This window comes from Mugil cephalus, chromosome 21 (genome assembly GCF_022458985.1).
Source record: "Mugil cephalus isolate CIBA_MC_2020 chromosome 21, CIBA_Mcephalus_1.1, whole genome shotgun sequence".
NCBI lineage: Eukaryota > Metazoa > Chordata > Actinopteri > Mugiliformes > Mugilidae > Mugil > Mugil cephalus.
The window spans coordinates 18,207,008-18,351,186 of NC_061790.1; the positions used below are offsets into that span (position 1 = coordinate 18,207,008).

The 144,179-nt window shown below is 40.5% G+C and overlaps 1 protein-coding gene across 1 annotated transcript; it reads right to left on the bottom strand.

The window, feature by feature from the left end:
- Positions 1-18,821: 18,821 nt before the first annotated feature.
- Positions 18,822-59,453, bottom strand: ptchd4 (patched domain containing 4). The gene is made up of 3 exons (XM_047574495.1): positions 57,013-59,453; positions 48,318-48,813; positions 18,822-29,287 (listed from the first exon to the last, which is right to left on the bottom strand). The coding sequence occupies exons 1-3, from the start codon at positions 57,610-57,612 to the stop codon at positions 27,606-27,608; spliced, it is 2,778 nt and encodes a 925-aa protein (XP_047430451.1). The 5' UTR covers positions 57,613-59,453; the 3' UTR covers positions 18,822-27,605.
- Between the last annotated feature and the right edge of the window lie 84,726 nt (positions 59,454-144,179).

Below are 144,179 nucleotides of genomic sequence, written 5' to 3' on the forward strand. Positions count from 1 at the left end.
TAAATACTATTTTAAGAATTGATAATTCAATTAAGTATTCTTTCTTATCTTTAATGATTCACTTGTTTAAATTCTGTTACTTTATTATTCCCATTTGATCTGATGATACTCCATAGCAAAGCTATTGTTCAGTTATAATAAAAAGGCAAGTCATAGTTAATTAACCATAAAATCCTGAACACACAAGAAAAATTTCACTGTTTTGGGTTCTATATTTCATAATTTTGAGGTTTTACCCAGTTTTAGGCTGTTTGCACATTAATAGCTAAATTGGAAATGTCATATTTGTTCCTTTGATTGAATGTGACCATTTCATATTTATAACCTTTAATAATCCAGTATCAGTAGAGGAATTATTTAGTTTGTTCAAAAAAAAAAAAAGCTAAAATGAGTGCTGTCTTGTAGATGAGATAAAATGAAGAGCACATTTTTATTTGAGTGCAGAATTCAGAAAGTTTGAGTCATCTAAAGCACAGAATTCTGACAAGAAAAACAATCACTATAGCTAAATTAGGTTTTTGCTTTATTTTATTTCTTTATTGTTTTTGGTGTATAGAAACATCCATTCAGATAAAATATGGTTTCATTTTGTAGTAATAAAACCAAACCACATAAAGTAAATGATGCACAAAGCCATGGAAATATGAAAAAGCAAGCTAATAAAGATGGATAACAGTATACATGAAATACTAATGGTACCCCATACAGAATGTATGGAAGGTTACTGGTTATGTTCAGGTTTTACCGAACACACTGTCTCTTTTTAATGGATTTAATCAGACACACTTCCATTCTATAGTGTAGTTAGTCTAGTAAATTAGATTTCATGGTGTTTTGCCCTCCTGGAGTTTTTGCCTCTTCTATCACCGCCATGTGACAGTCAGACGGTCCACTGAGACTAATCCATGGACGGTTTTAAATTATAATGCCCGATTTGGCAAACGCCATACTAACAGCAGCAGCGGGTCGCCGAGGCCGAGACGCTGCTCTAACAGAAATTGGCAAATTAAAAAGGGCTGGGAGGGTGCACAAAGAAAGAGCATTATTCAGAATGCCGTTTCAGAAACAGACACAGACGGTCTGGAGAATATTTACCTCCCTCCTATAACACTTGCTCCGATTTTTGAGTTCTTCTCAATCAGTTGAACATAACGTGGTTTTTAGAACACTCTTTATCTGCAAAACCATTGCACCAAGTTTACTCAAAGTAGCTTGCATACACACACACACACAAACACCAACTTTTAGCTCAAGTCCAGAACAGAAACATGACTGTTTTCAGCACAGCTGACAGAAATTAACTGTGTCACATGACCTTCATCTGACTGGAAGGTTCTGTCCGTCCAATACAAGCTTCCTGAACAACACAGTCATTTGTGTTTTCAGAGCATCACGAATTATTAAAATATAAAATATGTACATAAAAACAGCGATGCACAGCCAGTTCTTCAAACAAGGTGTGCTCAGTTTGCAGTGCATGCGCTGGTAAAAATATGTGGAACAAATTAGGGCCTAAGCTTTTAGAAACCTTCGAACAGTTAACCTAGAAATCAAAGCTTGACTCATAGGAATGTGGGCTTACGTCAGCAGAAAGGTTTTCTGTTATTTTGACAGGTTTGGTTTGATAAGAGATTAGATAAAACAGGACTTTATTTATTCCTGTGGTGAAATGAAGGTGTTACAGCACCAGGGAAAAACAAAACAAAAAGCAAAACTATATGACAGTGAATATGTTAAAGGTCCATGCTGTATTAGGTTTAAAGTAGCTAACCAACTATTACTACTAATACTAATAACTACAATTGGTGAAAATCCAGCCAATCTTAATCAAAGGCTGAAGTGGTAGGAGGCTGAATATACATAATGACATTCTACGAATAAAGACACACTCCAATAGGAGTTAAACCTAAGTCTTGCACCAATAATTATGGGAAGATGTGAAAAATATGAAAATGTGTGAATTTGAATTCAGTGATATCATAGGCTCTCAGCCGTAATTTGATGGTATTCACATTCAAATCGGAGGAAGGGTTTAGAAACTGCACCTCTTTAATATATAGCCACCTCTTTTTCAAGGGACAAAAAGTAATTGGACAGTTAACTCAAAACCTATTTCATGGGCTGCATGGAATATTCAGTTATTAATCATTCATCGTTTAATCGGGTAAAAGCTATGGAGTTGATTCCAGGTGTGGTATTTGCATTTAGAAGCTGCCAAAGGACATGATGGAGAATGACCCAGCAAAAGCCAACCAGGTTTTTTTTTTTTTTTTTTTAAGGCAAGGAAGTGGAATGTTCTGCAATGGCTGAATCATTCACCAGATCTCAACCTGATCGAGCTTTAACTTGCTTAAGACAAAACTTAAGACAGGAAGACCAGCAAACAAGCAGCAACTTAAGACAGCTGCAGTAAAGTTTGATGCACTCGCTCATCTCTACTTTATTGTTCAACACCGAATTGCAGATCTGTTACACATAGTCTTGGATGAAAGTACAAATTTTCACGTGTATTTTAAGGAAATACTGACTTATCTTCACTGAATATCTCACAGTACTGCTCTGTCGAGTTCAAAAGCTGTGAATAATGGGTTTCCTTCTTTCTCAAATCCGTCTGGGGAAAAAAACATAACTGTATAAATATAGAGGCAGAACTACTCCTCCAAAGTGAAGCCAAAGCAAGTAGAGCTCCACCTGGTGACTGGCTGCAGTATAGCTCATGAGCTCCACCTCCTCCATGTTGGTGGATGGGAATGGGCCAAACTAAAACACTAGTACACGTCAGATACATTTTTTCAAGGATGGTTTTTAGCTAGTTTGTATACTGCTGGGGCATATTTGTCTCTCTTTTTTTTTTTTTTTTGTTTTTGGACAAGTTTTGTTTTAGTTAGTAATGTGATGCTACTGTACCAATCAGAGTCTGGCTCCAAAGTCTCAAAAAACTAGTGTCTACTAGTCTACTAGTTTTTCCAATACATATCATCCTCTCTGGGTTGAGTTTGATCAATCACAGCTGACACAAAGCACCATTTGCGCATAGTAACCAGTCTCCATGACCCCTCTGATCCTGAAATGTTAACCCTGTGTTGCCACTGCCTGCTAGTGTCCTCCCGGGCAGAGATTTACTCTTCTTTTGAGAAATAATGCTTAAGTGGTCTAAACACGGATTAACTCATCCACCGCTGCTTTCGCTTCGGTGGTCAGAGTCGGATGACAGAGATCATACACACAGTCTGGAGCCCTGAACATTGTTTGGGGCACGTCTGGAGGGGATTTAGAGGAATGCAGAGTGAGGATCAGTAGCACACACAAACCATTCCTCACTTATATTGGTAAGAAATTATGTGGAGCTGTGGTCAGAGGCGGTAAATAACCGCTGAAGTTAAGAATGTTAGAACATTAACTGCTCTTAAGTTGTATGCTACATTTAGTTGCAATAACATGTCCACATCTTTCAAAATGGATGTTAAGCGCATGGCAAAACAAAACATACTTGAATGAGAAACAGGGGTGACCCACCTCCATCACCTCTTCCAGGGGAACTTACTTATGAATCACAGAGATTTATTTGATACGTTTGAAATAAGAAATGGAAACTTCCTCCAATACCTACAGGTGACCAAGACAATCAGAAAGAAAATCCCAGTGCTCCAGAACTGCATACAGCCACCACAATTCGTCACCAACATTAAAAAACTCACACCGAAAAAGAAGAAAACCCTCTCTTTAATATATAAGCTGCTATCAACCACACATTTAATACATGTACCAAATTAAAAATGGGAAGCCGATCTTTCCCTGTCTACAGACTTTGATTTCTGGACTCAGATCTGCCAAAATATATTTAAAATGACCAAAAACTCGAATTTACAGCTGATCCAGTTTAAAGTACTCCACAGATCACACACAACTCAATACAAGATGTATAGAATGGGCTTCTCCCAATCCGACAAATGTATGCAATGCACCCAAAACTATTCAGATTCTTATTTCCACGCTCTCTGGCTCTGTTCTCCGGTACAGCACTTCTGGTCACTTGTAACACAGAAACTCGCCTTAACTTTGGACTGCAGAATCCCATTAACCCCTAACTTGTGCCTCATTGGTGACCTGGAAACAATCAGTCTTCCTCACCATCTATCACAATCTGTCCTTGTAGCTCTCACCATCGCCAAGAAAACAATCCTTATGAACTGGAAGAACAAACAGTCACTAAACATTTCCCAGTGGTTGAACCTTCTTTCCGATTATATATCATTGGAGAAAATATCTGCTACCCGAAAAAATCAGTTGACTCTGTTTGCCAAAAAATGGTCTGTATTCTGCGACTCCCTCAACCTTAATTTACATCTAGACTTTGCCTGCTAGCTTTTGCCACTTCTGTTCCACTTACTGTAATGCTATAATAATATTTCTCTTATAGTAATGAATGTCGTTACGGAAAAGATTTTATTGCCCTCTTCATCCAGGTTCACTAAGGAGGATCCCCGGACCACAACACCTTGAGCATGCATTAGGGGTGCCCTACTCCTTCTCACCCCTGGGTTGACTTCCGGCCCTGAGCGGTTTACCCGGCTGGCCTCCCTCTCCCCCACGTGGGGTGGCGCTGGAGACTTGCCTGGGGTTCCCTGTGGCTTCGGCGCTTGCTCACTTTCCTGGGGTCGTGGTGTATCGGTGGCCGACTCTCCCTGGATCTCCTGGTGGGCCTTGGCGGTCTGGGCTGGCGGGCTCCCTGTCCCCTCTTCTCCCTCCCCTCTGCGGTGCCCTCCTCCCTTCGCCCGGCTCCTCCTCCGGCCCCTCCTTCCTTCCACTGGTGGCTGGGCCCTCACTGGTCGTGGGGGGCCTTCCTGGGGTCCGGGGGGCCCCGTCGGTCGGGGCCACGCACGGCGCCTTGGGGTCGGAGCCTGAGGGTGTGGGGGGCTGCCTGAGTACCACCCTGGGCGTGTCCGGTCGCTCCGTCGCGCTGGGGCTGGGGGGGCTGTGGGGGCTGTGGGGGATGGGGTCTCCGTCCGCCTTGAGGACACCCCTGCCACAACGGGGGGTGGCAGGGGTGCCCGGGGGGAGCTGATGCCATTGCTCGGCTGGTCGATGTTGGTTTTTCTGGGTTTCCTGGGGGTCTGTCGCATCCTGGTTGCTGTTCTGGGCTGGGGGCGGGGTCTGGTCGGGGGACTTCCTGAGTCCTGGGGGCCCTCGCCCCGTCTGTGGGTCCCATGGGCTGCTGTTGCGCCTTGGCCCTGCTGTCGGGGACTTGGCCCTCACTTGCCTGCCTCCTAAATTGCACTCACCTCACATTCCACCATACACTATGTCGCCCATTACAACCAAGGCTAGGTACACCACACACACCCATCCCAAGTTTTTAATGCACCTCACCTTAGGGGTCCACCCAGGATCAGTCAGGGTCAGGGCAAGCTGCAGGACAGTAGTGTGCTGCAGTCCTCTGACCCACCTGCCCCTCCTGTTTGCCCCCGTCTTAATGCACCACACCACATCCAGGGTCACAGGGTCACGGTGTAGGGGCTTGCTTCCTCATCAGGGACTGAGGAAGCACAGTAATAGGGACACTGTCACTTTTCATTATCCATTGGCACGGCTTGGGGGGCCTGGTCCTCCGCTAGCAGGGGGATCTTGGGCTGGCGGTCTGTGGCCCCACGGCCGTTGGTAGGGGTATCTACCTAGGTTCTCTGGTGTCCTCTTGGCCTGGCTTTGTCTCCTGGTGCTGCGTGGCGACGGGTTCGTGGCGGCTTCCTTGGGTACCCGGTTGTTCTGGTATCGACTGGTTCGGGTGGTGGCTTGGTGCTTCCCCTCTCCCTTCGATTGGGGGCTGGGGTCTCTCCCTGGCGGGTGGGGGTTCCCTCTTCCCGAGGTCTCCCTGGCCTGGGTGCGCCAGGGGCATGGGGCCGGCTCCTTGGCCCCCCTGCTCGGATGGCCCGTCCCTGGTTGGGCGCTGGGCCGGTGCCCGTCTGCGGGGGCTTTGCTGGGGTTCCTGGGGGAGTCCTCTCGGCTGGAGAGGTGTCCATGGCTGCCATGCGGGCGGGGGGTGGGGTCTTTGGGGGGGGTGTTGGCGGCGGTGGGTGGACGGGCTGCGGTGGCTGGGGTGGGGGGGGGGGGTATGGGGCTCTGGCCTGCACCGACTTGTGCTCGCTTGGTCGGTCTGGGGGTGTTGGTCATCGCTCGCCATCTGCGCTGGGGTGTGGCTTGCCCCGTGGCTACAGTGGTTCTCTGGTCCTGTCACCCATGCGCCCCACACTGGGGTGGAGGTTCTCGGGCGCTGGGGCTTCTGACCTGACTCTGGGCCCTGGTAATGGTCTCACTCATATTTAGGGAATGCCCACATGCATGTGTGTTGTCACCTGCCAGCCCGTGCTGGATCACATCAAAAAGAATTGATGAGTCCCGGCTATTAAGGGCTGGATTATTGTTTTCACTCTATCACTACGTGCCCTATGGCAGACTTCTCTCCTTCCATTGGGACACCCTTACCCCCCCTGGACTCTCTCATCTCTCCAGAGATGACTGTACCCAGTCATACTTGAGTGAGGTGACTTGGGAAGCACAGAACCCTGCACTCCACTAGTTCCTACTAGCACCACATGTATCTCCTCCACTGTCCATCCTTCTACATCTTTTCTTTCCTTTGTTCCCCCCCTCTATTCACTGAGGTGTAGCACTGCTCCCTGCCACACAAGGTCACTACACTCAATAAAGATCAACAGGACAGTTCTCAGGGAGGGCTGGTGATGGTCACACTCACGCACTGAAGTAATAAAGCTTTCAGCTGCAAGAATATAACTGCATCAACCTCATATAATGTTGACACCCTGTGGTGTTCAACTATGCAGACAAATGCAGACAAATGGAAAAAAAAAAAAAAAAAGAGAAACAGGGGTGAAACAGCATTATTGATTACATCTGTCAAGGAACTGGTTGGAGAACGTGAAAGAAGAAACATGGAGTCAGTTGCCATGAGCAGCAGAGCTAGAGGGGCCTGTTGACTAGAACTCTGTTGCATGGGGAATTGAAGCAGAGAAGATTAAGATGATTGGCAGATGTTTATTAGGGAACCTAAATAATTCCAATCTTGAGACAAATTATGCTTTTGATAAAAAAAAAAATTCTCAAAACGAGGCTTTGTGAAATCAATAGCTGTGTGCCCCTTGGACAAATAACTTAGCCAATGCAGAAAAGAAGTAAAACTTTATGGCAACCACTTTTAATATGGATACTAACTTTCCTGTGTTCCAGCTTGGTTTGGCATGGTCTGTGAGTAGTGATGCTACTCCTTTGTCTGTCTCTGTATATTTGACTATTGCACAATGTATTTTATTTATTAGTTTATTACTATTTTAATTTTTATTTAAAATACCTCTACCTTTTTCTTTGATTTAGTTGTGTCACGTCACTATGTAACTGTAACTTTGATCTTGAAAAAAATCAAAAATCAAAAAATTATATATATATATATAAAGATGACTGGCAGATGATTTAGGTCCAGGTGAGGGTGGGAGAAAAGTAATAATCAGTTCATTCAGTAAAATACTATAAAAGTTATAATCCAGAGATTAGGACCTTGAACAAACTGGTTCAGGTTGAGGAGGTTGTTTGTCCCTCAGGCTATAATGTCTCCCAACTGGACTGTGGTCATTGCTGTTGCCACTAATGTATATTTTTTACATTATATATTTATACTATTACCTTACCTGGTGCCCTGAGCATGCACTTAACCCATGGCCCACCTGAGGCTGCAGCCCACTGTATATATATATAAATATATATGATACCAGAGGATACTGTGTGTGTAATATATATATATATTACACACACAGTATCCTCTGGTATAGTTAGTCAGAGCTTCACACACACACACACACACACACACACACACACACACACACACACACACACACACACACATACACACACACACAAATAACCATGTAAAGTTGTGAGGATATTACCAAGAAAAATGTTTGAGGACTACCAGGAAATCAAGTGTGTCTTTGACTTTTTTTTCTTCTCTCTCTGCTTCGAAAACAAAGTCACACTTTGTCACATTTTAAACAAAGCATGGACCCAAATGCAAGACACAAACATAGATGAGACAGAAATAACAAGTCAGTGTGATGAAGACTTACTTAAAGTGGTAACATGCAAGGGTTGTGAGAGGTGAATCTAAACGACAAGGTTTTTGTAAGTTAGTTGTAGAAAGCTAAATCAGTTGTGATCTGGAGTCAACTTTGTAGAAAGTGGGATAACTTCAGAAACAAACTCTATTCTTCAAACCTCTCAAACACAGGCTATTAAATATAAGTCAATAATATGAATTAATATGAATTTTATTATTAACATTACACTATAATACTATATAATACTATCAAGAGATGCTGGTATCAACATTTCAATTACCTGACATGAAGTGGGCTTATCAAATTCAGATGTTGTCCAGACATTTGCCTCTAGATCCTGGTTCAATTAATTAATTTCAATTCAATTTTTATATTGTGCCAATAACAATACAAATTGTCTCCAGACACTTTACAAAAATCAGCCTGAAACCTCCAGAGAAAGCCTGAAGGGGACGGTGGCAAAGAAAAACCTTGATCTCATATGGACTGACCCATCTGCCTAAGGCCAGCTTCGCTAACCACATGCTAACCACAAGCACATCCTTTCTTCTGATAACTTTTGGCATTGTTCTCCTTAATTTGTAATAACCACTGGCAGTCTATAAAAGATTTCTCCGTAGTTTTCTCACTTGTGTGTGGACCTACAGAAGGCCATGACCTTCACTAATGAATTGGAAACGCCGAACCCAAGCGAGAGATTATCTCCTGTCAGATTTACTAATGCACCTGCATACACATCTTTGCAAAACCATTGTGGAAGATTACTCCCTACACTTTCCAAATGAGATGCCACCAATTGCATGTAATGTTATTACCATTATGTAGCTACAGTGTATGGATGAGTGCGTGATAAGCTGAGCACACGAGGAGCAGCTTTCAGTAGCAATCATGCCAAATTCTTAGTCTCCAGGTCAGATGTCAGTGTCCTCAAAGGGCCGCTGGCAGTAGTAACTCAAAAACCTCTCAATCATCTTAATCATCAATCTGCCTGAAACTGGTATTGTTTAAAAAATGGATTGGGCATTGCATTAAGAATCACTCTTGGGTCTTCAAATTTTGAGTACTGGGTCCAGTGGTTCCAGTGATCCACTAATGAAAGCCATGTTTTATTAAAAGATGCATTTTTCTGTTGCCATGCTCGGTGTCTATATAAAGCCAGCACATCTGAAAGTTCTTCAGAGACAAATATGGTCCTACAAGGCTGTCAAGAAGCCCCGGATCAATGAGAGACAGAGGTTAGCCCGACGTTGTTGGGCCCAAGCACACAAGAACTGGACAAGGAATTAGAAGAAGATTCTGTGGTCGGATGAGTCCAGTTTCCAGCTTTATCTTCCTCCTGCTAATGTGTGGGTACACAGAAGACCAGGTGAAGCATGATCTCCAGCATGTACAGTACCTACTGTCAAACATGGTGGAGGCAGTGTCATGGTTTGGATGAATGAGTGATGCTGGTGTTGGTCATCTCACTGTCTGTGATGGCACATTGAACTCTGTCAAATATTGTGCCATTCTCCAAACCCACATGCTCCCTTGTGCATGTGCACTGTTCCTTCACAAAACTGGATGTTTCAACAAGATAATGCCCTTTGCTACACATCCAGGGCCAGTAGAACTTGGCTGCAGGAGCACAGTATCCAGGTCTTAGAGTGGCCAGCTCAATCCCTGGACATGAGACCCATTGAAAATCTGTGGTGAATTATCAAAAGGTCTGTTTCAAAGCACAAACCAAAGAATTTAGAGGAATTAAAAGTAGTAATTCATGAAGAATGGGACAAGATTATCCTCAACAGTGTGAAAGGCTCATGGGGAACATGGCAGCCAGGATTAGAGCTCCACTGTGCGCTAATAGCAGGACTACTAAATACTAATTTGATGATGTGATGGATTATTTATTTATTTGTTCAGTTTTGAACACATTCTGTTATTTGTTGACTTTGATGCCAACAATGTTGAGAACAGACATATTGAAACTGTCAAGAATTTAGTTTCGCTAGTTTTTCTTGTGAATAATAAACAAAAAATAAATATAATTTGTATTCGTTTGTGTCTGTCTAATGCAGCCACACCTTCTGAAATACAAAAAAGATTTTTTCCACAAATAATTCAAGATAATATTTGAGATTGTATAAAATTTTAAATGTGTCTTTTTTTCCACCACTGTACATCCATATACACGGCTCAGGAGACAGGCGGTTTGTCATGAAAAGCAATCAGAGGCAGACTATGTAAACACAAGTCTATCATTGCCAGCAGCCCCATGACATCAGCGACAGACGCTGTCGGAAAACTGAAGAAAGTAAATTCGGTTAAGGAAACTAGGGCAAACTTTTACAGTACTCCGCTCTGACTCTAAACTGAGGAATGTTCACTCTTGCCAAAAACTGCGTCACCTGAAATCTTAAGGACACTGGCGGATTTGGGATTGACAGAGTCTGGTCAGGCCTCTGGTTTGCCTGGTGCCATTGCGGCACCTAGTGGTCGATCTGTCACACTGACCGAAATGGTTGGATTTGGCAGGGAAGGGAAATGATTGCTTTAAATTTGAAGCAGTTTAGACACAGATGCTGCATTTTGAATATCAAAAGGAATATCTTAAAAACATTTACTCCAATACTCTCCTATTTCCACTGCTCTATTGTGTATTTTTTATTAGACTGGTTACTTTTCAAATTCAATTTTACATTAAAGTACATGGAGATTTTTAATTTACAGCACCAATCTGACATATGCAGTAGACTCACATGTTCTCATAGAACTATGGTAAGGATGAAATATGAAAGAACACATGGAATATGAAGTTTGACTTAAAAACCAAAGAAAATAAGATTCCTGATTCCTATTCTGCGCCAACAGTTTGTTCACATCAAAGTAATTTAGAACACACTTGAATTCAAAATAGTCTAAATCTAATAATCTAAAATCTAAAACATTGGAATTAAGGTAATAAAATGAGACCGTACAGAGTGATGGTAACATGAATAAATCTTATGAACTAGAATTAAGAGGGGTTACGATGAAGGAAATTATTTAAAAGCCTGATTAAAAAGATGAGTCTTGAGTTTGTTTGCTTTAAACATGCCCTCTTATTCCCCTCAGAGATCAACCATTGGAGGGAGTTTGAGAAACAGAATAGCCACAGAAACAGCTTTAGGATTCGTTTAGAATTGTATTGTCTTGAAAGTTTCTTGGCATTTGTTGAGTCTTGCTCCCTGTTGGGAAAATCCAAAGAAACAACAGTCCATCAGTACTTGGAGCCTCAAAGGCCACTCAGTCTGGACCAGCTGCTGAGTACAGCAAACTCCTCTCCACTGCAGAGGAGCACTTCATTAAAGTTAACCAACCCCTCTGATTAAAGCCCACATTTGCGCTTTAAAGTATTTGACACAGCCGATAGTGTGCGGTTTATTTTAATTAGACGCCCCGATTTCTCATTCCTTTGACAGAAGAATGTGTGAAGGTGCAACCCCAGGCTTCTCTGACATCCTCTTAGGCCTTGATTAGAAGTCCTCAGAGGCCCCTGCTGAGTCCTTTTCCCTGCACTGTTGGAGCAGTATGAATGCATGCTCACAGCCATCACACTAGACTTGCTTTCATTATAATATAATGATCATATGCTTCTAACCCTGGTAGGTGTGATCTAGTGGTTTGTCTTAGTATGAAGTCATTCAAGAAGCTGCAGCATGTACTGTAGATCCAGTCATCATTAATGACTAGTGGACTGTTAGATATTGAGGGGCACAGGGGAAGAAAGACACTTCAGTCTCACTGAACACCTCAAAACTCCTCAAAACACACACAAAAACAAGACGTTACTGACACTCTGGACGAGCAGTTCGGTTTGGTGGTGACATGGTGTACACTGTCATCTAGTGGTCAACTGCTTGGACATGAGTTTTCATTATAGATTCGAACACTTTTCAAGGACTGAGGTAACAGAGGTTATGGGGTTGGGTGGGGGTGGGGGGTGGGGGGGGTTCTTGATTTGTTTCTTGTAATGTTTTATGTTTGTATTTGTGAAGCACTTTGTGTTGCACTTTCTGTTATTGCATGAAAGGTACTATATGAATAAAGTATGATTTGATTTGATTTGATTATTCTGGTTCAATGCAGACTTGAAAATGTTCAACTCTGTCATTGTGCACTGCAGGCTAATGAAGAGTATAGCTGTTACTGAATCAAATAGAATACAAATCTGAAATTTAAATGAACACACACACACACACACGTTTATATAGTACTGTGCAAAAATATAATTCTGTAAACTGAGAATGCTTTCAAAAATTGAATTGTTAATAGTTTATTTTCATCCATTTACAAAATGCAGTAAATGACCACTTCAGCAGTTTTTGAAGGAACTCAGCTGGTAGGTTGTTCCAAACATCTTGGAGAACTAACCACAGATCGCTTCCTCAAATCTTTCTGACTCTTCATGATATGCCTCTCTGATGGTATTGCATGATGGACAAGTATCTGCCTGTGTTTCTAAGCATTGAGGACACCATTAATCCTGACCAAATGTGTAACTCCATTTGCAGCTCCAAACTTTCAAGGAACCTCCTCTATGCTTCACTGTTTTCTGCAGACACTCATTATTGTTCCTCTCTCCAGCCCTTTTGGTAAACAAACTGCCTTCTGCTGCAGCCAAATATTTCAAATTTTGACTCCTCAGTCCAGAGCACCGGCCTCAATTTTTCTGCACCCAGTCCCCATGTTTTTGTGCATAATTGAGTTGCTTGGCCAGGCTTCTGGCCAGACTGTGAAACCCACTGGTTTCTGACAGTTCTGAGCTGATGACACTGCTGGACACCTTCTGATTTCAAAGAGAAATAAGCTTGACGTGTTTCCTTGACCGGCCACTGCGTCTACAATCCTACAAAATCCCTGACTTTGTGCAAGTGTGACTTAGATTTTTCTTTTGTTCTCTCACTTTTCATTTTATCACTTATATTTTTGAAAGCATTACTGTCAGTATGTTTTTCCCACACACAACTTTTGTGTGTGACTGAAACAGGAATAAAACTAATGATATTTAAAATTAATTATTTCATTTAAAAGGTGGGTAAAAAAAACTTTACGTTTTTGCTCAGCTTCAGGTTATAGGAGTCTTGTCATGTGTGTTATATAACATAAATGTCATATGCAGCACTAACTTGACTGAATTAAATGAAACAGCGGTTGTGTGCCGTCGATCCACTAGGGGGAGGAATTGTTCTTCCCCTGAAGTTCCAGAGCAGCTCAGTCTTAAAGAGTGCACCCTCAGCATTCTGAGCATAAATGGTAGCAAACCTCTGAATTCATTTAACATGCTTTGAAAATGGAACCAGAGCTTCCTCTCCCTCCAGATAGAAACTATTTCCATATTTACCCTCTGTGGGGCGAAAAAAAATCCTGAGCTGCTGTGTCTTCAGCAGATACCAGGGCCATGACGCTGCTCCTCGTAGCGTGCAGCATCTTCCCACCTCTACCCATCCATTGCTTATTCTCTGTTCTTGTCATAACCAGCCTCAAAATCACACTCTCACCCCACCACACGTGTTTTTAATCCACCATTTGGCTCTTCCCCTCATCTCTGTGTGGGTGGCAGAAGACAGGGGGGCTGGATATTGCCCTTGAATATATGCAGGAGCTCTTGAAATAAACAGGGTGATCTTGCAGGTAGGGGTTGGTGGCAGCAATGCCTCTCTCTCTCTCTCTCTCTCTCTCTCCATCTCTCTCTCTCTCAGCTGTTGTAGCAGCGACTGCAGCAGGAGTACATGGAGGCTGGCAAGAAGATAAGCAGCAGATAAAATCCAGGGCTTCCATGAATATTTCATTTCTGGAGAGATGCAGGCAGTAGGAGAGAGTGAGGATGGAGTTTGGGCAAAAAAAAAAAAAAAAAAAGATTGGGGATTTTCAGCCGCCGTGTCTCTCTTCTTCTCGTCCACTTGCTGCTGCTGCAGTTCCTGCTTTTCCACCTCTCTCTCTCTCTCTCTCTCTCTGCCCCAGAAGGACTATTTTCATTACCTGATTGGCTTGTGTAATTATCATTGATGAGCTGGGGGGGAATTGGTCCTTTATCAGCCTGAGTTCAGGTTGAAAATGGCCAAACACAAATGCAAATGGTACAACGGTAGCCGTCACAAGCCTCCAGGAGAGCTCCAGAGCTGCTTGTCATAGATTCTCGAAAATCAGTTTCTCCTCTTCACACATGGTTCTCCTGGAAGATGTTCCCTTAGACGGTGGTTTCACAGTGTTGTGTGTATTTTATTTATTTTTTTACCTCTTAATTTGCTTGGTAAGCTAAGCACTAGACACAAGATCAAGAGACAACTTTGAATTGAACAGAAATTCTATTTTCCTTTTAGACAAGGCTAATTAATGTGCCTACCTAAACCCGACCCCCACCCCATAGCAATGACACTCACAATAAAAATATGAGGAACAGCACAAGGTGTGGACCTGGCCTGTAAAGTCACTCGATCCAAAACTGATCAAGTATCTGTGGGATGATTTACAGAGGCCCCTCCCCTCAAAGGCACCTGACAACAACATCCAGACACCACAGGACACCCTCAGAAGACCCATGTCCATTCTCTGATGAGTTACAACTGTTTTGGAGGCACAAGGGAGACCTACACAATATTAAGAAGGTGGTCGTAATGTTATGCCTGATGGGTGTATATTTTTATCATATTAGTCTTACCCAGACTGATAGTGTGCATCCATTTAACTTTGATTAATGTTAGGAAGCTTTGCTGAGTATACACATGACCTGTTCCAGAACCGTCCAATTTCCCACTTTAATCATTTCACGCTTTCATACATGGATGCCTCCTAGTAACGCAGCGGTTTCCTCTGTTTGTCAAAGAACAGCACCATTGAAGCACTTCATTAATTTCCTAAAGGACAAGTTTATGGCTGTAATTTGTTGAATAGGGAAGTCGAGTGGCTGTCGATGCTCCTTCTGTTTGGCTGTGCCTCTCTTTAGATGACTCTATTTCTTTGTGATTCTGTGATTAATTAGGTAATGGATACTGGCACCCATGTCCGCCTCTTGTAGACTACAGTGAAATAAATAAATGTAATAAAGTGTGCTGCATGGTTGGGATTGAGTCAGCTCTTGTGTGCCTTAATGCTGACTTCAGTGTCAGCTTTACAAGGCTTGTTTGTAAGAGGCGGCATCGGTCAAGCAGTAAATGAGGCAAGTTTTGATGATTACCATCAGAGGAGAAACTATACTGATGGTTTGTGATTGCCCTCTGGTATGTCCTAATGATATATCATAATTACATGGATAAATAAACATTTGTTTAGGTTTAGGAACAAAAACAATTCAGATTTTAGTTTAAGGCCCACAGTTCGGAAGAAAACTAGTTCTTCATTATTGTGTCTTAATTGTGTGTTAAGCACACAGTTAAGTTTATGGAACATTGGGGAAATATTTAAAACAAAAAATGAAGAGCTGTCTTTCACATAAACAGTATGGGTGGCAGACCTTTGAAAAGTGAAACCAAAGGAAGTAGAGCTCCCCCTATCGCCTGGCTGCAGTATGACTTGGCACAAACTAAAACACTAAAATATGTAATATTGGTTTCTGTCCTTCTAGGTAGTTAATGCAGTGTTGATGCAAGTTCAAGTGTCATTTCTTTGGACAAGTTTCATTTAGTTAAGTATTTGACGGTATACATATAATCCAACATTTCCTTCCTTGGTGGAACAGAACACAGTATTAATTAAACAAAAACGCAAGTGAGTCTGGAGGAAGTGTCGCCGGTTTCATTAATATGGCTCCACTCCTGGACTGTACTGCGCAGACTCTGGCTCCAGAGTCGCAAGATGGCGCTCGATTTACAGCATTGTTCCACTACTGCAACCACTTGAGGGCGCTGTCACTTGACTGCTGTGTTTTTTTGTTGCAATTTTTGTAATTTCACAATCAATAGATGTTGCTTAACAATACGATTTAGATAACCAGATAACCGTGGATGTAATAAGCTGCTTCCACAAATGTGTAATGTTTTAACCTGAGGACGGGTCTTTTCAGGTTGCTTGGGAACATTTTTCAGTTAAACTGCTTCTTTTTTTCCCCTAAAGCACCTTTCTGTGTGGTTACTGAAAAAGAGCTAGAGTCCATTTACCTACCAAGACTAAAAACCCTGTTTTCTGTGGAAGTTTCAGGGTTGGGGTGCAGCTCTACTCTGACCCCTTCCATGTGATGAATCAGCAGAAATATACTAACTGCCAGTAAATAGGTCATACAATGGGTGCGTTTTTATTTTTTTTGTTGTTATTGTTGTTGTTTTATTTTTTGCTAATGTCTCTCATCCATCAGACTTTAAAGCTATATAAAAACAACTATCTAAATTTAAATGTAGTAGCTGTAGTAGCTAGGCTTTCCACAAATATACGGCGCAAAGCATCACAGAGTTCCAAAAAAATTGACAACTAATGCAATTAATATTGTTTTTAATTACCTTTTGTGGTCTTTTTTCATCCATAAAATTTATCCATAAACAATGAACAGCCTGATGGCTTTGATTTTGAGTCCTGTTGCTAAATTTCACACATAGTCCTTTGTCTAGTGGGTGTATAGTTGTACTCCAGATAGCAAATACATTGAGGTCATGTACTTCTCACTAAGAACGTCACAACGCAGTGCAACATGCCTTGGTGGCTCGTTTTATTGGGAAGATACTTATGTGCACAACATGTATATGGAGGAAATATCCATATTTTCATGAATTCTACAGCATGCACAATAGTAGAAGGTGATGATATGCATGCGAAATCGATTGGTCAAAGGTCTAATTGTGCACAGTTAAAAGCTCAGTTTGCCATGCTGGTTATCCAAATGGCCAAAAGGAGCACTATTTTAACTTTAACGTTTTATAGAGCTTCGTGCTATTTCTCTAAACTCTTAGCACAGTTCTAGTCAGTGCTTGCTGAATGAGTTTAGTAGCATCTCTAAACATATTATTTGTACGAGGTGGTTTTTTTCTTAATATATAAGAAATTTTAGGTGAGGATATAGAACTCTCCTTTAGTTTATCGCAAATTAATCAGGTATAGTAACAAGCACAATGTTACAATTAGTGGGAATCTATTCTCTGCAGGCTTACTCTTTCATAAGTAGATAAGATTATTCCTATCTGGGCTGACTAATTGAATTTTAAGCAAGTTTAACCTCCCAGCACCCTAGGTTTTAAGAGGTTAAAGTTTCATAACAAGTTTATTTAATTTGTGCTTATTGCTGTCCTTTGTAAAAACATGGGGCTGCATGGAGAATCTAATAGTTCCTTGGTAAATTCAGAGACATTTGTCCATAAAACTAAAAGATTTTGATCCATCCAGGTGTTCTAATGCCACGCTACAGATGAAGATACTTGCATGTGTTATATTGAATTTCAAAGGGCTTAACTTAAACCATAAAATGTTGCCCACTGCAGTTTTAAGAGCAACACTGACAAAAATAAATACAGCACTAAATGATGTGCGGTCAAACGATAATGTCTGACATAAAAGTAATCCAAAGTTATGACGGACGGCTGCTTTTGTTTCATAAAGTAAAACAAACAAACAAACAAACAAAAAAAACTACTCTGTAACATTTTATTTTTACCTTGAATTTAACATTAAATGGAAAACAGAAAAAAAAGGAAAAAAAGACAAAAGTCACTCGCGTGTTTCATAGACAAAAGCTTTTTTAATGAAAATCCTTTTTTTTTGTTCTGTCAAGTAAAAAAGTTTGATCATATGCATACTATTTATAGCTTCAACATAGCAGGCAGTAAAAAAGGAGTTTACATTTAAAATATTCATAGCATTCAAAAGCATACGTCTTCTAATAAATTGAAACTGAGACATTCCCATACATTGTTGTCTCACTGCGGGTCTAGTTTTGGCTGGTCTGATCGGTAGTGTTCAGCTGCTCAGCTACAAGAGAAATGAATACAGGATGCAAGCCTGGACTCAAACTCTACCCAAAATCCTTCCATGGGCGTGTCCAGAGCATTTCTGATTTGGCTGCAATGTGCTGAGTGAGCTCGATCCATCACCATGAAAAGCTTTGGACAAAGGATTCGGGATAATCTTCTGACCCAGGTGATTTCAGTCTGACACGCTGAAACGTGTTTCTGTATTTTATTTCATTTTATTTTACTGTAACAGCTGAGATCCTAAGTTAGAATTAACAAGAGGTTTCGTCTGCTGATCATGTGTCAATAGATGTCTGCATTTATGGAAGACTAACTTATTTGTTTGTTGCTGCTGGGAACGCCTGTGTTATTTCGCATGACATCTGAGAGGAAAGCAGAGTTCAAGTCACACACGAAAAAAAAAAAAAAAAAAAATATATATATATATATATGTATATATATATATACATATACAAGCTGCTATACTTTTAATCCTCACTGGATAATGTGTAGATGGTTGTAATGCATGCCAGCGTACTGGTGCCAATGATGTCTGTTTTACATTCTTCTAAATTTGAACTTCCCGTCTACATTTAAAGTTTCAGGATAAAATTTTACGTTATCAGATGTGATCATTTAATGCACATATGTTTTTGTCCTCTCTCTGTTCTGCTAGGTTGCAAGTGCTATTTTCATGATAATTTAAGCTAGCTATATTGTATTTCACGTACAAATCGGTGGTTCGGTCTGCAAACTGTTTTGGGTGTTTCGAGAAATTAAAATATGTCCTCAAGCATAAGGTTTGATTAATAAAAAAAAACGTAAAAGACGGTAGGAGTTACAGATTCTTCTAATTTATCAACAAAATACAGATGCACAAGGCAACCGGCTAGTCACTGCAGCTCATTTTTTGAAAAGCTTCTTTGTGAAACCGCATCTTTTTGTCTTAATTCTTATTTTTTTATTGTGTCCTATTTCAGCGAAGCAAGCAAAAAATTCAAATCCAACTGTATCAGTGAACCTGAAATCGAACGGGGTTTACATGCATGCTAGGACAGCTGCAGTGTTTGGGCATGCTGTTATAGATAAACTGAGACACTAATACCCTTTTCACATCGAAAATCAGACCCAGGTCGACTCGCTTCTGGTGCGCTTTCGCATCGCAAATTAGATGCAGAATAACCCGAAAGCCGCTAGTTTCCCCATTTTTTTTTCTCTTTTAGGTCAAGGTAACACCGACACCAATTTCCAATCATTCCATCATTCGTTAACCACCGTAAACAATGACAGTCACAACCAAACTGTAAACTGATGATATTTCACAGGGGACACCGAATCACCGTGACAGGGGTTTCTACCTACTCTCTGTTCTTACACATTTGAGCTCTATCCATTTGTAAAGGTTTTCCGCGTCTCTTTTTAGGTGTAGAGAGAAACATAGGAGAAAAAAAAAGAATTCTATGAAAGAGTTACAGCAGCCCTCAGTGGAGAATTCAGACCACTTCAATGGGCTGTGAAGAAAAGTGATGTCAAAGAGTGGGTGGAAGGATACATTTTACAGACGGCTAGTGGTGTTAACGTGTTAGCAGTTATATACTGTAGATATACAGGTACATTAGTTTATATATTGTGTGCAGAGAATAGCAAATAGACAACCAAACGGATCAATAAATAATCGAAGTGATTGTTTGGCAGCGCACTCAACGACATTTTAACGATGACACAGAAACGGCTTGAAAGGAAAGACTGGTGTTAAAGGAAGGCGCTAAGGAGGGGAGGATGGGAAAGTGTAAAAGGATGAGAGAGAGAGAGAGAGAGAGAGAGAGGGAAGGTGAGAACAAGAGGAGGTGGGGTGAGAGGGGGAGAAGGGGAAGGAGGCAGAGGAAGCATGAATAATCCATCGGAGAATCACGACAGGATTAAGACAAGGTGGGAGCCAAAAATATCCCCGGCCAAAGCAGCTTGGCGCAATAGGGCTGCAACAGAGCACAACACGACAGCAGCCACTCCTGCTGCCAGTCTCCGTCAGCTCAGGAAGTGAAACATTTGGAGAAGATTAGAAAAGAGCTACTGTGTGATGTTGCTGTGTACAGTAAAAACTCCAGGGACTGCAAATGTGAAGACTTTCAGAAAAAAAAAAAAAAAAAAAAAACATAATGAGGAAAGCTGGAAATAAAAGATCAGACTCCTCCCTGGAGACAGAAGCCTGACATCCTCCTCAGAAAAAAAAAGAGAAAAAAAAAATCAATTTTGACGTGTCATTTAATGAACCTTAAAAGGGTACTCCAGCTGTTTTACAGGTCAAGGTCAGTGAACTCAGTGTAATACATTAATCTGCCTTTGCACGGTTGTATCAAAACATTGTTTTTTAAAACTATTTATTTACTTATTTTTAACAAAATAAGACAGATAAGATGGAAAAATCAATCACAATAAATGAGTAAAAATTATGCATTAAATAAACTTATAAGAAAGCCTATTGGACTGCAGGATGGGAGGTTTTTAATACAGGATCAGCGGACAGTATAACAGCAGTTGCATGAGATGCTACAGTGGTGCTTTAGCTAATTGCTAACACGAGAATGCTGCAATGCTACTGTTTACCAGGTATCTAATAGCTAATACCTTCTGCTACACTACATTGTCTGATGTAAATCTGATCATTTCATAGAAGTATAATGAAGAACCCTTTTGAAAAGGTTCTAAGATTTGAGACAATTAAGTGAATTGTTCAGGAATACTATTTTCTTCCCAGGGAAAGTAAAGTTGAAAAGAGTTTTCCTGCGTTTTCTGCAAATCTGCATTTGTCACCACAGAGAACATCTTTCGACAGTTTATCCTTGTGCGTCAATTTGGCGGTGTAGCTACGCTGACAACCAAGACCGTACGTGGACCGTAACACTAATGTTCACCTCAGCAGTAACATCGCAGTGGTGACGCAGACAGCAAGAGTTGTGACTGGTTTGCATGGTAGTAGCATGTTTCCACTTTAATATTTCCGGGTGCTTCTCCATCTTTTTCAAACTGACTGTTTTAGATTAATAAAGATGGAACACATCGAGGTGAGGTTAACTGGGGAGGTTCGGAGATACAAACATTTATACGACGGGCAAAAAAGACACTACACTTACTGGCATCTTGGTGGCATTCTTTACAGAGCAAGTGAGACTGCGCACACGTATGAATGGCTCGCACAGGTGTTGGCTACATGCGTGGGTTACAGCATCTAGTCCCACACAGGCATAAACTGCACTTAATAAGGCGCTAAGATTTCTTGCATTGCTGCAGTCAGCTTTTGATTCATGTGACATCTCCCTGTGCCAGTAAACTCCTTGCTGCTCCAATCTTCTCAAATTCAAATGAGGGCTTACCTCCTGTTTTTCCTTCATCCGTTTTTCTCAATCTCTTCCTCCCTCAAACACTTTTCTCAATCTTGCTTTCAACTCCTTTCTTCAGTCGATTTCTTAAGCTGTCAAATGAGGTAAAATCTTCCCACTGCTTGATAAGAAGCGTGGATTAGCTCTAGCAACGCCTGAAAAAAAACAAGCGACCCAAACACTGAGATTGTGATTTCCCGGTCTTCATGCCTCGGCAAGATGTGTGCACTTATGTATACAATACAAAATCATGGAGCGGGGTACATATGGTAGGGCTACCATTTGAGTAAGATGACACAATGTCTTGAGGTTGTAAGAAGAGAATAACAATCCATTCGTCCTTCTGTTCTGGGCACTAACTACATGTCTCTCAGTTTCGCAGAGGTACAACTTCATGTGATCGAGGGCGATTGTTGTATGCTGAGTGAGAAAGGCATATTAAGAATGAACAGCACTTGAAAAGCCTAAATTCCAATGTCACACTCAATACACAACTTCCGGTCACATGACACACAAATGGTCTAAAACGTTTGACAGCATTAGCATCTCGTCACAGTGTAACCTTCCCGCACCTGGTTCTGAAGGTGCAGGATAGCTCAGTCACAAACTAAGAAAAATACTCCAATAAATCAACATCTTCACTGAATATGTAAGGCAATGCCATGGCCTATACGAAGAGCACAGACTTACAAAGGTAACAGGCGCTTATAACTCTTTAAAGAGAAGTACCACCCGATTCAAGAAGTCACTTCCAAAGATGTGAGAATATCTTTGTTCACAAATGGTGTCTATATATTACAATGATGAAAAATTGGGGAAGGTTTACTAACAATTAGCAGTGCTAAGCTGGTTTAAACTAAACTGGAGTTCTGGAGTAACTTATTTCACTGACGTTAAGGCTACTCTACCTTTGCTGTTTCTTTATATTGTAGCATTAAACAGCTGTGTTAAGTGTTAAACAGCTAAAGCTACATATTCTTGCTTGAAAGAATGTTTTCAAGCAAGAATATGTAGCTTTAGCTGAAAGAATGTTTTCAAGCAAGGACACATTATCCAGTGATCAAACTTACGTTATCCCTCTGACGTTATCCCTCTGAAATACATGGAATTTGATGGAACACTGACCATGCCAATAGACTGACCAAACTGTCCATATTAACCATTTGAGATTTGCACCTTCTTAAATTGAGTAGCATACCCCTTTTAGGACACGGTATATAAGGCTCAGACTTTGGCAAAAACCTACCAGAATCCTTAGTATACATATTTGTAATATAGTTAACCTAGTGTACACGTACAAGGTAAAATGTACGCAATGGTAGATCCTACAACACCCTCACCACCTCACCAACAGTTCTATAGGCATGGGTAGGAACATAATTCAAAACTGCTTTTTGATGGAAATGCAGCAAACAGATCATAGATAGATAGATAGATAGATAGATAGATAGATAGATAGATAGATAGATAGATAGATAGATAGATAGATAGATAGATAGATAGATAGATGGACAGTGCGTTAAGCATTCACCTGATTCACCAACATTCTAAGTTGGCATGGAACTAAGGTTACTAAAATAACCACCCTACTATTCGACAATCTGCACAGTGTTGAAACCCAATATACTGTACTAAAACACATCAAGCAATGAGTTTTATGAAGGGGGAGTAACAGCAGCTTATTTTTGTGGCTTGACATAGGAGATAGACGTGTTCTATTAAAACAGTAATTTGTCCTCTGAGGTGGTGGTAGAAACAGATGCGCCATGTAGATCATTCAACAAGCAAAGTGGTGTTTGCATAATTTTATTGCCCTGTATTGTGGAAGTATTGTGCTGTCCCTGGTTGTACAAACTGAATATGTGCTGGAGTGCATGGCCAGAGGATTTCATTAGACTTACAGTACACTCATTAACCTGCCTAAGCCATTAAAATACCACCCAGTTTAGCTGTTTATGTTATTTTCTTTTTACCGTTTATCATGTATTGTGCTATATAGCACACACCCTATAGCACAAGGATATAAAATGGATACAGCACCTGAAAAAATGTGACTTAAACTACCTAAATTAACTTTGTTTTGCAGGGTTTTATGTACAGCTTTTGGAGCAGACTGGGCTTCAATTACAAGAGCATTTTGTGTGAGTTTATTTTTTAAAGAACGAGACTAGCCAAGCTCTGTGTATTACTGTCAACAAATCCCATGAAAAGTGTTGCTTGCACTGTATCCAAAGCCGAATACATTTTATTCTGTGAGTTGCACAGCTGTTTAAAAGTGAGCCATACCATTACACACAGAAATGTGTTAATCTTCAAGATCGCTCACACGCATTGTAGTTTGTTCTGAGCTGATGAAACTAACACCAATGCAATTATTAATGGGGAATGAACTATGAACAATGAACTATTTCCCCATTGAATCCTGTTATGCTAAATGGGCAACAGCGAGTGTGGAGTTTGAGTGCCACAGAAAAGCTAGTACAAGTATGAATATAGACTACCACATTGTAATTCTGGATTTTTCAATAAATTTGTTGACAATAAGAAAAATGTAAAATAACCACCGAGCTAGCAAGTAATGTTTTAAATATCAGATATTGCATGCTTTCCAATAATCCATTGGTGATGGTTTTCTATTCATTTCTAAAATGGGATTTGGTGTTGGGAATTATTCTAATAATAAAAAAGCTGAAAAGTGGTCAATGAGACAAGGAAACAGGATGGCATGTTCCATAGAGTAAGAGGATTTATACAAATGAGGTTTAGGAGGAGATAAACATTGATACCTTTGCTGCTAAGCTGGACCTGCAATATAGCAAACTGTAATAGATGTATATTGTGACTTAAGTCAGTTCATATTCCGAAAATTCTGATCTACATTTTTGTCAAAAGATTTTTTTTATAAATCTTTAAAACACAGTTCTGATTTTTTAAAAATAGGGATGTTGAGTGAAGGAGCATTTCCTTAAATGTGAAGGCCAAATAGAGATTATAAAGGAGTCAAGACACATGGACAAAGAATAAAGTGGTGGCCACAGTTTCCCATATAAAAATGTGAATTATCAACAAACATTGACACTGGAGTGTGCAAGGAATAAGGTCTAGTATACTGGTAACATTCCACTGTTTATTACTGGCCTACTGTGTTCAACTTTTTTTTCCCTTTTTATTCTTTTTTTTTTTTAAAAGAAAACTCTGTCATTAAAAATCTTTCTATATTATACTTTTTCTTAAAAAATATATAAAAGACTTAATTTACAGTTATTTTACAAGTGAAATATCCTCTGGCTTTTGTTTTGGAGCAGACTTGACTCATTGTTTTTTTTTTTTTGCAGCACATGATGTTACAGAATATGCATCAAAACAACAAACATAAGTCACTACAGCGTAGCAAAATAAAAAATAAAATACACTGACTTCATACAGAAAAATTAAATACATGCATACATACAATACAGTGCCATGCAAACACAGCCCATTTTGGGAAGTAAATTATTTAAGATTTGCATTTCTTTCCCATGTTTCAAACATTTCATGCCTTCTCGCTATACATACATGACATGGCTTTTACATAATGTGACGTTCATGTTCAGAGTTGCTGCAGGAAATAGCTTGCCAATAATTCCACATTTGTCAGTATGGGAGGTTGATGTAAGTCAAAGAGAACTGAACACTTTGAATGCATGAAGTGTGAATGCTGAAGTATGACAAGTAAAAGATTAATTTCCCCCTTTTTTTATCTTTGTTCGCAGATAGCGATGTACAAGAGAAGTGGGTTTAATAGTGATTAATCACAAGGATATATGCACTCCTTTATCAAACATCAACACATATTCCACACTGACATCTGGGTTCCATATGAACATCCTAACCTAACACTCCTGCTGCACGATTAGCTGCTCTGTGTGAGAGCTTTTCACGTTCTTGGGTGGCAGTACAAAGAAACAAGATGGTATCTCGTCAGTGACAGCTCTGTGAGAAGCTTCAATGATCTGCATTGACTGGCCAGTAATCAGCCACATCTGCACACATATGGGGCGTCTCTACCTCATGCCATCGGCTAAGACCCGCCTGCCAGAGGTCAGTATGAGATTGGTATCTGATGAGGCGGCTGACCTTGAGTGCGCTTGTTTTGGGACTGCAGCAAAGATTCTTATCGGGCCTTTGCAGACATAGGTAATACTATTCTGGGGAGACAAGAGAAGATTTTGGACTTCTAAGACTGAATATTGAAAAAGGGTATTTGTAGAGGTTGTCTCCATTTTTTGACAGAAGGTTATTTGCTACTACATGGGTTAAACTCCAGACCAGTAGGTGGCAGTAATTGCTTCTGCAATATTACAATAGACAGTCACCTTCTGGCAAGTTGCTTTTTCTACATTCTTCTGTAGCCTGTAATAGAATCTCTCATTGGTGTCTTTAATTGTTCTGTCTGAATAAGTAAAACAACTTTAGTTCAGTGTCCACATTTTAAGACTTGTGAGCATAATTGAAGGTAGCACTTACAAATCGCATATTTCTTGCATGGTCTTAAGTATATTTTCTTTCAGTTATTCTAAGATCTACCAAATCCATCAGTGTTACTCCAAAATATTTTTTGTTACTCACTGAAACAGGATCAAGGTGGATTTTGTAGTTGTTGTACAGAGCAACAATATCCCTCAGTTGGTGTTTTTGCTTCCCACTGACTCCAGGAGGAAATTTCAAGCTCTTTTAACTGATAAATGATCCACAATGCTACATAGCTAGTTGTCAACTTAGTCTGTCTGCACTACAGTTTGGTACTTTACAGATAGTGTGACCAAAACAACAAGCTGAAAGAGGCTACAACTCTTGTCAATGTGATCATTACGTTTTGGCTTCACACTTTGCCATCAGCGTGACAATATCAAGCAGTCCAACAATGATAATGCATTGTTTAAAATGTAATACAACGGGGTTTAACGTCAAATCATATTTTCATACTATTCTGGGACAGTGTATTTTACAATAAGTGCCTATTTAATCGAAAGCCTGCATCATAGTCTGTTTCAGCAACCTGAACATTAAAGAGCAACCTTTTAAATCCCTTTGAATAATTCATGATTTCTATGGTTGATTCCTATGAACTTCAATTTACTGAGACATGATTTGGCACCACTGCTATTACTGAGTCACATTCAACCCTTCCCATTTCACTGAGGGTAAGCTTTTGTAAGTGGATCACAGAGAGACATTCACACACTCACCAAAACTTTACGCTGTTATCAATCTCAAATAAAGTTCAACATTTCAAGCCTTAGAAACACTCTTCACTTTTGGTTTTACTGCTCTGAAGCAAAAGCAGTGTAGGATTTGCTTAAGTCATACTTCAAGAACGAGGCTTACTGCCTTCAAATGCCACTGCATGACAGTCACTTATCACCAGTTCTTCATTTGCAGCAGCCCACTGTCTGCCATTGCCTAAGACCTTGGACGGCCACTAAAATAAAGCAGAAATATTTGCCTCCTGTTTGTACAAACCTTGACAGTTCTATTCACACGATGCAATGTGCAAGATAATTCTTCATAATGGACACAGTGTATGCCATCTGCCCAGTTCAGCTGTTCAACTGTTTCCAATGTTACAGAAAAGCATGCGGTGTGCTTTTATGCCACAGTTTCTCTCTTTCCGCACCATTTGGTTTGGTTTGTTTTTGCTGTTATCAAGGTATTAGTAGTAAGGTGCGTGCACAGTTGTCTTTTGCACAGTTTTAATTTGTACACTCTCTCACTCTTACCATCTCCACCAACTTGTTTGGGTGTCCTTGGCTTAACAGACTGCTATGCACCTCAATCACTTCTTCAGAGATTAGGGCTGTGGGAGATGAACACAGAATTGCTAATATTGAAGTGAACTAACATACCGCGTGTTACTTACAGATTTAGCAAGCATACATTCTGGTAACTGACTTGTGTCTTTTTACCAGATTGATGGGAAAGAGCTTTAGAACTTTGAGCATGTTGAAGCATGTGCAAACGAGATACACTGTCCAGACTGAAGGACTGAATGACCGACCAGTGGGGCTGCATTCGTCTCTGGCCAGCATAGCTGCTATTGGTTGGGAGTGACAAGTGCCCACTCCTCAGGGGACATCTCAGACTCCCCTTCACCTCAAGAGGTGCCTCAGTGTAGGACAATACCTCTAATCCACCAATAACTAACGGACATTACAGCTAAAATCACAAACCGCTCAAACATTTGTCACATGATCAGGATTCTCCCTGACTTCAATGCACTCTATCTCCTCCCTCTCTCTTTCCCGCTCCCTTTCCCGCTCCCGTTCCCTCTCCCGCTCTTTCCGCTTGGCCCGTTTCTTTTTCTTGTGTCTCTTTTTGGATGGCGGGAAGAAGGTCAGGAAGACGGGCAGGATGACAAAGCAGTGCAGCACGGTGCAGCCCGCGGTGAGGAGGGAGCACTTAAACAGTGTGTAGGTCAGATTGGAAGGCACAAACACCAGGGGCATGATCCCGATCACAAAGCATGATGTGTTCTGCAGGATGGCCGCCCCGTGCTCCTCCAGTGCCAACTTGATGCACTGCGTCCTAGTGTGCTCGGTGGCCAGCACAAAAGTGTACAGGTGTGGTGCACAGTGATCCATGGCAAAGTTGAGTGTATAAATAAGGCACAGGATTGAAATGCTGTCCATGCCGACGTTCCAGAGGGTCATCAAACCAAGGACGCCCAACTCCACGGATGTAACCGTGAGGATGAGCCAGAAGTTCCCTAAGGGGTTGATGACCAGGAAGAAAGTGAGGATGAGGATGGTGAGTACGCTGAAGCCTGAGGTCAGAATGGGCGAGATGACGGAGGAGCTGTAACGGTCCATGAACACAAATGTGGGATTGAAGGCAATGAATTTGATGCTGTTGATCAGCATCAACGGACGGAGCTTTTCCAAAAGCTCCACCACCTCCTCTCGCTTCTTCTCTGTGGTTCGCGCTACCAAGTACATCCTTGAGGCAATAATGTCATATTCATCAGTCTCACGGTTCTTGGAGAATATTATGTCCTCGGTGAAGTGCTGGTACTCTGGACTGCGTAAGAAGGAACCCTTAAGTATGTTAATGAAGTCACTCTTAGTTGATGCACTGACATTCACTACCCTTAGGTAGTGAAAAAAGTTGTCCATCCAGGAGATCTTGTTGAATCCATGACTCAGAGTCTTCAGGTGCTCCTGCACCGTGGAGTTCCAGTACTCAAGGGGCTCGTAAATATAAAACCCAATCACAGGACTGTAGTTACTGAAGTATTTCTGCTGGGTCAGAGCATATGAAACACTCGGAGAGTTACTAGCAAGCAGGTTCACGATATTTGATCCATCACTGATTTGTAAACATCCCATGAAGGAGAAAGAGGCGTAGATGAGATAAAGGATGACCACAAAGGGTTTGACATAGGTATTGGTAATCCACTCTGTGTAGTGCTCTCGTAGGAAGTGCTGGATGAAGTGATTCTGGTATGGGACACTGTCGTGATGTGTGGACAGGTCATGGCCGTCACTCATCATGGTTTTAAACCATGTGGGCTGGCGGTCCAGGTACTCCACTGAGGGGATCTTACAACAGAAAACACTGTGGTAGCGGTTTTGTTCCAGCTGTCCAGCAAACACGAGGCAGGAGCCGTAGAAAGAGAAAACGTAGAAGTAGTTGACCAGGATGGCCACACACATGCTCTGGCAGAAGATTTTCACCGATTCAATGTTAGTAAAAGGACTGGCTCCCATGCCAAAGGTGATGATGTAGAGGGAGCTGGTCATCGTGTAGCATACCATCACATCAGCGAAAGCGTCTGCTACGCGCTCTTTGAAGGGCAGGTTTTCTCTTGTCCTCCTCCAGCCTGCCAGGAGCTCAAACACCCCTTTGGTTCCATGACCTAAAAGACAAGAAAGAGATGTGTTAGTGTGTGTGAATTAAAGCAGTCTGGATAACCGTTTTGTTTGCAAGATACAGACATTCCTAGAGCTGAAAGGACTTGTAGGTATTGTGTTTTATCTCACTACTTTAAAAGAATTTGCAGCATCTGAGCATATACATTAACCCTGGCTGCAGTACATACTGTGATGGAAAACTGAAGTATAATCCAATTATACATTCAGAACAGAGCCTTATACAAACTAACAATGCTTGGATGTTATTTGGCCTTTAAAGTAACATTAAATTACAGGACTAATTATTTCAGACATCCAAACTTTGGAAAATCCCATTCATTTTCTGCCTAGACAATAGAAACGAACACAAAGTTGAAACCTTTCCAAGCCTAGGAGGCCATGAAAGTCTTCTGGCTTAATTATGAGTGCAAAGTAAGGGTGTATTTGATTAGGTTTTTAAAGTATCCCATTTTTGTGTGTGGGCATGTTAACATATATTGATTTGAAAAATCTGGATAGACTGTAGGTTACTCTGGTGTTGTTAGCTGGTGTATGAAATCAGTATATGTAGTATGTAGTCCTAGTTTCTTATCCAACAACGATAATGCAATGGCAGCAATGAAAGTGTCTCACAGCCAGATTGATGAATACAAGTTTTGCCTTATGTGTACATTTTTGGAAGCCTAGATTAGCAAAAGCATCAAGGCAACCTATTCAAGTCTGTAGTACTCAAACTACAAGATGTTTGTTTCCCAACATGTATAGTGGATTGTAAGTAAGGAATACAGTGTCATACTGTACACCAAATATCAAAACCAAAGACTGTGGTGTTGACATATCAAATCTGTGTAAGTCACTTAGCTGTCATTAGCACATACCTTATGTATAGAGTATGTATAGAGTATGAGTAATTTTCATTCATTCACTGCCACATTGTTTTAAACACTGCAGGCTCCCACACAACCAGCCTCCGGTAACATATTACAATTACATTTATCATCAATCTACGATTTATATCTTGATATTTCTTTGTGAGGAAAGATACAAGCCAAAGTAGAGAGGCTTCATAATTTCAATTCAACTCAATTTTATTTATATAGCATCAATAACAATACAAATTGTCTCAAGATGCTTTACAAAATCCAGTCTGTAACCTCCAGAGCAAGCCTGAAGGCGACCCTGGCAAGAAAACAAATCCTTTTTAACAGGAAGAAACCTTGGGCAGGACCCAGCTCATACGGAGGGACCCATTTGCCTAAGGTCAGCCAGTTATCACCCCCATAACCCTACACCAACCTCAACCTCAGCTATGGTACTGAGACGTCAGTTCTCAAAGGAAAAGGAGTATGTGATCAAGTTGGAATCACAATTTACCAGAGAGTGTCAATAAAACAGAATGATATTCAGTATAACAGCACATATAGAATATTGATTCTATGCCTCCATCCCAAGGCTCAGGAGAGGATTTTTTATTTCAACGGTAGTGGCATGACTGCTTAAAAGTTTGAGTGTGACAAACCAGATTAAAAAACTGAATTCAAATTTAAACATCTTGCTTTTGAGTTCTTTAACACAGACAGGCTTTCCCTTTTCTCTTCATATAAGATTTAGCTTTACAGTACAATGTCCTCTCTGCCTCGCATCAACAAGCAGCATCCAAATCTATCTGCAGCAGGCCCATTCATGTGAGTCAAATCTGTGGGTTTTTTCACCAGTCTAAAATATAGACATGAATACACAACGTTTAAAGGCATATGCAAAGCCATAGTGCACAACCTCCCACGCTGGAACACTCGCCCACAAACACACACACACACACACACACACACACACACACAATTCATTTATTTGTAAAATGCAGGCGCTGGACTGCTTCGAGCAAATGTGTTATGAATCCACTTAATGTTCCCCGCCACCACGTAAATATTTCAGTGCCAGTGAGCACTGGATGTGGCTCATCCGCATGTTTCTATGCCAACATCAGCTTTAAACTGTTCCCTTTAAACGAGCAGGAAGTGACGGGGGATGCTACCACTGACAGCATTATAAATTTCTCCTTGTTTGACACAGAGGAAAATAAGTTAATTAACTATAAAGGATTAGGCCTATGTAATGAGTGGACTAGATGGCTCTTCCTGCTCTTAGTTTTATTAAGCCATGCTGCAAGTCAATTAGTTAGTGTCAGTTGGTTTGGAGCCTGCGGTGAGAGAGGACATTCATGCCCCGGGTTTTTGCAGCATTACACCAGGGGTATCAATGTGCATTTCTTTTCACCAGTTACCAAACAGGATGTTAAGTAGTGTGTCATTTTCTAGACATGACTGGCAAAGCTCTCGGGTTCTCGAGTGATTGATTGCCAGCAGGTGGAGGTTGATAACACAAATAAGCCCATCTGGTATGAAGTCCCCAGCTAGTATCACTAGCAAAAATGATGAAGACTCCTAACACAGATGTTTTTGTGACTGCAGAGGCTGTGTTTTGTGTTTTATGTCAAACCAAAATTATTTGACACTAATAGCTCAACAGCTTCATGTAAGGTGTATTAAAGCAACATAAAGAGTATTGGTGAGACCTGTCAAACGGACCAGATTTAAGAAATACTATGACAATACCATTGGCAGTTTTGATCTAGTCTGATTTCTAATAAGAACAGAACTCATTTTTATTTCTAACAAACACCCGGGAGTCTTCGCACCTGTCTTGCCTCTGTGTGAATCCACCTCTGCCTTTGAAAGCCTTATTACCCCTTAGTGAGAAGAATCCCAATTAGGAGGGATGAGAGTGGAATGAAAGTGCAAGCGAGGATCAAAAAGACGCACGTTTGCCAGGGTGATGTATTCACACCCATGTCTGACTAAGACATATCCTCCGTCAGGTGTCAAGTGCTTTGGAAATGATAGCAGCCTGCAACCCTTCATGCCTGGTGAATACCAGTGTTGCTCTCGTGAATCTATTGAGACATTTCACAAAGGGACACAAGAAGCAGTAAAAGTAAATATTTTGGAAACATAGCAGCTAGTGTGAAATTATAGAGTCACAGTTGGTTACATCTGTTGTTCTTAAGATGAAGCCAAGGTCTAATGTTCAATTGGAGGACATCAGTACATCAAGACAGTTTTACCATAAACTTGAGACTAGTTCTTATTACATATTAGAACTCTTAGTTGAAGCAGTGTTTTTTTTTTTTTTTTTTTTTTTTTTTTTTTGTTTTTTTTTGTTTTTAGGATGAATAGCTCCAGTAAACGTACAATACAAATGTACAAAAAGGATAATTCCATCCATATCATTGCACCTTATCATTATCCTTCCAATGTATGTCGTGTATTTTACTCCAGTTTCTATCTCTGGTCAATTTATACAAATGCAAGTCTTTTACATTTATTTTGCTTATTCTGGATTTATTTATTTATTTGGTATTTATTAGTCACTGCCCAAGGTAACAACTACGCTTCCTGGGGTCTATGCAGGTCAACATAACATCACCAAGACAAAAAACACAGTAAATATAATATTGTATTATATAATAAAACAATACAAAATTCTATTATATCCTATTTATTTTCATTTTTTTTATTATTTTGTTTATTAAAACAAGACATGGTCACGAGTGGTTACAACTCCTGCAGCTAACACATATTTATATGTGCATATTAAAATAAAAACACAGCAATGCTAAAAATGACAAAGAAACAACAGAAACTAGTTCCAGGACAAATTTTAACCAGGGTTCAGTTGATGTGGGAGTTAGTGGAAGGTGAAGTTCCGTACATAGGGTTCTGAAGTAACATTAAAGCAGTAAAGTCATGTATCATCTGTAGGGGTCACTTATACATAAGCCAACAACAATTACAGATGATACTCTTTTAGACCTTTATGTACCTATAAAATTCTATTTAATTCAAATTCAAATAATGATGATGATAATAATTCAAATCAATAGAAAGCATCATTTTGTCCTCTAAAACTACTACAGCTTATGGTTGTACAGTAAAAGTACCTTTTACAATTATCTTTATCTTTTTGTGTGATTTAGTAAATAGATATTTTAATCAATGAGAAAGTGCGAAAATTACAGAGGGAGAAAAAGACATGGCTGGAAACATGACTATCACTCAATACTATCTGGAAGTTTGGGATGAGGTAACACAATGGAGGCAGAGTGACAGTCCACATTCACATGAGACGCGATTATTGCAGTGATAAAACTGCGACGTCCCATGCATAGCGGCATGCACAGTATGGCTACCCTCCTAAAATTTTAAGGCCATGATCATGAGTCTGCAGGGAAGACCACACTCTCATTTTCGGTAGCTCTCAGCATCTTCACCCACACAAACCCACCCACGCACTGTGGAACAAGCGCACGAAGAGAAAGAACGTCTGCAGGCTGTGTAACATACTTTTCAGTAGCTGCAGTGAAGGACTTGTGCACTTGGGCCTTATGCAACATCTGCTAACAGCTAAGTGAACTGACTGGGCTCTCGTAATAGCATTTTGAACGTTCCAAAACGTCCTTACTAAGATTTTGCTCTTTTCTCAATTTAGCAAGACATCTTGGACATAGAAACCTTTTTCTCTCTGCAAATATGGGCAATTTAGCACCAGGGGGCAGCTTAAGTTTCCAACCAAAATTAACACTAAATCTACATTTGAATAAATGAATAATAAATAAATCTCTCCTCTCTGTGGAGTACCACAGGACTCAATTCTAAGCCCATCGTTATTGTTTATTTACTGTACATGCTGTCATGCTAATTTATTATTGATCAGTTGGGATTGACCAATTCACTGCATGTTAACAAAATGTAGGGTTGCAATACTGTTTAATAGGCAGATAGGTTAATTGGCAATTCTAAAGTGGCCGTAAGTGTCCATGTGCATATGAATGTTTGTTTTTCTGTGTATCTGTGCCCTATGATAGACTGCCAATCTGTCAATGGTGTACCCTGCCTCTCATCTAATTTTGGCTAGATATTATATATCAGTTCATAACCTATTGTATTATAATGGCCTGATGGTGCACATCAGGGTATGTTATGGTCTGTATGATCTGGGCTGATGGCCTAGTTACGCAGTTAAACTGGCATCAAAGTATAATAAATACCATACCAAAAATACCAAAATCAGCAAAATTATTGCTTGACAAATAAGTGACTTAGTTGTTGTTTCAAAACAATGGATTGCTAATGCGTCACTTTCAGAACATAAACAGTTCGGTTTATTGCATGTATCAAAGTCAAAGTCTGCTTTATTGTCAATCTGCCATATGTGCAGCACATACAGAGGACTAAAACTTCATTAAACCAAAACTTATGGTGTAACAAGTTATACACTAACAATATAAACCTCTGAGATAAAAAAAAAAAAAAGAAGATGAAGGAAATGAAGCTATCACAGCTTATGGTTTTACAGTGAAATATATACAGGCTGCTGGCTTTTGAACTAACATTTCATGCAATAAATTGCATAATCACATAGGGTATATGAAGGTATGTGATGCATATTTAAAACCCTTTTTGCAGGGTTCTCATTTTCAGGCAGCTCTGCTGGAGAAAATAAAAAGTCAGCCAGAGACACATTTTTCAACCAACTCAAGGAGTTAATAATAGCTTCATAAAGCTTGACAGACATAGCAACAGTAACTAAGGTGGGTGGGGTTTAGTGCGTCAGATTTGTCCTCCGTAGTCTCTCACAATCATTTGATTTGATATTAAATGTTTAATGACCACATAAATAACTGTAAATCAGACTGAAATGTAATTAATCCTTCCCCTGGCCCCAGTGTCTGTGCTGTTCACAGTCTAATGTCTAGTCTGGGTGTGCTATTTAAATAAGAAACATGCAATCTTGGTGTAATTTTTTGACTCTGCGATAATGTGATGCTCAGGTCAGTATTATAATGAGGCATTTCACACAGATCAGGTCATAATCCTCTCACTTGTAGACCCAGATAAGGTCGTGCATGCTTTTAACTCCACCAGACTTGACTGTCGCTATGCACTTTATTCTAAGCAGGCAGTTAGACTTCTGACTTTTGTATTTCTTAACTCCTGGAGACAGCGCTGGCTGTTTCATTCAGGTTACTCAACGGCCACCAAATATCGGTTTGGGATGTGCTAACCTTTGTCGATGTTTCCAGACAACACTGATGAACTTTTGCGCCAACGCAGCAGCTCCGAATCTCCTCTACACTCGCTGTAACCTTTAAAGACTCACCTGTTCTCCTTCTGTCTAATGGGGGACAGCGTGCACTGCCGACCAACCACTATACCGGTGAGCCAGGAACTGGGGGATTCAGGGATAGATAAAGAGAGGGAGAGAGGTGAGAAGTTGTAGCTCAGAACGAAAGGATGAAGAGGCACAAGGGGTTGTATTGCAAGTATTTCCCAGATGCAGGTACAACCCTGAATGGATTGTAAGGGGGTAGTTTGTCACCAGCTGTCCAGCCGGCTATTTTCTGCCAAGATAGGAGGCGTAGGGGGTAGAAAAACAGCCGTGCAGTCTTACATTCTGACCACAGGGCTCTTCTAATGGAGGCCCTGGCCGATTTTGCCCTCTCCTCTTCCTCCCCTGGCACACGCCAAAAAGCCACCGAGTCATTAAACTAAATTACTGCTCCAAAACTTCTGGCGCGCACGCCCCCAGAACACATCCATCACGTGGGGGAAAGAGTGCGCCAGCCACTCCCTCCCACTGTGGATTCTCCCAATCAGGGTGACTGTTAAGCATGCCGGCTTGTCACACAGATGGGGATGACGGAGGAGCCAATATCGCGAGGAGGAGGTCTCGCTGCAGAAGTGTGATGCAAAATCAATAAAAACAGATGAGGGGAATGAAAGCGTGGACCAACACTGGGGAGCCCAAAAAGCAATCTTCACATCCAAATCAATATTTAGGTAATAACACACGCACAAACTTTAGTTTTTCTGTTTTTTTTGAAATCAGAATCAGAATCTCAAATTTAAGTCTAATGTCCACAGCGTCACCTCCATCCACCTGCCTGACTAATTATCCTGATGCACTGTAGCTAGAGGTGAGCTCAGGGCTGCTGCAATCAGCTTACATGCACAAGCAATGACTACTGAAAGACAGCATCATTTTCTGTTCTACAGGGCGACATTCACATTCTGTTCTCAGGCATCAGAAGGCAATTAACAAACACTAACAAGTTCAGAGACTCAGTTCTCTTTGGCTTCCAATCACAATTGCATTTAATTTGATTTCACCTCCACACTATAAGCAGGAGCCTGAAGCATAAAGTTGTCATTTTCTGATCAGTCATCAAAGCCACAAGGGTCTATTGTTGAATATTTTATCATGAATATAGAATGTAAAATACTAATGATATGAAACCAGGCCCGCAAGGATGTTAACAAGACATACTGAGATATCTTAATTAGTTCACCTTTGGTGGTTTTGGCATCTCTTTGATCACCTCTAATGTGTATGCCTGCTGTTGCCGTGCATTGGTGTGCATGTGTTCTTTCAACCGACTCTGTTTACGTGGGTGTTGTGTTCATGCTGAAAGGTTTCAGGCGGTGTGACCAAATTTGGATCTGCAGGATATGTTTTAATCAGTAAAAACAAAAGGAAGGCATGCTCATTGTGGCACAAGAAGACTCAGGCTGTGTTGAGACATAATAAATTCTGATTCAACTTTATTTTGGTTTGAAAAATATAGTATTGATTCATGAAACCACTGATTCAGGTTTTTAAATACAGTAGATAAAATCCTCCCTGTGGTATCCCAAGACTGATTTCAAACAAATAAATCAAGATCAGTCCACGTGTGACGTGGATCCAAAACATGACAACCCTAGAAGCACCGTCAGCCCTAGAAGTTGATTAGATTCAAAAACATCATCACCACCTTATCTACCCTTCCTATGTACATAGTATGTATTTACTTCTGTCTTTATTTCTTGTACCTATGCAAACCTTGTGCATTTCTTGTTTAAATAATTTTATTTATTTCATTATTTTTGTTTTATTTTTAATATTTTTGTAACCAGGATTTTTTTTTTTTATGTGCAATTGAGCTTCTTGAACCCTTGTGGATTAATAAAGACTGTTTAAGTCTAAGAGCTGCACAAAAGCAAAGTCATATGCAAAATGTGAAACTAACAGTTAATTATTGGGGAAATGCCTCACATTTCTGATGACATTAGTTTCAGTTTTAAGTAAACTCAACTGAAAAATGGATTGCATCAAATTGAGACCTTGTGAATCGACTCGATTCAGGAAATCACTAGCAATACCCATTCCCTAATAAAGATTATTAGCAGTTATTGTATTGCAGTTAATGCTGAGATATTTTACAACAGTACAGAAATGTTGACCTGTGGGTGGCGCTAAATGAGAGGTTACCAAAGTTGTTTCAAAGGTGAGTAGTAGAGTAGGCAGAAATCACAGCTCTGTTAATCAATGCAGGCCCTGAACGTACCAAAGTTTAATCATACGAGCCTCGTAGAGCATCACCATAGGGGTGGACAGAGCCACCAAGCCACCGACAGACATCACGATTTCCACAAAGCCATGTGTGTTTGCCTTTCCTCTCATCCCTACCAACACATTTTTGCTGCACAGTATTCTCACTGTTCACAATGAACAAAATACCGCATTACTACAACTCAGCACCAACATTATCCTGGAATTTGAGTAGGAGTCTGGCAGGGCTTGAAACACATTTTCTGGAGTTGCCCTGAGGTGTGAAACAGCAAATTTGGTTATTTGCATTTTCAAGCCCTCTCCTTCCAGACGAAAACTTGCTATTGCTTCTCTGCAGAGGAGTCTGCATATATTATTCATATGTACGTGTACGTGTTTGTTTTCCTTTTTCCAGCAATGCAGTTCTATTGTTTTAACAATCTAATAAAGCAGCGGCAGAGGTGCAGTGTTAGGACTGAGCCATGTGATGATTTATTTTTAGATGAGTAGGCAGCCTGCAATTCTGTCTGCATGTCTATTTGATTATTAGCCTTTCCCCATGTTTGTGTTCACCTGAAAATGCATTTCTGGACTTTTTCAACATACTCAAACAAGGAAGAATTTGATGGGCCCACTGATGAAGGTGATATACAAATCACACATTGTTGTTTGGATATGTTGAAAAAGTAATTTGCAACGGTTTGCACTGAATGGACTGGTCACAAACTGGTTTCCATCAGTTACACAACAACGGAGTGAATTTGCTGTCGCACATAAAAGAACAGCGGCGGAAGGGAACTTCCTTGGGTGGACATTGTCAAATTCGGTCTTTCAGGTCAGGTAGCTCGTCTGTGCACCACTTTTTCGCGTGTTTCCCTTGACTCCTGCAGAAAGGTCTGTTACATCAGACCCTGAGAGTTAATTAATTCCCTGGAGACGGTGATTTTTATGATACATTAGAGCATGTGTTAGAGATGCACTGCGCTGGTTAAGGGATTTGACGAAATTCGGAATAAAGTAAGTGAGAAGTATATACTGAAGAAATTTCAAAGTGTTTCATAGTCTCTCTGCAACATGATAACACACAGTCCAACAGTTCATGGAGCACAGTGAACACTACACACATCAGATGCGCCCACTGATCCAATCAAATCCCTGTTAATGTTTCTCCTCCCATCTCTTCCCAGGTGATTACTATCTTTCACACAACTGTCACAGAAAGCCCACCGACTCCTGAAATGAACGTACGAGAGGACCATCAGTGTCACACTGTCATCTTTGATGTAAAATAGCTTCACAAGCAATTCGTGACAGCGGACAAAAATACCAGAGAAGAGCAAAATGCAGAATCACATCAGATTGTGCTTTTCGATTTTTTATTTCTATTGAACCATTAAAAATGCCAGATCTCACATCTCTTTGATGCTATATTTAGCCATTAAGCGGGGTCCTTTTGCGACCCCACTTCCTGCTGAATGTTCTATTAAAAATGGATTACCCCCCTTCAGCACACCTGTTCATAGTCTCTTATCTGTAAAAGTGGCTGTCACCCCAGTCAGTATCACACACAAACTGCAATTCAAATGAGAAGGTGCAATGCAGAAAGTAATATAATGTGGCCCAGCCTAATCCATTATTGCTGTGCTTTTACATAGTGTACATAACCCATGATATCACAATCAATTTATAATACACACTGATCACCACAACATTAAACCTGAAGAAAACAACATTGACCAACTTGTGACAATTTATTGTTCTTCAGGGAAACATTTGGATTGCATTGGTATTCATGTGGATGTTACTTAGACATGTATCATCCACCTAGACCAGACCAGGAACCCCCACCCTATAGCAATGACACTCCCCCTCCCCTCAACCGATAGGACCCAAAGACCCCCCATTAACAATGTTCTGTTGCCAGACACCAAACGACACCCTCAGAAGGTCCATGTCTATTTTCTGATGAGTCACAACTGTTTTGTATGTACAAGGGAGACCTACGCAATATTAGGAAGGTGGCCATAATGTTATGCCTGATCAGTGTATGTTGGCAAATATCATGCTTACTTAGCAGTCTCCACCACTGTTAAAAATATTCTGGGGATACATAAATTGGAAGGTTGGCAGGGGTAACTGCTAGTTCATTTCTGCAAACAGGGTTCAGTGCAAAGTTAGCCTGGCCAAAGAGTCACATGGAAAATACAGCAGGATTAAAGGAACCTTTTTTTTTTTAAAACTTATGATGCTATTCCAACATGGAGCCCAGCTGCCACTGAGCTCTTAGCTGGTGAAAATTATGAAAGCACTATTTGTTTCATTTCATTTAGCTGAAGGAAGGAAATTTGCCAGCAACAATTTGTAAATTGCATATTTTTTTTCTTCAAATATTGTTTTACTTTTAGCCGATTATAAATTAAGAATGACTCACTGTGAGCCATCTTGAAACCCAATAAAATGCATTTATGCATTGAATGCAGTTCTGTGTCACCCCTGTGCTTTACTTCAAAAGACCAAACATGAATGCTTAACTAGCAGCACTCCCTGCCCTGTTACTCCCAATGAGGAATTATACAGCTGCCTGATTAATGGTATGTAATTTGGTTTGGAGGCATATGGTATGAGAAACTAAAGACACCTCTTGTGTTGATTGGAACTCCATCACATTTTCACTGCAGGCTGCTACAGTAAATCAATACATAATAGTTAAACACACTTTAATCTCTTTTCTGAATTCATATACTTTGGTAGAAGCCTAACCTTGGAGGTGCTCTGACTTGTTTTATGAGCAGAGTGTATGACATTATGCATCAGGTATGTACTCAATTTGTTTCCACATGACACACTCCTGTAAGCGTGCTCGTATCTCTGCCTTCCCGCCTGTCATGGATCGGCACATTTATGGCAATGTCAAGTGGAGAGTGCTGCATGTGTGTGTGTGTGTGTGTGTGTGTGTGTGTGTGTGTGTGTGTGTGTGTGTGTGTGTGTGTGTGTGTGTATGTGTGTGTGTATGTGTGCAGTTCAGCTCTGTCCTTAACCACAGAACTCTGACAGTAATGTGGAAATCAATACTTTTAGACGTAACAAGGCGGAGCTGCTGTGAAGCTGGAGAACATATGGCACGTGTATAAATCCACACACACACACACACACACACACACACACACACACACACACACACACACACACACACACACACACACACACACACACACACACACACACACACACACACACACACACACACATACACTTCTTACTCATGTTCGGGGCCTCTCAGTCATCTCAAATTCTAATCAACTCTCTCCAAATTCACTAGATCCCAAACTGATCAAGTATCTATGATCAGTAACAACCACTAACAACATTAACATAATTTTGTATCTATTTTAACATTAGTATTGTCCGACCAGTCCAGTGGGTTGTTCAGGTGTACGCCCAGGAATTTGTATCCACCCACGATGTCCACAGTGAAGAAGAATGGAGAAAGAATTTTCCCTTGTGGAGCATCTGTGCTGCAAAACACCTCATCAGACACATAGCCATGAAGCCTGACATATTGTGGTCTGCTTGTGAGGTAGTCGATGGTCCATGCAGTCAGTTGGCTGTTTACCCCTGCTCCCATAACTTCCCCTTGAGCAGCAAGGGTTATGTTAAAGGCACTGAAGAAGTCAAAAAATATGACTCTCACAGCATCTCTGCGCTCCTCAACGTGCAAGAGGGAGGTTCAGCAGGTAGGTAACAGCATCATCCACCCCAGTGCTTGGATTATAATACCCCTTTCACATTGAAAATTGACCTGGGTTGACTTCAGCTTTGGGCTCACTAGGGGACAGAGGTGGTTCAGAAGCAGCCACTTACTTCATGGTCTTTATCAGGTCAGATATTAAAGCCACAGGTCTGAAGTGGTTGGGCTCCCTCAGGTGTGTGATTTTTGGTTCTCAAACCACACAGGAAGTTTTCCACAGAACAGATCTTTCTCCTGACTAAGGTTTAGGTTGAAGATGTACATGACCACCTGACTGAACTATTCTGCACAGTCCCTGAGCAGTCTGGAACAGATGCCACCTGGACCTGCAGCTTTCCTTGGCTTGATCCCTCCCAGTCCTTTTCTCACTTGATGCTTTGCTATGTAGAGACTAGGACAGAGGGTGGGGGTGGAGAGGTGTCAGCAGGTGGAGTAGACATAAGTGGGGATGGTCCAGGAGATGTTGTGGGGGAGGAGGGACTTGGAAGCCAGAGAGGACATGGCTAGGGATACAGACTGATGGTCACAGCTCTTGGGGATAGGTGAGGGAGTGGATCCTGAATCAAATCTGTTGAAAAACAGAACGTCCATGTCCATTTTGGAAGCACAAGGGAGACCTACACAACATTAGGAGGATGGTCATGATGTTATGTCTCACGCCTCATCTGTGCACATTGTATATGCATGTTCATCTGCTGTAAATCAAGCTTCAAGCAGACAATGCATTTACAGACCTGTATGACCTCACCAAAGTGAAGTTATACAGGTACAACAGTGGTGTTGCACACATTCAAGACAGGCAGAGTACAGTAATATGAGTTGGATTAAACATTTAGTTTCAAGAAAATGTCCTCCTGGGGTTACCTGCGGTCTTCACCTCTGTGGGAATGAGGAGAGAGGCTGCAGTCACTCGTTGTTGTCTGCTTTGTTTGGACCGTGACATTTCACAACTGTCTTTGAAGTCAGTTTTACCAGCAAGAAACGATAGGGCTTTGTATACTCTACATGTAGGAAAATGCAAATGTCATCATTTCAAATTAGAGATGCAGAGACACTGAATGCTGACTTTCTGGAGAGGAAGGAAATAAGTGGAAATGCTGAATAAATCAGAACATGATACTAACAGAGCAGGGAGCAAATCTGGTTTCCAGTATAAAAAAAACTTCTACTATCTCTTGGCAACATGAAATAATGGTGGAAATGTCAGGAGGAGTACATTGTAGGAACTTCAAATGTACTTTCAGAAATAGTGTATTTTTCCATTAAGGACTGTATCATCATGGAACCCTATTAATTGATGTATAGACCTGGTTTATAATACCTCCCTGCAGTCCTTAATAACCCTGAAGCTGCCATACTTCCATCATCTCAGAGCCACTCACAGCAATAACATCCACAGATCGATCATCAGTCATCCAGTGCTACTTATAGAAGCAGGCAGGAATTCCCAGAAGGCTTTTCACCGTCGGCAGAGATGGCCGTTGTGCGTGACTGGCTGCGAATGTTGAGTGTCACTATCCATCTTGCCCTCAAAGGATAAGAAAATATCAGTCCGTAAAAACATCAAGGTCCAGAAAGAAAACTCCAAACAGCTTGTAAATCATGCAGAAGCACTGACAGGAACATCACAGGTTCGGGTTGATGTAGCAGAACACAGAGAACTGGTGTAAGAGAGAGAACTTTTCAAGAAAACATCTTTAATAGTACTGACTTCAACCAGCCCTGTCCTAGATAACTTGTTACTAACAGCTGCACTGTGGCAACAATACAGCATTACCAAGAGACCCACCCATTCACATATATACATTATACGCCACCCCAGCTCAGTGATTTATCGATGTTTGGTTCTAACCAGTTGCACTAACTTTGTAGTTCTTCAACACATTGAGTTTATGTGTAACTTACTGCTATAACTAGCAACCTAAGAGCTGGATGGCTACACGAGAGGACACGCCTGTCTGTGCCTCAACCTTAAGGACACACAATAAATCTTGAGAGATAAAGCCTTTCTTTCTTTCTAAAACCTTTGTCTTCTAGGAGGCGTTCCTGTTGTTATAATCAACATGATGCTTAAAGCGTCATGGCACAGCAGTGAGGTCGACACACTGACTAGTCCTAATGCCTACAACCCCTCGTTGGAAGACATTTGTTGTTTGACCTAAAAGAAACGACATGCACCTAAACTCACTTCACACGAGCTAGCAATTTGAAACAATTTGTACCCACACTGTGACTCAGACTTGGCTCAGGAGAAAAAGACTGTTTTACAGCTCAGCACTGTGGAGCACCATCATGTCCCAGTGGAATGTACAGCACCTGCATGATGTGTTAAGTAAGTAATACACAGCTCTGGAAGGTCAGTACGCTGACTTCGTTTAAGCCTATTGTAGCAAAAAGACAGAATAGACAGTCAACCTCCTAGCATGTATGTTTTATGAGTCTTATGATTTTTTTTCCCTTTCCCCCTCTCCCTGCTTGTTTTTACACTTCTAATAGTCATCACATATCCAGAGAGAGAAGGTAGTGACAAGCTCTGCTCAGCAGTAATTGGCCAGCCAGCAGATGACACGACAGATAGGCACAGGGGACAAACAGGAGGAGAGGCTGCTCCATATTAAAAAAAAAGGTCCGAAGACACATGGTGGTACCTGCCCCGTGCAGAGCTGCTTCCTCTACATGATTCATAAGCCAGGGATGACATTAGTTCAATTGCTGAGAACAAAAAATAGATTTCTACAATGTCAGGGGAGGCTTTGTTGAAAATGGTAAACCATGACTTCACACGTGGGGGTGTATTCAGACTTTGTCACAGCGTTGCAAGTACCATTTTGTTTGTCACTCAAATGCTGTTTGTGTTCTTTAATTCTCTGATTACACATTTCGTGATCCAACCCATCGCTCCCTGCACCCATCCACCCATGTTTTGCTGCTTCACCAGTGTCAGGTCACTGTTCCTGCAAGCTAAGTAAGGTGCCCTGAATGTTCCCTCACCAAAGGGAGGTTTTATACTTCCTCTTGGGGATGGAAAGAAATTTCAGTGCCAGATACATAAACTCTCCATTCTACTGAACAAATTCTGTGCTACGAAATTCCCTGCTAATCAGATGCTGGAGAGATGCAGAAGCAGTGGAAGTAAGTTACTTGAATATCACAAACTATAGTCAATGTTAAGCGCTACCCATCTCTTGCGACCTGCTTACTGTCGTATGGAGAAGTCTGCCACTCGTAAGGCTTTATGTTTTTATTGGGTTTCATTCATCATCCCCCCAAAATCCTTACGCCGTTCAAAATCGTGGCTGCTACCAAAAGTTTCCTGATCTCTGAATGACAAGTGGTACCACACCATGCACAGCACATTTATAACAGGTCAGAGATCAGTTTCCATCCCATCAGACAAATGAAGAGGTTTTTGGCTTTTACTCAGGAGCAGCTCCGTCTGCCCACTCTACCACAATGACCCAATAGGTGAGAGAGGTATAAGGATGTATTAAACTTTTGGTTATTCCAACCCTCTTCCACTTCACAGTGAGGGAGGCTATTGTGCTTGTGGGAACCAATATGTTTTTGTTACAGATCCGCCCCTCTACATATCGCTGTGTTACTGTGAAAGGCAGAAGTTGCTGGGAATGCATTCCTAGCATTTTTGGCAATCAAAAGTCCATTTCATGGTCAAGCATTCAGTAGTCATTATACCTGAATATTTTCTCTGTGCTGAATCAAGCAAACGTAGTAGTAAGGTTGGTAAGTGCATTAAGTGATTAAGATCTCCACTTAAGTCCTGGATCTTTCTGCTACAGCATAAGTACAATACACACTGCAGCTGTTTGATATTTATACTCTATGCATTCTATTGTCATGATTGTACCACTTATTTGTGCATTATAAAGATATCTGCCTCATACACTAACCAAAGAAGCCAACATTTCTGAAATGATTATGCTCGGCAAAGATCTGCCGAGCCAATCCAATTGTTTGGGTGGGTTTTATACAGTAACGGACAGAAGAGTAACGGCAACATAGTTATCTGCAAATTAAACTCCCAGGCACTTCCTTGGAGTTTCATTTGGTTCACAGAAAAAGCCCCTCTTGAACAGAGATAAATGATAAATGAAAAGCGAATTTGTAAAAGCTTGCACACACACTGTGTACTAAATCTTATCGTTTCCATTAAAATTTAATGATACTGACAATAGTGAAGTGAAGATATCTTTAGTTGCTGCTTTCTTCTTTGTTTTCTCCAGCTTCTTGACAGTATCTTCTTGCCTTTATTTGGCAAAAGGATTGTGGCGAGACTATTTCAAGAAAGTCATAAATAAAAATAAGAAAACAAAGGGGAAACAAGGAAGCAAGGAAGTATATTACTTTGTAAAAGTAAATGGCTCTGATTGGTTTTAGGACTATCAAATTCAAACAAAATAAAACCTAAATGTCATGCTACCAGACAAATATTCCATAATTGCAAAGAAAGAAGTAATTGCAATTTAAGCTGGATATTAATATTACAGCCCTTACGTCTTGGGGATTTAATTCAGATTTTGACAGTCAAGGCTTTTAATAGTGCTAGATATGATGTGTTATAGTAGTCTCAACAGAAGAGATGAAGGGAGTCAGAACCAACTAAGAAGCAGTGGGACTAAAGTCAGATAAGATAATTAGGTCTATGGTGTATATCACCAACTCAAATAAACCATGATGTAGTGCTGAACAATGCTCAGAGGTACATCTGCTTCTGCAAAGCTTGTTTGTTAGCATGTAGCCACCAGTAGCTGCGGGCTAACTCATTAGCGCAAAAATGAGAGATGAAAATGAATGTATAGCAAAACTATGCCAAAAGCTTTTCAACTGATCTCATGCTATCACATACCCTGCAATGTTACTGCTGTTTAAACTGTTTAAACTAGAACCTAGGATAACTTAGTTGCAGCAGATGACTGTCTTGTTTGCAAGCTACCAGCTCAGTAAATGTAAATTGTGAAAAGCATATTCATTCATCGTGAATTTGGAGGCCAGGTCTTCTTCATGTTTTGAGAGTTGTTCCTAAAGTGTTTTTGTATTAAAAAGCAATATGTATCCAACCATGTGTCTGTGTATTTCAAGCCCGTCTACCGAGGCCCTCTCATTTTGTTGCTTTTCCCAGAAAGTGACTGTAATGCGACTACCCCTTATATAAGAAGGAATAAGGGCTAATTAAGTAAATCTACTTAGGTAACTTACTGTCAATTTCCAGGAAATATTGTGTAAAACATTTAGATCAGCGCATAATGATTAATTTTTCAATCAACTAATAGGTGACTTTTTTCCAGTTCGTCGATCAATCTATCGATTATTTTTTCAATTAATCGAGTAATCTTTTGCTAAACTAGTTTGCTACTATTACAGAATGTTTTGTATATTATCATTAAAATAATGGTGAGATACGTCATCACGACATCTAAAAAACCAGTTTCAAACTTTATGAAAAGATAATATTCAACCAAAGTTCTGATTTATTGAGTGTAATATAGTTATAATTACTGAAACCTAAAGCTTCTTGCAATGCTTATCGTCGTAGTTCCACCTGGCATCACTTTATTTGTGTGAAAATGTGAATAGGTATTGGGTTACAAATGACAAAAATTCAAAGAAATGGATAGACTCACTGAGACACAGTAAGTTCTATGGTTTGTCAGACCATAAAAAGCCAAAACAAAAATTATGAAATGTGGTAATATGGACCTGTTCACCTTAAGTGTGAAATTTAAATGTAAGCTTTAAATGATAAAGCCATCACAAACCTATCAGTTTCAGTTTCAGAGTGTCTTCCTTGATGTGGCGTCGATGTAGAGTTAAGGGTGTGTCTCAGACAGGACCTCCTAAGAGGAACGTAGACATCTGCTGCCTTTGAGGCCCTGTCACATGAAATTACAGACTTAATCAAGTCTTCTCCCTCTTGTTTGCCCTTCTCCACCTCTTCACTCTGAATGTGTCTTTCTCTCTATCTTTCCCTCTCTCATTCTCCTGCCTATCTATCTGTCCATCTAGCCCTCTTCCTCTGTGCTCTCTCAACTGTCTTACCCATACATCACATACATTTTTCTCTTTGCTCTTTTCTCCTTGACTTTTCTCTCTAGTCTCTCTAAACCTCATCGCAAGCCCCCACCCCTCTCTCTTCTCCTCCTCCTCCCCTGCCTCTAGGTCACAAGGAGTTGGTCCAGCCTCCTGTTCCTGAGTCTTACTTAAACTTCAGTTATGCCAGCTGGCCTGCAGCAGAGCTGTACCAAAGCCCCAGGGATCGGCTGACCTTAGGAGCACACGGGAAGGAAATGCAAGATATAATGTTAAGTAAATGGACAAGGTATAGCTGAAGAAATACAGGGAGTAAGAAGGAAGGGTAAAACACAAGCTGAAGATACTAAGAGCAGAATAACAAAAAGAGGAATGCAAATATATGCACTGCCTGCTGTATTTTGTAATGCGGTATTGTTAATGATTATAATTCACAAAGCACTGTTTCACGTTCTGCTTGCTTTAGTCCAACCTGCCATGAAACACCCACTCTTACGCCCTCCATGAATAGTAGTTTCTGCAAAATAATGCCACTGAATTACCTTTTTGAAAGAAATGCAGTTCACTGAAATAGTATTAAATCAGTACAACTTTTCCAAAGGAAGGAATATGCACAAACGCAAGACTCACTCACGTGGATACACACATGCCACTGTCAACGCTTTGCAACTGAGGAAAAGCCCATCACAATCCTGCTAAACCTTTCCACAATCAACCCACTATGAGTGCCTTTCTGATAAGCCCCTTATCCAACCATTACACACTGAAATACACACACACACACAGCCTCAGTCACGACACACACTCCTACTCACCCATGGCAAAGAATGGGATCCCCAGTAGTGTGGAGTTGAACTTCCCATCCGATATGAAGAAGATCCCTGCAGCTGTCACATTGGCGATGCAGATGGTCAGCACGCCGAGGAGGCCAAGGAACGGCTTCCCCCTCAGGCAGTCCCGCATGGAGCTGGAGATGGTGGCGGCCAGGAGCACCAGCACCAGGCTGACCAGCACCTCACCCTTGGCCAGCACACCCGTCTGGTGGAAGTCCCGCCACAAGCTGAAGGAAGTGAGTGACTGGATGTGGAGCTGGTCGGATGCATGGGGTGCCTCGGTCGTGGACAGCCGACTGACCAGGGCACAGAACTCATTCTCCCAGCGCTCTGCAATGGCATCCTGCACAACGGGTCCATTGTTACGGAGGTAATAGGTGATCTGGACAGCGCGGGCAAACTTGACCTGCTGGTCACGGCTGTTGGGCGAGAAGGACACCCCCCCCAGCTGGTGTCCAATGAAGGAAACACGGCCATTCTGAAGAGAAAGATATAAGCTTTAGTTCTGATGAACAAACAATTTTCAAAAAAAAAAAAAAAGGCTAGTGAATGGGGAGTAGCTTGAACCTGCAGAGAGAAGAGTAACAGTAGTTTTTAAGCTGCCGTCTAACATGCACCCACCTTCGCAGCTGTAGACAGAGTGGGTGATATATTGTGAAGGTTGACTTGCTGTTCCATAGTAATTTTTAAATTAATCAAATTATACAGTACATGCAAGACATCACAGTGACAAGAATATGGTGTTAATGTAATTGCGCAGGGCAGTGAGGAGCCCAATAAAGCAGCTGGGACAATAAAAGTGGGAACCATTAGTCCGTCAGCAAGAAAACTGAATATATATGGTACATGAGGTTATTGTTGGCACAACCCTTTACTTTATCTTGGAAATGTTGCCAGGGAAGCACAGCAGATGTATACGATGTTCTTAATCTGAAGTACCCTGTTAGCAGTCCACATGTAGAAGATGGTGACCAAAGGATGCAGCATGAAAGGTGTGATGCAGCTGTAACAATACAATATTTACAAAAAGTCACTCACAGGTGTTCGGAAGGAGCTTTTTTTGGTGCATTTCAGTGTCAATGGTGTGAGCTTCGCCCAAGAAAAAGGTGAAGGCTTGTCAGACGGGCAGATATATGTACATATATATATGTATGTATATATATATATGTATGTGTGTGTGTGTGTTTGTATATGTGTGTGTGTGTGTATATGTGTGTGTGTGTGTGTGTGTGTTTGTGTGTGTGTGTGTGTGTATATATACATACAGTATATATGCTGCATATAAAAGTAATATAGCAGTTAAAACAATTGTGATGCAATGCATTGTAATAAAAAATCACACTATACGTTACGATATGATACGATACGATACGATATAGCCTCCCCAGATATTGACTTAATTCAGCAAGTCAAAACACAAGTCGCTTACTATGCTGATTCTAAAAGCAATAGACACTTTTCATATGAATACGATATTATATGATACGATACGATACAATATGATATGACCTCCTCAGATATTGGGCTAATTTAGCAAGACATTATTCTCCAATGCAAAAGGTGAATTTTAGCTTAAGGGTTCAGCATTTAGGGTAAATGCCAATCATAGTAATTTTAAATTTTTGTTTTCACTTCTATCTTTAGGTTTTCAGGAAATGGTGGCTGCTTGGGTGTATGACACATTAAGAACCATGTAGAATTAATTTCATGTTGATTATTCCAATCATTCTATGTCAAGGCTGGATGTGTGTTCACAGGGTTTAATTGGACAATACATTACCACAATGGCATGATGAATATTTCCCCAGTCTTCTTAATCAAGCAAACAGGACACACTCTCAGTGAATACTGTGAGGTGAATTTGAATTCATATATAACACTAATTCAGCACCCACAGCAGTTTGAATTTTAATTTGTCGATATGATTTATCTTGTTAGGAACACAATAATCAAGCAAAACCAAACAGCCACAATGTGCTGTTTCGCAGCAGTGAAACTGATAGAAATCTTTTCTTGATAAATAAATCCCTGTGATTGTTTGCTTCAACATCTGTAAACAATTTACTCAAGTGGTGGAAGAAATGGATGAGCTATTCCTCTTATGTGGGCAGCATGGTAAATTGATGGTGGTGGACACTACACCTTGAAGTCACATAACTAAGCCCATCCATATTTCAGCAGCCAGTTTTTCCTGACTGCCTCTAATATATTAAATTGTCAGGCAAGATCTGCATGCTATTTTTTACTCTGTCATTAGTCTCCAAAACAATCATACTCAGTGCTTCAGATTTGTCATTTCGTGACAGAGTACAAGTATGTTTATGTAAAGTAATCACTCAGTAATTGCTATGGGAACTTGGAAAGCTTTAGCTACAATTTCACTTGTGTAATTGCAAAAAGCTCGTATTAATCTACCAATTTCCTTACAGCGTTCTGAATGACTCTCAACAGTTACAACACACTTGTTTGCATATTGCGCTGAGCCCATATGTGTTCAGGCTGAGTGTAGCTCTGTAAGACTTTCGAATTCTAAGACTGTGGAAACTGAGAAAAAATCGGGCAGCGCTGTCTGTTCAGCTTCATTTTTATTTTTGTTTGTGGACAAAATAACAGTTCCATGAGGGTGTGTGAAAGAGAAAGAGAGTTTGAGAGTGTTGAGGTAGGTGGGACGTGAGGAGACACCCAAATGGAACTACGTGTGATATCTGTGTTCATATGTGAAAAGGGGGTAGATGACACCTTTCAAGCTTTCTGTGGCAACAGCCAGATGGAGGTGACGGGTGGATAATGTGCATAAAGAACCTTCACTCTTCTTCTAACACGTAGTTCCATTCAATAATGCTACAATGCCATTGCCATTTTCTTTTAATTTCTCTTTAAATAGCCACGGCAGCAATTTCCGAAGTAGGAGACAAAAACTGAGAAATCTACAGTGTGTTCATCACTATTTAATTATGGGAACTGTACGTGCACATGGAGTGTGACCGAGAATGTATGTGAAAGTGTTAATGAAGACCACACTACTACGAGCACTACCGACAAAATATGTTGAGAGCAAAGACTTAAAACTCATTTCTGCTCTTTTAGGTTGCACTTGCACAGCAGGAATAAATGGTGATGGGCTTTATATAACTTTATATACAGCATGGGTGTCAAAGATAGGGCCTGTGCGCCACAACCAGCCTGTCAGTAGGTCCAACCTTGCTTGCAGGATGAAATTACCTAATTTGTCCACAAGTGCTCACTGTTTTAGTCAGTGCACTTAGTCAGTCACTTACGAAATTTCACATTGTTGATAAAATGCTTTGTAAAAAGATAGTTCATCAAATGTAAACATTTTTATAATGTACTTGCACTTCTTTTCACTGAAACAAATGGAAAAATCTGAAGTTGTTATTATTTATATGTTATTATGCTGTTATGTCACTGGCCTGGCCAACTTCAAATCAATATGGGCTGTACGTGGCCCGTGAACTGAAATTAGTTTTACACCCATGCTATATAGTGTATGACTGAGACAACAGGTTCTTGATTTGGTTTGTTTTAGCTTAACGTAGAAAATGTATGGCATTTTATCAATGAGACAAAGGCACTATCCAGTCATATTATTATTTTACATGATCACTTGCACAGCTTAAAAGATGGATTACGCTTCAATCTTATATTTGTGCAAATTCATCCATCTAGTGAATACACAGTTTAATAGATGCACACAAAAAGGAAGTGGATGTTACTGTCTGTGATGTCACTTGTTAATTTCATGTTTTCACTACGAAAGACATCCTGAGGACATGCCAGTTAAGATTAGCCAATATGACAGTAAGAGTTATATAGTATACTTGGCCATCAATACACTTTACCATTCATCAATTTATTGTTGAAGTCAATGGACCTGTTCAGACCTTGCAACAAGATCCAATCTGGAGATTCTAGGTGTGAACACCCCCAGGACAGGACATTTGGAGGTGGTCTGGGTTCCATGTGTGTTTCCTGCAGTATTCCTCAGCCTTGCTATCTATCTATATACAGTATCTATGTATTGTTTACTGAAACAGGCTTTCGTTAATGCAGGAGACATCTGGGGATTCTATTGACTGTTTTTATTGCCATACACCGTAGGGCAAACCTATTATTGACACACACATACCCAATTTCTGGCCCAGTCAATTCTCCTATCCTCCAAACACATTGGCTCTCCTGCAGGATTTTAACTGTCACAGACCTCCTTCTGTGTATCAGTTATTTTCTTACTGCCTTGCTGCTGCTCTCACCTCCAGTTTTATGATTTATTAATGTGAATGTGTGTGCGTGTGTGTTTAGGATGGGGGTTGGGGGTGTAAAACAAACATTGACCTTAGTTTGACATTGCCACGGAGCGCACAACTCAAACTTAACTTAATTCAATCTACCACTCATGGTCTTCTTATGGTCTTCTCATGAAATGTACAAGAAGCTTGATCTTGACAAACATGGCATTGCTAATATAAGAATACATGTAATGCAAGAGTCCACCAGTGTTCTTTTATTTTTTTAGATTAGATTAGACTAGATTAGATTAGATTAGATAAGATTAGATAAGATTAGATAAGATTAGAAGTGCAAATAGAAAAAAGGTGCAAAATATACCCAATAATAGGTAACAGGTTGTGACTATTGTACAGGCTGTGACTATTGTATTGTAATAAGTATGTGTTATTATTACTTATTAAGTCAAGGGGGAATAAATACAGAGGATGCCATTTATGAGTAAGAGCAAGTTTTGGTTTGGATACTGGTTGGAGCCAAATTGAAATAGACCAAATCTTCTCGACAGCATTTAATTAACAAACACCAACGTCCATAACAGAGAATGAGACTGCACATCAAGTATTTGCTAGAGAAAATAACTAGCCATGGTACACAAAGAAGAAGGCACAGTATTAATAAGGTCATGTGTTTATGTTCCCTTTTTTTTGTCCTTGATGTCAGTGAATGCACCATGCGAGAATCGGAAGTTATGGTAGAGCTGAGAGTGTCAGAATGTTCATGTTGTTGGCGTCCTTCTCTGAATCTGCCTTCATAGCTTTAAAACTGTAAAGTTTATGTTGAAACTGCACCAGAAATGTGGTAATTATTGTATGATAATTTTTTTAGGATGTACTTTAGTTAAATTTTCCCTATCTATTGGGCTTTAGGGTTTGAACTGTTGAAAAAAACACCAAACTTTAAGACCTCACCTAGGGCCAAACAGGAAACTGGATGAAAAAAATGAACAGAAAGCAGTACTGATAATGAAAGTAATTATACTGATAATGAAAGTAATTATACTAGTTTAAATAACTTATTCAATGACTTTTGGTGAGGACAGTACAGCTCTTAATCTGTAACATTTGAGCAGCTAGAAAACAGCAGTTTACATCTGTATGACTCAAAACAAACTGACATTTAGGAGAAGTCAGATTTGGGCTTTAATGACTATCAGCAGACAGTCACTAAACAGTGCCGACATATGTCCAGTCTGTTGCTGTAGCAACTTTGGCACTTCAGCTATCAACCCACAAGCTCTAATGAACCATCGGGTATTAGATGTGCTGTAATGTATGTATTTTTCACGTGGCTTATTGTATAAATTTACAATTGACTCCCACTCTAACCATTTCAACTTAACAGGTTCTAATGCTGGAATGACTGTCTTAGAGTCATTAATGTATTTTTATTTCTCTGACAGCGTAAAAACTGAAAATAGAGCAGACAGAGCAAAACAAAGACTATATTTTAGGCATTTTCTCCTGGGAATAGAGCTAAAGTTCAGCTCAGCAAAATGTAGGACTTTTTTTTCCCCCAAACAAAGACTACATCTATATAACAAGCACAGAAATAAACCCCAAGATGTGACATCAAAGTGCAGGGTAAGGCATAAGAAATCAGGTAAATGAATTAGCTCAGACAGCTAATCAGACTGGCAGGCAGAGAAAAGGAGGAGCAGAGTGAGCGATAGAGCACGAGCAGCCAGAGAGGAAGGAGTCCATGTCGAGGTTCAAGAGAAAAATACTGCGGTTCATAGCCTTATTTTTACAAAGTGATGTAAGTCAGAATGTGTATTTATAAAGTATTTATGAAGGTTGTTTGTCGAAAATCCAAAGATATTTCAATTTCCTGTTAGGGGTGGGAAAAAATATTGATATGGCAATACATCGCAATACATTTTATTCTGATACAATATCGATTTTGAATGTCTTAATGTTGATTTTAAAAGATAAAGAAAGGCCAATTGTCAATCACTTCTGCACCTGCGCAGCATTTAGTGAGACAGTTGAAGAAGTGGACAGGCAAGCAGCAGAAGTGTGCATGGAAACGCCATCAAAATTCAAAGCTGACATTTGGAGGCAAATGGAAGAAGGAACTAATAAGCTGGACAAAGAGCGTGCAGTTTGCAAACTGTGTTACACTCCAGATAGATATTCACTGAACAAAACCAACTTGCAAACTCATCTAACGAGATCCCAAAGAGCTATTAGCGCAGCAGTGGCCGCAGCTGCTGAAACATGCTGATCCGAAGCAAACGACACTGCTTATGCAATGTCAATGTATACATATGAATTTTATTTTTCGCATCTGTTTCGTGGAGTGTTCAAATAGTGACATACATTTTTTTTAGGGAAACAATTGTACTTTGACGTATTTGACATTTAAGTCGCAAGAACCTTGATCCACTTATTCTGTGCAATAAATTGGAAATTGATCATTTGACTCAGTTTGTCCAGTGAATTATCACTGTCATCTAACCTACATGTATGCAACTTGTATTTTAAGCTGCATTTAAAATTTCTCAGTGATCTATGTAGAATATTGCAATATCATAATATCGCAATCATGTATTGTGACTAGTAAGTGCATGCCAATACCCACCCCATCTCCTATCATTTGTGACTAAAAAGGTGTCATAAGAGCTCATCTGAGAAACAGGAAGCAGGGAATATTCTCTATTTTTTCCCAAATACTGACACTTGTTAAAGGTGCTGATGTACTGCAGTTGCATTATGAAAATGTGTGGGTGGGCTTTATGCAGTGGTGGACAGATGGGTAAGACTAACGTAGTCATCTGAGCATCATGATGTTGAATTTGTTCACAATAAAGTGATTGGTTGTAGAACTATTTTTTTTCTGTTATCGGTTAAAAGGCACAAAAATCACTTTTTTAACCCATCAGTGGTCTTGAGTTGCCATGGCTGGGGTCAATGAAACATTACAGTGGAACATGGGAAACAATTGTTCCTAAATTACTAACTGTACCTTTAACCCCCTAAAATAACGAATATTTTATGACCTTAATGACAACCCAGTAAGGCAATGCCGAAGTTCAAATAACGCATTTTAGAGAAGAAAAAAATAATAATTTCAAACCAGAAATGTGTTTTTGAGTCAACCCAGTGACGAAGCATAGAGAATCACAGAGCCACAATTGAATAAATTGGATTATTGAAGGGAGAGTTCAGAAATTCAAAAACCATGTTGAATATTTATCCTACAAAAGAGGAATGCTCCACATGTCCCTCCTACTGATTATCAGGAACCAAACAGTCTGCAACAGGACGGTGGGTGGCCTCACCACTCCGCTGCACAGATACTGTACCTCACTGTGCTATGGCAGCGCTCAGAGGAAGTAACAACCTTCCATACCGGAGACCAGGCATGCCATACTCTGAATTTGCACTTATGTCAGCCTGAGCCCACAGTGTGCAGTGGACGGAGAAAATCCAAGTGAGCGGTGGCACCTTCCTCCCAATCTAATCAACTGGTGTTGAATAAGATGGTCATTACAGTGACTAAGGTCATATTCTGCTAAGGCCGCACAACGAGCTGATAAAACTCTTCATAGGTTTACAAAAAGGACACATCATGCAATGAGAAGCTGTAACCTTGACACTGCACTTGCCTTCGTTTTCAGCTGAGCAAACATTACTGTTGCAAACAACACCAATGTGCAACAGATTTTCAGGTGAAAAGCGTAAAGACCTGATAAGAGGCACCATGCTCCTCCTGCATAGCACATCTGCACCTCGTGTAACTGTGGGCCTTCTGAAAATGAATGTATCCCTGCGTGTGTCCAAGCGCTGCATCCTGACATGTTGCTACAAGGCTGTATGTGGGAACTGACAGGGTGATCTCACTCAGATGAAACAGATGAAGATACAGATGTGCAGGACACCTTGAAGACTACTAGCCGCTGTAGCCATGTCATGCTGCATGTGCAGCCAGGAGGAGGCAAAAGGGAGACACTGCATCAAAAAAAAAAAAAGAAAAAAAAAACACAGGGTATCCCTGTGTGTGTGTGTTGTGTGTGAATGAGTGTGGAGGAACAGAGCAGAGCAGTCAGAGGCTATATGCAGCCAATCAATTCACCTGCACCAACAAGGGAGGGTGAAAACTGTAAAGCCGGCTGTCTGTGTAATGGAGAGGGTTCCCTCGCTGGCTGATATATGTAGCAATCTGCAACCCCACATCACAGCCTGAGCGAACACAAGCCCACCGTGTTCATTCAGAAATTATGGCAAGCTCCGAGGGCCAGCCTGATACAGCTATGCACATGCTGACTGCTGCTGCTACTGGTGCACTGTCACCACGGCTCTGTGGGAGAGATTTCTTGGGGAAGATAGTGTGCAGGGGCCTGGCTGACAAGCATGCAATAACATCTCACCTTTAATGTTGTGTTTGGGTAGCTCACGGGCACCTTATGGAAGGTGCTGTTGGAAAGCACAGCCTGTCTAATGTCTTCGAAGATAGTGATGATATCATCCAAGAGGCAGCGCTTGTCCCTGTGGCTCAGGATGCAGAGGTGCGCGAAGGTGTAATTGAATCCCTTGTAATTGACGCGCAAATCCAACACCTGCTTGTGGACTTGTAGGACGTGGTCGGCCAGCTCCAGGATGTTCCCCCCGGACTTGGCCAGCAGGATCAGCCTGCCATATCTGCCCGGGGTGTGCAAATCCGAGTATAGCTTGTGCTTCGACTGGTCGATGGGAAACAGGCTGTTGGCAAGACTCCGCTCGATCTTGGCGAGGCTGTGAGTCGGGGCGACCAGCACTTCCAGGTCCGTCTCCGGCTTGAATCGGCTAAGCACTGTAGATCCGAAAATGATGGTGAGGACTGCGGGGACGGTGAGGAAGAAAACGGGGTGCCTGCTAACGAATAAGCCCAGCCAGTAGAATGAAGCCTTGAGCCCTCTGTGTATCACTTGCCGCAGCATCCTCCACAAAATCCAGCTCGCAGATGCCCCGTCTCCTCCGATGAAGCACATGTGACATCAGACTCCGTTCCCCGGCTTAGCACAATTCGTATAGGGAGAATTACACCAGGCTACAACACCACCACCACCGCCGCCGCCGCCGCCATGCACGCACATTTACACACACACGCGCGCACACGCACATTCGCAACACCTGGAAAAACAGCACTGCAGCAATTCGCGGCAACACGGGCGGACGCACGCAGACAGGCGGACAGTCAGAAACACCATCGTGCACCGGGCAATCGAGTCCGTGTCGTGTGCTCTCAAGCCATTGCGCCTCCGTGGGATGGAGAGAAAGCCGCGAGTCTCCTTCGCCGCACCGGCTGCAGTAGCAGCGACGAGCCGCGGCGGTGTGGTGTGCATGTGCGCCTCCGTCTGCGTCTACGGCGGCTCTCACACCAGCGGTGGCGCCTGATTTATGTACTTAACTGTAACCATGTGGCGCGGGGAGAGAGGGGGAGGATGGTGGTGGTAGTGGGGGCTGATGGTGCCTGGTTATTTTAGGAACTGTGGAGGCAACAGGCAACATGAGAGTTGTAAAATGTGCCTGCAGGTGGCTGAGTGACCAACAGCACTTGCAGGAATGAGTCAGTGTTCGTGAATGGGGCAAACCCAGCTTGTGTTGTGGCTGACGCTGAGTGGTTTATACAGGCTGGACAGGCAGGGTGGCGTGAGGGGGTGTTCGGGCAAGGCAGAACTCTGTCATTTTATTTTTATTTGTTTTGTAAACTACCCTAGCCTGCCAGTCTAAGGTCATTCAGAGATACAGGACTCCAAAGCCAAAGCCATCACCATGCTCTCTCATAATTTATGTTTAATTGGATATTTGAAACGTTTTTATTTAGTGTGGCATTCTAGAAAAAGATCACGGAGATGAGCTCACGCAGCTTTTTGTTCTTTTTATCGTGCAACAGTATATTAAACCTTGATTATTTTTACATGAGTAAACTTAATTGGACTGAATGTGAATGAGTGGTATTTTAGTGCTTATGAAAAATATGTCACACAGATGTCCATTCATTCTGATGGGCATCGTCAGTGATGGCAGACAGGCTGTATTTTCTCATAAATGACCTTGAGTCATTTCTCAATTTTATTTATTTTTTTAATACCAAAGCTTCATCTCCCCTGATCTGGCCACCTGAGGCACTACTGGCTTCACTTCTGCCTAGCAGCACATTGGTCAGGTGGGGGGCTGGGAGCAAGAAATCTTGCACCATATTTGATTTTACATATTGACCATTGGGCCCTCATTGCCACACTGAATCACGCTCTTTGTTGCTTCACACTCCTCTAAACTAAATTGTGAGTATGTGTTATTTTCAATGATATATCCTGTTTGAGAGTAAAACTATTGTAAGTGATCCTAGTTGTCATGCAACATTTTCTGGAGCCTACTTTTAAGTGACACTGTTCTGTTGGTCTTAGGAGCCTAATTATGACGTGAGAAAAGGAGCAAGTCATCTTTTAACCACGATCATTCCATAACTGTAGCCATATGTTCATTATTGACAATAAAAAAAGATGCACAAATAATAAATAAAGCCAAACCATTATTGTTTTCTTAAACCTTACCACAGCCTATAGCTATAATACTACTTTTGATAACATGCAAATTATGTTAACAGTCAACCTCTGGTGACATTTTCCACCAGGATAACTGTGTGGTTATTATTTGAACCACTAGGACAAAGGTACTCTTTCTTTTACTTATTTTAACCTAACCCACAATCTTTTCCTGAACTTAACAGTGTTGTTTTTGTATCTATTACCAAATACCCCTCATTTTTAACACTTTATTTTTTGCATTAGTCCTTTTGAAGGAGGACATTTCATCCAAAGTTGTTACAAATCACCACTGAAATTTTAAAGTATGTGCTGTAAATGACATGGGTACGGTCCATTACATGAAAAAAAAAAAAAAAAAAAAAACTCTTTAGAATTCAGTAATTCTGAGCTGTCCCTCACACATGAATAAAAGCAGACTATTCAGTAGTTCATTTCATTAGTTCACAATATTGTTACGGTTTGGTGAGGTTTAGACATAAAAATGATTTGCTAGGGTCAGAGAACAATAATTGTTTAGGCTAAATAAGTCATTCATAAGTATACGGGAACCTGTGTCATTACTACATCACTTAAGAAGTCCAACACTAACTTCTTGTTTCCTGTAAAGTGTCTACCCAGGTATCTACATTAATCTCTCATTTACATGCTCTTGGAAGCTCTGTATCAACATCGTTTTATTATTGATTAATTAGACTGAGATACTGAAACATCCAGGTTCCATGGGATTAGTCATCCATGACAAAGACCTCCCGATTAACCTCCTGCTCATACTTCATTCTTTGCACGTGTTACTGGAGCATCACACTCCATGAACTCCACCACACTCCAAGCTTCATAAATGCCCAATATAATTTTACATCACTGTGTTTAAAACAAATAAAAAGGTGACCAAGGCACTCTTGAGGTCCAAAATTTAAAAAAGCCTTAATTAAAAGTGGCTAATGCATTGTAAAAGTTAAAATGCACCTACGCGCTACGGCACACTCACTGTTTTTTTTTTTTTTTTTTTGTTCCATCCACAAAAAGAAGTGTTGTTTTTGTACCTATTGTGTGAAGTGTGTTTTTTTATTTTTTGCCCTAGTCAGAACCCTACTCTAATATTAGTATCTATCTCTGTTAGGTCATGGCTGGTTTAACCTGCATGAGTAGCTGTAGGGTCAGAAGGAAGCTGGGACCAATTTTGCCACTGATGTACCCCTGACTACTGCTTTGGATTACTACCCTGCCACTGGTCTACTGAATGTCAGTCAATCAGCCATAATTCTATGCACTCCGTTTCTCAGAATCGTCCAACAACAATAACATTTTGACATATAACGTTGGTGTAGACGGATCTTTGAAACTAGGAATACAAGGGTTCATCATAATATACGGTAAAAGGAGCCACTTTAAAACCATTACTACTTCCCTCTTTCATTGTGTTGGTGTGTTTCAAATGCCTTAAATAATTTGCATAGAATCCAATGGCCACAAGGTAACAGTTAATCTGTGGCCACCCTGCGAGGAGGATTAAACCTTGTCCTAGTCCAACATCTCGTAATGAACATCTGATCACTGGAAAATCAATTACTGCTCGGGATTAGGATTACCTCATGTCTGTTACGCTATAAATACTATTTGTATACTCTTGGGTTTACAGTGGTAACCACTGTCATGGTCTCTTCCCAGTCTGTGTACAAAGGAAGTCAAACCTTGATCTGGCTGTGTAAGTGTTGGGGCCATCATTACTGTTGACCCAGAATTCTGCTTTAGTAGAGACTGAAATTCCAGCCAGTAACTCTTACAGTTGGAGCAACTGCACTGAAAAAGTAGCATAAAAACTAGGGCATGTACAGTCTCTACCGCTACACCTGAATAATTTCTTGGCATGAGTCAAACCTCATTCACCGGTCTGCCAAACAGGCCTCGTGAGAAAAAGATGCAGCAGTCTTATTTGTTGTTATTTTGCTCCCTTTGACTCTCAGGAGTTTGACTGCTTGGATGTATTTGCTGATTTAAATGACAAAGCTTTAAGCCTGCTTATTAGACCGCTACAGAACTGATATCTGTGCACTGTCACTGAATAAATCACCTCTTGGAATTACCAGCATTTCTGGCTTCCAAACAGCCATTCTTCAGAGCAGCCTCCATTGCTAAGGACTTGAGATACACATCCTCCTATTGTAGCCAAGTATCAGCTGAGCTGGAGTAGCCTTTACAAAAGGCCTCTATTGTAAACACAAAACATTGGTGTCAACGAGCTCATAGTTGTTGGCCCCGTCATGGAGTGCCCCAAGACATTTTGGTATTATGTTAAATGTTAATGTGTAATTCTGAGAGGTCTTTTTTAATTAAGCCATTCAGTTGTATAGCAGTGCAGATATACTGTGTTATGCCATAGCTTTCATATGCACTTCTTATACCAGAATGCTCATTTGTACACAGAGGATGCTGTAGCATAATTTTTTTTTATGACTTCCAGGTTTAAAGTGGGTGACAAAATATTACATACTTATTCTCTTCTCCTACAAGAAAAGTAACTCCTCATCTCTGGAAGGACTTCATAAAAGACCACACATGGACCACATTGTATTTAGCTTCTGACTGGATTCCAAGTATTCAAGGACAGTCTATGTTCAGAGGACAGAAGGTCACTGTAGCTTCTCTTATGACTATTATTCATAGTGTTTTCTCGAGGTCTTCTGTCATCTTTTATTTATAGACATTTTCTGCTTTGCAGTCAAAGTGGCACATCTACCCATTCGTTCACACAACTACATATTAATAGACCAATTCCAAGCACTGTGGGTAACTTGGGGTTCAGTGTCTTGAATTCAATGTCTTCTCACCGAAGGACATGTTGTCTAGTAGGGATCAAACTGCTAACCCTCTGGTTCGTGGACAACACGCTCTACATATTAAGCCAGGGGTCTTCAGCATTTTTCAGGCCAAGGACCCCAAACTGATAGAGAGATGAAGTAGGGACCCCCTACCTACTATATGTGTTCTATTTTAAATGTGGCCTTGTGTATTTATAAATATACATTGCATTCAAGATCGAGCTATCCTTATCCCTTTTCAAAAATATGCTGGATTCATGTTAATGTCTATTTAAAGAAATTTAAATTTGTGGAGTTGTGGGAAAAAAAAGTCTAATCAATCAAAGATCTTGAGACTCCCATGCAGTAGCTCTGCAGACCCCCCGTTGAAGACCTATGCCATAAAATGTTAATAGCTTTTGTATAAAGACAGTACTGTTAAAAGGGCTGTTGAAATTTGGATTTATAAAACATGAAGTAAAGTTTTATAAATCCAAATTTCAACAGCCATTTTAACAGTAGTACATAAAGCTTCACTCTTCGTCTTCTGTTCTGGGTGTGGCTTGGTAGGTTGTGCTGGTTGTCCACGAACCACAGGATTAGCAGATTGTTATATGAATACAAGACTATTTACCATTCTCTTGCAGCAAACAATACATTCATGCACCCAACTCTTAATGTTCTTTGACATGACTGTGTTAGCATCTTGTGCTGTTCACAAGATGCAAACGAGTTAAGTAACGTCTTATCTCAAAGTTACACTACAGTGCAAATAGTCAACAACAATATGGTTTTAACTTAAACGTCCAAGATATTTGGTGATATTTCCATAGCAAGCATTGATGATCAAAGGCCAAACAGTGCATTAAAATACTGTAATAATAATCAGGCTTGCCTTTTACCAGTAACATCTTGTGTAGGATTTCTGTTAAAACGTGCATCTTCTTATTAATTGTCTCATATGGCCCATTCATCATCTACATAACAGATATACATGACAAAAATCTGAACACATACCAGGGCTAACCAATCACAGCAAGCTGACAGCACACCCACTTTAAAGCTCCCGAAACTCGATCAAAATGTTTATGACAGCAAAATGAAACAAAGTGACACCGTTAAAGGAATTACCAGCTGAATCTGTGGGTCTTTTCCATTTTATGGAGATTTATTGTGCATTTTACTTCCCCCATGCCATCATTTTCAGCAGCAGGAGGGGAATGTTTTCAGCATAAAAGCCCCTAAATGACCGCACTGCGCACGCATGCTCAACACGAAACTGCAGTCATACAACAGCAGTGTGGCAACTAGGTGGTGAACACAGCAGATTGTTAAGCTATTGACAAGGTCAAACAAATCTGCTAAAAAAAAAGAGAGCGAGAGAATAGAGAGCCAAAGTGAACGACAGTCCTGAATTATACTGAAACTATGCCAAAAAACTAAAAAAGCCAGCCAGAGAAGTAAGTTGTTATATTTTTGTTTATCATTTAATTTTTCTGTTGAAAATACTCTGTCGGGCTTCTCATAATGAACATTTTTCAACTTGTCATAATCAAATACTGGTTGTATTCAGTCACAGTAATGTCAGTGTATAAATATCAGTGATGTCAAAGTTAAAGTGTTAGTAATGCCTAAATTCCTTTTAAAATATTTTTTTATTAATATTATTAATATTACCCCGGCCCGGCCATAGTTTTGGAAATCAGGAACTGCTTAAGATCACAACAACTCAATGGAAAGCAAGCTGAGGCTGAAGTGACGTCGTAGTAAATATTTATAGCCTGTGGGTGGGCAGTAACAAACCCTGTAATGTCATAACTGCCAACAATCCCAAAAAGAAGTAGCAGAGAAGAAATAAGGCAAAGTTACCACTGGGTCAGGCAACTGGAAGAATTGCTACAGAGACGTCTGAAAACAATATCCTGGACAATCATATTTCTGCTCCAAGGGTTGATAAGAGCAATAAAAACTTGAAAATTATCCCTTAAAGGTAGATTGAAAACATTAAAAATCGTCTATTCTTTTGATTGATGACAGGCCTAATAAATACGTTTTATCGAGCAAAAGAAACTTTGATTACTGCTTGTCATCTATCAGTGACAGATTTGCATTTGTAAGTACTGACTAGGGGTGTGCAAAGAATCCAATTATTTGTAGTTGTATTTGTTGAGGGAAAAAAGCATTCGAATAAAATACAAAAGTTCAGAGTGTAACAGTCCAGTTTTTTAAATTACACTTCTAATTTAGGATGTGCATGTGTAAAAATAAGTATTCTTTAATTAGACATTATAAATCATTATGGATGTATGTGCAATATTGGTTGATGTGTTCAGTAAAATTCAGCTAATATTGGTGATTTAGGCTGATTTAAATGGGAGAACATGACTGTGATGATGACTTGGTGCCCGTGGGTGACAGTAAGGGAGACTGTGGCTCACTAGGTAGAGCGGTTAGCGGTTCAATCCTGGAATGTGCCACATGTCGAAGTGTCCTTGAGCAAGACACTGAACCTCCAGTTGCTCCAAGTGTGTGGCACTAGTGTGTGTGCATATGTGAGCGCATGGGTAGATTTGTCTTTGACTGTAAAGTGACCATTTACAATTTACCAGTAGACAATAGTCTGAATTACCAAGCTAACAAATGCTAACTAAGATGAAAGCTAACATGAGAGAACCTGACTGCAGGTGTCTCAATACTAATGGAACGTAATGAAATAATCTCCCAGTCAAACTCCGCTTCCCAAAAGTTATATGCTACCTCTACAACCAAGTTAACATAAAAATAAAAAAAAATGTATTTGACAAAAATAATGATGCAGTTAATTTGTGTTTCGTCCAGTCAGAGCCTTCTCTGTTACAGAGTTGAGACTTTTCACCCTGACTCCTGAATGTCATGCAGGCACAAAAATATCCACTGTGGTCACATGAGGAAAGGCAGCTTTGTGGTAGGATGCTTTTCTTTTTCTTGAATACAAAAAATTATTTGTTCAAAATAAGTATTTGTAAAAAACACGTTATTCATGCCTTTACAAATACCGTATTCGGGTTCGGCTCCACCTCTAGCACTGAGTTTAAATGCAGGCAACCTGCAACCGCTCTAGTGGCCTCGTGGATGCACTCTTATTGGTGGACACAAGTGTGTGTGGTGTAGTGTGTGTAGACAGTGAGCTTTACATCAAGTGAGTTCAATAACACACTGATTAATCTTTAGGCTTGATGGACAGTGTCATATATTTTTGTGTCAGAGGGCTCTAGTCTGAGGGAAGTCACAAGTTGAAGTTGAGCTGCCTGTGTCACAGTAAGTCCACGCCTCTGGTCAAAGTGGATGATGTGACAGTTATGAAAGTCATTTTCTGCCTGAATGACTGTTTCTCAAATGTTGGCAACGCGCTGTAATCCTGCAGGGTCCTCCTAATGCACTGATGTCGTCCTCACTTCTAATCAGAGCCATTCATCAGCGCCTCCACAGAGACTTGCACTCACATACTGCTCTCTAGACGGCCCTTACACTGGGATGGACAAATGCACACACACTCAAATAAGGCCAGTTTCCCATGTGACCATATGTACACTAAAAAAAATCACATCCACAATGATCAGACTCAAGTGGCACGAAACCATTATCACCAAAATATAAATGAACAAATCCAAATTGAACTTTGAAAGTGTGGCTACTGACTGGCTAGGATGTCATTGTTTTGCTAGGTTTGTCAAGTTTATTTCTGTGTAGCAACATGTCCTAGTATGAAGCAATTCTTCTTTTTCACTTAAAATTACTCAGCTGAAAGAATTGACACTTAAACTGAGTTGCATGACATGAATTATTGATATGCTAGCTTAACTTAATGACTGGCTTTATCCTAAAATAACAAAATCCTGTCCCTTAATCCTGAGTATTTTTGCAGGACATATAGTAACATATAGTAATATATGTAGTACATATAGTAAATTAATGCTTTTCTGAACAAGGCCATCCCACAATGGATCAGTGAAATTTAATGAAAATATCGAATGAGATAAATGGGTATAATTACATCTAGTGATGGGCAACTGGTTCAATTCATCAATATCATTAGCCTTCATTCTTGTCGGTCCCCCTTATCTAGTCTTTTTGTGCCGAATCTTTACATCCCAGTCCACATGGTGGTGGTATAAGCTGTTTGACAACCGCCATAAAACAAAAGAAGATTTTATAGAAGAACGTCATTCACATCACACGACGCTCATGTGATGACACCCTTGTCATCACGCTATGGCAGAGAGACTGAAATGGTGGCTTCACTTCAACAGAAGGGACTGTAACAGCGCAACGTGCCACCTAGGCAGCACCGTGATATCAAGCAAGGATGGCAACACCAGCAACATGCTGAAGCATTTATCATTAAATACCAAGAGTGCCATGTTTTCGACAATCTCCAGTCAACAAGTGCAGCTGCTGCTAAGTCTCAGCAAAGCAGTGCAAGTGAGGATCCAGTGACCAATTTCCTATTTATTTTCTTACAAAAACTCTCTTGTTTAGAAACAACCACGAACGCCTACTTTTTCAAACATTCACAGGAGGAGTTGATAAGGGAATCGATAAAGAACTAGATCGATAAGCAGAATCAATAATGGCCCTGGTATCAATAAAATCTTATCGATGCCCATCCCTTATCATGTCTTCATCTATAAGTTATGTGCCAGAACTTTCCACAACTAGAATTACATTTTTGATTTGATTGTACCCTTGATTTGGAAGCTTAAAGTGTCATTGTACGACAATCAGCCACAACATTAAAACCACTGACAGGTGAAGTAAATCACATTGACAATCTTAATCAAATTCACTAAATCCCAAACTGATCAAGTATCTGTGGGATGATCGACCAAAGAGGCCCCTCCTCTCAACCCATAGAACCCAAAGACCCCCACTAACAACATTACGTTGCCAGACACCACAGCACACCTTCAGAAGAATATGTCCATTCTCTGATGAGTCACTTTACTTTATACTGTTACGCTTGATCGGTCCAATTGGTGGTGCAATTTGAGCAATTTGTTATCTAGCACATTTTTTTTCATTCCTGGATGCTTTACAGATCACAGAGCCTGAAACCCCAGAGCAAGCATAAAAGCAACAACTGCAACAGAAATCTCCTTTTCGATCGGAAGCAGAACCCAACTCATATGGAGGGGGTCTATTTACTTGAGACTGGATGGTTAGAGAGACAGAAAAGAAAGAGATGGACAAAAATATATGAGGATAGAAGACAAAACTGCACAAATAACTGTTTGGCAGGTACAAACCAGTGAAGAAGACTGTAGAACAGATGCAACATCATGCACAATGATGAAAATAGCTTCAGGCGGCAAACAAAGTACGGCATCTACAGTATGTCTCTACAGCTGTCTCCATTTCCTTTATCAGGTGATGGTATAAAGTGGGTAGAGACTACAACCCAGGACCAGTGGGGACCATTTCTGAGCTGTGTGTGTTTGTGCATTTCTCCTTTGATCAGGAAGGACAGTGTTTCTAGTTTGCTTGCAAGAGTTCTATTTTCTGCTGTCATTCTTACAGCTACCGCACTAGCATCTGATTTATTTCATTTTGAAAATAGGTCAATTTTTAAATGTTTCTTCCCTCGTCCAATGGAACTAAAGCAGGGATGTAACATCTTAGGGGCTTGTCTGCGGTACAAGAAAGATAGGGCGTTAAGATATTCTCCAGTGACTACTGCGGATATTGTTGCTGCTGTTTGTTAGTGGTTTAGTGTTCCTCAACTTCCCAGTTACAACAGAAGAGTGTTCAGCTGAGCCTTAGCATAGCTGAACGCTCTTCTGTCGAGGACTCTTTTGGTATTTTGCCTTTCTCGTAATTACATTCTCTATTGGGGGTAGTCAAACCTTTCATGCCACCCCAAGTCCAGCATGCTCCAGAAGATAAGTAGGTAGTCTGGGCTAGGCAGCCTGCGGGGAAGCGTGTGGAAGTCTGTAAAGATATATATATATATATAAGTTAACTGGATCACTGTAGAAAGAAGGATTTGCATGAAATAGCAGAGTACTACATTATCTCAAGTCCCAAGTTCTATTAACAAGAACAATCTTGAAGCCGCTCCTTTAGATGTCATTTAGCGCAGTCCGTTGAGACTTTTAGGTTTGTTGGCTAGAGCCGTGCACCAGGTGAGGGCTACTGTGATCATGGCAGAGTTAGTTTTACTCCCAGTATGAAGCTTAAAGAAGCCGAGGACAAATCAGTTACCTTGCCACAATTTGATCCTTGTTTCTACAGAATCTGTTCCTAGCTCTCACATGGATGCCCAGCTGACAGTATGTTAAGCGGGCCTTTAAGTACATACTGATACAGCCATTAGAATATGTCAGACAGAGCTGCTTATCTGGGTATCATCAACATCTACTGTTTGATTTCAGTAAAAGTCCATTTACGCATAGAGAAAAAAGTGTTGTGTAGTGATGAGCTGATGTTAGAAGAATTGTACATGGGCAACTTCTTTGCATCAGGATGCTATTTTGACAGATGAGTACATTTGTTCTTACTCACAAATATGTTTCTGTGGAGCATGAGTCTTTCATCCCACTGTGACTCTTCACATATAAATCTTAAGTGCCTGTACTTCTTTATTTCTTTTGTCATGGGCCTGATCACCAAGTTGCTGAATGTGAAACTCTTAAACATGGAGCAGATGTCTAAAGGGCTTCAAGCCTTGAATTTTGAAGAGTTTGTGTCTCTCACTGGCAAAGTTGAGGATCAAAGGCCTTCCACCATGCTGCCTGACACTGCGGCCCATAAGCCAAGTGTTGTGCCACTAATAAGAAGTATATATGAGATGAAAGCACAGTTGTGACAGGCATTGTGTTGACTTTTGCACCTCTGTCACTTCCTCCCATTCACATGTAGTCTGATCTGGTTACTGGTTTGTCGCTTGTAGTCTTCTGTGACAGTTTTCTATTTGCTGGAGTAGATTCCATAATGGAAAATAGCATAGCTCTAGGTAAGGTCTGTCCTTTATTTGGGTTAATGCCCATTTTGTTAAATCCATGTAAACTCTAGGCCAGTCCAATAAATTTTCAATAAAACTTTTCTTGCCCTGTGTTTCTCCTTTCTCCGCCATCTTTGCCATGTGTTGACCAGTTCGGGGATATTACTCTGGCCAGTTGTTGCAAAATGTGAAAAACAAAAAGCATTCCTTCCTCATCCAGATTAAAATGTAAACATGCAGTTAAGGTTATGAAATCATCATAGTTAAAAATAACCTTGGCTATAAATTTGAGACATGCAAAAGTGACAGTGCTCTGTGAGCCCATCCATCTGCCTCAACATCCTCTTTATGCACATCATAACTACTTTGGTGGACGGTCTCCCACTGTAACTTTGTTTAATATTGAATGTCAGCTAATATTATAATATTCCGACACCACTAAACTACTCTGAAATCCAAACAAGCACACCTGCCCGCCTAAAAATAGCTCACAGTCAGCGGAAGGAACATCACAGAGGTGTCATTCGTATTCCCAAAATACCTACAAATAATGAGGCTTTACGATTCTATTCCTATCCCCGCTCCATCAATAACATGTGGAGAAGTGACAGCTAACGAATGCACCCTCCCTCCTGCATGACAGCACATCTTAAAGGGCTGGATTCATGCTGATGTTCATAGCAGGTGTTGTCATTTCTTCGTTGCTTGACAGATACGATTAAATCTTCCCAAAATGGACAAAGACACACGCGCCACCCAATTACGTCAAGAACAAGAACACAGACCTTTTGTTCCCAAATTCAGGTTTTTTATTCACTTCAGCTTCTGTAATGATCATTAATCTCCACAGAAAGACTTTTTTCATCCACTTTTGGCTAACTTTAGCCACCTCCAATTCATTCGCCAGAAATCCTAATAAGACAGAACTATTTCAACTGCCTATTAATGTAACTTGAGGACAAAATCTGCATGGTTTGCTTAATGATGGTTCAGTAGTGGATATCAGTGATTGATTTTTCTTCGACTCCACTGTTCCCTACAGACCAGACTCTAATGAGTTCTCAACTGCTCATAGCAAGCCCACTTAACCCAAAGTGGGTGTCATTAACTGTCTATCATGCCCTGCTCTCCCTAACGTATCATTAGTAGGCTAAAACGAAAAGCTCAGAATAACAATAACGGCATCTGTTATTTAAAGTACTTACAAGTTTAAAGGTGACTAAAAAGTCTTCATGCGTCCACTCAGCAAGCAATGTCGCACCAATTTCTGCACGGTTTAATTGGAACTGTTGCGTTCTGGTCAGTACGGGTTGGATGTGGCTGTGTTCAAGTCCCCTTTGGTCCAGTCCTGCCTGCCTAAAGCTACCCGAAACATACGTAGTTAATGACAGTAAAACTATAACAAGTAAAAAAATAAATAAACAACGTGGGTTTGGTTGTATTTGTTTTGTTAGCCATTGTTATTGGGGGTCAACAGTCCTATAGAATGCATTTGAGACAGTTTCCCACAAATATGGAGGAATTTGAAATTACACTACAATAAACAGAATCCTAGCTTGGCCAAACTCCCCGGTCGACTACATTTCTGTAGCATAACGCTGGTCTGGAGTTGCTCCATTGGGAACTGATTATGCTCCAGCAAAGATCTGACAGGCCAATCATACTTTGGATGGGCTGTTGGAGAAAAGTCCACTATCAGTTCTGTTGTTAAAAAAGATATTGACAATAAATCGTTTTAACGCCCCGTAAACAGTGATTATGGCATTGGTTGGGATCTGATGCTCTGATTGGTTGTAGGGTTAACTAATTGCATTCAGAGGTATATTTTTTTTCTCTGTATTGGTTGAAACACGCCCCATAATGTAATCCAAATTAATGTCTTGTCATGCCACACTAACCATTTTCTAATTATCTTATAATTAATATACTTAAGTTGACTTGAGTTGTTCTGAGGTTAAGGTTTTGTCACATTTATTATTTTTTTATTTGTTTGATAAAAAACAAACAAACAAACAAACAAAAAACCTACTGGCATATATTTCAGCATCCCAGTCATCTGAAAATATAAGATAAGAAAGATAAGATTTATTTGTCACATGCATGTTTATAAACTAAAATTTGTTGACTTTTGAGCGTTTTTTAATGAAAGCTGTTTCATTCCATAGCAATGAAAAACAAAAAGCATGGTGACCTGAGATTGGAATTTACACCCTTAACTCATATTTTCAAATTCAAATAAGTGGTATTCTAGTGAGAATATTAATACCAATGAAGTGCAGAGTAGATGTCTAAATGTATTTGCGAGAGGATAGCAGCAATGATTAAGTGCTCAAAGTGCAGCTCTTGCTGATCAGGCATAACATTATGAACACTGTCAGTAGAAGTAAATAACATCGACCACACTGTCACATGTAGCACCCACCTAGACCAGACCACACCAGACAACCCCACCCTATAGCGATGACAGTGCCATGCAGGATGCAGCCTGACACAGACACACACAGAAATACTTTGGGAACAACTAAAAAAGCATGAAGAGCATCACAAGGTGTTGAACTGGCCTCCAAATTCACTAGATCCTAAACTGATCAAGTATCTGTGGAATGATCCACAGAGGCTCCTCTACTCAACCCACAGGACCCAAAGGCCCCCACTAACAACATTCTGTTACCAGACACCACAGGACACTCTCAGAAGGTACATATCCATTCTCATGAGTCACAACTGTTTTGGAGACAGAAGGGAGGCCTGCACAATATTGGGAAGGTGGTCATAATGTTATGCCTGATTGGTACTATACATTTTTCAGTTGTTCTGTTGTTTTCTGTTGCATCCTTATGTCTTTGAAATGCACCGTGTCCCTTTTTCCTTGACTTTCCCTCCCTTGTTGTTATTTATAAATAGCCTTGGAAACACAAATGCATAGCATTAATAATTGATGTAGGTGGTGTGTGAACATGCTGCAGCGCTTACACTTCAGAACGAAGCAGTGCATGTTTCATGAATCTGCAGATGCTGTACATTGCCAACCCCCTGAAGGATTAAAAGTTGTGCAGGAGAGTGAGAGAGAGAGAGAGAGAGAGAGAGAGAGACCCTTCTGGGTTTCTCCCACCACTCAACCACATGAAAAGAGCTTTATTCCATAGAGACAGAGCAGACGAGCAAAGGGGTAGAATAAAAACTGGAGGTAGGATAGAAGGCGACCGCGGCTGTGTAGGGGGAGGGAGGAAGCCCAGTGCAGAGTTGGCATGTTCCTGAGCTTCGCTGCCGCTCCAACATCACATTATTATACCTGCAAGGAGAACTCAGTGAGCGATGTCTTTACAGGAGTGGGACTAGCAGGTAGCAGATACAGTACGAGCTGGGAGGATTTTCAACATGATAAAACATACCTGTGTGTCACACTCCCCAAGCATCGATTGTCCTCTTTGTCTGTTCTGTGTAGGTTATGAACATTTGTGCTGGCAGTCCCTGAATGGAAAGCTTGTCAGCTCTCCTCCTTCTACACACACACACACACACACACATGCACACACACACACACACACACACACACACACACACACACACAAATCCCTTCCAGAGCAACCGTCTGTCACTATGTCCACCCTTTTTACGTCACACTCCACTGTATCAGTCCATCTTTTCTAATTGACCTGGTTTAAAGATGCGCAATTCGGAGCACTGAGAGCGGGTAGGTGGGTTGCAGATTTATTTTAAAGCTCTTTTCTCATTTTTAAGCGATGCACTTTGTGGTATCCCTCTGATCTTCTACCTGGAGACTGTCCAGCACAGTCACAGCTTTATTATCAGCTACTGGGTGACCTAACTGGAGCAGTTATGGGTTCAGCGGCTTTGTCAAAGCCTCATAAGTGGTATAGGGAGAGTAATACTCATATACCTCACTAACCCACAATTCCCCAGTCAGTGCAGGGTGTTAAACCACGGCCATAATTCAGAGACTGTATCCTCCAGGCAACTGCATCATCACAAGGTTAGCTCTGCTGCCTTCATATCACCGACTATGATGACTATACATTTTGTAGCTCCTCCACAGTAGCATATTTCTACAAAGAATGTGAATCTCGCTACATTAAAAGGAAATAAAAGCAGAGATGAGGGAAATGAAATTCAGTAAGCTGCAACAGTGATTGTGGGATGTTTAAATCGGCAACTAGTCTCTGTTGAGGTTCCTAATAAAAACACAGTAAAAATAATGCTTTGCAACAATGGAATCCATACTCTTGACCTGAATACATATGCTGCTGTGTGCTGCAGATATGTATAGCCTGTATAAAAACAGGCTGCAACTCAGCACCATCAATAACATTTAATAGTACTCCACGGCATGCTGGAAGACGGGCTAATGTAGCCTGGTTCAAATAAATGCTGTATTTCTGTATCTGTATCTCTCATTTTTTTATTTTTAAAATTTGCAGCCTCCTTCTTCCCACGGGGCATTTGGTGAAGTTATTAACTGACTGTTGTCGGGAGGAGTTGGATCGTTCCTCCGTTAGCATTAGTGGATGTCTTTTCAGATGAGTGTTGTATTTCAGGACTGACATGTCCCAGTAGAATGGGCTTCATCTTCAGTGAAGTATTTCCGCACACGTAATGAACCGCTGCCAGTCTGGTGCAACGACTCACTGGAGTCTTTGGATCCTACCAGCGGAGAAGATGGAGAAGCAGTTGTTGAAAGGATGACAGGAAGAGCTAACTCCATCCATGCACTACCAGTATTTAATGCTCTGCCTGTTTTACGCTGAAGCATGGTTGTGTGTGTCTGAGTGTCTCAGCTTGAATGATATCAGACAGAAATTAAAACGACAAAGAACGAAAAGTCCATTTGTGGGAACAATCACTGAAGGCTGGTGGTGGGTATCATAGAAATAGAATGTGAGCAGAGAAGTTGTAGGTTCTGGCTGTGAGGGATGGTCCAGTTAAAACACATAGCGTGGGCTAACATTGAACATGTTATAATCTGCACAGTGTTTTCCCAGCGTGACTCGTCCTTGGACAATATTCCAGGTAGAAATGCCACAGTAAATTTTACTACAGTCAGGATAGAAAGATCAGAGGAGATCAAACTTGGGAGAGGGATGGTCTCTTTCTTTGATTAGGTCTACAGTTGCTGTCTCCTGATTGGAGAATACAGAAGAAGCGGCGGTCCAACCAGCTGGTTCATTAATGGGAAGGCTCCTCCTCAACGATAGGTGACCAGTCACATTCGTTCTGTAGTTTTGGTTACAACGCATTTGTGTTGGAAACTTTGCCCTCTTTGGAAAGCTTAGTTGGACAAAGGAGGAACTGTGTAGCTACACAAATTATTTTCTATATCTCAATAAATGATTTATAGATAGCAAGAAGCAGTCTTTGTCATACTTCTTGAAAAATTAACAAACACAGATTCTAACTCTGCCCATACTATTTTTGACCCTCCAGGAAGCAGGTAGCATGGGACAGAAAGAATTTACTGATTCCACCCAGATGGAAATGACAGCTGAAGGTTTTACAAGGTTACCAGGTGTTATGTTCCCCACTGAATGACACCGCCCCTCTCAACACGATTGTAAATTCTTTCAAGTCAGGCCGCTTTTTCCTGACTAAGGTGGTCCCATGAGGCATTTCTATGCTAACTGAGCCAATGTTCTAATTATAAGTGGATAATTTGTGTACTGAATTTTTAGGGACAAACACATGCATCATAATTATCTTTCTCCGGACTTACAGTATTTAAATGAGGCCCACAACCCACACAAAACACCTCTCCACAAAATATGAGCGAGTGCATGGACCCAGAGCAAAGGTTACTGTGGACAAATGTTGATGTAACTACTCCAAAAATATCAGCTCCAACCAACTAAAAGACAGAATGAATCATATAAAAGCATTGTTTTGAGATCTTTACTCTATGATCCCACTGCTTTAAAAAAAAAAAAAAAATTCAGTTAAAAAAAACAAGACCTGTGAATGCTCAACACTAAAACAAACCAATATGATGATATATGAGTATGCATAATGTGCACAGTGTTACAATGTTACGGGTGCACAGATCATCCCCAGCCCTTGACATAAGTCATCCTGCTAAAGGCCAGAACAATTTTTCTACATTATCAAATACGTGGAGAAGCCGTAGTTAGTTGAGGTTTATTTTCTTTCCTGTATCCCACAGCACAGATTTCTGCCAGGACAGGGTGCATACATGGTCTATCCACATCTGGAATACACTGTGAAGTGGTCTTCAAAAAATACAGCCCCTCGTTAAAGGTTGTCAGAGCAGTCTTTCCCAATCTCGTTAATCATCAGGACTTGTCACAGCTGATTCACCCCCATGCTGATGCAGCATTTCAGGAAATATATAGCCCTCCAGGCCAGAGAGGATTTCTCCATATAACCATCGTCCATCTTCCTCTCTATCTGCCATCAGACATCTGCATGGTTTCTCCAACCCTTCACCCGCTCTGCTCTTTTATCGGACTATGACTCTCAAACCTTCCTTGAGTTACACCTTTTATCATTCTCTGTAGTACAACATATTTCAGGACAGCGCCCCCAAGCCACAATACCTAGGCACAGAGCACTGCCAATGACCATTAACCACCAGCCTCCTCAGATATGAATAAAGCTCCTCCATTGCTGCACTGTGGTGCTGTCATTAATACATCCTACAGCTATCCTGTTATTCTCTCTGTTGTCTTCTCCAGTTTGAGTAATAATTTAAAAAGAGCACAGTTCCCATCTTTTCACATAATGACAGGCCTTTTTTTTTGCCCCAAAATAAAACATTTGATATTCGTGTTTCTACTCATGCCATAAATAGTCAAAGCAAATCACTTTTGTTAGCAAAGTTAGCAGTTAGCAATCGATTTTAAATGCAGCAGGTTAGAATAAGCCAGGATTTCAATTCAGTTCTGTGTTTTCGTGAGATGTTGTTGGCAATTGAACAGATGCTTCTTCAAAATCAGGCAGAATTAGGGCTAAAATATCTACTGCAGAAATGACAAAAAAGAAATACAATGAGAAAAATGAAAGGCTTTTGAAATGTATTGAATGACTTAATTTAAATGAATTCAGTAAGTAGTTACAATTAAAATAATTCAATAATTACAATTTAAACCCGTCTGCTCGTGGCACTTGTGGGAATGACATGCCGTCTATGGACAGAGCATGTGACCTTGAGGAGGACGAGAAAGAATTGGAGAAGGAGAAGCAAGCGGTGGACGAGGAAAGGCAAAGAGTAACAGAGGCCATCACAAATCTAAAGGATGAAAAGAAAAAAAGGAAAGGAGAAAAGAAACAACTAAAGGATGGAAGCAAAGAATGAGATGAGGCAATTAATAAACCAGAAGATTTCAAGACAGCTCTGCAGGAAGTGAAGAAGGTGCTGGAGGAGGACAGCATTTGAATAGGAGAAGAGGGCAATGGAAGAGAAAAAGAAAGAGACGGAGGACATGAACAGGAAACTTGAGTGGATCAAAAAGAAGTGGAGCATAAGAAAAAATTGGAGAAGGAGATGAAAGCTAAGAAAGAACTGGAAGAAGCTTCTGATTGTGTCTGTATCTCTGGTAATTCACAACATACCACATTATTACTCCTGGTTATTATTTAAAAATGACTAAAGCTTTGGTTTATTATTCTTATTTGTACAGTTTAATATTATATACAGTACTGTGCAAAAGTTTTAGGCGGGTGTGGAAAAAATGCTGTAAACTAAGAATACTTTTAAAACATAAATTTATTTCTGTTTACAAAAATGCAAAGTGAGCAAACAAAAGAACATTTTGAATCACATCAATATTAGCCTTCAAACCAGCATCAATCCTTGTAGGTACACTTGCACAAAGTCAGGGATTTTGTAGGGTGGTAGATGCAGTGGTTGGCCAAGGAAACTTAGTTCAACAGATGAAAAACAACGTCAAGCTTATTTCTCTTTGAAATCAGAAGATGTCCAGCAGTGTCATCAGATCAGAACTGTCAGAAACCAGAGGGACTTATGTCCACCCATCTACTGTCTGGAGTAGTCAGGCCAGAAGTGGTCTCCATGGAAGAGTTACAGACAAAAATCCATCCCTCTGACATGGAAACAAGGCCAAGAAACTCAACTATGCACAAAAACATGGGGACTGGGTGCAGAAAAATGGAGGCCGGTGCTCTGGACTGATATTTGAATTATTTGGCTGCAGCAGGAGACAGTTTGTTCACCAAAGGGCTGGAGAGAGGAACAATGAGTGTCTGCAGAAAACAGTAAAGCATGGAGGAGGTTCCTTGAAAGTTTGGAGCTGCAAATGGAGTTAGACATTTGGTCAGGATTAATGGTGTCCTCAATGCTGAGAAACACAGGCAGATACTTATCCATCATGTGTTATAGGCCTCAAGATGAGTCACCTGGTCTCAGAAGATAAATGCCCTGTTTTCACAGCGCGTTCTCCGTGGCAGGCTAGTAGCTGTCTGAGGAACGTCAGTCTGACGCAGCGTACCACAACAAGCGGGGGTACTGCCCCTTGTGGTGGGATTAGAGACCTACACTCTGATCTTATCATTAGAAAACACACCAAATTGGCTCCCCTTTTCATACCAAAAAAAAACACATCAAATAAAATAATTCAAAATTTGTGACCATACACATTTGTAGGCGTCACACATGCAATACCATCAGGGAGGCATATGATTGGTCTCAAATTTATTCTATGGAATGACAAAGACCCCAAACATACAGCCATGGTCCTTAAACAACTATCTTCAGCATAAAGAAGAAGGAGAGGTCCTGGAAGTGATGGATGGCCCCCACAAACTAAACATCATGGAGTGTGTCTGGGATTACATAAAGAGACAGAAAGATTTGAGGAAGCGATCTGTGGTTAGTTCTCCAAGATGTTTGGAACAACCTACCAGCTGAGTTCCTTCAAAAACTGTGTTCAAGAACCTAGAAGAATTGATGCCGTTTTGAAGGGAAGGAGGCAAAGGGTGGTCACACCAAATATTGATTCAATTTAAATTTCTCAAAATCTGTGTGTCAAAATCTGTGATTATAGGAATAAATCCAACATTGCCACGGAGGTATACACCGTGCTGTACTTCTTCAAGGAGCTAGCTAATTGACTGGAGGATATTTTTTTGTCCTTTATCAGATGGTGAATAATGCAGCCACATTAACGGTGAGTGGTGTTTTCCCCTCCATCTTTCCTGTTCCTACCTCCTTATATATTCATCTTCTTATCATCTTATCTCATGCTTGCCCTTCCCCTCTCTTTTGCTGTCCCATTCTCCCAAGTCACTAAACAGCCCTCCGCCCCTTTCCCCTCCTTTATCACTGTGGTGGAGGTGACTCATTGTGGCCGGTGTTGATCATGGAGCTGAAACAATCTGTCTAGATGAAGGTCATTTGATTGTCTCCGGAGGTGTCCAAGGAGGGGATGTGGAGGAGGAGGAGGAGGAGGAGGACGGGCCACTGGGTGCTCACAGAGTGGATAACCTTTGCTGGGTTCACAGCGGTATAAATCTATAGCTTAGTTAGGAGGAATACTTAATAAATAATAGATTGTCTCTCATGTGGAGATTTCCATGAGCAAGATTGATTTAAAATACATAAAAACACAAGGAAACCGCAAACTTTAAAGATCTGTGTGACCAAAAATATGTTACATGTTCCTTCACTTATTTACATTCCTGAGATGTACAGAATATCAAGTCCAAATTAATTTTTAGTTATCATTAATATGGATGTCCAAGGCCACTTCCAAACACCACCTATTGGGTTGAAAGACACATTTCTTTTATGGGTTTAATGAGCTAAGCATAATTTTTGGTCACACAGACCTCGTAAACCGAGAGTACATTTAGTGATAGCAGGCTAATGTTCTTTTAAATGCATTCAAAAACAGAATCCAAAAGCCACTTATTGTTCTGCAGGAGCCTGTTGAGACCTTGGGCCATCCGATTGCAAGTGACCAGTTTTAGATGCATGCTCAGACCTGTTATTGACATGCATCTCCAAATGCGTCTCCAAATCTGATCCTTTTTTCGTGCTCTGTATGCAAATAAACCCTGATACATCTGGGATCTCTACCAGTGCAAGTCTCAAGTCAAGTCCTATAATAGATTAAGTCAAGTCCAAGTCAGGTCACATTATTGTAATCTCACCTGCAGAATCTCTCCCATCGACATGATGGAGATGATGATGATCGTCTGATAGGAGACGGGGGCGTATTTCTCCAAAATGTAGGTAGGCAGGTAGAGAGGGAGGACTGACTGACAGGGTCGTCAGTATCGAGTCTTTAACTTCCATTTTGAGCCTCAAGTTTTTTTATTTTTTATCAAGTCAAGTCACAAGTCATCAAAACAGCGACTCGAGTCAAGTTGCAGTGACTCAAGTCCCCATCTCTTTTTTGTTGTTGTTGTTAGTTAACAGCTACATGGACAGAACATGTTAAATTTCTTCAGGCCTTAATTTCTGCATTCATTACAGTGGTACTGTGTATGTTTGATTTGGTGTATAACACACATAGGCTTTAAGTTATGTATAGTTAACAGTATAACTGCTTTGAATGGTTCAAGTGCTGGCTGCCTAGGCCTGTTAGATACTCTGCAAGAAGGAAGAAATTTGTTTGTTCTTGTTCTTGAGATGAGCAAGAATAAGAACAAAGTTTGTACTTCACAAAAAACTCAAATGGCGAACTCTGTGATAGTCCTCATAGGGCCCTCCCACTGCAGCATACATTACGCGCACTGAGTAATGTGGAAGATAGACAAGGAAAGACACTGATTTTCGGATGTCGGCCAGTACTTTTGATGACCATGTATGCTGGATCACGCCGATCAGCAACTCGGTCCAGCTCCTACCCAGGAGACATCAGGGGTCACACTACTAGCTCACAGAGTGACCGCTAGCATTTGCATTTTTCAGCATTAACCACACCCACTCCAATTTCTGACCAGTCACAGAGTACCTGCCGGACACAAAATGACAGAAAAAAAAAAAATCCTGGTTGGTGTGTCAAGAACAAGCTGCGCCAACTCCCAAATGAGAGCTGTAAGAAGTAATGTCTCTTTTCGGGGCGTATTTAACAGCCTCTAGCCAGGGTATTACCAAGATGGCACCAGATGACACCATTGAGGGTAGTTCAACCTTTACAGTCAAAGGACAGGAACCATTACTGTGATATTTTCACATATATTCACTTTTTAAAGAATGTGCAAGATATGAAAAGGCTGTTGAGTCTTGTGCCAATCATATTGTGTCCTTTCATTCATTTTTTTGGTCACAGTTGCAAGCAACATGGCTGCTAAAAATGTCACAGAACCTGCGGTGCAGCAAATAACTAACACTTGGAGCCATGAGCAAGCAGCTGGATGAATGCAATAATGTGTAGTTGTCCATGTACCTGTTTGTGCAGTATGTGACTGAGCAAAACGATGCGTGTGTGTGAATATGCGTGGGTGTCCAAATGCGCCTGTTTGTATTCCCACATTGCCCCAATTCATCATAATGTCAAAGCCACAATGTGTGCGCATGTGTGCGTACGCTGGAAGGCAGCGCTCATGTCGTCTCTGGATTAAATCATTAAACTCATCAACAGCGCAGATCCCATCTCCTCCTCTTTAGCTACAGGGAGAGCAATGACAGACAGGTTGGGGAACAGACGTGCAAATGCGCGCGCTGGTGCACACAGACACGGCAGACACCAATTTGAAGAGTAAAATAAATGCACGGCTATATATTGGCACACATGCACACACACGGAAAATCCAGAGATGAGGGAGGACAGAGGAGAGCGTGATTTGCATTCATAAATTGAAACTGTTTGTCACACAGTCTTTCACTCAGTCCCTCTCCCTGCGCCTGCCAGGCTGAGGGGGTGAAATGTTCAGGCATGCGTTCAGAAACACCGGCAAGACAGTTAAAATTACAGCAGCTGAGAATTGAAAATAACTTAAATTTCAGAGTTTGAAAAAAAAAATAAAAAGGAAAATTGCACATTACAAACCAGTCAAGTGTCAAAAATTACAAGCAAAACACCAGAAGTGGCGTAATGAGGCTTTCGCAGAAGACCAGGAAGAGCCGTAATACATATGCATGGTGCTGTTTGCAGATGTCTGTGTGGTGCTGTCAGCGTGTGGACCTGCTTTGCATTTCTTCTCGCCAAATTGTCTAGAATACCAAACTGACCAAAACAAACACGTGTCATATGGTAAATTCGGAGCACTTCAACAGGTTATGCTGAGAAATGTGATATGCCATGCAGCAACAGATGTTAGAGTGACAGAAAGCTGCTGCCTGTCACATTTATTCTTTCCAAATATAAACTTCATAGAGACTTTAAAATGCACATTCTGCCTTTCATATTTACATTTCCAGTTTTCTGTCACTGTTTTCAATGGGTTTTCATACTGAACTCTGTGAAATATTACAGCAATAGGTACTGGACGTACCTTTATTCACAAGCTGAAAGTATTGTATGGGAGGTAAACAAAATGCTGTGAAGTAGGGATGGATCCAGAAATATCGATATTTCCGATATCGACGCGTGTTTTTTTAGAATCGACCTTCACATCGATTTCACAAGAAACTACTACTTTTATGACGCTGAATCTCAATTCTAAAACAGTAAAAGCGTGAGAGGGAGGGAGGGCAGGGACAGAGCTCTATGATGGAAGCCCTTAAATTCAGAGAGGCAGGCAATATTCAGGTATATAGTAAAATGACTGTGCCCATCATAGGAATGTACAAGTAGATTATGTCAACATGCAATTGTTTCTTAACAAAAACATATAAATGGAGAACTGAAGACTACTCTGGTCCAAAACGAATTATATCGAAATTTGAACAACTTATTTTCATTCTTTTTTTAATGTGATTTACTCAGATTTTCAGTTGACTCAGGTTGTCTTTAACTACTCTGGTTAAAGAGTCTGATGTTTGGCAGCTTGTTTAATTCTCATACAGAGGTAAAAAATATGTTTCCTTACACACAAGTAGACATCTAAAAGTATCAAGATTGGTATTGGGATATTAGCCTTGGTATTACTTGGCATCAGATTGAAAGGAAAAATAGTGGTATTACACATCCCTACTGCCAAGGAGGATGTGAGCTAGCATTTCTGGGAGGGCTTCCCTAGCTCGTAGGTAACAGCCTGACAACTTTGACTGGCAGCTGTAAATACTACATGGTACTCTTAGATATTAGAAAGTGTCAGACGCAAGCAAACAGTTACAGCTGTCAAACTATATACACTTTTCATTTCAGCTTTTTTTGCATAACCACTTTACGACATCACATCGAGGTCGGAATTAATCTTACTGTGGCTGTCAGGAAAACACAAATCCAAGAGGAAAGTCATTGCTTTCCTGTCTTTCTCTTTCCGTACTCACTTTGAATGAACGCAGCCGAGCCCAAAGAAAAAAATAAACTCTTACTTCAATGAAATTATCCTTAATCAAAGAATGTAAGATTAGTTTAATAGTGTTGTGCATGTTCACATTAAACCAGAACCAGTTCAAAGTTCAGTTCGCACAGACTACAGTGAAGTAGTTCACATTCATAGTTCACATGTTGTAATTCATAGACGTTTCATGTTCATTTTTTCCTTTTGGTTTTTTTCCACCTCGATGTGTCTCTTCAAATTGGTGGTTTTTTCACACCTGACGGAAACAATTTACAGATAAATGTCATATTTCTTACACCAAGATCTGTACTGGTCTTTGTTGTTTGCTGTGTGGAATAAGCCCTATTCACATGGAATTAGATTTACCTGGGACATCCTAGGATTCAGATATTACCCCCTATATAGGATTCAGGTAATTTGCCGTGTAATTTTTATTTAACAAATTTCAGACATGGGCGATTAGCACGGGATTACGATCACAGATGACCTCCCCAAGTAAAACTAAGAAGTCCTGTGGGGGTGAACGTCTTTATTACCTCACGTCTGTGCTCACAGATATGCAGATATGCATAGCCTGTGTAAAAACAGGCTGCAACTCAGCACCATCAGTACCATTTAATACCGTTCCCCAATGTCTTATTAGATGGGACAGCATAGCTAGGTTTTAAAAAGCGGTATTTCCCTGAAACCTTCTGCGGGCACTGCAGCTAACAGTCTGCCAACTATAACAAGAATATTCACCAGCAAATTGTTGATTAGCAGCCTCCTTCTCCATTATATTACTAAAATTGTATTGAACTGAATTGAAAATGACCTTCCAAAATAGACTCCAAGAGCATTTTGATCCTTTGCCCCCAACTAAATGCTATGGCACTCCACTGGTTTTAAGGGCTATGGTTCAGGAGACCAACAGTGGCTGTTGGTGTGAGACAGGAAGTCAAACATTGGCTGAGTATTAAAATTAGACCAGTGCTGTCATTTTAATGGGTGAGGATAGTCAACCTGTCGTGAATATCAAAATTCCTCGAAAGGATGCCCTTGGTGTAAATTAGGTGGTTTGGAAGGGTGACCGAGTTACCTCCTCCTCAGGCATACATGGCATTTCTGCAGATGCAGCAGTATACGCCCAGTTGAATCTGAGTCGCACAAATATCCCCGTAGACAGAAAACTGCAAGCCCTACTACTAATTGTCCAAAACTAATTTAATCAAAATTACAGAAAGAAGCCTGTCTGTCATGACTGTTTTCATTGCAATGCAGTTCAGCTGCAGAAAGTCTACAGCAGCTTGTCATGAACGTCTTGTTGCATTAGAGTGATCTTTATTTTCCTGACGTCTGATACCAGCTGTGAAATCAATAAGCCTTCCAGATGAGATCTACTTGTATGCTATGCTAGCAATCATTTCATCAGCGCTTTTCAAACATTAGATAGGGGAAACATGTCTCTCTTGCTACTCGTCTGTGTGCTTTCCCGCTCCGTCCTAGATTCCGTGCTTGGCTTTTTTGTTTCTGTTTTCCACCCCCTTACCGTTCAGTCGGCGCACAGGAGACAGCGTTGATTGCAAAGACGCACAGATGTGGAAGCTGTCAGAAACTTTTCTGTGGAGTGGAGATGAATTTTCGTCCAAACTGAGAAAAAGAGGCTGCTTTGATGAAGAGACTGGATGTGGAACTAATCATGTTCAATTTTACTAATGAGGCTTTTCACCAGCGATGTTAAGTAGGGCGTATAGCTTGTGGGAAGGCATGAAACTGAACTGTTCATTCTAGGTGGAGCTTCCAAATAAGGCCACTGTCTGGTATTTTTCAATTAGGAAGTGATGATCTCATTTTCACATCTTTACATTGGATTTTTTAAAAAGCTTTTTTCCTTTTATGTTTCTGTCTTTGTGGTGGTATCTTGTGTTGAAATGAACTAAATTCACAAAATATGTGGATATACTGCACATTACATATACTTTCTAAATAATGGTGAAGAAACATGCTGGAACAGATGGATATGTATGGTAACAGACAAAAATTTAGAATGGTGAGAAAAATGGCCGCTGAGTTTAGACTAGCTGAGACAAATTTATCCCCAGGTTCAGCATGGAAGTCAGCCTGACTTTCTTCACCAAGATTTTATTTTCTGGAAGTTGGTCTAGAATCACTCCGTTAGGAACTGATTATGCTCCAGTGAAGATCAGTTGATCTGAACAGAGTCTGGCTACACCAGACTGGTGTAATCATACTCTAGGAAGGGAGTAAGTTCATATTTTAAAAGCACCAGTTTGATGGATGGAAGTAAAAATAATATTCATGCTCTTCCTTTCCAACCCTGACATGCTAAATTCACTAAATTAATTTCAACCACACCGGTTTGTGAGGTTTACAGACTATTTTCAGTGAAATTTGTACACTTTTTTTTTTCTCAATCCCATAATTACACGCCAAACATGTCTCTCATTTTGAAAAGTTAAATTCAAGCCTGTCTGCATCTGCCAGCAGTGAGAATGAAAAAAATGGACTGTGAGGGGAAGTCAGAGTGAGCTGTTGGTTTCACATTATTATAACTGGCAAAGAAGCGAGAGCAGCGAGGGACAGAAATGGAATGAGAGAGACGAAATGAGCAAGAAAAGATGTACTGCAGGGAGCAAAATCAGTGATAACCAGGAGGATTATTCCTGCTGCACTCTGAGGATCACAACCTGAAAGGGCAAACTTCTGTTCTTCAGAGGACCCCAGAACAAAGTACACAGGTGGATAGTACACACATCGATAGACACATGGAGGCATTTAAAGTACATGTGTCATGTACCATCGATCGGAGTGAGGACATTTGAGCAAAGTGAAGACATTTTGAGCAGTCCTCACTTCTTTACAAGAAGAGGACTGAGAGGAGGAGAAGAGGATGTTTGAGGATTAAGACTTGGTTTAAGGGTAAAGGTTAGAATTAGGCTATGGTTATGGTTATGGTTAGGGTTAGGGTCAAGGTTACGGTAAGTGGCTAGGAAATGCATTATGTCAGTGAATGTCCCACTAAAATAACTATATCTGCATACAATTGCATTCAAATCAAAGGGGCTCTTCATATGTGTAACTCCATCAGTATAACTGTTGTGTGCATCAACTGTACTAACTCACTGTAGCTCACTCTATTCAATTTGCCCAGCATAATCAAACCCCAACGGAGTGACTCCAGACCAATTTTCCACCAGAAAAACATATGAACTAAAATAGTTAGTAAAGGCTTTGTCATAAGCTTGTCATATCGTACTTGTCTACTTCCATTTAAGCGACATCTTTTATGTAGATCGCACTGAGAAGACACATAGACATGCCAGTAGTTTCTCAATTATTTCCTTTTAACTTTTACATATAACTGAGCAGGTGTTGGATTCATTTTCTACATAACTGTATCCACCTCGTAAGGGTTAAGCCATGGGAACTAGTCCTTCCAAAATACTGCAACAGTTTCACCTCGAAACATTCGAAAAGTCTGACATGATGCGGCAATTTTTTAAATTAGCTATAAATCATGTCTTTCCAGTAAAAATAATTTAATAATTTTACTCCCCCTTCACATTCTGCAGTGACATTCTGTCAAGCAACAGTACAAGCTTCTGCTTCATGCTTCATGTAAGCAATCTGTGGTCCCTATTGCATGCAGTGTGCAGCTATGAGGCAATACCGGTCTAAAGTGACCACTTCTCTCCACTCAACACAGACACAATTAATTTTTCAGATGAATAGGTGCATTAGCAGTCAGAGGTTTGTGTACATCCTTATTTCTTTATACCATCTCTAATTATTTGCTTCATAAGAAATTATGCACTTTACTTTTAGGAAAGTGTTAAACCTCAATGCTTGCTAATACCACAGACCAGGGTTTGGCAACCCGCGGCTCCGGAGCCGCATGCGGCTCTGTCGTTCCTCTGCTGCGGCTCTCTGCGGCGAGCTGTGCGGAGCAAGGACGCTGATTAAAGCCGTTCACTTTGTGTTCACAATGTGTTTGCAGCCGTAGTGAACAAACAAGAGGTACACAACAACTGAATGACATTGAATGCCACACCACCACTCACACTCATGGTCGTAACCATTGACTGTATATACTAGGTCGTAACATCAAAAAAACTCCCACACAGTGAATTGCAGCGCATATACTCTTTGCTATGGAGTATTTAATTCAAATGTGTTTTATTTTAGTTCGTTAGTTTTTTAAACATAATAATAAATTTGAATTCATGGTGATCTTGTTACGTTAAAATAAAATGTGTTTTCGTCGCTCACAATATACGTCACGACTGCCGATGTGCGACACCCGCCGGCATGTCCAGCCCGCTATTTATTGAATTATTCAACCGCAGGTAAGCCAACCATGGATAAATCCCTGTTAAGTATGCATAAATACAATTTTGTTTTCTTGGTAGCAATTCTTTAATTTCATAAATGCAACACACTATAGTTTTTTTTATATATATATAAACGTAGCATAGAAGTAAAGAACGATATATGCAGCGTTGCGTTCAACCTGAGTTGAACGCAACACTGTGTACTGTATACGCAACGGAGTTCAAAATGTATTCCTATGCATAAACAAAATTTCGTTTTCGGCTCCAAGTGTTTTATTTTCTACGGGAAACGGGTCCAAATGGCTCTTTGAGTGTTGAAGGTTGCCGACCCCTGCCATAGTCTGTATATATATGGACAACATGTCCTCACTTCCTTGCATTGGCCAAACTGATGCTAGTTTCCTGGGGATACAGGGGGTGCTTTTTTGCTACTGTGGAGTCTGCACAGTACAGTCATAGCATAAACATAACCTGTTTCAATAGCATCAACTTACTAAACTAAAATGAAACTAATCAGAAAAAATGGATACCTCAGCATGCAACAGCATTATCCTTTGATGTTTTCATTTGGTCTAGGTCCCATCCACTAACATGGAGGGGGTGGAACTAATGACCCATACTACCAGCCAGTCACCAGCGGGAGCTCTACTTGCTTTGGATTCACAGTTGAGAAGCTGTTCCTCATCTTTATCCTGACTATGGTTAAGACATTGTCAAGTGCTCAAAACACATATCGTTAGCCTGATAGCGTAATTGGCGTAGCATAATTGGTATTGTAACAGTGACACATTTTTGGACTTACCAATAAAAATACCAATGTGTTTGCAAACAATTGTGTTTTTCTTGTTTTCTGAAAACGTTGAAATTTGACTAAAGCAATAATATTATGCTTTGTTGATTAAATTACGTTAAATAATAGTTTATGTCCTCAGTATTTTTAGAAAATAGGAAGGACAAAATAAGAACAAAAGAAATCCTTGGATGATCAAAATTTTGTGAATATGTATTAACATTATTATTAATAATAATATGATCTTGGTTTCTTTTCAGCTGCAATATCCCCCTTTATTTCATCATCCATAGCTGTGGGAGACAACATTTCTTATACACTCTGTTTTATGGCTGAAATATGTGCATTGATGTATGACAGTGTCAGAAACACTGCCTGGTCAGAATCCATGATTTATTACCTTATTACTAAGATAACACCATTTACACTTGTGTTAAATTGTATTCTGTGTAGAAGTGTTGACGCATAAAATCAACAACACATCATGTCATTGCTCCAGCATAAGGTTCACTCAATATTACATAGGACACAGATGAGCAGTGGCCGGTGAGATTACATTGAATTTAACTTGCGTTGTACCTTCTAACCTTGTGATTACAAGGAGGGAGACATTTCTTAAGGTTTGTAATTGGGAGGGGCAGGGATGTCATATAATTGTTGTTGGTGCGGGTAGCTAAGCTGTCAACGTGTCAGCAGAAGTTTGACTGTGCGTGACGAGCATTCACATCTCCGGTTATTGATTATGACACCATAGCTGGGGAAATATCCCAAAAATAGCTGCTTTCACAGTGGGGAGCATGTTTAGATATATGCAAGCAGCTGAACAGTCTACAACATATGATGCACAGACACAGACATTTGCTGTGAGCAGTGGCGCAAAGAGCAGCTTGACTCTCAACTCACTTGTGTGCTTTTCAGAAGCAGTTGTTCTCTATTGAAAGCTGTCTTTTCTTAATATATTTATAGGTGCTCTATGTTGAATGGTGGGATCAGGGTAATAGGTATTTGCAGCCACATTAGGGCTAGAGTTGCACACGTCGAAGCCCAGTGCAGTTGAACTGAACAAAAAGGCTCTGATTGGTTGTTGGACTATTCAATTGCAGATTGCAGATTTTTTTTTCTTCTCTCCATTGGTTTTAATCATAGACAGCCTATTATAAAAATGGACTACGGAACAGCGCCTCTAAAGTGATGCCAAAGTAAGTAGAGCTCCCCCTGGTGACTGGCTGGAGCATTGGCCATGAGCTCCCCCAAATGAAATCACCAGTGAGTCTGATACACTGTAAGTGTGGACGGGTCCTTGATAAGGTGGCACCGTGTGACTCCACTCTTGAACAGTACTGTGCAGGCTCTGGCTCCAAACTTGCAAGATGGTGCCACCTGTATCCCCTGGACACTAGCATCAGTTTTGCCAGGACGCATTGTCCATATTTATATACAGTCTCAAACACACCCTATAATGAATGCCAAACACAGCGTACCAGGTATTCTGATAAAAACTGAGTCAGACTATATCAGGCTACCACCCTAGTTTAGAGTAAAATGTCTTAACAGATTTTATGTTAAAAGTAAATCATGTTCCCTATGAATAGATTAAGAGACAAGGCAAGGTTTAAAAAAAGATACAGAATGACTACAGATGCGATTTGCATCTCTTTGTGATCATTTTATATTTTGTAGTGCTTAGTTTGAGCTATTTTCAGTACCATCTGGTGTCTTTTTAATCTATTCATGGCAACTGAATAGATTATGCATTTCAAATCACTTGATTGTTTTTGTCTTTTTATCCATTGTAGTATTTACAGAAACTGTGTAGCGTTTGCTTCGGTTTTCAACTGTTCTGCTCTTTCTTTGCATCTTTTTGTATCTTTCTGCGGTAGTTTTGCGTATTCTTTGTACATCAATGCATTCCAACAGACCACATAGCGTCCAATTGCATCTTAGCAGTCAGTGTTTCTGTTGTTGTTTGTTTTTGTTGTTTGTCCTTGCTGATCTTTGTTAGTGATGCAGTTCTGTCTCTGTGGTCTGTTTCTTTGTTTTTCTAGTTGTTTTGTATCTCTGAAGAAGATTTTTGTCTATTCCTGTTTGAATTGATTATTTTTTTGGTTGTGGTTACTGGCTGCGGTATCATAAGTATTATATTGTAAGTATTATAAGGTCATATAGCCCCTCTTCCTTCATCATAGCGGAGTGAAAAGTACACACCTCTCTGTTAGATACTTAATGTAATTCATTATTAGACAGGATAGGATGTTACAATCCCTTATGCCAAGATCTGAGGCAACAAGGTCATTTAGCCAACAAGAAGACACCAGCTAACTAGCTTAGCCAACAGCAAGGCAGTATGCGACATTTCATTGGGGTTTTCAAATGGGCACCTCCCTTCACCAGTGTTTTGTTAAGTTAGGCCCACAACATCATGGATTTAGTAAAGCTCATGAATGTTAAAATGTCATGATGACTACTAGTTGCCATGCCACCCACTCCGATCATGAAGCGGCCCCATAGGACCGTGAGAAGAGGAAAAAATAGTGAAAGCAGCACTAGTTTGGTCAGTGCAAGAAAGTGGGGAAACATCGTCCATATTTATATGCAGTCTATGAGTTAAGACCATTTCAATTTTAATGCTCCTTAAATGATGTTTCCCATATGATGAACTACTGACTTCACTGATCCTCTGATTTTGGTGGCCTCAGTGTAAGCTAATCACCATACATTCAGACCACAGACAAACGCTTCAATAAGACATCCACCATGTCCCAGGTGGCAGATGGCACCTGTCCAGGTGACACTATAAGTGGAGCCACTGGAGCAGCAGGGGGGTTAATTGCCCTGCTGTGGGGCAGCTTTAAGTGTAAACAGCAGAAAGAAAGACCCTTCATTCACTTCCACTTATTTCAGCGGAGATTAAACCTGGCAGCCTTCCAACTGCAAGTCACAACTTTTCAGCCGCTGTAATTCCTCCAGAATTTACCGTGGACCTCATCATCCTGTGCTGTTTTCAGCGGGAGCTGATCCATTCCTGGCAGCACTGATAGATGTTTTCAAGGACACTGGTCGTTGTGGAATAAATCAGCAGAAATCCCCAATCTTAACGGCGCATTCCGCTCAATCACAGGTAGATCAAACTGCAATAGAAAAGCCATCATCAGCGACTCGTCCAAGCAGCAGGGAGAGACCGCCTTTTTCCTTTGAGATTATCAGATAAAAGGAAGAAAGCAGGAAACCGTAAAGAAATAAATAGCTTAAAAACAGTGACTTAAAATGAAACAGACAATGTTTTAAAATACAGCCTATGGTACAGAGTTTATCTGTCTGTGAATGCTGGTTCACAATAACTGCTTTCGTGTTATTAAACTACTTTGTCATGGTTTTTAATCAGCCTTTAATCAGTGGGTATACACTGTGGGATGAATTAAAGAATTGTTTTATCTTATCAAAATCTTATCTTATCTCAATTTACATGATGGAGTATACTTAATCTTACAACAAGCTAAACTGCTCCTAAACCAAGTCTACAGGTTTAGCACATACAGGTCGTCCACTTACTGTTTGTGGTTTTTGTGTTGTAGTAACACAAAAACAGTAATTCCTCTGAATCAGATGCAGTACTGTATGTATGTCATTACAGTGCAGAAAGTTTGTGTTAGCATCAGCTAGATTACATTTCAGTCAAACACTTACAATATAAAAGCCATTGTGAAGCCACATTAGGAATATAAGAATCTGGGAGCTCAAAGAGTGGCCACTAGCATTTCTGGTTGTCCGCATCAACCACAACCACTTTGAATTTCTGACCACTGACAGAATAGTTGCGGGACACCACTTGAGAAATAATTCTGCCTATTTAGTGTTTCAAGAACAAGCTGCGATGACTCTCAAAATGAGGGCTGAGAGAATAAAATTATGTAATTTTATTCTCTCAGCCCTAAGTGTGAGAACAAACTTCTAGCTTCTCGTGAAGTATGTAACAGCCTTTATTGAACAGGGACAGTGAACAACCTGGCTCTCAACTCAGCAAAAAAACACCATGGATGTTCTTTCATTGTTTCATTCATTTTCTAAGCTTGTCCTGTGGAGGGTTGTGCGAGTGCTGGTGCCTATCCCAGGTCGCCTGGACAGGTTGCGGTCTATCACAGCGCTAACACAGAGAAACAGAGAGCCATTCACATTCACATCTACAGCCAATTTAGAATCACCAGTGAACCTTATGAGCATGCCTTTGGACGGTGGGAGGAAGCTAGAGTACCCGGAGATACATAGACACATGCAAACTCCACACAGAAACACCACTGTGCCACCTAAGGCTGCTCTTAAGTCATGCAGGTTGCGGTCTGTATGATTTCTATGCTTTAAGCTTTTATCATAAGGTATACTAGTGCAACAAATCTGGGTTGTTAAAGTATTAAACAGGACATCTTTTGGATGTGGTTTGTGTTAGTGTTGGCAGTTTTTGGGCTGGAACCCTCCAACTGTATCCGGCAACACTTCTGTTGGGCTATGGACATCAGATTTATGGCCTGAAGCAGGCAGGCATCTGGGGCAGACAATGAAAGCTGAACTTATTTGTGGCCCTACCACTATCTGAATACTATTTTGGGACTTGTGGATTTTATGGTAATGCAGGACTGTTTCTTGATGTTTCATTGCACCATAAATACAGTATATGGGCTACACCTATATAGACCCAGCCAGATAATGTTTTATCGACAGGTTATGTTCTAAACCGCCACTACGCCATTTGCTGGCTCAGTTCAGAAATGTGCTTCAGATCTATTAAATCCTTTTTCAGCCAGATTTACTGTCACTGCCACAAACCTCCCAAGTCACATGCTCTCCATATGAACCACACGGCCCTACGGCATGCATAATGCATGTATAGCCCCGAGCATCCATTAAAGCTTGTCTTGCAGCATGTGCACATCAGTCCGCTCTTTATTTCTACAAAGGAGCATTTATTTGGTGGCAGTGCAGTCACTTACAGAGTAAATGGGGGAGAAAAACAAAGAGGAGAAGAAAATGGGGGAGTGTTTGATGGAAATGGAGTCATTTGATTGTGATTTGACTGAGCTAATATTGACCTAAATGGGTATTCAGATGAGGCCGAGAACGGTCCTTGTTGGTTTGGTCCTGGTTCAACGGAGGTCTCCGGTAAGGATCTGACCCTCTAATATTACTCTCCATCTCCCTCACACACACATACAAAGACACTCGGTCATGCTATCCAGCCTTGTTATTGTCGTTGTCAGAGGTGTGTGTCAAATATCTGAGCTTATTGACTCCTGCAGTGTTCCCAGCTGCCGTCCAGCCCCCGAGCCCTGAGAGGAAAAGTGGAGAGGACACAGTAATCGATTGGTTTGTGGCCCGGACTTGATGCTTAGGTTTCCTGCCATCCTCAGAGGCTCTGTGATTGTGTGTGTTTGCTTTAGAATGTGTGCACAACTGTCTCTGGTTACATTTCCCAAATGTCCCAGACAGGAGAAAAGCCGAAAGGCATCTCATCTGGAAATAAATAAAGGCCAAAGTGTCAAGGCAGAATATGATGAATTACATATGAAAAGCCAAATAGATCACAAGTTTTGCACAATTGGTAGATAGATTTCTCAAATACATTGCACTCCAATCTAATAAAAGGCTTTGGACATGTCTGGAAAGCATATGGCAAGCACAGCTGTGAAGCCTGTGGTATTCATACTGCACTTAAGAGCCAGCCATGATACAGCCATATTAGCTGTGAGTGAACTAAACTGTCAAATCAACTGTGGCAACTTGGCACAGAAAACACAGTAATGACTAGAGGAGGTTGTACCAGGGGATCCTGAGGAGAGTGAGTTCATGTTAAAACAAACGGAACAGAACAGCACAGTGAACAACGGTACGCACTAAGAGAACACAGATACAGTGATAATTATAAAATACTACACAGTAAAACATTTACACACTCCATGATTTGCCATTACAAAGACATAAGTCCCAGTTGGCAGATGGCAGAAGTCAGAAATGGTGTTCCTGTAATTTTAGTGATTTCTGGAGATTGTTCCAGTCAGAGGGAGCAAAGTACACGAATGCCCTCTTTCCTGGGGACAGAGGCAGATAGAAAGTCCAGAGAGTGCAAACTATATGATGGATTCAATTTGAGAGTGAGGCAGGTGCAGAGGTATGAACGGAGTAGTCCAATAATTGCTTTACAGATAAAGATACCAGTGGAGAAGCCTACGAGCAGACAAGGACCACCAGGCTACTTTAGCATACGTTCATGTATAGTACATCACCATAATATAATAAAGGAATAAAAGTATATGAAGTAAATAATAACACACTTTTTAGAGACAAAAGAAAAAAAGATTTAGTTGAGAAATAATCTCACGTTTACCTTCTATGCCAGGTTTTCAATATGAGGTTGTCACCAAGGATGTCTCTAGATTTAGTAAAGATAACCATTTTAGCATTTTATAGTTTTATCTGCATTGAGCACCCCCGAAGACAGGAGTTGGGCTTCTATGTCTTTGTCCTTTCAAATGATCTACTGTCAGCCCTTGGACCCACATATTCTTCCTGAAGATATTCCTACTGTCTTGGGCCATCACAATTAATTTTGACTAATGATCTTGCCTAAGAATTACCAGATTTTTAAATGATTTTCTGTACGTAAGTAATTTCGTGATGTTTCCATTCATAATCCATGTCCATGCCACAAACTATGATATTACCATTATTAAGAGGATGCTATTTCCAAAAAGGGGGATTGGATTCATATAGAAATCCTCTGGCTTGCTGGTATAATAATTCAACTCAAAACAAGGTAGTGGACCTATCTGAAGAAAAAAATAAAACATGCAGCATGTGAAGTCACATGTTTGGATAAAGGATTATTAAAATGTGTAAATTCTCACAACATACGGTGGTTGTTTTCAAATTATTGCTGTCGGATTCGCCTCATTATTAACTTCACACCAAAAGTTCATATTTGTTGAACTTTTCTCAGAGATGTACTGACCTTTTGAGGTATAACTTTGCTGCCACCAGCTTAGAAGTAGCTAAATGCTAATATCAGCATACTTACGGTGACTTTTCAATGATTTAATGATGCTATTTTCAGCATCTTTAGACTACAGAATAAACGAATGGTTTCTTTCTTTCTTTCTTTCTTTCTTTTTTGGACTTTCAGCTTTTGTTTCTGGTTTTAAAGGCAAAATTGTGATACCAAAGAATGCACAGACCTTTTTCCAGTCTCTGATCAAATTCTAAAATTCTTATATACGTATTGTGCCGTATATTGTATATTGTGCCGAAATAGGATATTGTACAGAAAATGACATCTTGCCCAACAAAAGAGCCTCCATTTTCCTGGTGACCGCGAGCTGCTCTGACAACCAAGACCAAAACTAGTTGACTTCAACTTAACTGAAATGGTCCTTATCCATATTTTAACGACACTTTAAACGTTGCTACAAAATCCCTCAGACAGTTAGACAGCAACATGAGCAAAGCATGCATTTAATCAACAATTCATAAGTTTCCATTACGTTAACCCTTGGAAAAACATGCTTCCACAATGACAGACAATATTATTCTCTCTGTGCCTGCTCCAGCGCAAGCTCTGTGATGATTTGTTCAAATACAGAAGCCCAAGATGGAACGCTATTCTATGTGAACGCTACATCAGATAGAATCATTATAAAAGTCTGTTGATTGATTTAATAAACACATTAAGTATGGCCTGGTCTGTTCAAAATGGGATCGCCCGCTTAACGTCTGCTGCTTAAGACTGAGATCTGATCTTCAGCCTGCTACTGTGTTACTTGTGCAGCCTTTTACTTCCTGCAGCTCAACCAGGGCAAAACAGAAGTTTTAGTTATTGGTCCTGAACAGCAGAGAGAGAAACTTTTACCAAAACTACAGGATTTCAACCTTCCACGATGCGTAAAAAACCTGGGTGTGATTTTTGACTAGATTTTTATCTTAAGAATATAGCCAGAGTGTACCTGCTTCTCTCTCAGGCTGACACGGAGGTGCTGATGCATGCTTTTATCTCCTGCCGTCTGGATTATTGTAATGGTCTGCTCTCTGGTCTTCCCAAAAAGACCATTTCCAATCTACAACTGCATGAGTGTTGATGACGACCAGAGGGCGGAAACACATTACACCAGTTTTAAAATTGCTGCATTGTCTCCCCGTGTGTTTCAGGATCGATTTTAAGGTTCTTTTAGTAGTTTTTTAAATGTGTGAATGGTCTTGGGCCTTCTTACTTCTCCAACCTACTGTTACAGCATCAACCCTGTTTTATGTTTTTATTTGTGTGAACCACTTTGTTTTTTTTTTTTCTTTTTGTTGCATTAAAAGTGCTAGATGAATAGTGTTTGAATTGACTTGATTTTACCTGTACATATGTATGTTTATGTGCTTCCATCACACATTGTCTCCTGTCCTGCTGCTGGTATGGGGTCCAGCAGCGCTGACGGGGCGAGCGCATGCATCCGTACATCCGGCCAGTGTAACGCCAACAACCTTGACACTGCCACAGACCCCACTGTAAATTCCTTCATCAGCACAAACACACAGGCAACAGCGAAGCATGCATATTGATGAGGGATGAGTCAACCCTGGGTGCATGAGGCCTGACGTCATTAGTCACGCAACACGGACACGGATACAGAAAGGTGGTTGAAGAGAAGTCTTTTATTACTATAATTATTATTAGTATTAGACATAGATTCTTAATATTGTATATTTTATGCTCCATTTTTTCCTACATGTTGGTCTAATAATGTTGGTCATGATTGGCACAGAGAGCTCAGTTAAATTCTTCAATGGAAAAAAATTGCCGTTGTTAATTAGAACAACATGAATATATGAACATCCTTGAGGCAAATTTTGATATAAAATAATGTTCTTTCTGCCCTCCTCACTTTAGTGTTATGCAGAAATTGTAAAGCAAATGATAATCAACAGAGACTTGTAAGGAGAGATTTTCATTGTAGAATTTAATTTAATTTAATCTAATTTCATTTCATTTAAATGTTTGTTTGCTTGTTATGTGACAAGGTTTTTCTGAGCTTACCGTCTGGATCAGGTTGTCCTGATCACCATTTGGCTGGAGTGGCTGGTTTGGTTTTGGAAATGATTCCACGTGTGGTTTTATCTGTGTTGTGGTTTCCAATCAGCTGCTTTCACATCCTGTGGAGCCACTTGCACAAATCAGCATCAAGCCGTTTCAGGACGAATCGCAGCTCACTCCAAATGGTATTATGTGAACGTTTTATTTGGTTTGGTTGTGCTTCATTTGTAGTCTTAGAGCCTTATGTGTACTATATTTTTTCCACATTTTACATCTCACCACCTCCACCATCTGCGCCCTGGCCTCCAGTCAAAAGCAGCAGCAGCAGCAGCACCTCTTCTTCCTCGTCGATAGGCCTTCGGCTCATTGTTAGGCATCAGGAGGGACCAGCTGGATATTATAACTGCTAATGAGGATTCACAACTCAGACTCTGGGTTTCTGAGTGTGTCTGAAATTCTATTGGATTAGAGCCAAATGATATCAGACAGAGATGTGATATCAGGAAGGCTGGGCCACTAAGGGATCTCACATCAGCGGAGTCTATGCACTGTCCCTGCAGCTGCTGTTCCCACTGAGAAGTGCATAAGATGTAAAACCTGCACAGAACCTTGACGCAGAACATCATGATGAAACCCATGGTTACACACCGTACAAGATTTAACATGCCCTTATATCAACTGCACCAAAGAGCTGATGTGGTTCCTGGCTGACAAAACGAAAAGCTAATACGATACAAAATGGACAATTTTATCAATGAAATAGCAGCAATTATTTTGCATCTCTTAGCTCAGCTGAGCTTACTTTCCAACCTCCAGAAGAAACCAAGCTTTAGAAAGTAGAAGCTAACGTGACAAAACATTTCATTTATGCCAGAGCAGGTGGTGCGTGACACAAACCAAGCAAATGTCCCCTTGCAAAATCAAGAGAAGAAGGAGTCTGTTTATGCTCCATTACATAATGAGAGTCCAACTGTTATTACAAAGAACTGAACACTTTTTTGCAGTAAAAATATACTAGGGGTAAATGAAGGCAGGACATGCAACCATGCTACAAGCAGCCTTTTCATGTGCCATGTGTTTTGTGGAGGTGTGTACTTAGATTTGACCACACATCTTGGTTGGATGCCCTGCATGCATCTCACTGATTGGTGAAGCTTCAACAGGACCTGTTACTCCACATGGGTTCTTTTTACAGTCAATACGCTCTATTTCTGCTGCTCTGTTCTCTTCATCACTTCCCATGCAGTCAAAACCATTTTGCTCTCCGTTTCATCGTCACTACTCTCCTCCATTGTTCACTGAGCTGACCACTCTCAAGTCTTCAAGTCGTCATGTATTGCAATTTTGTCCTTCTGACTTTCAGGCCATCTTTTGTGCAGCATCTCCGCCAAAGTTTCTTGGGGCAAACCCCCGCCACAGGAAGAAGAAACGCAGTGTTTGACTTGCTGTCAGTCAGTGCGTTTATATGCAGAGCTTAATCAAGCTATGATCGAAATTCGACTTTCTGACTACAGTCCTTGTTCCAGTTTGTATGCAGCGGAGAAAATCGAATAACTGACCGGAACATGTCTTCCTCCTTCACACTAGGGGGCGATATGTATCTTTTTAGTGGGTTAATATCATGTTAATACAGCCCGCTTTCCAGTGGATCTATTACGTCATATAATGAACAAGAGTCGTTCATGCGGCAGACCAGCATTTCAAACAATATTACTTTCTTTTTAATCTCATACATAATGTTCATGATACCTCTGGTGCAGATAAGATGTGCGCTATCCTTCAGACGGTTCTTCTACCAGTTCAATTTCCTTGTTTTAGCCTTTTTTGTGTCTGAAGAACTTTCAAATGTGCTGGCTTTATATAGACAGGAAGCACGGCAACAGAAAAATGTGTCTTTTAATAAAAAGCCCCGGCCTTTTGGATCACTGCTACCAGAACGTCTTGTGTATTTTTATGGAACCAGTCAATTTTAAGTTTTTAATGGGTGTTTTAGTATTTGTTTAGTATTTTTCAGTTTAGTTCAGTGGTTTTAATTAATCTGTTGGTCACATCAGACATCACAGCAGCAGATCCCAAGCATGTAAAGCTTTGGTAGGAATCATTCACCTTCAATGGGACCCCACTCTATGATGATGTTTCTCATTTAACTGACAAAATATTTAATCTCACCACCTCTTGTTACTTGATTAAATTTGCTCTTGACTTTCCAGATGATCTCTCCTTATTGAAGTAGCCTGTTCAAAAGCACCCATCGTTACTTCAAGTCAAATTATTTCTGAAAAGTGTTTGAGCAACTGTTTGAATTGTGTTCAGAAAGGCTTCTGCTAAAAATCCAGTCTGAGAACAGTGCTTGTGCAGACTACTGTCATGAGAAGAGACACAGAGAAGCTCACCTAGGTGAAATTGTGTTGCAAGTGGTTCAATGCCATGGTCTACCTGTATCTGCTTCATTTGAAGAAAAAAAAGAAAAAGAAAAGCAATTGAAATTAATGTTTCACTGCAATCTAACTATTTACCCTAGCCAGGAAGTATTTCAAATGTTTTACTACAGGGTCAACATCTTGCATCTCCCATTTCCTGGTCTTTAAAACGGCAGTCCCTATAAGTGTCCATATGAAAGTAGACATTATTAAGTATGCTTTTCCTGGCATCTCCATAATACAAACTCCAAATCAGTTTGCTGCAGAAATGCTGTCACCTTATGCAGAAACCATGTGGTCTAAAAATAAATTAGTCAGTTAGGGATTTTCTCTATGTAAACCTCCCGCACTTTATTATACTACATTTATAACCTATATAACTGTAGTTATGGGACTTCATGTTTGCAGTCTGTAATGGGTGATTGGTTTTACTTGCCTTTGCTCGTCAGCCTTTAGCTGATGAATGTGTCCTTAATATTTTGTGCATTGGGTTTAAGTGCCCTGTTTGAGAACCTCTAAAAGCTGCTCTCAGCTTTATAAATAAATAACACACACACAAAATATGACGGCAGCGTTTCTATTTTAATCAGGCGAGCATGGAGATGTCCAGCTGCTCTGAGAGAGAGAGAGAGAGAGAGGGAGAGAGAGAGAGAGAGAGAGAGAAGCGACGAGGAGAGCCTTGAGGAAATACCCTGCTCAAAACACAATCACAGTTCTGAGACACCAACACCTGCTCTATTATAGCACCTGATGGTGTGCCAGACATCCTGGCTAAGCAAAAGCTGACTGATGGCACAGCTCTGTGTTGCATGAAGGAAAATTTCATTATATGAAGGTCAAATTCATTGGAAGAAAAACTGTCTGAAATGGTACCGTGGTGGAAATTTATTTTAACAAGTGGGGAAACCCACATGGGAAGTTAACTCTATTTTCTGTACAACTTATAGGTATTCCAGTATTTTCTTTTATGGCTGTTACACCACAATTATGTTTTGTTATTTAGATGCAAGCAACATAGACAGAAGGACGGTGTCTGCCTTTGAGCCGAGATATTCAGGATTACCTATGGCAACATGATTGCTCACTTGGCGCAAAGAGCTGGGGAAATATCCACCGCACCTAGAAGTTACAATAAAAATCAAATACAAATCAAATAATAAAACATTAATACATTTGATTAATATGAATCTGATGGGCACTGTACGGACTTTCTCGGAGTTCAGCACTTGACTTTTTCATGAAGTATTACCTAGGCAGAACAATCTTTTTCCTTGTAGCCCTAGGAGCAAGAACAAATATCTCGCCTCTCGCGTAACAAGCTTTATTAACCCGAGGCTCCAGTATTAAGGTGTGAATGGGGGTTAAATTGCTTGAGGACACATGAGGACGAATTTATACTGTATTGTGAACTGATGGCAGATCATATCTCACTCCACCTCCCCTGTTGGTAGGAGATCCTTTATGTCCTCAATGTTGTGAGGTGGAGCCTCCATAGATTGGACTTGCTTGTCCAGCACATCCCACAGATGCTTGACTGGGGAATTGGAGACCCAACTTCTCAGACCATTGCCTAAACCATTTTTGCTTTGTTGCATGGCGCATTATTGTGCTGAAAGATGTCAAAGCCATCATGGAATACCATTTCCATGAAAGGGTTTACAGTACATAGTCTGCAGCAATGCTTAGGTAGGCTATATGTGTGAAAGTAACATGATATAATGAAAATATAAGCTCATATATAATGGTATGACTGTAATGGGATTGGCCTTGGCCCGGAACAAAGGCTGCATTTTGTATGGCTCACAGCTGCTATGACAGTATAGATGAAGGCATCTGTCTCCTACTGATGATGCAGGTAGACAGCACCGACGATGCATGTCGATGGTGGCAGGTAATACAGCTGGATAAGGCGGCTAATGCAGCTTGTAAAGTGCCAGATATATGGATAGCTTTTTGTGGGCTGTGCCAAGGTTGTAGAGGTTGTTCTTCCTGACCAATGAGCTGTGCAAATGGTCATTAAGCCTTTGAACCTTCCACATGTCTCTCTCTTTTTCTCTTCCTCATTCCTTTGTTGTCTCCTTCTTTTGCTTTTTTTCAACTTCCTCTCTCTCTCTCTCTCTCTCTCTCTCCCTCTTTCTTCCTGTTTCTGTAGAAATCTGTGTCCATCTTTATCTCACTCCTCTCCATTCATCGCTCGCTCTCTAAAAATCTAAAAATAGATGACATCTGGATAATAGTCCCCTTCCGCTCCATTCCCCACACCTGATTTATGCCACTAACCAAACCGCCCTGCCAGCACACAGCCCCAGCATAATACCCCATCTCACAGTTTGGTAACCAATAATCATTTCACACTTGGTCAGGTGGCAGATGGAGCGTGACGACACCTGAGGGTTACAGGGAAGCAAGGTCAGTTGAAGTTGATTAGCGTCCAGGTGAGAGGTCACATGAAAGCTGGTTTTGCTGGCACACATAAACACTGTCAAGTCTATGAATTACATTCAAACAACGGGCTATTTCAAGTGTTGCCTAAATGTAGTCTAAATAAATGAACAGTCTAATAGCAATAGCAATCGTGTACTTTCTAAGAACAATAAATATGTTTGAGGAAAAAAAAGGTATAAAATAAAATATGTTGTGACAAACGAAGAATTATTACCCAACCGTGCAGTTTCTTTCAACGCAAGTCATTTGTGGCTAATTGTTTCAGTTAAATGGTTCCTAGTTATATTATTCTGGTTTGCTAGCACCAAAGCTAGCATGTTTTCAGTTAAATGATTTAATATATCTTATATATCCTTTTTGACCAATCTTAGAATTGACGATAAACTCTGACTTTGTGACTTATCTATATCTATGCTATGCGCCTGCATGAATAGGAAGGAATGTTATGATGTTATAAGACAGAGCCAACAATTGCTAATTACTTTTTGCTTGATTTGCTATCACCTGTTCTCATTCCCTCTTACCCCCTGTAGATGGTCTTTGTTCCTTAATTTTGGGTGTTCTATAAGATTCTATAAGAGCTTGAGGGTACAAAATAATATCTTATTATTCCTGGTCCTGCACTGTTGCGGACAGAGAGTTTCGGAGTCACTATGCATTGATCACCTTAGGGACTACTGTTGCCTTCACCATCTCCTCTTCAGCTCTTGGTATCTATCAAGCTTCTTAAGTTCTCTTCTGATGTTGCCATCACTTGGGATTCATATGTTTGCTGTTTGTCTACCACTGTCCAGTTGGTGAGACATCACTATCTTGTTTGCCTGTATTTGGAAGTTCCCACAGGATCTTGACTCGGCCATTCTCCACTACCTTTGGAGGACTCTGGGACTTCCAAACACAAGGTGTCTGTTCTACAGTCTGCACAGATGATGTAAACTGTTCCAGCAACATAGTTTTGATGTCCTGCCTGTTAGGATCTTACACAATTATGTCCTGGATTGTGTCAGGGGCATCTCTGTACACATAGGTTCACTCTTGGTTGGTAAATCCTGGCTTCTATTGATCTTGCAGTTAGAGCCTGATCCTGTGCTGCCATGATTACTGCCTCTGGGCTGTCTTTCAGTCAAGCCCTTTTCAGCTGCTGGATGGATTTCTCTATGTCAGCGACTTCTATTATCTGCCAGTGGTACATACCATACAGGGGTTTGCCCTCTCGTGATGCTTCCTGTTTTTCCTCCTCAGGGTTCTGCTGCCACAGGTATTTGCTTAGCATCTTCTAAATGATGTGCTCCTGGATCTTAGCGTACAGCCTAAGGATGCCTGATTTTAGGTGAAACCTTTCATGTATTGTAAGGAGTTTTCTCGTCTTGATATGTCCTCTATGTATTCCTTTGTCCACCTTATTATGCCACTGGAATATTTGATGACTGGCAGGGTATAGGTGTTGATAGCCCAGATATAGTTCTTCCTATTCAACCACAGGTATCTGGCAATGACTGCTTGCAAAATAAGTGAGTGAGCTAATATATTTACATATAAATATATTAAGTATACGTACAATAAATAAAGTAATAAATAGTTAAATGAAAACATGTTTTGAAAGACATATTCTGGCTTTGTTGTGTAACCTCACTGATTAAATGAGCTGCCTCACCTTCAAACCCTCTAAATCATTTCTCTCGACACAGCTGACACTCTCTGGGGAGCTGGACAGTGCAAGTGATGTAGTGTTCAGTTAAAATCCACTGGAGCAGTGAGTCGTGAATACAGGAGCGGGGGATTGTCTAGTAATTCATTGACAGAAGAAACATGTGCATGGTCCAACCGGCTCAGTCAATCCTCAGGAGGACAGCACGAGGCAGAATTGAGTTCAAAGGTCAAATGAGTGGTAGTGACCTCGAGTTGACACCCATCTAGAGATTGGTACTCCCACTGATAATATAAGCATTTATGAAGCGCTGCACATCTTCACTATGCTACTTTAGTCAAATACGATTTGGGGCACCATTGTACAATTGCGAAGGTGTAAGTTTCTAAAATCAAAGCTAAAACAAAGGCAGCTGGGCAGACTTGAGTCTTTTTGGAGATATTTCACCACTCTTTCAAGCAGCTTCTTCAGTTCTAAATGACTAATGGAGAGTTAAGGATTTATTTGGGACAACAGTGGGTGGGGCCCACCTGAAACTCACATGACTAGTGTCCGTTAACAACCCAATACTCACCTGTATGTTGTTGAGATTGATGCTTGTCATGCTTTTTTGGTGTAGTGATTCATTGACAGTCAAAAGTGATGCCACCTCCCCTGTTTAGATTGGGACATACAATAGTTTCTTTGGCTAAATGTGTACATTAATGTTTTCAAAAGAGTGTCCCTTGTTGGTGTAAAGTGAATTTCTGGGCTCAGGATTCAAGCCCCCTATCGCGGCCCTCTAGAGGACAAGAGGTTAAAGAAAATGAATGGAACTGGTGCAACTATGAGTGCATTCGACATATAGATAATTAAATCTCTCATCCCTTTTGTCATCTGCTATTTTAATGAGTTGACTATCATGGTGAATATGACTCCTTCAGCTCTTTTCTGTCAACAGGTCGATTACTATATCAGCCACATGTAATGTAGCCAGGAGTGCAGCGAAATACTTTTTTAAAATTAAAATATATTTGTAAAAGGCATAACCATGCAAACCATTTGTATGTACATACAGTATTAAGCAAAGCATTACTGGCTTTTATACAAACTCAGATATTTAAGCGCCAGCAACAGATAAATGGTAAAAAGTCCATCCTGCATGCTGCTGGCAGAACACACAGCTCACCACAGGAGAGGTTATACTGACTCACTAGATGTTGACAGTTGGGATAAAGCCTGGTGTTGGTGCATACTTCACATCTCTTCCCCTCCTGCTATCTGCCTGCAGCTGTCTTCAACATCGTTTTTGCTTCATGAAACAACAACCTCCAGGCTGGCCAAAAATGCCACATAATGATGTAGATTTGGATTGTGCCATATGGTTGGCCTGTTTTGTTCTTTTATGTGAATAGATTTACAAAGACAGTATTTGCTTTCTAACAGGGGTGTTCTCTGACACGGCCATTGAGTTGATTTGGCAGGTTTTCCTCTGACAGCACCACGTGTCAGAGACAGTGAATTGACCAATGCTCACATTCTAGTTTAAGATGTTCGTGCAAGAGTCACAAACAGCTATCAAGTCTGATTTTTATGTCCTATCCTGGTTGCAGTCAGATTTAACACTTAATTTTATTATGGAGCAGGGTACTGATACATGCATGGATTTGAACAGTCCTGCAGCCAGTCAGTGCCATGTTAACAAACTCTTCTGTCCATCACCACAAATGATTTGATTGGCCTGACAGAGATCTCTGTGGATCAGGCTTGTTCCAGTGCATCCAACAGATACTTGATCATACTTTGGGATCTAGTGAAATTGGAGGCCAGGTTGACTCCTTGTGCTGTTATTCATGTTTTTTGAGATGTTTGAGGCTGCATTCTTCTGGAGATGATCATCTAGGAGTGTCATTGCTATGAAGTGGGGGTGTCTGGTCTGGTCTAGGTGGGTGCTACAAGCGCAAGTAACATCCACATTAATATCAGGTTTCCCAAACAGAACAATGAATTATTACAAGATGGTCAATGTTATTTACTTCTCCTGTCCCTGGTTTTAATGTTATGGCTGATTGGCGTATATGCAGGCTGAGGGCCGCTTATCAAATTAGATTAATGAATAATCATTCTATCACACTGTTCTCATATACTGACATATATTTTCTGTAAATGAGTCTTAAAGAAACACGAACATTCCTTTTTTCAGCATGAATGAGATGTGTGCAGCCAGATCATTCCCCAGCACCGATACAGTGCTCTGAAGATAGGTCAGGCTGCTGTATGAGAGACTAAAGAGTTAACACTTCAAAGGTGAAATTGCTACTTTCTGCTTGTGCAAGTCATGCAAAATGGCAGCAATTTAGCGTCTTCACTTTAGCGACTGGTTTTAATGGTTCAGAACTATCAGACGCACATAAGGACAACACTACAGGTAAGGCAAATTTTTTTCCAGACAGTTGTCGAGCAGCTGTCCTAGAAGTGATGGTCATCGTTTGGGCAGAGCCGTGCTCTATGAAACGTCCTTGAGCAACGTGGAAAGCACCCTGCCAGACTTGAGCTAACCTTGCACTCTCACCTCTCCAGCTGGTGGAGAACTTTTAGCAAAACTAATACAAAGCCATCACTTCGATCAAATATCAAATTTACACATTTGTTTGAGTGCTCCCGAGGCCACGCTGAACATGTTTGACACAATGACAGCTGTCAGTCACAATAATACGTGTCAAGGCTGAAGGTGAAAGGTTTTCTGAAGGACAGTGACCAGAGGCGATGCAGTACTTGAGATATGCCTTAGCGCAACACTTGAGACACTGTCTAGACGATCACTCCACCACCCCCATGCCCCCCTCCCCACCGGATGTCTGCTGGTACAGATTTAGGTTGTTTTGCTCTGTTTCCAGACATCTGGGTTGGCCATTAATAGACACTGTCCTTCTTTCTGAGTCCTCAGCAGGGAGACGTGATTCCCAATCACAACCTCTAAACTGATCTTAACGTCCCTCTATTGCCGGGAAAATAGGCCAGAAAAGGTGACTCCATACTTAAAATATTAATCTGGCTCATGGTCAAAAAAGTTTCAGTTTGAGACTCAGGAGTAGATTAATCTCTGGGAAGTGGTGCTTTACTAAAAGAATCATGTATCATGTATATAAGACGTAAGACATTTTTTTCCCCATTTCTCCTGCAGGTATAAAAATAGTTGCCCCTCTCACTGATCCTCAAACTGATCAGACAGCAGTATAATGCGGAAGGTAGAGGGCATAACCTATGCACGTAGCCTACGCCGGTGCAAGCCATTTATTTTTGTGCACTCATCAGCCTGGCTATGTACAAACACCACCCAAACACTAGTTGGCACTGTGTTTTTTTTTGTTGTTGTTTTTTTAGCTAGACACAATGGCGACTGAAACTTTTGTCAAGTCATACAAATGTAATTACATTTCCAGGAAGTTGTGTGTCAGACTGTGGTGTTAGGGTCTGCATAGGATCCAGACAGATGCCATAGCTCTGGTGTCAGATTGATGCAGAGGTATGTCAAAAAAACAAACAACAAACAGATGTGTATTCCTTCAATGAAACAAGAAATATCATAGGCATGGATTATCTTGAAAATGGGAGGCACGTTTTCCATTATGTTTTCACAGGAAAAACATGATGCTTCTCCATGTTGTGAAGACAAACGCTCAGTGATAAAAGATGACATACCATGTGTAGTGGAAATAAGTTATTAAACAATGAAGAGTAATAACTGCACTTGTCGAAAGGGGGCACCACCCACAGATGTATAATACACTGTGAGAATTAATCAATTAATATTCGATCAATATTAATAATTAGCAAATAATCAATCTCATCATGTCTGAGGCGTCAGCTCTCAGTTCAGGGATCATCTATTTCCAACCCACAAGGACCTTCTGACAATGACTTAAGTGAAATATGTGGTTTATTTACAAAGGTGAATAGTGAATAATGAATAATATGATGAATAATATATTCAGAGTAATGAAAATGATGAGAATACCGAAATGAATGAGTTCAACTAAAGTGAGAAGTATGAACGAAAATGAGAACACAAATGGAGCCTAATTTCTTAAATTAATTATTTAGATTTGTTTAAGGTTTCTATAGTTAATAATGCATTGGTTTTATATTGCGCTTTTCCATTGTTAGATGCTCAAAGTGCTTACAATTGTATGCAACTACCTCAGTAGTCACAGCTGGGGCAGGCCGGCGGAAACGTGGCTGCAAATGTGCGCCTATGGCCTATCACCACCACGAACATTACTCAGTCGCAATCATACACCAGGGAGACACACACCTGGGGGCACCAACATCACTCACTCGCAATCATACACCAGGTAGACCCACACCTGGGGGGTTAAGTGTCTTGTCCAAGGACACAACGGACAGACTGGGGAATCGAACCGCCAACCGAAAGGAAGTAGGATAAGAGAGCGAGACATGAAATCAAACACTTTCAATGAATGAAACATCATGTTGGCATGAAAACACGTTATGAAACATTCATTTCTACAACTTTCCTCAATATCTTAATTCAAATAACTGATCAATAATAGTAAGAGTAAATAAAGAGTAATAGTAAATCAACGCTGACTAATAGCAACAGGAAGGAAAGGTAGATTATATTCAGGCTAGGCTAACCAGTCTTGCTTTGTAGAATATAGAAGTATTAAAATGCTATAAAAGTATTAGTTGTTAAAATTACATTCCAAAGACATTTCCTTAACTAGCCTCTGGATAGCAGTATGGCTCCATGGTAGAGACGTATGATTAAAAATACTTTCACCTAACTTCGCCAAATTTCTAGCCAGAAAAACTAATAAAACTGTAAATTGACACAAATCACGAGCTGAGTATAGATTAAACAAGTGTACACTTAGTAGTTTGTAGTTCTAGCCAGAGAGAGATCTTGCAGTTCTTAATTTATTTACGATCTTTATCTCTAGGTGGTCCAGGTGCCGAGAAGTATGGTCGTTCTTATCTCTGGTGCCTGTTGGTGAAAAATATTAAATCCTTGTTCGTTGGCACAGGAATGTGCTTCAAAGCTTGTTTTGTGGCTTTGATTTATGGTCTCAGAAATCTGCAAAGGAAACAACAACAGTCCTGTCCACCATGGACAGTCCGGCGAAGTGACCCCTCCTGGTGGGTCAGGGAAGAAATAAGATGTTCTCCTACACATGTGTAAAAAATCTAAAATCTGAATATTGTTCAAAAATCACATACATTGTTTTCATCAACTGAAGAGTCCTTCCTAGAAACCACAAACTGAAATGACTGCTGTAAACAACTCCTTCTTCACCGTCTCCTAATTTTTCTTTATCATCTACAAAAACTTTCCGTTGATATACATATTATATGTCTGTTTTCTCATTCTGTTCTCTTTCTGTTTTCTTTTTTAATATATTGAAGGATAAAACGTAAGTTACACATTTTGATTAAAAATAATTTTGGTCCATGTGCAAAAAATCTTCGTCTTCTGTTTTAGTCCTCAGCCACCATTTCTCTCTTTCTCAGCTCCCACTGCTCATCTTCTGATTTCCACAGGTGGAAAAAGTGATAGAAGCTGTCCCTTCCCACCCCGCTCTCTATCAGCAGTTTATGAGAAATAAAGGATGCTACAGCATTTAATTAGTGGAATCAAAATTTCAAAAGAATCATGCTAATCCAGCCTGACATGATCTACTTTCCTCTGTGTCTCTAAGCACCAACACAATTAAAACGTGGGAAAAAAAAGAAATAAAAGATTACCACATGGACTAGAAGACACAGTAGCTGCTTGGGTGCACAGGGGAGTTCGTATTCAGTCCATTTCAAAGCCCTGTGTGTAATACCGTGGTGTGCATGAACGAGCAGCTGCAAGGACAATTACCTTAGCCCTTTCTCCCGATAGCAGCATACGCTACCACACGCTTAAACACATTTACATGGATGGTGAGAACAAAAAAAGAAGACATTTAGAATGCAATGAAGGGCTCAGGGCTTAGCATGGTATCTCCAGCATTAGTGTGTGCGAATGACTAACACTCCTACTGTACTGGGGCTTCAGGAAAAGGTCTCTGTAGATACATTTTACAAGAAATTTGGTGACTTCAGTTTCACCGTTCCACTGCACCAATGACCGTGCTGGAGTTTAATTGAGTTTTGGAACTGACCAATGTTGATAGTAGATCACAATCAATCGCACCAAGCAGTGGTGTGGACAAATCAGCATCTTGTGAGGAACGACTGGCAGCTAGTGGCACTTCCGATTCCTGTTTGTTCTCTTCTATACTCTCCTACAACCCTATGTTGTTTGTTGATTAAGTTACTTCAAGTCCACTCATTAACCAGAAAATTCAAAGCACCTTCCTAATATTGTGTAGGTCTCTCTTGTGTCTCCAAAGCAGTGATCATGAACTTTCTGAGGGTGTCCTGTGGTGTCTGGTAACACATTGACATTAGTGGGGGTCTTTAGGTCCTATAGGTTGAGGGGAGGGGCCTCTGTGGATCATCCCACAGATACTTGATCAGTTTGGAATCCAGTGAATTTGGAAACCACGTCAAAGTTTGAGCTCTGGTTATTAACAAAAAGAAAGTAGTGCATCATCAGCAAAGAAAGAAACCATGTTTAACACATCTGTTTCATTTTATGTATTATGTGTGAAATGCAATTCATGAAATTATTTGAACTGATATTTACAATACAATCAGTTTTAAAATGTTAGATCCACCTAGTCTTATCTATTTTACATTCAGTCTAGAAATTGTACTACTGCTCACAGGTGCTGTTTATGTAAAAAACAATGTCTTTAATTTATACAGCAAATGTAGCTGTATGTAGCCCCACAGCCTCACGTATTCCTGTATTTCTACTTTTAGCCTTTGATTCTTTATTTCCTGCCATATTCATGAATTAAATTTAAAAAAATAAAAATAAGTTAAAAAACAATAAGGACAGGCAAGGCATCGTGGCTGTTGACAGGGCCTCTAAGGGATATTAATGTTACCCAAGAAACTGATCTAATTATTCTTTTCTCACAGCTCAGCCATTGATTCAATCAACAGGATTGGTGGTGATTGATTTAATTAGCGTTGCTTAATGCCTTGGAAGCAGGCTTGCATGTAAATAGGTGTTCTGTTTTTTTTCCCCAGCTGTTGTTATTTTGTAATTTGACAAGGGATGCCTCTGACGCTGTTGCTGGTCCCTGGCTTTTCTTATGCTTTTTATTTTTTGTTTGTTATTCTAGATGTTGCTTTTAATTGTAGGTGAGAAACAAAGTATCAATTCAGTTTTAAATTCTTAAAGCAATCTTTTTCCTTAAGCAGAGTAATTCAGAATCAGAAATGCCTTATTAATCCCCAGGGGGAAATTAATTAATCTGTATGTATCAAAATCAAAAAATGTTGTAAAGAGTATTGAATCCATGACTTGCATTAGCAAATATTACCCCAACAGCCCCCCAAAAAGTAGCTACTAGGTGGATTTATACTAAGATGGGTGAACATGTTAGAAAGATTCACTGTACAACACAGCATATATAACTAAATGTGCGCTGATCAGGCGTATCATTATGACCACCTTCATAATATAGAGGGTATTCATTAACGTCACTGCCACCCCAGGGACCATGCCCCCCTGAGTGGCAAAAACACAGTGAAATGCATCACATCATATCATATCAGGACTCGACAATGATCCATACTAACTAGTACGGATTTGGAAAAGTGAATTAGCCTCCGTTTCAGATAGCTTAAGTTAGTGTCAGGTCATTTCAGTCATGATAAATGTAGCTGAATAAAAGTTGCTAATGCTAAAAGATTTACTGAGAAGTAACGTTACAATACAATACTGTAGCATCTGACTGGACGTTAAAAGGATGACAAGGAGTAATAGGAAATATTCTGTTTATTGTTTTATTGTTATTTATTGTGGAACTGAAGGGGAGGGAGTTGTTTAGTTGTTCCTAAATCGTTTTTGTGTGTGTCTGTGTCAGGCTGCATCCTGCTGGGGATGGCTGCTGCCATCAAGGAGTGTCATTGCTGTAATATGCAGTGTGTTGCTAAATGAATTATTTGGTACATCTGCTTGTACTGGAACAGATGAATAGGATGTTATCATGCTTTGTATCTCTGACAAAACTTGTGGAATAGTCTTTACTGTATATCTTTCCCGTCACCTCAGACTGTGAATTGGACAGTTGTTTCCTCTTTGCTTCGCCATGTTTCATTTTTATTATATCATTTGTTGTCTTCACTGAGGTGCAGAGCAACCTGATAAACATGTGGGAACAGCAAACGATTCTCTTTGTAATTGTAGAATTTGATGGTTAGATATGATCATTAACCACATAATATTGTAGAAATCTTTAAATAATGGAGATTCATTGTTCTGTTGTTTTTTTTTTTTTTTTACCAGACTATTTCAAGATGTGTCAGTCCTAGTCACTAAATCACTCCTCTTTGACTCATCTCCCATTTGGATTTCAAATTTGAAACAAAAGGCAAATCTTCAGCAGCCCAGATTGTAATTTGTTCTTTAATTAGTGGTAGATACTTTATCCGTAATTTTACAAATAATGACAGCCCAGTAGATTGCAGCATCAGAACAAGCAGCAATAAATCCAAAAGGCATTGAATAAGGTCAACTGGACTTGTAGAATTTCTTGAACACGTTTCACCAGTCATCCGAGTAGCTTCTGATAAACTAGTGGGAAATTGAGGTTTAAAACCTCTGTGGGTACACCCACCAGAAACTTTCTTGACCAGAAACTGGGGTCACTATTTCCATAATGGCTGGTACTTACCTGTTACTTGAATGGGGGGAACTGTGTGCTTAGACTACTTACCCTATGAATAGAGCTCTAAACGGAGTAAGTAACTTCTAAGTAAGTCCAGTTGACCTTATTCAACACTTTTTGGATTACCATAGCCTGGATGACTGAGAACCTTCACAGACAAGCAGAAATAAAGTGTATTTTGTTGTTGTTGTTTTTTTTAACTAACCATTGATTGGTGCAATTTGTTTATTGTTGTTGACTGAACAGCCTTTTCCTCCAAGAGGACCTAGTAATTCTGGATCAAATTATTAGATTGTGTACACGTGTGCTCACCTGCATCCCGACATCTGTGTGGAGAGGGCACATTTAAATAATGCAGCCCCGGCACTCCGACTTTTTGCACTGAAGCAGAATCTCAAATGAAGCTCAAATTAGCCGTGACTACCGTTACCTGGGAAGCTAGCTGTTAATTGCTTCACTGAGGACAGAGGTGATAATGAGAGAGATAAGAGGAAGAGATCCGCTTTCATGACGGCAAATATCTAATTTGCTTGCAATTTTTTGAGACATGCATACGATGCTGAAGCAGTCACGTTGAAACAAAACCTTGCTCTGCTGTCTCACTCTTTTGTCATCTAGATAAAAGAGCAGATCACATACTTCAGCCATGACAGAGCCTAATGAATCATTTAATCATTTATTACCCCTAATATCTGCCTTCGAACATTTTCATCCAATTAGTACATCTGGAAATGTGCTCAGGTGTCACATGTGATGTACCAACACACATAAATCCCAAGATGAAAGCAGTTTGACAGCTGCACAAGAGGTTCAAAGTCAAGTGTATGATCCACGCTGGAGTCTCGGTTGTTGTTTTTATCACTGTCAAGTCATTACTTCTGATTACATATTGAATTATCATGTTAACGCTCTCTTTTATTTTTGTCATGGTGACACCAACATGGTTTCGTATGTCAGGGTCACCCACTGGTTCGGTTACCCAATGCTGATTGTACACCGATCAGGCATAAAATTACGACCACCTTCCTAATATTATGTAGGTTTCCCATGTGCCTCCGAAACAGTTGTGACTCATCGGGGAATGGGTGTCCTCTGGAGTGTCATTTCTATGGGGTGGGGGTGTCTGGTCTGGTCTAGGTGGGTGCTACATGTCTGAGTAACATCCACATGAATACCAGGTCTGAACGTTTCCCAGCAGAACACTGAATTGTCACAAAATGGTCAATGATATTTACTATTCCTGTCAGTGGTTTTAATGTTGTGGCTGATTGGTGTACGGGGTAAGGTGGCCTAAATACCTGCTGTGACTTGAATACACTGAGGTTGATCTAACTAAGTACATTTTTGTCTAACTAAGTACATGTGAAGAACATTTTCCCGTCTTGTTAGTAATTTGCTTTGGCTTACCAAATTAGCTAACAATAAATTTAACCTAGTGGAAACATGCAAAGGATCCCCCAGATTCCTCACACAATAATTTAGCACAGTTTACAGCAGAGAATAAATGTGTCGACACTGCCACTTCTACACCATGAGTATTTGCCACCTTGGCTGCACAGTGGAAGAGGAGGGATCCAGTGAGTGCAACTTGCCTTGTTCAGTTTGAAACAATATATGCAAATGCACAGACAAAACTGTGTGATATGAGAATTTGGCATTATGATGCCACACACCTCTACTTGTCAGAGGTTTACTGTTAGTAAGACAGGTACCACCTTACTTTCTAAGGAGGCCCTAATTTTAGGCACTTGATCTGGAACCTGTGATTCTAATTTTATGGGATTTAGGTAAATATAGGGCTATGTGTAAATTATCTTTTTTTTGTTTGTTTGTTTGAATCTACAAGTTTTAAAATATCTCACTTCTTTTTTGAAGAGAATGTGACTTCTTCGCTGTAAGTAATAGCTGCACAGGCAGCGTGCATAGGATCTGTTACTACACCACGTCCATTACTGCAAACCAAGCAATGCAGAACAAAGCCTACACCAACTCTGTAAAGTCAAAAGTTTCAATATTTATCATTGCTCTATCTCATACGGGCTTTGCTGGCTAGCGATCTATTGCCAAAGCCTGGTTACTGCACCCTTGGCCATGTTCCGTCTCCTGTAACAGGACATTCAGAAAGGTCCACCCATCTATGCACCCTGCTAAGCGTAAAATGTGGGACTGCCAACGGCATACTGCAACTCCCTTCCTGTCCTTCCTGCTGAACTAAACGTGGGGAGAGGCACAAACAGTATAGGGAAGATCTCAATCGAACCATAATATAGCAATGCAAAGAAAGGACCCAAAAGTCCCCAGATGCTTACAATATATCCCAATCTTACAGGTGACACATAGTGCCAGCTGGGAGCAGGATTTTCTAAATGGCTAAATCAATAGTGATGAGGGATAGCTGCACAGAGGCATCACTTAATGCAGAGCATATTACAGTGCAGGCGTATGAATGACATTTCTCCTTCATGTGGCCTTGCCATTACTCCTCAGCTGTGGCCCCATCCTTTCCCCTGGGCAGTTATCTACTCCATCTTGTCAACGAAAGGTTTATATTTATACTCCGGACCTGCCAGCGGATCAAGAGGGGGCCATGCTTGAACAGCTGCCCTTCACTTTTTCACCTCCTCTCTGGGTCTGCCCCTTTCACGCTCCTTAACCTTTAGGTCACATGCTTACAATGAATGTCAGTGGGTACCGTTGGGAAGCATCCATTTAGGCTCCAAAGCTCTGTGGCCCTGTAGTGTGAGTGATATGTGGCAGCGATGACAGCCAAACTCCTCATCCTAGAAATTTGACATGTCATAGTGAATATAGGTGTGCATTACCAAGGCCTTGTTGGGAATGTTAAACATCAGACCAGAGTTGCAACTATGGGTTGGATTTAAATCAGTTCCATTGTTTAAATGAATTACATGGATGTACAGAGAGAGGGAAGGGGAGGAGGAGACACGTAGAGGCAAAAAAAAAAAAAAGATAACGAAAGGTCTTGGTAGTGATGAGCAGGGAATTCCAAGCAGGGAAAGACACAGGCAAAGATGGAAGCAAAAGCTACTGAAATGCAAAGAGAGACAATTACAAAGTAAAACAGGAAATACAAGGAAACTAGTCACTGAAAAGCTTAATGTTATGACAAACTACAAGGTTACAAATGCAGCATCACTAAATGTGTTTGACGTAAATGACACCAGGGGTTAGCGCAAGAACAGAAGTGGGAAGCCCTTCTCTGTGTCATAACCACAGACTGTAAATAAATATGGACAAGGCATCCCAACTTCCTTGCATTGGCCAGAGTCTGCGTATTACGGTCTGAGGGTGCAGTCAGTTGATGACCTGCCCACACTTCCACTGGATCCACTTGTTTAATTAATACTTCGTTCTGTTCTACCCCCACCAATTACAAACAAATTTTGGATTGTACACTGTACTTATTTATGTATTTATTTATGTATGTATCTATTCACTGTCCTACAGGACCGTTTCGTGGAACAGTTTGCATGACAACTTGTAGTGATCATGATGTCACGTCCTGTTTCTGTAGCATCAAATAACTAACTAAATCATACTTAACATAAAAATGGACACTTTAATATACATCAGCATTATATTAACCATGTACAATTACTGAAACCATTATTGGAAAAAAACAACAACAAACAAACAAACAAAAAAAACTGACATGTACTTTAGTGTTTTAGTTTGACCCAAGTCCCATCCAGTAACATGGAGGGGGTGGACCTTATGACCTATACTGCAGCCAGACACCAGGGGGGGCTCTACTTGCTTTGGCTTTACTTTTGAGGAGCATCTTTTTTATAGTCTCCAGTACACAGCAACACACCAAATTCAAAAATGGCATACAGATCCTACACTCATACTCATTTGGATGGTATCAACCAAGACAGTAAGTACACCTTTAAATTGCAATGTTTTTGATAGAAAGAGAAAACTGAGCTCAAACAAACTCTTTAAGTGTCTGTGGGTTCATCAAGTTCCACTTTCACATATAAGCGGTTGTGTAAACACACACAAAAAAAGTAATTACTGCAAAAAAAAAACAAAATAAATGAAGATGAACAGAAGTTATGGTCTTCGTGTGTCTAGCCAAGCGTTACACCATTAACTGAAAGATATTACAGGAGACAATCTGTGCAGTCAAACAAAAGCAGCCATACCTTTTGTTTCCTTTTTTTTTCCATTTTGCAGAGTAGAGCACAAAACTGATTTGGAGCGAGCATGTGTAAGTCCACACAGCTAGTCTCTACTCAATAAAAAACAAAACAAAACAAAACAAAGCCTCTCATCGTATCTCATAAGCTGAGAGGGTGGTGGAGTTTTTATTCTAATAGCATGTACTTTTAAGATGTACTGCATTCGTCTTTTGCCTGCCTCTGAAACTGCGCTACTGAAATATCCAATTTAGCTCGGTTCAGTGCACAGAATAATAGCCGCATTCTCCATGGATGGCACTGTGCTTTGATTGCGCTGTCAACTCCTTGTGATTCCTTTTCATAAAACAAATGGCAATTTAAGTTGCTTGCTCAATTATACGATATTTTCTCTCCCTGCCTCAGCCTCTCATCCATTTGTTGTCTTCTCTGTGCGACTTAATGAGAATAGTTTGTACAAGCAAACAAAACTAGCTCTTTGCTCTTGTGGTGACATTGGCGCCACTTTAGCAGCATCTGTTTGTTCTCTCGGCAGATTCGGTCTCTCTAAATATAGGCTGTGGTGCTTTGAGGACACTAGGACTTGATGCTGCGCACGGTTTTAGATCTTAGTGTGTAAATAACAAAAATCGAAAAGGAATTATGAAAGCGTGGTTTATGAAATTAACTTGGCACTGAAGGCAGCATTTGTCTCAGGCATCCGTGGCATCCTCTTCCTCGGCCATGTGAACACACTGCCTCTCTTTCTCTCTCTTTCTGGCGGTGTGCATAAGCCCTTCTGCCCTGTGGTGAAGGCTTTAAAAACATGCTGCTCTCAGACGCAAGCACCCGCTGTCAGTGAGGCCCGACGTGCCACGTTGACGAGATGGATTTGGGTAATGGTCCAACAACAGTCTGTCACGACCCACAGAGAGAATGGGAAAAGGGAACAGGACTCAGGACTCCCGCGGACCTTTGAATGGGAGGACGAGGTATTCCCCCTCCACGTCATTTCACTGATGGCTGCTGAGAAGCGTTCAGTGGGGCTGTAATGGAGATAAAAGCTTTGTCGTGGTGGGTAACGCGGACAAAATGGCAGCGTGATCAACAGACGTTTCCCTCACTCTCACTGCAGCAACCATTCTAGTGGCATATCTTTAGCTTTAAAATGTTTTAGCATTTAGATTAGCATCTAGTTTTATTAATTGTTATGACTGAAGTCGTATAATTTGTCTGGCAGGAGTGTGTGCTTCTTTTTCTTCCCATTTTTTTATGTAGATTGGTGTGGGCCGCAGCTGACGTGATATTGGCTGGGAGTTTCCAAGTCCATTGCCAGTTGGATAACTATCAGAGAGAGAGCTATTTAAAAATCCAAGATGGCAACCATCGGGGAGCTCCTCATCCTCCTCACCTCCCAACCGGCCACCACCCTGAACGTTTGTTACTTTTGACTTTTGGATTTGCTTTGTGTTCCAAGATCAGTAGGAGTGAACCGCCATTTTTGTTCTTCCCTTTTTGTCCTGTTTTTTGACAGGGGGGTTAGGAAGAATTCGTCTTTTATGGGTTCTTTTCCAGTTAGAATCCTTTTGTTTGTTATTTTGGCCTTGGTTCACTCTGAAGTTGATTTATGGTTTATGTATTTATTTAATTTGCCAAATAAACCCCTTCCTTTGTTCACATTTGGTATATTTTTTCCTTGTGGCTGCTTGGGACTTGGGGAAGATGGGGGCCTTCTTTATGGCTTATCTTTATGTCTGGTAACACAATGTTGTAAGTGGCGTCTTTGGGTTCTATGTTTTGAGGGGAAGGGCAAAACAGTAGGTGTTGACACTGAAAACAGGAAGTGGCTTTGAAAACAAACAAAAAGCTAATATTGGAATTGAGGCATTGCACTGGAAAAAATATCTATTGGCACTCGAGTGAGTATCATCCATCAACCAATCAGTCAGTGAAAACAGGCAATAAAAAGCTATCATCTTGCACTCTCACTTTATGGTACACTTTATTGTGTATTTCAATCCTCAGACTTTTACAACAACTTTGTCCTCCTTTAGTGACTATTTTTATGATGTGACTTGTTTTTTATTATCAACTTGAGTTAGTGTCTAGAGGACGGACTTAAGGTGAATCCTCCTGATTCTCGCTTTGGGGCAAGAGGTCCCAGGTTCAAATCCTGGATGAGCCCTAGAAATAAAAGAGTTTTAAATTTTGCTTTGTCATATCAAATGTTTGCGTCCAATGCCAAGTCCTATTTTCAGTACCTAATGCTGGTAAGCCCCTCTTTCTGTTGAAGACATGGACTATAAGCAGCAGGTATGCTTCCACCCAGCTCTGGTAGGGATGCGGAATGATTAAGGCAACAGAAGGCACAGCACTAAGGCTACACAAGGGGTCTTGATTAAACAAAAGAAATCAGTAAAACAAAACAAAACTAAACATTTAGACCAAGTCCTTGTTAAAAATGAAATTTCAAAAGAAAATCCTATCTCTCCTTAACCAAAAACACAGTCCCCATCACGGTTTGTAAACGATGTGACATTTTTTGAGGGGCGGGGCTTAACTGGATGCCAAACACTATGGCCTGTAAATGCCGGTTAGCTGATGGACTGTTTGGCACAAACAGATGAGGAAAACACATATTTTAGAGAATATACTTATACACTCACTCTCCGAGACCGTGAATATTTTTTTAAAAAGTTGACTTTGAGTGATGGGACAAGATTCACTGACCTCTACACTCTTACACTGAATGGACGATTTGACCAAATGAAGGGATGAAGTCTGGTCTGTCTTTATCAAGTGAAGCCTCTCTAACAAAGATATTACAAGAAGTAGACCCACTTTGGAAGGTAAAGTAGTAAATGCCAACTTCTGCTTGGACACCCCTGAAACACGCAAGTAACATTGCACTAGCTCGTTATATGTTAATGCTAATGCTAGCATTAATATTAACATATAACAAGAATACACTAAATAATGATTAACATAACATAATTTGTCAATTCTTTGATTCGATTTGACAGGACTGCCCACAGTGCATTTGCCAGACTTTTACAAGGGTCTAATTGGGAAACCCAGCCTCTACACACAACAAAAGTTGAAGGCATACAAATGTAAAACGCCTATGACAATGTCTTGAATGGACATGTGCAAGATTTGCAATAGACAAATTTGAATGATGACTTTTGTCATTAGCAGTTAGCATTAGCATTAACATGTAACAAGAATCCTCTAAATAAGGATTAACTTAACTAATTTCAGTCACAATTTAGCCTAAGCCTGTGCCAAGTAGTCTATGCATTATATATTAATCATATCTGGAATGAAGTGTGCACATTGTTGTTGATTGTCTCACTCCAATCCTTTCTTTTAATTGCCAAAGCCAAACCAGAGTTGTCTATGACTGGCCGTGGCTGGTATGTGATAAAACTTAGCGTTTTTGCAGCAAGATAGCATTTTTATGGTTGAAAGTGACAGTGATAGTCTCAAGCTTCCCTCTGATTTGCCTCGACTTAACATTGTGATGTCACTGTGATGTAAACCATGAAGGGGTCCACTACAACAAGACCTAGCCAGAGTGACCAAAAAGGTATATAAATGCAGAGTTCATCTTAGGCAAAGAAAACTAAGGTCTTAATTAACAATTTTTATGCAGACTTACTTTACTTTCTAAAGGAAGTAATCCAAAACAACAATAAGCATAGATTGCAGCTGGCCAGTACTCTTCTGGCTCTTTCAGGAGAGCTTCCAGTGCCATGCCCCAGAGTGACAATGCCGTGACATTTAAATGCTTTGCCCAACCAATTGATCATTCAAGAGCTGTGGCGACCACTCTCCAGAGGTAAATCTGTTTCACCTGGAAACTTGCAGGACAGAAAGGGCAGAGGCCATAACAAGGTATTACACAGCACTGGATGGTAAAGCAGCTGCCCCAGCAACTGTTGATATGCACCATACATCATAACTCCAGTCAGTCTTGTGTTTGGATTGAACTGAACTTCACACTGTATGCAGTCCACACAATATAAGACTGTGAACACTGCAGGGTGATGCTCTGGAAGCCTTTTTCCCCATGTCATTGATTGGTAGGATTGGGTGATAAATCCACCGATGCTGACCACTTCAAGAAATGAAGGATTCTTGATTTATACGTTAGATTTGGTTTACCAAGGCACAAATTTTGCTTTTCTGTATTGACATTTGCTATTCATGCGCTGGTGCTCTTCAAATGGCAGTTAAATTTTTTATTGAGGCAATTTTTAATTTTTTTATTTCTATACTTACGCCAGACTGCTCCTCAGTGAAACGCTGCAGCTGCACAGCTTTGTGGAGTCAGCCTAAATGTATCAATATCATCAATGGGATTTAATTTAAAGTAGCCTTCTAAACTCATATTTGACTGATTCAGCCACCAGCAAAAGCAGAAGCCTACAGTTGTTTGAGTTTGAGTGCTATTCATGGGATTGAACCTGCTCCATCTGAAACTTAGCTCAGTTATCAGATTCTTCAAGTAAAGTTGACTGAACACCTGTCACCTCCTGCATTCCTCAACAGTTACAGGGTGCAGTTTATCAGGTGGTGCTTATTAGATTGTTAAAACACCATGCAGTTTGCGCATACTTTCAGGCTTGTGCTATTTTTGTGAAAATATACCCGTGCGTGTATTTGATTACCTACTGGGGTATGCAGCATAGGTTTGAGTCACCAGCAACGGGGGTTTTCTTTTTCTTTACACAAAATGCCCGCTTCCCTCCACTGAACTGTGAAGTGCAGCAATTTATTTTTACTGGGGCCTGATGGCTCATGAATGGGTGTGAAGATAACGGCTGAGCTATGATACATGGGCTTTCCTGTGCTCACCTTGGGGTCTCCTTTTCTGCTCATTACAGGAGCTCCTACATTACCAAAAGTGGGACATGGAAAATGCCTTGTCACAACGTGGCTGAGTAGAATGCGGAATGCAGAAGCCGTTTACCAGCTACGAGAAATTAAAATCCTTCCAGTGTGATCATGTTCTTCTCCACTGTATTTCTACGATGACCTTGTGCCTTGTGGAAGTGTTGCTTTTTGGTTTGTTTGCTACCCTTTATTATTGTGCATGTTTCCCTTTGGGACTGTGACGTCTGGGCTTCTGTGGGTTTTTGTTCCGCTGCCCTGATTTTAGAGCACGGGGACTTGTGGGACCAAGACTGCAGAAGCAAAAATCAATAGCTTTGCTAGCAACATCATTTTACTAGTGACAACTGCATTTATCAAGCAAAAAGCAGTCCTGCTCGGCGAGTGAGACTCACTAAATATTACTCTTCAAACCTGCAAACGTGTTGTTGTGCTATAAGCCTGTGAAAAAGCCAGGAGAGAAAGCGTCCTGTCTCCGTTGTTAACTTTATGGAGCCCTCAGGAGTCACGCTTAGCTTTCAGTGGGTACAGATGTGCTTGGAACTGTTATCATCTGTGCCCTAGTTTTGTGAGCACAGAATATAATGAGTAGTGGATGCCCTCCTAGGGTATTCTACATATCTACCGTTGAGGTAACCTTTTCGTATTTTGTGTCGTGATATGTTGTAGTGGAGCAGTGCAGCAGTAGTTGCAGTTATTAATAGTGATTGTTTGTGTGTGTGTGTGTTATATATACACATCAGGCATAACATCATGACTACTTACCTAATATTGTGTATCCAAAACAGTTGTGACTCATCAGAGAATGGACATGAGTCTTCTGAGGGTGTCCTGTGGTGTCTGGAAACAGAATGTTGTTAGTGTGGGTTTTTGGATCTTATGGATTGAGGGAGGGGTCTGTGTAGATCATCCCGCACATTAGTTTGGTTTCTAGTGAATTTGGAGACAGTATTTTGAGTTGTTCCTTAACCTTTGTGTGTGTCTGTGTTAGGCTGCATCATACTGGGAATGATTGCTGCAATCAAGGAGTGTCATTGCTATGGAGTGGGGGGTGTCTGGTCTGGTCTAGGTGGGTGCTGTATGTCTGAGTAACATCCACATGAATGTCAGGTCCAAACATTTCCCAGTTGAACACTGAACTGACATTATGTTGGGATTTATGTTAGGATTTTTTATGTTATGCCTAATTGGTGTATGTAGCACAATGGGATTGTGCGAAACAGTATTACACACCTCTGTAAGTTTTTATTACCATACTGTGGATAAACACAACTTGAATCTTACTATGCATTGCAGTAACTGTAGAAATGACTCCTTCCTCACCTGCCAATCAATCTATTCTGCCTCTACTCCATTTTATCTTGCAAAAATTGGTCAAAATTCATGCAACAGAGGCATTGCATTAATCAATGAATAGAATGTAAAACTACCTTGTTACTTGCTTATTTAGCTGCTTTATATCAGAATCAGGTGTGCTATCAATTTTGTCATTATTATTTGTTGCTGTTGTGTTATTTAAAAGTGGGAAACTGGTAACTACAGTCACTGAGATATGACACAGGATTAGAGCGTCGTATAGGGCAACAAGGGCTACAAGCGTGTGGCATCCTACATTTCCACATTACAGTTTCATAGCCTCTTTTTTTGTTACACCTTGTCAACATCAGCATCTATCACACCTCAGGCCCCCTATTAAAGATTTCTCTCCAAGCTCAAGCTACATGAAGTGTAATGACATCCCCGGGGCTCTTTTCCTAAACCTGGTGAAGCATCCAGAACCAGAGATTATATTACGCAAGCCTTATTTTCCTGGTTGCTAAAAGTGCTGTGTGCGTGCTGTGTTAAACCTTTTTTTTTTCTTTTTTTTTTTTTTTTTATTGGGCGTTTATGGTGTGATGCAGTTGAAGAAAATATATCTCTACGCTAAAGAGAGAGAACGCCGTAGCAGGGCAATTTAAATGTCACAGCTGATAGCATCACAGAGGTTACTGTTACCGAATAGTTAGAAATTAATTTCATTGGTATTTTCTTTAGTAAAGAGGAAACAATGCTGCAGTAGTTCCATTGCTATGAAACTAATTCCAGTCAAAGCTTTAATTTATGCTGCTCAGATGAAGCTTGATACATTTTTTTATTAAACTTTTTTTCTTAAAAGATATTGGACTCGTTGCTCATTACATGCAGTAAGTGGCTTTAGCTTGTGCCTATTTGCTTACTTGCTCATGCAAAAGCTTTTAGAGTACTACGGGACATAGATGGCGTAACTTCTGCACACAGCCTGCACCTCCTCAGTAAGCCATTCCTCTAAGTGTCCCATCTTTAGTGATTCAAAACAGGCAGTTCGAAAGTTGCGGACATGGAGAAGCAGCTGGTAATACTAAAGTGGAAACACGCTGCTACCAGACCCGACCAATCACAGCTCTTGCAGTCTGCTACGTTCTGGTGCATAGTTACATTTCTGGGGTACGTGTTAGGGTCTGCATAGGTGTTTGCGCTGTCACCATAGCTTCTTCATCAATTTAACACAGAAGCGTGAACTGCCTATGATAACCCAATTGTGAGGCAGAATCTGGAAGGCTGAAAGTTTGATTCTGTCTGCTGCCCATGTGTCCTTGAAATAAAACTGCCTCTTCTTCATTTATTAAGTGCTCCTATGCATAAAAGTGTCACCTCAGTCTAAAGGTGTATGAGCAGGAAAGTTGCGGATGCCTATTGTTCCTGCATGCCATTTTTATAATGCCCATGACTTTATAGCAGTCCTGTAGAGCGTCAAGGGCAGCCATAATAAATGTTGGGGTTTTAGCATCCCTGCTCACCCGGTGGCTCGGCAGTGAATAATGATAAGGCTCTGTGGTGTGCGGACCTTGTGTCTGATCAAGCTGCTGTATGGCTGACCTTCAGCTGAGGCTTGGCCACTTTGATTCATATAGGCATCCACTCCGGTCTAAAGACTAATATAGAGTTGTCCTGAAAAGGGCACTTTGAGAATCCCTTTGTAATATGAGTTGGCACTCCTATACATGCTAAAAGCTCTGGCTTTAACTTGCAGATGGCTGGTTTGGCAACAGATTGAACAGTGCATTGACTCAACATTGTCCTTTACTTTCTTGTTCTATTTGAGGTGCTAAGATTTTAAAAAATGGTATGATCATGGGTCAGTGGTAACTTTTTTTTCACAGTTGGCTGCAGGGGAGTGAGAGCAGAATTCATGTACATTATCTTTCCAGATCGCTCTGTTGCACTACCTTTCAACTCCACCCTTCTTGTCTTATTCTCCATATCTTTATTCCCTGGTCTGTTGCCCCAGGTTTCAATAAATATAGTTAACCATCAAACTCAAATTAACCCTGTATTATCCTCATAATCACCTATGATATAATTCATCATAGGATATAGCTGTTGATCTCCACTTTGTCTTTGAACCAGTTGCAACTCATCAGAGAATGGACCTCCTGAGGGTGTCCTGTGGTGTCTGGTGACAGGATGTTGTTAGTCGGGGTCTTTGGGTCCTATGGGTGAAGGGGAGGGGCCTCTGTGGTTCACCCCACAGATACTTGTTCAGTTTGGAATCTAGTGGATTTGGAGGCCAGGTCAACACCTTCTGGTGTTTTTGTGTGTGTGCTGGAGATGGCTACTGCCATTAAGGAGTGTCACTGCTATGGGTGCCTGCTCTGGTCTAGGTGGGTGGTACATGTCTAAGTAACATCCACATGAATGCCAGGTCCAATAGTTTCCCATCAGAACACTAAATTGACACAAGATGGTCAATTTTATTTCCTTCTCCTGTCAGCGGTTTTAATGTTGTGGCTGATTGGTGTAAGTGAAACATGAAACATTTAAATGATAAACCAATACAAACTAGATACATGATGTTCTCAAATCCCTGAAAATTACGTCAGAGTTCTTTTCTGGAAGTCCTTCCTTCCCACATCCTTTTATCCCTCACAGTGTCTCCATACATCTCCATATACTGTATCTTCCCTCCCTCTCCAACCGGAATTCCTTTTCCCACTGCAAAGTCACAGAATCCAGTTACAGCTACAGATGAGTTAAAACCTCAAATGATGGCCCACCATCTGTCTTTCTCTCATTAAAGTAGAGCATATGTTAATGTAGCCTCTCCGCAGCCTTCATGTGATGCTGCTAAGTCAAGGACAAAATTGAATTGCTCCAGGAGATTGCATCTTCCCATATGCTTGGCATTTCAGCCCCCCCACCGCCCCCCACCCTCACCCCTCCATGTCTGACTTTTCTCTCAATCTTCCCGTTTGCTCTTAAAATATTCCCATGTAATCATCAAAAACACATTTCTCCCTGGCTCTCATTTCCTTATCTTACTTACTTTTCTATTACGTGTAATTACTCTTCAGGTCACCTATTCTCAGGACATTGATATCCCTGATTTGCAGCGACACCAGCGGGTTGTCAGTGACACCGAGGAGAGAGACGAGTGACATGATTTCGCTGTAAGCGTGTAGAGGCTTTTCTTAATGAAAGCGATGGTGTTCTATCTCGGGCCAAGATGCCGCTCCAATGCAAAAGCTTTTGGAGGGAGTACCTGACCAACAGCGTTTACCTCCGGCAACCGACACAATCAGTGCCAAGGTTTCATTATGTGGGTCAAGCAGCAAATACGAGACGTTTGAGAACAGAGCTGGGGCTTTGCGGGGAATAGACAGTAGATTTTGAAACCACGTCTGTGAATTAATACAGTCAGCCAATCAAGCTGGATGTAATAATCTACGGATGTCAAGGTTTTTGTAAATAGAGCAGCATCAATCCCAGAGACTACATTGCAGACTACATTCCACTATAGGGGTGAGTGTCTGAGAAGTCTGTATGTAAAAGTAGTGAAGCCATTTCCCCACGTGGGACCTGGATTGATGTACTCCTCTTGCTTGTACTCTGTCTCTGCTTCCCTTTTTTCTCAAATCCCTAACATTTCATGTACCGAGAGCACCTGCAGCTAGGCTTTAAAGCTCAACTTAAACACACACACACACACACACACACACACACACACACACACACACAAAGAGTGAGATAAACAGAGTAGTGTATAGGTGTTTCTGTCTGTGGAAGGCGGTGCAAGGATTCAAACTGTCAATATTTCCCTTACTCAGCTTACATCTCCTCTAACATAAAGGCTGACCTTCAGTTCTAGCTGATCTATTTGAACGTCTTTGAATTCCATTTAGATTTGTCCAAAAGCAGAATGGCGATAGAATGATCTGCTGTCGTGTAAAAGTGATTATTTGTTTTCCACTGACATGCTAATTTCTTCCCTAAAAAGGTTATTTAAAAATGGAGAACACGGTGGAGTGAGGTGACAAAGCAATTAACCCCTTAATAAGCCCATCTGTGCACACCGCTCGCGTCATAAATCTCTGCGCTGTAGCAATACACTCTGACTGATTATGCTCTCTATGAGGCTTTACAACATTGCATTATTGTGCACACTCCTCTGCTTCCTAACGGCCTCACTAAAATGTTCTCAGTTTTTCTCTCAATTTCAAATCCAAGTACTACACAGCCTCATCATACTATCTTTAAACATGACCTGTGTATTGTGTGGATGTGAAATGGGAGGCGGGCAATTCACAGTGGGATGTTTTTTGCACTTGGTTTCTAAAGGGTTAATACTGCAAGTAACCTTCACACTGTGAAGAAGGCTGCACATGAGGACAATCAAGGTTCAGCTGCCACGCATATAGCTGAGAGGATTCTCTTTCCGGAGCACAAATTAACAGGTAAATCATGTCATGTGCGCACCAGCCCTCCGCCATCGGTCAAGAACATGCATCATCGCAATGGAGACTGGTGGCACCCTCATCGCTCTAGTTGTAGTATTATGCAAAACAACAACTTAGAAGGCTATGAAATAAGCAGTGCACAATTTGCTTTTATTGAGTATGATGTACATACAGTATGGACACGAGATTAATTAAATGGTCTTAGGCCGTTATATGCCTGTGTAAGGGTGTGCTGAGTTGTGGGGGTACATCGTGAATCTGGAGGGTGTAAGGTATGTATCAGAAGGGGTAAAGGATAGATGGGGGCAAAAAGAAATACATAAAAGAGAGGCAAGATAGTGCCATGTGCAGAATTTGTGATGGATACAGTGGCAACAGTATAAAAACATGTGACGCACACTGCTCCTGCATAACATTATGACCACCTTCCTAATATTGTGCAGGTCTCCCTTGTGCCTCCAAAACAGTTGTGACTCATCAAAGAATAGACATGGGCCTTCTGAAGGTGTCCTTTGGTGTCTTTGAACAGAATGTTGTTAATGGGATATTTGGGACCTATAGGCATATAGAGTTAATAATTACAGACACTGTATAAATGTTTGGAGTTTTTTTTTTTTTTTTTTAAATGGACAAGGTTGTTGCAGACAACCTTAAGGTTCCAAGTTCAAATAGGACATGCAACAAATACGCTTTGAACTGGTCTGCCGGATTCATTTAGCGCTTAGTCACAACTGTCTGACGACTTCAACAACACTGCAGCACTCTTTCATTTTTTTTTTTAAACTCAAGTGCCCTCGGAGCTGAAGTGTGACTATCTGCGAAGAAATGTCAGCTCAGAAACACAAAGCACACACACACACACACGCATGCGCACCAGCAGTCAAACTGTTTATTTCAACCAAAGGAGAGAGTTAAGGTGGCAGCCGAGAGCTGTGTGAAGTCAGGGTCGCAACGTGCTATTGTGTGGCGCTGGAAAAGAGGGACACAAAAACACACATTGTAGGTGCAGAGGTGTGTGTTTAGACACAACCCACAGCCAGTTTTATCCTATCACACACCTACAAGCACCTGCATTCACATGCATGAACACACACGCATGAACACACACACACACACACACACACACACTACAGTGATAGCTGATTGAAATGCATTGAAGTTGTCTGCAATGTTCTGCTTTAGAGTGAATTCCACTGTGGGTGAGGGTGCTGTCCTCGAGCCGGTAAGACCCTGGCTTTACGGTGCATTTTCAAAGGGCTGTCTGTCTGTCTGTCCTCCTGCCTGCCTCTCTGCCGGCCTGTCTGTCTGTCTAACCATCCTACCTGGGACTAATACCCCCTTAATCAGCAATTGTTCAAATCCGTCTCAAGTTCTGAATAAAAGCATGACCTAGTTTGTGGTCAAAAAACACACATCAAGAGTGCTTTGAAGGAAGAACAGAGAACTGAGATCTGAAGTGGTAGTGGTTATTTAGAAATGCTCTGTGCAATGCACTGCTATGGACGAAGAGCGCAGAAGAAGAACTAAGAGGTAGTGAAGATGAAGATGCTGAGTTTTTTTCTGGGCAGGATCACACTAGAACTAATCTGAAGGTCACATGAAGTTTGGAGGTCTGTAGCCATTGACTCTGCAGAAAGTTGGTGTCCTCTGTGCACTATGCTCATCAGTATCCGCTCACACTGCTCTGTCATTTTACGTGGCCTGACACTTTGTGGCTTTAGATCCCAGTCACTTCCACTTCATTATAATACCACTGATAGTGACTGTGGAATATTTAGTAGCGAGAAAATTTCACAACTGGATCTGTTGCACAGGTGACATCCTATCACAGCACCATGCTGGAATTCACTGAGCTCCTGAGAGCCACCCATTCTTTCACAAATGTTTGCAAAAGTAGCCTGCATGCCTAGGCGCTTGATTTTACGCATCTGTGTTCATGGAAGTGATTGGAACACTTGAATACACCTGAAAGGATGCTGAGGTTAGAGCTGTCAGACGTGAGGTTAAGAGGAAGACTAGACGAGGTTTATGGATGTAGTGAAGGAGGACATGAAGGTAGTGAGAGAAGAGGGTACAGAGGATAGGGGAAGATGGAAGCAGATGATTCACTGTGGTGAGTCCTGAAGGGAACAGGTGGAAGAAAGAAGAAGGAGAAAATGGTCATAATTGTGACTATTACATTTTTATAGACTGTCAGAGTTGGTGCATGGAGGTGGTTGATGTGGTTGGCAGACAAAATGTGATTTCCATTAGGTCGCTTTCAGCAATTATATAAGTAGATCAAAAATAATATTTTAAAATTATATTGGCTTTTTGAGACTTTTTGGACCCCGTGTATGTTTTCTAAGGTTCAGTGTGTTAGATATTTGATCACTGATGAAATCTAAACAAGAACAGCAGGGGATGGATCCCTTTCAAAAGATAGTCCAGTCAGACAGTAGATGTTGTTTGTACAAAGAAGAACCAGGATTTTGCCCAGACCGTAGAGTGTAAATACAGATGGACTAAGGACCAGCTCCTCTAAAGTGAAGCCAAAGCAAGTAGAGCTCTCCCTGCTGCCTGGCTGCAGTATACGTCATAAGCTCCATCTCCAAAAAACAAAAAATGCTAATGTTGAGAATATATAAAATATAAAAAAATATATCCTGTATATACAAAGTAAACTAAGGAGAAACGTAACATAGTGCATGACAATATAGAATATACATAAAGTGGCTATACAAAACTGGTATAAAACTGATATATTAATATTAACATTATTATTAATATTATTCAATCTTGATTTAGGAATTACAGCCACATTAAATTCACTTGAGGGAATCTCCTGAAGATTAATTTTATGTAAGAAAATCTTACAAAATTATAAGCGAGCCTTGCATGTTGTGAGAATATCACATAATGAATTCCAATGAAAGCAAATTCATTCTCTGAGTGTCCCCACTTGATTGTAATCCCTCACACTCGACTCCCCCTCTGATGGGGAAAATCAGAGCCTGTGTCATTTTAAGGGCTGGAAGCTCAGGAGTACTTCATGAGACAACTTCTGTCTGAGAGGATACAGGGATACTTTACATAACTAAGTGATGCTTCGGTGTGATTATAAAAAAAAGACATGAAAAAAAAGAGTGTGGCATGTCACTATTAAATTGCGTCCACGGTTCAACAACAGTTATGGATGTATTAAGGGGAACTGGGTGCCAGATTGCAAGCTCGCTTCAAACAGCTGTGAATCTCATCCAGTTATCTTCCATTGTAGAAATTAATCCAGGACGCGGTGAAAGGAAGCATTCTCTAGTAATGTGCTTAAGTGCAAATGTAAGGTACTTGTTCCTTATGTCAGGATTTCCATTCCGGGGCTACTTCTTTTCTACTACATGTCAGTTACATATCATGGGTCACCTGTCAATAGGCAGCAAGAGAATTTTAGGTCCTCAGAGTTGATGTGTATGAAGCAGGAAAAAATGGTCAACTGAATGGAGTAGAATATACATTTGTTATTGGAAATGGCAAGCTATGCCATCTTGTGATACACATCACATGATAAAACCAACAAAGACACAGACCACAGCCAGTTTCGCAGTTTTCCATTCCTTCAACATCGGACTTTCACATGAACGGCAGAAGAAGGTAAGTCAAGATTTCAGTTGGTCACTTGGTCTGTTGCAACACTTACCATTGTTTGCAAATTTATTGTCCCAAGATGAATTGCGATAAAAGATTGTACTGTAATTTTATGGCCACGGTATGCCACTGTTATAATGTTGTAAGAAGCCACGATGTTTCATTTTTAAGAATATTCAGATATTGGACTTGGACTGTGAAGAATAAACAAAAGTATACTAACTATAAAAATACAATTGAAAATCAAGCCAGTGCATGCCTTAGGGGGGATTAGTCAGTTTGTCAGCTTCACTGCTGTGCCATGACGCTATAAGTAACAACTTCACCAAACGCCCTGCAGTAACAGAGCGAAGGAGGCTGCACCTCAACAATTTGATGGTGAACTTCATTGTCCAAAACACTAGACCTTTGGTTTCTGTTATACACAGAAAAGGCTTCAGAGAAATATTTGCCTACACTATCCCATCTTCCAATATGCTGTGCAGTTGCAGCCTGTTTTTATACAGGCTATACACATCTGCAGTGCAGAGTATGTAGCACATGAGCTGTCTGTTCTCAGCATGTGTACTCAGGCAAAGAGTATAGATTTCATTGTTGCAAAGGATTACTTTGTTTTTATTAATGACTTCACCATTTGAGCCATGGTTCAACGTCAGCGAGCTGGAGCGAGAGGAGAGGATCGCTCCAATGAAGGCCCGACTCACCCTGAGCAAAGCTGCTCTCAACAACCTGACGTAATGACTGCTCAGTGTTTAACATGTAATGATGTTGTAGTTAGCAGTTCGGGTTCTGCCCATAAACATCTTCCTTGAACACATGTACATTGGTATGTTGTAATGCAATTTAAGAAGAGTTGCCTTTTAATTACATGTTGACTTTATGTTTGAGATGTAAAGCATTGTGACCTGTTTTGTCTGTAAAATTGGTTGAGATTGTTGCGTTGCTCCATGTAACATCTGTGTGTGGAGTTTCATAACAGTGATGAACTGTCAGAAATCTAAGCTAAAGATGCTTAAAAGCATCCACAAATTGTCCAAAAATCCAAACCAGGTGTATAAATGACTGTCGATTTTCTCTATGGATCACTGTCAAAAGCGTTTCATATATCAAAATTATTAATATATATATATATATAGTTTTGACACACCCTGTCATTCAATTGTACATATATACACATGCGTTTTTGATTTCCGAAGCTGTTGATAGTGAAGATCAGAAATGAAAATGTGAATACTTCTTTTAGATTTAGTTCACTGAAGGCTGAGTAAAGACAGATAAAGTGTCTAATCTGGTTTTACGAGCTACGTGTATTTGACTTTTTGGTGAGATAAAAAGACCAAACAAGGTTAATAATTTACATAATTGCGTAAGTGTAGCCACTGTAGAACCCCTCTTAACATGGTTACCCTAGGGCAGTAGGGTAAGGGTATGGATGCGACATCATGATGATCAGTTGCCATGCCAAACATTCCATAAAGCAGTTCCATAGGACTGTGAGATTGTAAAAAATAAATAAGTACAATGTATAATACAACATGTCTTTGAAACTTGTGGAGGTAGAGTAGAGCGCACTATTAATTAAGTGAAAACGCGAGTGAGAGTGGCGAAAGTGTAGGGGGGTCAACAATAACAAAGCTTTGCGTGGCTCCACTCTTGGACCGTACCGGGCAGACTCTGACTGCAAATTCACAAGATGGCCTCGCCCCTTATCCCCAGAAAACTAGTGTCAGTTTGGTGAATTCAAGACAGTGTGGATGCGTCGCTCATATTTATGTACAGTCTATAGTTGCAATCCTCCAAGCGCTGCTCCTTGAACATCCTGTCCAGTGAAAGCCTCTTAGAATAATCTGACTTCTGAAATGTTCACTCAGTGCTGATGTTTCCCACTCTCCTATTTCCTATTTTCAGAAATGGTCTGCTTTTCATAATCCTAATTCTATACTTTTTTTTTTTTGATTACACTGCTTTTTTTTTATTTTACTTCATTTTAATCTTTCTTTCCTCTGGTTTTATGAGTGTTTTCTTTTATGTACAACAAAGCTATGGTGACAAAGTAATTTCCCTCATGGATCATTAAAGTCTGTCTAAGTCTAAATCTAAACCTTGAATTAAAGTAGAAATATTTATTCTGACATGCTGGAATGTGGCATTACATGTTTCTTAAACATCAAACTTTCTGACTTTCCAGTTTGAAAGGAAAATATTACATATTTTGGATAAATATTTAGGTTACGTTTATTTTGAAATGCGATACATTTATCAGCAGATTGGTTTTAAAATTGTTCCAGTGCAGTTGTGGACATGGTGGAGTACCCATGTCATATACAAAGCATTAAATTGAGACTACTTCCTCTCCATAGAAAGAAAAACATCTTTATTTCCGATACCATTAGTAAATGCTATGGAGAGAATAAAGTACATAGAAGGGAAACAGCAAGGTTTCAAAGTAGAATCAGGTGGATACATGAGTCACTGAACTTTCACTGAGGAGACCAAGGGGTATGTGGCATATGGATTCACATATAATGGCTTAGTTTATCACATGTACTAAGGGAAACCTGTTAACTAAAAAAAAGAAGTGACAGTGACAAGAGTTATTCAGAACATAGGGTTTTGATCTTGTGGTGTCTAACATGGTGGATTTTTAACAATGGGTCTTCACGGTGCAAATTTCAAAGGGCACCTTGTGTGTTTATTTCTAGCATGACCGCAGTAATAACGGCAGTATTTGATGTCCTGGGAATGAGGGCTGTGCATTGTCTGGGGTTGTGGACTAGCGGTTAGAGAAAGAGATTTGGGACCACAAGGTGACAGAATCTTCTATGGCCCCAACAGAGTTCCTAACCCTCCAAATTGCTCACTACAGTATAACCACTGTCTTACATGCAGAGAATGAGGGACTGATAAAGGAAAACAGTCCAACAGATTCTCTGTTTGACTCTCCTTCCCAGCATGACTGAAACCTGACAGACACTGAAGCAACTAGCAGCTTCTGTCCATCATGCATTAACTATTCAGCTGAGGCTGGGAGTTTTGTGTTGGACTGTATTCTACCCCACATGGCGTGGGTGATTTGACAAAGGGAAAAAAGACTGTCTGCAGTGACTGATGTTTTTCCTGCTGTTTTCTCTGCCAAAGGTCCAACTACAAGTCAAAACCTACTGTATTGTCTGTCAGGAATGTCAGTAATCAACTTCAGATCTTTTCTTCTCCACAAAGAAACTCTTAATTAACAGAGAAACTGGTCTTCCAGTACGTCTTCTACCATTTCTCTCCATCACTGTCAAGTAGACCAGTGTACATTAGGAAAAATATGACAATACAACTGCAGACTGTTTCATATGCAGATTCCATCTAAATATGAAACGCATACATACATGAGTCAGAATAAGGAAGCACCATCTTCCTAATATTGTGTAGGTCTTCCTTTTGCCTCCAAAAGTTGGCAAAGTTGTGCCTCACCAGAGAACAGACATGTGCCTTGTGAAGGTGTCTCCTGGGTGTCCTGAGGAGAGGCCCCTGTGGATCATCACACATATACTTGATCAGTTTGGGATCTAGTGAATGTGGAGGCCAGGTCAACACCTTGTACTGTTCTTCATGATTTTTTTTTTTTTTTTTTAGTTGTTCCTAAAGTGTTGCCACTGGTTTGTGACCACGTTTGATTCACTGCACAAACTGTTGAAATTTTCAAGAAAAAGGAAAATAGAAATTTATAAATTGTATATCTATGTTCTAAACTAATAACAGCATTTATGAGTACTATATTCCATTCCTGCTGACACCTGTATCCTTCATGCTGATTATATAAATGTAGACTTCTGTAAGCCTTTACAGTCGCCTGGACTGTGGAATAGAGTGGAATAGAGCTATTTTTATAAAACGAATACATTTGCCACCATGAAAGTCAAGAAAAGGTGTACGGAGCAGCCCAGGAGAATTCACAGCCGAACGGACCAATGACAAAGTCCAGGGTTTGTGTTTTTAGTGGGGTGGATTTAATACATGGGTCGGCTAATTTGCTTTGATTGGAAATTCAAATCACAATGCGCTAGAGGAACATTTACCACTGGGAAGGTTTATGGACATTAGTTCTTGTTAGAGAATGGGTCAAGCATAAATGTCACCTCTGTGCTGCTCCAGATGGGGCAGTAATTAGCCCATTATCTTGCTTCAATGTGGAAATTTTTGTTTAAACAGGACAAAAAATGTGGTTCATGCCTTATCAAAGTCTTTTTAATGTTTCATTTTCTCAAGAGAGACGCTAACAAGATTGATAGGTCTTGTAATAGTACCTTGTATAGCCTGGAAGGTAACCCAATGTCCACCTGCTAGTGGCAGAAACTCAGCCTGGGGTTGCTGCGTTGAAAAGTGACCAAACAAATCATTTAGGCCAGCTTTACGTGGTAATGGACAGAAGATTGTAGTGACGTAGTCAAACATGTTCACCGTGGAACTGAGTTCGTGGACCAGACTTCTGTTAAGAATTGAGTCTGGTTATGCCAGACTATACTTCTTGTCAACATCTTTACCAATGATGAAGACAAACCATTGGAGTATTTCACAAACTTCAGTCAAAAAGTGAAATTCCTGTAAGTTTGCATGTATGTGAAGCGTTTTAAAAGCATATTTGCAGTGAATACATTCAGCAATGATAATCAAGACTTTGGGACGCTGAGAATTAAAGACTCAAAAAAGAAAAAGTTAAACCCATGCTAAGTGTTCGTAGTTTTACGAGTCATTTTACTTGAGTATTACACTGGAAAGAGGTCCATTAATAGTCCACTGGGAATATGCTATGTGCTACAGTCCCCTGCCTGGATATAAATCACATGTTTATGTAGAACACTTGAAATAAAAATATCAAATGGAGGCCTCATCTGACAAATATTTTATAAAACAAAGCATGCTGAATATTATGTACTCGGTTAAAAAACATTTTTTCAGGCAGGTGGTTTTGATAAGTGGGATGTTCAGATCTTTCAGGATACAGAGATGAAACTGTGATATTTTCAAACCCAAAAAAAAAAAAAAAAAAAAAAAAAAAAAACAGAACATAATTTTAGTTGTTACTGCTAAACTGCATGATGCAGTTTAGGACATTTGCTTCCCAGAACTGGCAGAAAAACCTCACAGAACAACTGTCAGAGATAGTCTTGCACCAACCTACACCATTAATATCATCTGGATTTTTTAGTAGCTTGTCTTTGTGTTTTACAAATAAGTGTTTGTCAAAAGGCATCCAGCTGTGGAGAAAATACGGGAGCCTAGGAGATTTGTGAAGTGTTTGGGGTTTGCACTGGGCTCAGAGTACATCAAGCCCTAAAGCCCCCTCAAAGCCTCACCGAGTTATATTTCATGGACAACACAGAAATGAACAAGATACAACAGAAGGCTTTTATTCTTGTTATTTGCCAGTGCCAGGCTGTTTTTCAGTCATTTTGTTAAAGATTTACCATTAGGTAATCAGCTGATACCATCAAACTGAACATTTACTGTATATATATTTTTTTTTATAATAATTGTCATATGTTTTGTATTTCATGTAAAGTGTGCACCTGAGGACATAGACTGTATAAATATGGACAATGTGTCGCCATTTCCTTGCATTGGCCAAACTAATGCTATTTTCCTGGGGACATCAGTGGCGCCATCTTGAGTCCTGGCCAGCGTCTGATCAGCATGGTCCAAGAGTGGAGCCACGTGAAGCCGCGTTATTGATGATCCAACTCAAAAAACTCTGTATTTAGAGACGCACGTTAATGCCAAGTCTGAACACACATACCTAAAGCTGGTCACTTGCGATCAAGTAACCTAGATCGCATCTTAATGTAAGGTCTGAACAGAGGTCTCCTAGAATTTTTAATAACCTATTAGTGGTTTGAGGTGAAGACACTACTGTCAGTCTGGCTGTATTATACCTTTGTATTATATCTTTATCAGAGCTGTTTCCATGTCTACAGTTATGAAAAAAAAAATACTGCACCTACTCAAGATTGCACTGTAATTCAGATTAGGTAATCCATTAAGAGATAATTGTTGATGGAGACAGTTTAGATAAATCAGATTCTGAACTGGTAATGGACCAAAGAAGGGTTAGGATAGGGGTTAGGGTTAGGGTTACTAAGAAGTAAGAACTTTGAAAATTTGTGGTATAGAGCATCCTGACCTTTTGTGGTTGTCATTACCATGGATTACAGTAGGCTTTGAAGTTTATGGACTGGATGAAGGAGGCCTCACTTCAAAACCTAATTTGAGTGTGATTTGTCAGAGTCAGCTTCCAGCATTAATGGGACTGTACTCTGAGTCCGGTTTGTCTGTTAGAAGCAGATATACCTCTGCCTGTTGTCCTCGGGCTGCAGCAGAACCAATCGCTTTATTGGTTGCACCAGTGGATGTGTGTCAGCGCAGATGCAGGACAGGGGGAGATAAATGAACGCCTTATATTAACACTGTGCATCCGGAGACAGAAAGCGAGCCAGGGAGAGTTGAGAAGAAAGAAAGAGAGTGAATGAATATAAGGGTCTAATGGTTTGATTTGAGAGAGGAAGGAAGTTGATTCTCTCTGTATGGATGAATCTCCTGAAAAGGGCCAAAGCTCAACTCCAAAAGAAATGAACAAGGGCCAAAGCTTTTTGTCCATGTTTTAATGCGGAGTATTTGCCAGAGATACAATACTGGCAATAAGATTACTTTCATACTTGTAGTTTGAAGCAATTCATGAGTTCTTTGAAAATTCCACTTCCACGGTTTCTTTACCCACAGGGCGAAAAAACAAGCTAACCAGAATGCACCATTACCAAGCAGATGCAACAGAGTTAACATGGAAAGGAAATAACAGGAAAGAAACATATCCATAAACCTGTGAGACAGACATTTGTATAGTATTTAACATGGTACAATGGAGTTTGCATTCGACGACCATGGTCATTATCTGCACTTATCTGACACTTCAAGGAAACAACTCGAACTGGGCAGATCAAGGGAACTAAGGGAGCTTTTTAGATCAAAGTTCCTGAGCGTACGTGGTAGTTGCGTTCGTCATCCAACGTCACCTCATCTCAAGGCTGTTGTGCAGTGGTTTCGGTTCAGAGTGTAAAAATGGCTAGTGTCACCAGAACAGGAAGGTGTTGAACTCTACCTCGCTCTGAATCACTCCTGAACTTCAATCCTACTACGTTTGCACCACTGACACTTTACTGACACTCATATAATTGTCAACCATAGTTTGTACATATCCTGCTGTAATATACTTTCTTTTAACTACCATAGTTGAATTAACCAAAGTTCTACACTGGAAATACTCTTTGGTGGTGTTGCCGCCTTTTCTTCAAATTACAATGTTGCACAAGTTGCACAGTGCGCTGTTACAGTCCCTTCTGGTGAGGTGAAGCCACACTTTGGACCGCTGCAGTCTCTCTGCCATTGCATCTTCATTGTTGTCACGTAAGTGTCACGTGACGTGAATGACGCGCTTAGAGTAAAGATTCTTCTCCCTCTTTTGTTTTATGGCTTTGCAATGCAACTTTTAGGTGCATTTCCGCCGCCATGTGGACTGGGATGTAAAGATTTGGCACGAAAAGTATTGATAAGTAGAATTGATAAGCATGAAGGCTAATGATGTCGATAAATTGAACTAGTTGGAACCAGTTCTTTAAAATAAATTGATGCCCATCCCCATCAATATGTATATCATATGTACATACTCTGCACTTACTGATGCTAACTGGATTCTGTTGCCTTGTACTTGAACATCACTAATGGCAATAAAGTTGAATCTAATCTCATCAACTAAATCACCTATATTGCTCTATTACTCTAAATCTTTTCCTTCCCCCACTCCTTCCCACGTTCCCTTATAAAAGATATTCTACTTATGTTACTTCTATTCATGTACCAGATGTGGTTTCAAAGAGCCTATTGCATGCCACATCTTTACTTCTTTCACTTACAAACAAGGATGAAAACCAGAAGAGCTGATTTACAGGACAAACACCTGTGAGCACTTGCTTGGAAGTGAATCTAAAAATCAAAATTCTGACTTCTCCAAAGAAACACTGGTTGTGTGCACACACTTGAGGAGAGCTAGTTAAATACATAGTCGAATCCCCTGCGCCATTCATGCAGGATACTTTATGGTGTTCCTGATAACATGACACAAATTCTTGGCTTTGGGAAAATCAGTGGCTGTTGCTCTCTTTGTTTCCGTGCCAATCATTGTGTGCCACATAACATGCGCCTTAAATTGAACCTGCAAAGGGCACATTCCATGCCCATTACGCCTCCTTCAATTGCATATGGTGAAAACAACTTCCCTCGTCCTCTTTACGGAGATTTGTAATTGTTTTAAAAGGCACATAGGATTCATCCTTCAGAAGAATCAGGTTAGAAAATACTATGTAATCATATAAGGCATGGACTCACAAATTAATTCTCAATTTTTAGCGTTTTATTATGAGTTTTTTTTTGTCTTGGCATGCTTGCACTCGTCGCGTCGCGTCCATATTTTGTTTGTATCTTATTCCTGGGAACACAGAGAAGGTGGACTGCAGCATGCAAGTAAAAACACATAAGTAATTTAGTCATTTGAATATGTCCTATGGCTTTATGTTTCATTATACACAGATGGTAAAACTTTGCTGTGTTGTGCATGTTTTTCTTATTTAATAATAATCTGTATGGAACATTGTATTATTGCACTCAGCTTCAGATTTTTTGAGTGACTCTTTAAAGAACTTTAATTCCAGCCTTAGGTTCTGAACAATTCAGTTCAATTCAATTTTATTTAAAAAGCGCCAATAACAATACAAATTGTGTCAAGACGCTTTACAAAAACTGGCCTGCAACCTCCAGAGCAGCCTGAGGGCGACGGTGGCAAGTATTGTACAACAAGTATCGTATGTAGTGGTACAGTCACGAATGGATCTTGGTATGATAAAAAAGTGGTGTTAATGTGACAGAATAATAACGAAGGAATAGGTTTTTATGGTAATTTCCACCATATATATGATACATAGTGAGATGAGAGAATGTTCCTCACAGGCCATGGAGCTACATGAAGACAGTGGACTAAGTACAATACAAGGGGCTGAGTGTAAAAGCCAACAATACAAAATGGCACAAACAGTATGAACAGTGCAAAACACAGGTAGTTTGTGAATATAGGTTATGATATTAGCAAGTTCAGGAGTCTGATAATGAACCAATCAGGAGTACATGAGGTCCACACGACAACAACAACACCTTTCATTGCTATCAAAGTTTCAAAGACATGGCAGAGAGACAAGCAGTGATTTGGACAAATGAAAAGGTAGCAAGTTTATAGAAACCCGGCAGAGTAACAGACAGTCAGCTGCAGGTGATCTGTACTGAATTATTGGGATCCCTGCAGACAGAGAGGAAGACAGATTTGTTCCTCTGCTGGATCAATGGCTGAGTCTCCCATGGCACTCTCTCCCTCATTTATCTTCTCCGCTTTGATTTCATCGTTGGAACAGAGTGGAGGATGTCTCCTCGTGAAGACAGGAGCTCAGCATTTCCAGTGCCCATCCATCTCTGTTGGATTCTCTATTAGTCGCCTTCTTATTTCCTGAGTGAAAATGTCATGATACTGCAGTTTGGATGTCACAGCACAGTTTATAAATTGAACAGTTTTTGGATTTGTTTGTTTGTTTGGGATGTAGATTAGAGTATTGATCTGACCTATCTTCTGCACACAGTAAAGTAAAAGACTCTTTGTTGTGTAGTCATGTTACCTGCTTTGATGACCAGATACCAGATACAAAATACTAAACTGCAGGGAGCTGATATAATCTTAGAGATACATGGCTATGGAAAGGTGTTAGTCTTATTATAAACTAATGTAATCTCCTTTACAAACAAACTGAGAAAGAGAAACATAACAAACACGAAACACAAAATGCCAATAATATTGTGGTTTTTCAAAATTATATGACACTTATTTTCAATGACTGCAGGACGCCTTCAGGGAGTCTGTAAATTTCTTCTTCAGTTTACAATCAAGTTTGCTGAAGCGTCAACCACAGTCTTTTCTCTTACTATCAAGCTGGGTCATACTGTAAAGGCCTCACCTGCTTTAATAGGGTTTAAAGTGAGGACGGGGACTTTACTGACTACTCAAGCTCGTGACAATTCAGTGTTCTCCTGGGAAACCTTTGGACCTGGTATTCATATGCATGTTTCTTAGACATGCACCAACTTAGATCAGACCAGACACCCCCACCCCATAGCAACATAGAACAACACAAGGCGTTGACCTGCCCTCCAAATTCACTAGATCCCAAATTGATCATGTAACTGTGGGATGATTTCAAGCTATTTTTGTTCTTTTTATTCCAGGTAATGTGACTTCTTAATAATTATGCACAACCTCATCTAAGGTGTTAATCACTTCAGACCATGGGTTCTCTCATTACACAAATACATATCCCTTGAAAAACCTGTAACTGGCTTTAATCTGCGAAGATAAAACATAAAAATGCTCATTTATTTCTTATATATATTTATATATATATAATTATTTTGTCAGTCGTTTTGGGTAAAATAAATTAACTCTCTAGATCCACCAGTAACTATTCATTAGAATTGTGGGGAGTTACCTCTCCAAGGAAGGACTCAACCTTTTTACTAATGACCATGAGGAATTATTGTAATTATGTGCATGGTCATCGCTTAACATTAAGGAACTCTTACCTGCCAGCCGTCCTCCACACAATGAAGATCATTACAGGTGCAGTATTAATCTTCATCCTCCTGAGAGGCTGCAGCAAAGTGCTCATCTCTAATAAACCGCAAGATACTGGACATAATGCATGCAGGGACATTTTAATGAATATGATGGTGCACTAATATGTCCAATTTCTTTATTAGCCACCGGGTGACTGGCTTCACTCAACAGTAACACCACGTGAGTCCCGTGAATGCCTCCTGGAGGACTGCCTTTGCTCGGTTTTCAGTCGCTCGTGCTCAAGTCAAGAAGGATGACTTTATTAAGGCAAAGGAAACAAAGGCTTTGGGCGATATAATTAAATGGAGCCGAGACACAGAGTTTTATCATGCCACACACCACGAGGACACCTGTGGTCAGTACTCACCATCCTGCCAATATGATTACTATTATTTTCATCACAAGCAGCGGACCATGACGGATTCATTCATTAGGAAAAAACCCTCGGAGGCACAGCAGAGGGGGAGAGAAGTCTATCACTGAGAAACACTGATTCTCTTCTTTTGAAGTTTCCCACAGGCCACTGGAACAGAAATATGCACTGCTGAAAGAAGAGCTGCCAATTTATTTATTTATGGATAATTATATATTTAAAAAAAAATAGTAGTAAGTTTTGTAGTAACCATGAACTGTAATTTCCTTAACAGTGAAAAATATAGCTAGACACAAGGGCCTCATGCATGAATGTCAATAAGAAACACAAATAAGCAACTAAACTTTAGAAACAGTCCAAAAAAACAGCAACCCAGGACTACCAAGCAACTTCACAGGAAAACAGCCCAAAGTCGCTTATAATAAGCGAACTTGGCAATAATGCTCTGGAGCCAGATGCTTCAGAAATATACAAAAATATATCATCTATCAGACATTGGGTTCACGGTCCAAGCCTGTCACACAGCTATTAAATCTGTCGATCAGCTTGGGGAGTTCATTTGCTCAACTTGTGATAACGACATCAAAATGCATCGCACTAAATGCAAGGCATTGATTAATCATGCCATTGCTTCGTGTATGTTCATAGAACTTCAGAGGGATACTGGAGGTGCTGAATACTCCCTTGTTATTGGTGAAAGCACAGATGTATCAACTGTCCAGCAACTGTGTGATAATCCACTACTTCAGTGTCAAATTAATCTATGTAATGGATGTAAATTGGCCCCTGAAGTACCCCCAGCTTTAATTAATCTGTATGCACAGTTTATAATCTGTCCCATTGTAAAACTGTGCACACAGTTTATTAATTGTTTATTTATTGAAGTTGCTTGTTTTGGGCTTGTTTCCACAGGCCTGGTCGTTTATTTGTCTCACAAGATCTGGCAACACTGCTCCAGAGTGGGCTGCCACAAATATCCTCGGAGTGTACAGACTACTGTGTGTAAAAATGGATGGCTCAAATGCAGAGAAAGAATTTTCCCATGAGAGATCAATAAGGAAATCCCACCTAACACCAGACGTCATTTGGACGTTGGTTTTTGGGCAAAATGTGGTCTGTCCGTCATAGTCTTGATTTTTTATTTATTTTTATATTTCAGTATTTTATTATATTGCATTTTATTGTATTCAAATACGGGACTGCTATGACAACTTAATTTGCCTTCGGGGATGAATAAAGTCATCTATCTATCTATCTATCTATCTATCTATCTATCTATCTATCTATCTATCTATCTATCTATCTATCTATCTATCTATCTATCTGAAAATTTAGCTATGTGTAGTCCATCTGATTTGGAGAAGAAGAATAGGAATGGCCGGGAGTGAGAGTGATGGGTACAGGATTGCTGGTGGGCTGTTTCTCCCTTATGGCCTATACAATTTTGAGAGGTGGGGTACACCCTGGACGGGTCGCCAGTCTAGGGCCAAAAGATAGACAAACAACCATTCACACTTACACTCACACCTAGGCAGAACACAAAGTGATACGATCAATTGAAACAGAGTTCAATGTGTGAGGAATGTTCCTCGATCAGTCTCTTTATTTATGTCCTGAGACATTTTAAACAGACAAAGGATGTAGCCTCAGAGTGGACACTACAGAGTCATTTCATAGGCTTTGAAATCTTTTGGGGTCTTCTTTTCTGTACTTCCCTGGAAATAATACTGAAATAATGAAAGGATAACTCATTACTCATCATTGTGGGGCGGCAGTATCTCAGGAGGTAGAGTGGTCGTCCAATAACTGAAAGGTTTCCACCCTATCCCTAGTCTGTCCATTGTGTCCTTGGGCAAGACACTTAACCTACCTTGCCTCCTTTCCCACTAGGTCCATCAGTCTGAGAGGTGGCTACTGAGGTAGTTTACCACCACCAGGGTGTGTCTGTGCGAGCAAATGAATAATACATCCAGTTGTAAGCGCTTTGAGCATCTAAAATGGGAGTGCAATATAAAGGCATTATTATTATTATTATTATGAACCTGATCCTACGTATGTCAGGTTAAGTATTGCTAGAAACTGTTTTCCTTTTGTAAAATATGGAAACATTTAATTTAAATAACTGATGGAGAAGGGGTGGGACTAGATACATTGCATGTCCCTCTCAAAGATTTTGTAGGTGGGGGGAGCTCGGATGGGTTACTTCACTGCAGAAGAACATCAAGTTTAGTAGATAGGACCAACTGACCTGGCTGATTTTACATCAGCGAAGTGGTGATTCCCACTCTACTTTCTGGAGCACTGTCTGTATAATTTTAATGAATACTTGACTATGCGTTCAACGACACTTTGGTTTGACTGGTGTGGAACTTTCCTCTCCCATCTTTACATGTACCTTTTGTGATATCCAATCTGCTCCGGCTGCACATCACATCACCGCATCATAAATCTTTCTGAAGTAATCAAGGTAACACGGGCTATTATTTAAACAAAATCCATCAGCGACAAGCAATAAAATGACCAGCATAGATTTATAATGCATGCTTCCTCCTTAGTCTGAAGCATTGTAGTGGGCCCTGGGGAGATATTCAAAAAGAAATACTGTAGCTGCAGTCTCTCTGTTGGAGAGCATTTGTGTATGGGGTATGTTTTTACATGTATGTGTGTGGTGTGGGGGCGGTTTTAGTGGATGCCTAATGATTTTGTGTGTGTGTGTGTGCTTGTGAGCCCCTAGGAAACATAGGCGAGAGGTTTTCTTCCCTTCCTCAGACGTGTATACCACTGGATGGATGTGCCCATGTATGTGAACACTAACGCACAAATCAACCATGTTCAAATTTACTCAAGTC

Coding starts and splice junctions, on each gene's coding strand:
- ptchd4 (XM_047574495.1), bottom strand. CDS start 57,612: ATGTGCTTCATCGGAGGAGACGGGGCATCTGCGAGCTGGATTTTGTGG. Junction 48,814..57,012: donor ACCCAAACACAACATTAAAG/GTGAGATGTTAT, acceptor CTTTCTCTTCAG/AATGGCCGTGTTTCCTTCAT. Junction 29,288..48,317: donor GATCCCATTCTTTGCCATGG/GTGAGTAGGAGT, acceptor CTTGTCTTTTAG/GTCATGGAACCAAAGGGGTG.